Source organism: Cupressus sempervirens, chromosome 10, assembly GCF_028749045.1.
Source record: "Cupressus sempervirens isolate cs-2001-9-10 chromosome 10, ASM2874904v1, whole genome shotgun sequence".
In the NCBI taxonomy this organism is placed as follows: domain Eukaryota; kingdom Viridiplantae; phylum Streptophyta; class Pinopsida; order Cupressales; family Cupressaceae; genus Cupressus; species Cupressus sempervirens.
Window position 1 is genome coordinate 499,450,880 of NC_143127.1, and position 144,179 is coordinate 499,595,058.

A 144,179-nucleotide genomic window follows, 5' to 3' on the forward strand; every position below is an offset into this window, starting at 1 on the left:
AAAGTTGTCAATGCTTCTCTACAAGCCATTGGAAACGTAGTGTTCTTTCAAGTGAAGTTGTTGCCACTTGATGATAATGATGATCATTTGATTATCCTAGCTTTTCATCCCTTTGATGACTCTACATAAAGTGATAATGGCATGCCTCGAGATTATGATGTTGTTGCTTATCAGGCCATCTCTTTTTGCTAGTGTGACTCCTACTGACAGTGTGGATCACTCTAAGTGTTGCACTTATTCTGCTCCAACCTTTAGTTGATGATGTCAACCTTGCCTAGACTCTACCCTTTGAGTCGACAATCTCACAAAGAGAGTTCCACCAAAGAGTGTTGACCCTAATAATAGTGCCACCTAGGCATTTGTCCAATGACACAAGAAAAATCATACATCAAGCACTCATTCTTCTCTCCACACTGTTTGGTAAGTTGTCTACTTGTGTTATTGATGTGGGTCACTAGTTGATTTACCAATGTGTTCTTAATTCTATTATTTAAACTTGCTATAAATGACCTTTTTTGTTTGTATTTGTAAGAGCTAGCACTCTTGTTTATGCCAATATTGATCTTTCAAGACACCTTTGGGTTGTGATTGTAGGACACAACACTCATGTTTTGCCTCTAATTAATATCAAAAATAATTTATTTGCCTTATATTCAATGAAAACAAGTAAAGAGACTTTGATTGTCATGAAAATGACATCTTTACAAAACAAATACATTTGGGATGTGGCATTATAAATATCTAGAAATGACCAAACTAAGTAGTTACCACTTTTAGCAAAATCACCAATTTGTAGCATACAACAAATATGTCATTAAACACAACAATTTTATCTTAGTGATAGCAATTTATATTATATGTTTTGAACATTTCAATCTCATTTTTCACATTTTATCTTCTATTGTAAGCATTCATTAGTTTATACAAGAGGAGGTATTATTATGGAAAATTGTAATATTGTGAATGGATACTCAACCCAAATTTATCTCATAAACTAAATTAGTATATAGCAGATGGTTTATGCAATTTTAACCCAATAAAACACTCATAAAAAAATGTCATAGAATTCATTATTGCATTATAACACAATAATACAATAACATGCAAGAAATCCAATCTTACAAATAGCAATAATAGTTAGATTTGACATACATAGAGAAGATCCTATAATTCCAATGTGAATCTTGATGTCAATTCACCACCAATGTTGAACCGGATTGGTGTCTAATCTGGCAAGCCGACCATGAAAGTTTTTGTCCTAAGGTTAGGGATACTAAAAGATACGCTTTCCCTTTCTCAAAGAGAAATCTAAAACAACTACATAATCGAAGCATAGCCGGAAATGAATAAGACTTCCTCTTTTGATGCTTAAATAGTGACTCTTCAACTCCCCATTTTGTCTTTAATCTTTTTCCCTCTCTATCCTCTTTTAACTCCCTTTAATTTTAAATTAACCTTTATATAAATTTACTTCAAAGTCTCATATGTCAAATTTAATATTATATGAATTTAACTCAGAAATTCATAATGCTTTGAAAGGGGACATTACAAGTCCTCCCTCCTTGAGATTGTCCCAAATCAATCTCTGAAACTCGTATGTGTTTGTCAACTGCATGACTTTGATCATAAACATTTGACTATGTAACATCACAACATAATCCACAAGATATAAGACAGCTATCTTATTAACACCTGGATCTCAAACCAACCTATCAATACAATCCTAGGTGTAGGAATAAATAATTTGTGAACCTCCAATTGAATAAATAGATACCCAACACACTGCCCATATGCAAGAAAACCAACTCATCATGCCTCAAAATGGCATTGTCGTAACTTGGGTCAATGTTAAGAATGTCAACATTGTCACCAATATAATGTTGAATTGGAGCAGTAAACGCGACCACATATAGAATGTCCCAACATGTGAGGTTCCTACTCATATGCATACAAGCCATTAACCCTTGCAAGCCAAGCCAAATTTGAAAATCTAGTTATAGTCCAAGCAAGGCATCCACTGATAATTGGAGTATGCAAAAAGATAAAATCAACAATCAATAAGTTGACAATTGCCACATCATAAGAAATTGGTGATAAACCCCTAGGTATGCTATAAAAACCCTCAGGCCATACTAAAGGCAAATCCGAAGTCTTTGCTTCACCATAAGTATCATTGCCTTCATTAACAAAATGATCACCATTATACATATTTTTTTAAGGAAAATATGTTGGCTCATCTTCTACCCCATGATATGGTCAAATCATGTAGCTGATGTTGTAAAAATCAAAACTCATGTGTTTGACCTCTTGTTGATTCATATGGTCTTCATTAGCAAAAAGTGTCTCATCAGAACAGAGAATGGTAGAAACATTGTTCTTGTTTTCATGCCTAGAAATGGTATTGATTCCTTCAACAATCTATACCATCTCCATAGTTCTATATTTGATTTCATCTTCCTTATGTGTAGCTGCAATAAAAGTCTTAATTTTTAGCCTGATGCAACGAGCATTGTGTCATACTTAGTTGGAGACATAATTCATCTATCTCCTCTCCTTATCCTCTACAAGCTTGATAGCTAGATCCTCATCCCAATACAGTTGCAAATAATCTAATTTTAGTCTTTCAAAAGCTTCTTTAATTGTGTGCAATTGAGTAGTAGTGATCCCACGTGGAGTCCCTATTTGCCTCTGATCTATTTGAGTTTTCCACATAAGATTTTCAATGCACTTGTGAGATTGATCTTCCTTTGTTAGAACTTATACAACCCTCTCCTCCGTAACCAACAATCTTACCTTCAAATCTTGGAATGATAAGGCTGTATCCCAAATCCATCTAACCAATAAGGGTTGTCATGTGACACATTTTCTAATTTATCCTCAATTGTCGGAGCGACAATCCTCATACTTCTTTATATCATTGTCTTCTTTTATACTTAGATGCGAGAAAGATCTAGGGGCAACATTATATTCAAAAATAAATTTTTCACAGAAAGAATTTGTACCACATGTAGAGACTCGTAAGTCTGAATCAACACTCACAAGAAATGTTGAGTCCTCATCATTAGCTAGCTGATTATCATACAAATTTCAGCACCTCTCTTTTGCAAGGAGATCCTAGGCCAAATCACAATTTTTTTTGCCACATCATTGTTGTTTTACAGCATTGGATGAAAATCCACAAAATCCATTAAGGGTAATTCTTTCTGATTTTGTGAGGGAAAATTATTGTACTCATCATACATATCAATGTACCTTTCTTCTTACATCAAGTGGTGAGTCTCAAGCTACTTCTTGTTGTAATTTAATAAAATCTTTTCTGAATCCTTCGAAGCCACATGTTTTCCCATGGCAACACGCTCTTCCTTTCAAGGAATCTATTAAATAACTTTCTGATCAGACTGTTCTTTCCAAGATTCTTAGACGGTGGAATGAACTGCTACAGAAATGTTGATCACCATTTACTCCAAACTCAAACATTTTGCACACAACTATTATGTTCTTAATGGTGTGGTACCAACCTGGAAATGGCACCAATAGAGAGCTATCACAGTTAGTCTATTTTCTGCTACTAAAATCAATTATTTCAAAAATGTTTTCATTAGTCTATTTTCTGCTACTAAAATCAATTATTTCAAAAATATTTTCATTAGTCTATTTTCTGCTACTAAAATCAATTTTTTCAAAAATATTTTCATTCCACTCGAGTCCGTTGCGTATAGCCCCTGTGCAACTGATAAATAATGTAGTGGCAGCAATAAGGATGCCTAAATACTTTGTTTCAATGCCATTACCTAAATATAGGTTACGTTGGCCTATGGCTTTCTACAACATATACACAATCTTCCACGTCAGATTCCATACCTATGAAATTTCTGCTGGTGGTGATGTTTCTATCACAATTGCCTTGTTATGTTCGCACTATGCTTTAGAATACTCTGCAATTCTCAAAATTGTTTCCGCAACTTCACAAAGTCTATATTATTGTACAAAGAAAATATATTTATCTCTCAAAAATTGATGTAGACTACACTCGAATAGATCGTCGTTACAAAGTAATGTCTCTCCGTACCCACCTACTGACAATCATGCCAAATAAATTCCCATGTGCAATTTTGGTCGAGTAAAACACAACAGTTCCCAACTTCACCATACACTATTTATGTTCTAATCATTGGTTAGAAAGTTCCAAAAATATCCCTGCGACTTCACAGACACATTCCAAGCTATTGAAGTTTGTTGTTTTAACCACGAACGGCTCCTTAGTTATTTCCACAATTCGAAGGACCCCTCTCCAATGCTCTTGCAAGATTACCGATGCCAAATTTATTTAACTCTTACTCTTACTCTTTTGCAAGAAATTAATGAACAATCCAGAATGCGCACACATCGTTGTAATCCCAACTCAAATCTCTCGACCTTAGATATTTCTTCAAGATGCTTCGGTCCTCTTTGGTTCTTAAAATGTTCCTAGCTAACTCGCGCCATTGACAGTTTTCCCATAGTCTTTGTTGCACACTATCGTCCACATTGATAACAGCAGTCAATGTAACGCCTCAACTTGAATAATTTGTCAAAAGCTCTAATCGAACAACCGATATTGACGACAGATACAACAATTTTAAATCAGAGGTTGCAAAATCAATACCAAATTCCACCAATAATTCAACACCTCTGCTTTCAAAATTAGAAAAACATATAATAATCTTCGATGGGTCTGTTAATGTCACCAATGCTTGCAAATGGAGAATGCTCATACGTATTTTTCTACACAGATAGGAAAATATGCTCTGTGAAACATCCACGTAGAGCCCCTCCTTTAATTAGTCACCATTGTCCATTCCTAGCGCAACCCGACTGAAGTAACGGCAATTACTTGATCAAATCTTGCTCCTTACCGTTGCTTAACAAAAGTAACCACTAACTCTAGACACTCTTTCTACCTTCTTGTTAGTGCCAGTGCGGCCTAATATGAGGTTTTGGTCTTATCATGATTACTTTCGTAAGCTTCCACCACAATCAGAATTCCTTCCGGCAAAAATATTTAAAAACTTGTAAGGCTCATAACGTTAAGTCCAGGTACCTTGATTCTGTTTGTTAGGAGTTTTAACAAGTCGTCCGGCAATCGCTATAAACTAATGCGAATACATGAAGAAACTACCCTCTTCAACACGATGTATTTTAATCAATTCTTCTCCGCTTCTGCTATTACTCCACTTATGAATTTTTTTCAAAGCTTAATGCAAGTTTAGTAAACATCCTTAGAAGATAGTTGATACCTTAAGAAGGCACTACCCATAGTTATAACATCAACTATGGTTCCCCAGAGAGTGCTCTCCAATTCACTGAGAGAAATGCTCGAACCTCAAATATTTGACAAGAACACAAACACAAGGTTGTATGATATATAACCAAGTTTCCTGATATATTGTTTCGAGCAATAGTTTTCCTCTAAGCATAGTATTCACCCAGTGTTAATAAACTATTGCCAAAAAATTACTCTTTGAATGAAATAACCAGTCCTCCTGTAACGATGAAAAATATGTTTCAAAGTTCATGAATCGACCGCATCCAAAATAAGACCCGCAATATCTTCAATAATAATCATATTGTCAATCTTCCCAACGTCAAACATAGATAGTTGACCAGAATATAAATTATTCCCCAGGCCTTTGTCTGGGGGAAAATATTATTTGAAAAGATATTATTTATTCTGAAAAGCCATGTTTGATTTGGGACTTCCGAACGCTACAACTAGCAATAGTTGATCATAAAGAAACACATCTGTCTGTAAATTTTTACCTTTGACTATATTTCCAACAAGATGTAAGGCCAATGCTTTGATACCACTGTAATATCCAGAATGGGTACTCTGCCCAAATTTATCTAATAAATTGAATTAGAATATAACACATGGTTTATGCAATTTAAAACCAGTAAAACACTAATAAAAAATGTCACAGAATTCATTATTGCATTATAAAACAGCAATACAAGAACATGCAAAGCACTCAAATCTTACAAACAGAAATAACAGTTAGATTTGACATACATAGAGAAGAACTTGTAATTCCAATATGTATCCTGATGTGAATTCAACATCAATGCTGAACCGGGATGGCGTCTGATTGGGCAAGACAACCCTGAAAGTTTTCATCCTCAGGTCCTGGAAACTGAAAGCCAAACTTTCCCTTTCTCAAAGAGAAATCCAAAACAATTTCAAAATCCACGCATAATCCAAGCATAGCCAAAAATGAATTAGACTTCCTCTTTTAATGCTCAAACAATGACTTCAACTCTCCATTTTGTCTTTCATTTTTTCCCTCTGTCCTCTTTTAACTCCCTCTTTAATATTAAATTGACCTTTTTATAAATTCACTTCAAATCTCATAAGTCAAATTTAGTATTATATGAATTTAACTTGAGAATTCATAAACAAACATAGGCAAGACGGATTGACTCTCATCTTTTCACCTTCATATCATCCATTTTGATTGTTCCAAGCGTGGACTCATAGGTATCATAATGTGAGGCTCACACTGCATTCATTTCTTAGGTGTAAATGTTTGCCATTGCCCTTTGTAGCCTATGATGCAATGTTTACGTGTATCTGATTGAGGAGCAAGATGTTCACTTATGCAGGAGTTCTCGCTCCAAGTTTCTCCAAATTAAATACGTCTCAATCATTGGATGTGCTCTATTTGACTTATCATTTACGTGTTTCATGTTTTGCATTACATTTGAATAAGATATTGTCTTAACCACATCACTCAAAGGTTAATTTACAGTGATCTGAAAATGATTTAGGGACGGCACAAGGACATCAAAGTTGGCAAGTGCTACAGGACTATCTCCAATGATTTTACAGTCCATAAAAAAATTGCAGACATACTTAAGTGGAAAAAAATGTGAAGAAACCTGCACCAAATACACAATAGAAAATTGTAAAGACCTGTGAATTAAAGCTAACACTATCTCATCCCGAATTTTACTTACTGAAAATTTTGGTGTCAAATGAAAACTGATAAGATTCTGTAGAAAAATCAGATGCTTAGAAATTATCATGAATGTGAGTGCTAATGATGTTTATTCAGAGACCTATACTTTTGCCGAAAATAACATTTTCAACTCGCATTAGGCACAATCTTTCCCAATTATCTTCAAGATCCCTGCACAATTGAATCTCTCAGAGAAGCAGAGCACATAGTTGCATAGGTTGTGCATCAAATAGTTTTCCAATAAAACACTATGATGATGTTTATACTTAGCATTATGACGATAATAGTTCTGTTTCATTTAGTCTATAATCCCTCAAAGAAGCTATGTTATCAACTTGAGGAAATTTTTAAGATTTTCTTTAGGGTGCATGCTCTTGTATGTACAAAATCTTTTCCTCCAGGTATGACTTGCTCCTCATATATACACTACTATACACCTGTATAGCTTTGTCCAATCAGGCATAAAGGTGAAAGAATATATGCGTTTCCCTCTGAGCATAAAACTATCTATCCAATAATTTGTTTATAAGACGAAAAAAGCAAACAGCTATACTCCTCCCAAGTGTAAAGAATCCAAATCCACAATCACTGATGAGAAATTGAGCCTTGATTACAAAAAACAATTTTTTTAACTGGCAACTTTTCTATTAGCACCATGTTATCGTAGAAATAACATGACTGATCTAAGCACTAAATTTCCCTATGCCATTTAGAAGACAACAGTGATATATGTAGGCATTAATCTTAGATCAATATATGCTACATGTGTTGAGAAATGCAATGATGACGTTCCAATTATATTATATCTCGAATCTCCCAAAAGCTGGTGCTGATGCTAAATTGATGTCATATATCTGATGAACCTGCAAGTAAATTAATACCATACTACCATGTAGATACGGGAAGCTATGATCAGTTAGTAGCAAAACCACTTCAATGAACCAAATCCTTGAAAACAGATTATTTACTCTGCCCTCAGTCCCAAGATCTCCTTTGCAGTCCTCATACGAAAATAGGGCATGTCAGCCTGCAATATTTCATCACCTTAAATCAAGAGGAATATCACATAGCAATCTCCATTGCATTAATTTCCAAAAAAAACTAGACATCTTAGGAGTTATTTACCTGAGAGAAACTAAGGGGCAAATCCTGACTATGGAAATCAGCATATTTGATCATAAACACACCACAATCCCATCTGTCAAAAAGGTAGAGATTGATTATTACAGTCAATCAATCAATAAAAAACAACATTCACTAGTTTCCAGAGTCTATCATTAAAGGAATCTGAAGATAAAGGAATACACAGAATCTATCTAGAATCACCTCTAAAAATGTTGGAATGACAAAATAGGTGAATAGCACAGATAATTCATATACCATAGAAAATCCTTTTAAGATGAGTGCTACTTGGAAAGTAATATCAATTTTCAAATGTCTTGAAAGATCAAATCAAATGGCCCAAAAACACTCAAACTGTACTATAACTAAAATCTCACCAGAACCAAGATTTTTCATTGCACTTTCTATGCAAAAATCTCAAGCTTACTATTACTATAAAAGAGATCATCAAAAAGCAATGAAGAATTCAAATTGTGTCGACAATACTAAGCTAAATCAGTGTCCCTGAACAAAGATGAATGCATAAAACACGGGGAAAACCAATAGAAATTGTTGAAAATGAAGCCTGACATACCCATTTTCTTGTGCAGGAAGATCTTCAATGAATTCTTTCTCCCAATCACTTACATCTAGATCCTGCTCATTTTTATCCTTTGCCTCATCTACAATATATTCTGCCTGAAAATGGATACAAAAATCAATGCCATGCCCTCCTGTTCATATATAGCTATCCCCATCACGTTGCCCCTTACCCCAAACCACTAACAAGGAAAAGGTTGCATGAGAAGGGGAGAAAATCATTTACCAGAACTTGCAACACCCGTGTATCTTTTCCTTTAAGTGAGTCCAGATATTGGAACTTCTTTGCTCTTATATCAATAATAGCCAGACACCAGTGTATTTCCCTATGGATAGGTACAAATATCTGCATCAAATAGGCCAATAACATCAAACAACCAACTATAGCTGCTAAAAAAAATTTAAGAACCAAAAAAGAGCAAAATCATTACAATATTACCTTGTCACAATCAATAAGGCTGTATCCTATCTTCCTAGGAGTTGTCCATCTTCTGACAGCTTTGTAATCATATTTCGCCTTGCTAAAAAGCTGAAAAGCAGAGTGAATAATCTATTTAATAAAGACCTCTATATATATCAAAATCAAAATAGATTGAACAATGTCTTCTTCAATATTGGTCCCTATGCAATATCCAATGCACAAGTTAACAATGTTTATGCAATATCCAATGCACAAGTTAACAATGTTTAATGCACAAAAACTACAAACATGACTAAACGTCCAAATGACTTGTCAGTAATTGCAAACATGACCAAATGTCAAAGTGATAGCAGGAACATCCAATTACAGGAAGAACATAATATCTTTCAACCGATTATAATCTTGGTATGTAGGAGAGAATAACATAAAATTATTCTAACAGTGGTAATACATAAATAATGATAAATATATTTACGTGATTTTATAATATATATTGGGTCTCTTGTTAATACACATTAAGGAATGAACTTAAATATGACATTAGTTTGTCACAGAGAAATGGGACAAGGTCTGCACTTAAGAGAAAACCCCTTAAGGGCACCCTATTGCAGTGGCACTTAGGAAAGAACAGATATGAAGGCACCCTATTGCACTGTAATTAAGAGTGAACCACTAAGGGCACCGCAATTAAGGGATATCCCCTACAAGCACCCTATTACAGTGGCACTTAAGAAAGAACAGATATGAGGACACCCTAATGGGTATTGCAATGGTAGTTAAGTGAGAAGAGCAAGCAGGGCACCCTACTACACTGTGATTGAGAGATAACCACTAAGGGCACCCTACTGCAAGTACCTTCACAGCCCATACATCAAGGACTAGTAGTGAATCAAACCTAACTCTGATCATAGAAGAAAGGTGGAGGACATATGGAGGGAAAACTGCAATCTTAGGGCACCCTAGTATGCTTCCTTACTCCACATCTTTTATAGTTGTAATTTACATATAATTTTAAAATTGCACAATTATGAAGATATACTCTCTTTACTCTAACTCTTGATCAAGTGAAGAATAATGTTAGCATTATTGAATGTGTGTGCCTATGTCTCTGCATGTATGGTGGTATTGTGTTTATGCGGTGAATGCATGATTTCAAGTTACAAATCACAATCAAAAAGAGCATTTATTTGGTAAACCCTAACCCTACTTTGTAATGGCTTGATAAGGGAAAATAAGGAAGGGGTCATTACAAATGGTATCAACGCATCAATCCTGCCTCTTGTGTTGGAAAGAAATAAATGGAAACTTACATCCACCATGAGCTAAGTTAATAGATCCCAGACACCTAAAAGTCAGGTTCAATTTTGTCCAAATTAGAGTCCCTATCAAAATCGTTACTCCAGAATTCACTGCAAATTCTGACAGGACCCCAAGAGGCATTTGGAAGAAGTTGTAGCAAATTTGATTTCTAGCAATCAAACTCATGCCGAATTTGGTCCAAAAACAAATTTCTTGATTTGTTTCAAAACTTTTTTTTTGCCTAATTTGATCTATTCAACCCTCCAACCCTAAAAGAGACAACTCAGAAGGTTCGGATCTATAAACTTTAAGGGAACCTATCAAGTGGTGTCTAAGCTTAAGAATTAAAATAGTAAAACAGCCAGACTAACTAATGTGACGTATCATGATAAATGAGCCATTTTTTTTTAAACCAAGGGGATGTCTCTGCTACCTGCCCAACAGCCCATTTTGGGGCAAGTGGAGCAAAAGTAGTCCCACTTGGGGCATGAGCACATCCCTGTAGCACACATGCACGAGGCAAACCTAGGGGTTATCAAACCCAAGACCATGGAGGTAACCCACAAACTCAAGCTCGACCACTACACTAGACGGACTGGGCTATTCGCCCATGAACCATTTTTCTTAAATGGAACTATGGAATAACATAGATTTCATTAAATGCAACTTAATGGCTTCAACTTGATCCATAAGAATATTAAAATGGATTGAAATAGGCCTAAACCTAGCCGGGGACATTACACTTCTAGTAAGGAATGTCACAATTTTGCCATTCCCAACTGTAACACAAACTCTAGTTGGGAATTTTAGGGTAAATTAAGTATTGTCCTAGTTCGGAACATCACAATTGGTATCAGAGCTTTGTTCCTATCAGCCTACAAGATAAAGATAAAAACAATGGATCTAACAATATGTATATTGTGTGTATGCTATGTGTATGTTTTGTGTCTTCATGCACCCAAGTGTACATTGTGTTTTCATTGTGTATGCTCCATGTTTGGCTCTATATTTTTAGTCAATCTAGAATATGAGAGCTAGAGGAAACCAAAATATGTGAATTTAAGAACATGCTCACATGCAAAAGTTGGTTTTCAATTGTCACATTATGAGAGGACCTAAATCCTTTTCTTTCAAAAATCAGAGAAAACTTCTCTTAAGCTTTGCCAACAAGTCATGATTCATATTTAAAATTAGGGAGAAGACATTTATGATAATATCAAAGATGTGGATTAAAGGCATGCTAACATGTAAAAGTCAGTGCTCAACAAGGACACATCCCCACCCTTTTTTTACTCATACCCATACATGGGACGGAACGAGGACGCAGGGACAGGAATTTCCCGTCTCCAAATTTGTTTCCCTTTTCCCAAAAAAAAGAGGACGTTTCCCAAACAGCACTTTGAGAGCAGCAGGGTACAGGTGGACGGCTAGAAGTTTCCAGTATGGCTGGGGGACAGCTAGAAGTCCCCTGCCTGTCCTGGGAGCTTCTAGCCGTCCCCTATGTCTCAAGCCATTTTTGGACTGTCAATGTTAAAAAATAAGACAATTTTAAATTTGAAAAACAAGGTTGGCTTGTCCCCAAAGACACCAATCCACGTTTAACAATACCGAAACCTAGTCCAAGCATAAAATAACCAAAAAATAACAAAAAATCATTTTCACATTTGCAAAGGAGAAGAGCAGCAAGAGGAGGGGCAACTAACCAAGGAGTGAACATTGAACAATAGTTGAAAGAGGAAATTATGGGATCAAATTTACTTGATTTAGACTCTTAGACAAACCATCTACTGATTATGGACAGCTACATATTATTGTGATCTCCTATGTATATACTGTTTAGCAGTCTAGTAATTGTATTTACATTTTAATATTTTCATGAACAGCTGGTTATGGAGTTGGACTTTTATGTTCTTGTTTAGTATACACTGATAAGTATTTTAGTTATAATAGAATGTCCATTGTTTACATTTCAATATTTGTCATTTCATTCATGATACTTGGAGCCTTTGGGCATTTTCAATATATGTAGGCCATATTTTCACAATGAAAGTATTTGAATTTTGTTAATTTGCAATGTATTGAGCTTCTAAAATGTCTATGGTGAATGGTTTATCAATGTTATGAGATGAATATTTGAATTCTCTCTATATATATAAAAATTTTCCTGTTTTTTTAATAGTCGTCCCCTTACGTCCTGTCCCCTAAATTTTGGCTTTGATCCATACCTGTACCTGAAAAATGTCCCCGTCCCCTAAAACGTCCCCCTCTCGGAAACTATTTTTTTAATAGTCGTCCCCTTACATCCTGTACCCTAAATTTTGGCTTTGATCCATACCTGTACTTGAAACACATCCCCGTCTCGAAAACTCCATGGAACATATGCAAAAGTTGGGTTTCAAATTGTCACATTATGAGAGGGCCTAAATCCTTTTCTTTCAAAAATAAGAGAAAACTTCTCTTAAGCTTTGCCAATAAGTCATATTCACATTTAAAATTAGGTTGAAGACATTTCTGATAATAATAAATATCAAACTTGCACAAAGAAGCTACTCACCGTGAAAGATATGTATAAACTGTGCAATACTTGAGGACAACCAATTTTGGGGAATGGTGGACTACAATGCCTCTTTCTAATATAAGATTTAATAATAATTAATAAAATTAAAATATAAATATAAATATACATTAAAAATTAGTAAAGGAAATGATCTTCAATAAGTTAGCTTATAGCATAATTGGAAAAATAAGTGACATTAAATAAGATTAAGATCATCTTGATTAGGGATAAACATACAATAATATAACTAATCAATTAAAGAGACCAATTAAGGTTAATGATTAGCACCATAAAAAACAAGAAAAAATTCTAAGATTGAAAGGTAGCTGTTATGTTCAAAAAGTAACATCTGGCTTCACACTCATATCTGATGGACAGCAGTCTCAAGATTCTATTACAATCATTGTTTTTGTCAGACATCTTGAATATCACTCACAACTAAGGAGAACAATACAGCATTAGGGCGAATATGCCATATGTACCAACAAGAGTATAAGTAAGTTGTGCCTTTGGTAATGTGACCTTGAAGCTTGGACAGAAATAGAGAGTAAAATGACAAAGCTTATAATTAAAGGTTTGGTGTGTTCAGAATGATCATGAGTATATCTCTGGCCACCACAATAATCAATCAAACCGATATTTCATTTGACAGTCTTCAATCTGGAACTTATGGAATATACTGTAGAGCACCCCATAGTCGTACGTCCTAGATTTGTGCTTCTCAAAATCCAATCTATTAATATTGAATTGGTCTAAAAAAATTATAGCATTTGCTTGGGTTAAACAACTTAAGCCTAAGGTTTGAAATCATCATCATCAATTTTAGTACCATTTTTATGTGTAATCATTAAATATGCCAAAAACACTACTCTTCAAGCCCCTACCCATCATAGTCAATTACCACACCCAATCTTGATTACACTTGCATGAATAGTTGCACATATTAATATTAATAACAAATATACAAAAACTACTAATATTTTATAATTATCTTAAAACTATTTGAAATTAATCTTATTACTAATTTTTCTAGATTTATAAATTATTAACAGGTAACATAAGACTAATATACTTTAAACCGAACCCTAAGAACCTATCATAAGTAATGATTCACATTTCAACTTGCTATTTCAATATTTTTCAATCATCTGATGTCCCCCAAGTTGGTCCATCCTTCGTCTCACCATTGGGGATGACGATGGTGCTTCTGAAGGCATTGTCCTTCAGCACAAGAGATAAGTCTGCCATTGTGGAAGGGATGTGTAGACCGGGTGGGGATTTTAATCATATTATTTTTGTTGTATTACCCATGTCACCCTTTTTTCTCACTGCAACTTTTTGTTTTGCAGGTCATAGATATGCTTTTTCCCATATTCTCTACACTTGGTGGCATCACAAACAAATTTAAAGGTCTTGCAACTTTGGAGCAGTTGAGGTCTATTTGACCTTATTTGCGCTATGACCCACTTACCCATGAGAGACAAACAAGAAATTTAACCTTTTTAGTGATATTTTCTGTGATTAGGATTTGTCGATGCTCTGATACCACTATAATAATCCCTAATAGGATATTTGCTTGCAAAACCCTTAATGGAAACTCAGCAATTTTAAACAAATAACATTTTCAGATTTTTCCAGCAAAACTCCAACAAACAACCAGATAAAGCAGTCCCAAACTATTATTGCACTAAATCTCCAGCAAAAAATACATATATCTCATTGAAGTTCTTAAATAAAATAAGCCAAAAATCCAATCCTAGATATAGCAACCACAAGATTGGATAATAGAAAAGATGAACGTAGAATACAATGTGAAACACCTGCGCGATGTCTCCAACCGACAATGGGTTTTGGTCCACTGCCCAAGCTTGAGGGTTTCCATCCTCTCACCTGCTGAAAGTTGAAGCTTTCAAGAATAACTCTCCAAAAGTGAAAGTGAAATCCAAACCACAAAACCAAGTATGCCTGAAATGAGCTCCATCTTCCCTTTTAAGAACAAACAAATGACTCTTCACATTCCCCTTTTTGTTTGAACAAAAAGATGACTCTTCACATTGCCCTTTTTGTTTCTTTATTCCTTTTTAAAATTACACTTTTCCCCTATTTCAGGAAATAAAGTGCCCAAAGGTAATAAAGTGACATTAACAATATGAACTCTAGTTATAAAGTCACTTTATAATAAATCTGTTAAATCTTCATGCAATAAAATCTCTAACTAGGACTCAGATATGCATGTGTGATCGCTCGCTGAAAAGGTCTCAGCTAGATGCTCTTAATCCAACCCTAAAATGCCAAGAATGTTGAGCCCGTTGTCTTACTAAAAAAAATAAGTGTTTGTAAACCCCACTGAAATAACCCCAATTAGCCCGCAACTGAAATTGCCTAGGCCAAAAACTGCTCCGATCACATAGAAAACCTAGTTAACCATGGAACCAAGGAAAAACGGTCTATACACACAACAAAACCTAGAGGCTAGAAAAGGGGACATGACAAAAGGTCTTCACAGCTAGCAATTCCACCTCAACTTTGTTTATGCTTCATCTTGATTCTCATCAATAGGGGCCTAATAATGACATTCAATTATTTTTATACAATCTACACTTGGTGGAACAACATCTTCCACTTGTGTACATATCAGTGATGATACTCAAGCTCCACTAATTGCACTTCAACACCATATTTTTTGTGTTGAAAAACTCAAATCATCTCCACAGATAATCCTCATGACCCGACATCAATAAATTTTAATCTCTGTAATGCTGCAATTTACTAATGTACTTCAATCAAACAAATTGTCTGTCTTTTAAAACTAAGAATACATCAGATTTAAATTAGGCCTTATTTGTATAAGTTTCCAAGTAGTTGATGCTAGAGATATAGCTTCAGGAGATATCTTTCTCTCCTAAATTTGAAATATATAAATAATCTTTTCTTTATTAATGTCAACAAAGGGTCCTCTCTTGAAGGTACAAGACATTGAAGAGTCCAGACACTGAAGCATCAAGACAATGAGGGTCAAGATAACAAAAGCTCTTTACTTTGTAAAGGCAAGACAATGCAGGGTCAAGACAATTTTATATGTTCCTCCAGAAGGAATTTGAATATACACATATAGATTTAATATTCTTTATAGGGTGATTGTATAAAATGGGTATTGTTGGCAGATCATAGTGGCGATCATTATTGCTTCGGTTTGAGCCCTGTGTTTGAGGGAATTGTATTTCAGACCTTTTATCTTTCATTAATACATAAGTGATATATTTGTGGCTGGGTTTTTCACCTCATGTTGGAGGGCTTTCCAACAATAATTCTTCGTCATATTGTGCATTACTTTGTTTTGTGTGTTTATCTTTATTTATGATATTAAAAAACTAACATGGTATCAAAGCCAAGCTTGATGTAGCTTTTGAAACATATATGTTTTTTATTTGTTCAACTTTTGATTAAAATTTGTACAGGTGAAGAGTTTGGGACTGTGCAGTTGTGCTAACTTGTATTTACTTGGTAGAATAGGGATAAGTATTCATGAGAGTTTGAGTTCCAACATGATGCAGAGATTACAGATACCAGATATTAACAAAATTCTTAGCTATCCTCGTATTTTTCATGGAAAAGCCTAAAAGTAAATCTCACATGCATAATTTACATAAAGTGTTTGCATCCCCTGGTACCATACTTGTACAGGAACTGAATTCAGCAATGTCAACGTAACAGAAAAATAAAGGTGATTTAAGTAGGTGGTGTCATTTGGAAATCAGAGGTGTGATTCTAATAGTGTAACATCGGCTCTGGGGTACGCTGGGATGTCGGTACGTCGAGACGAGTTTCCGAGACAAGGGGACAAGCGGCCTCAATTGTGGGACGCCAGGGAAACGCAATAGGAGGGCAGGGGGTGTTGTATACTATACATATGGAATTTGAAATACCAGTTATGGAATGATGTTTCAATATAACATACCAAATTGAAACGCTTGAATATAGCAAAATTGCAAACGAACCTGAACCATTAAACATTCAATGAAGTTATTCAAGTATCCTTCCCAACAGCGGCATGGTTGTGGAATAATGGAGGTGGGGGTACTCGGGTACTCAAGTACCAGATGCGAAGACCTCTTGCGAATAGGTACATCAAAGTTTTGAGGGGAGGTTTGAGTCCCCGAATTTCACTAATTTCTAATTTGTCGTTGACAAATATGAACAGGGAGGCAAACAAAAGAACGAAAGTATCAAATTGTTTTGAAGCAAATAATGAATTTGATGGTAGACCATCTGGCTCTTCACCACTCTATGCCATCACCATTACCTTCAAAGTCCTTAGTGTGTAATAAAATTGTCATATGGATGTCGACCTTGAGCATTGAGCGAAGATAAGTCGCCCTCACAACAGTCAATGAATCATGGGTCGCTATTCTTCTTGGAATGCAGACACGCATTCAGAAAGATGGTCTAGACTTTTTCATTCCTCTTTGGACATGCCTATCAACAGAAGCAATATCCAATTCCAATGCCAAGGGCCTCTTGACTAGGGCTTACTCCAACATTCAGGCTGAGCAAGTTTTGACGAAAAGCATGAGTCCTTTCAGCTCAGCAAACGTCAAATTCCACAAGCCAAATGCCCTAAGTTCGATATGCTAACTATCACCGGGATCTTATGAAGGGCGTCATTATGGATAACATTTCCAGTAGCGAGTTTTTTGATAAGCTTAGATCCTCTTGCTTTGAAATGGCAGTGGGAGGAGCTACCATGGCTCAAGGACAAGGGTTATTACAGCCTCAAAGTCGATGCATTTGTAAATGTGTCCGTGGAGCTGATCAATCAAGAGACTAGCGAAGACATAATGTCACTTGCCGAAAGTGATGTCTCGTTGAGAAAATGACTAGGCTAGGAATGCACTGCTACAAACCACATGGAGTTATTGTAGGAAACACGTCAAATGTGTTATCAAAGACGCATGAATTGGATTGGCTATCGTGAGGTGTCGTGGTGATTGTTGCCCTTACTAAATGGAGTCTCACCATCAGTAATCCTTTGTACATGCTTTAATGCATATTTCTCAGAGGAAGAAATATGGGTTGAAAGCCCTTCGATGAGAGGGAGAAATATGAGGTGAAAGTCCTTGAATATGCTAAAATGCATATTTCTCTAAGAGGGAGAAATATGAGGTGAAAGCCCTTGTATACGCTATACGCTAAAATATGCATATTTCTTTGAGATAGAGAAATATGAGGTGAAAGCCCATGAGACATGTCGCTCTTTCAACACATGGGGGTAGCCATGGTGGACGCCATGTTGAGAGATTCCATGACAACATCATGTTGAGTGATTCCAAGATGAGCACTTGTGTATATGCTTCTTTCGACACATGAGAGTAGCGATGGTGGACGTTGTGTTGAGAGATTCCATGATGGGCACTTTATATATAGTGTGTTTACAATTGCCACTTGCCAATATGGGCCAAAGTGGACTTCTAATTTTGATGTTTACAACCACCTCAATGAGGCCAAAAGAGACTCAAATCAATATAGTTTAGAACCAATTCAGAATCCAAGCATTACAGTGCTCATTACAAGGTCAAAAAGGACCTACATTTGAAAGTGATACTTTTTCCTAAATACAGCTATAATCTGATAGAAAATATGGAAAGTACTCAAAAAATTATTCACTTTCAAAAAAGCGAAACCTGAAAATGTGTTCGGATGAGTTTGAACAGAGCCTCTGAAGTTGCAAAAAGGAGGATTACTTGGCTACAGTCACCAAAATCTGTGCTTTTTGAACAAATCATGCATCAAAATTTAAAAAACAACTGAACCACTGAAAAATTTAGGAGATTCTACCCAAAATCAAAAACAATTGAGCCTGATTTGGAGTACGGATAAGTGAGTTTTGGCCTCTTAAAGTTTGACGGCCAAATCAAAAATAAAATATGGTGAGGGGTCCAATTTCAAATGCTTGCTGACAACAGCACCTTTAATAGGATAAAATTGATTGGTAAATGGCCATTATGTCAAAAAAAAAAGTCACTCGCAGTGATGGGCATATGATTGTCAAAATAAATATAGCATTCAAATGACACCACCAATATCTTAAAATTGTTGATTTTGGACCCATTGAGGCAAAAAGAAAAAATGCAACTGACACTCGCATGAGCTTCAAATTTAACCCAATATAATTTGAATGGAAAAGCAAATGTTTGAATAAAATACCAGTTCAACACATATCTATGTACATGTCAATGAGGTGCCAAAAGTGGGATCAGGGTCACCGGGAGACGTTTGGTTCCAATGACAGTGAGCTCGAGAGACGTTTGGTTCCAATGACAATGAGTATGTCGCTCTAATGTTGACCGGAACTGCAGATGTTGCTCGAATTGTGCAGAACCCACATGATGCGCATTGTTGCAATTTGAAGTCAATGAGATCTTCAATAAATTCAGATTACAGAGATCCCCTTCACTTCCATATATTGGTCGGTGATGAGCTCGAGGTCGCTCGCACCAATGAGGGTGAGCTCTCTAATGCAACGAGCTTGGCCAAGTCAGATCAGTGTGTGTGATGCTCGAGATGATCTTTGTGTCTCCTAAAAACTGCGCTATGGAGGTGTGTTCGTGTGTGGGAGAGTGGATCAATGCTTCTCCCACTTGCGGAATGATCAGATCGTGGTGATGATTGCGATGACTCTGATCTGCAACATCAAAGTCGTTTGGGGTATTTGTTAGCAAATTAGGAAGATCAGACTACAGGCCTATATTTGATCTGACTTGCTCAAATGTGTTGGTGAACCACAACGAAGAGTCCTTGCTTCAAGGAACACAAGTTGAGGGTATTGGGTGGATCAAATGCTTAATGATCGCTATGAGAACCCACGTGGACCTAAAAGAGATCTATATCTTTTTTGGTGCTATTTGGGCAAAGTGGTTGACCTAGCCTAGGAAAGTGACGAGCTTGGATCTTTGGATCTCAAAAAAGTGTTCCCCGACTTTGGATCTACTCACAATCTTCAGCTGCTTCGATGCCAATGATGGAACCCCGATTGAGTCCAAATCGCAGTCAAATCAATGATCATTGGATCAAAGAATGATCTGCATGCCCAGACCGCACAATCTCTATTGCCAAATTGTTACAACACTTTGCTCGCCAAAATAATATCCATATCCAAAAAAATTGTCCCAAAATAAAATTGCACAATAATGCAATAAAATAACAAATAACAGATCTGTCTACATTGAATGGGTTACTTTACCATACTTGTAATCCTCCAAATTTGCAAATCAAGCTTCCAAGTCTGATTTGGAAAAAAAATTGCCTCAAATTTGACTTTGGCCTAATATAGACGTATTTATAGTCAAAATTCGTCCAAACCATCCGAACGCAATAGTGAGGGCAGATGTTGCTCTAGACGCTCCCACAAACTGCTGCACCTCCAAATCTAATTCGTGACCTTACACAAAATGAAGCAAAAAGCTCTCAAACGGCTATGCAACAAACACTTCTATGGCTCTGATACCATGTAAGGATTTGCCTGAAGCAATGAATGAAATGCCAAGATCAAGAAGCTCAATAGATAGCACAAGAGAGACAAAAGGTGATCAAATGAGAATCTTAATAATAATCAAAATGATAATGGACATAAGATAAATACATCATAGATGTGCTTATATATAAAGGCATTCAAGATAACAAGGAGTCAACAAAGATAATCATAACAACTAAGCACATGTCCACCAAGAGTGGATTATCCCCTATTGTGCATGAATATACATGCAACAATGACAGGATAAGAATACAAAGGTGTATCTCATAAAGAGATGTAGTAGACAACATGTGCTCAATTGGAGTGCAAACAATTATGTTGTCTACATGAGAATTCATGTGAATATGCACACTCCTAGGTGTCTACATGATAACTAATATGAATATGCATTAACCTAAGTAAACTTAAATGAAGTGTAAATAGTAAATACTTAATTACACCAATTGCCGAATACATAGTCGCCTCTATGGGAGCTTGAGAAGCGGTATGGTTAAGGAAGTTACTGGTTGGACTATTTGAGAAGTCCTTGAATCCCACAGTTATACACCGTGATAATCAAAGTTGCATTAAACTGTCAATAATCGAATTTTCCATAATAGATCCAAGCACTTAGAAATTGCCTTCCACTACATCAGAGATATGGTAGCTAGGAATGTCATCAAGTTGGTATATATTAGCACTTAAGAGAAAAATGCCAACATATTTACCAAACCTCTTGCAAAGTTGAAAGTGGAGTACTTTAGAGGTAAATGGACTAAGATGTAATTGTAATTCTTGAGATTAAGTCTAAGTCATGTTTAAGTTCTATATATATTCATTTATATTTTAAATGTTAAAAGAGTTACAATGATGCATATGTGAATTATCTCATGAAAGGGGATGATCTTTCATTTGATATATTTGCAAGGCTGCCATTGTAAGATGAGGATCTTAGCAATTGTTTGACCAGTTATCATGATAGACTACATTAAGTTCTCCCAGAAAGTGTCGAAGATCATGATAACGAAACGTATCATGATAGAATACATTAAGTTGCTCTCCTCGAATGTGTCAAGGATCATGATACTACATTTGTTGTTTCTAAGATCTTGATCTATTGTCATGATAGACTACATTAAATTGTTGTCCCAGATTGCATCAAGAGATCATGACAATTAACATATCACGATAGACTACACTAGGTTGATGTCCCGGAGAATGTTAGAGATCGTGATACTAGTTGTTATGAGGACTACGTTGATGTCCCTAAGATCAAGGATGTTATCTGATAAGATTACATTCAGTTATTGTTCCGGAGTGTGCCAAAAATCAGATAACTCATATCCTTCTAGGATATTATTTAATGTGATATTTTTGTTAGTAGGCATCTTGGTGTTGATGATAATACTCGTGTCAAAAGAATATAAGATAGATGAATATCTCCTAAATGATACTATGAATTTTGACTACCAAATTGTGAATTGGTTATATCCTCCCTTGCTAAGAGGGAGTGTTGAGAATGTAGCATCCATCTAATATGTTCCTAATTGACATAATTCATATATATATATATATATATATATATATATATATATATATATTTGTGTGTCTGTAAAAGTGATTATGTTAATATTGTTTATCTGCTAATCACTATATCAGAATTCATTATAATCATCGATCAAAACTGTGTTGCATTGGCACCATTATCATGGGTAATGATTATCGTTGATCAAAAATTGTATTAGCATCGATCAAAGGATGTAATTGTATCAGCACTTTATCTGTCGTATATTAGTAGTTGTCATGTTTTATAATTCATCTCCCACACTCATTAAGGGAAGGCAGTTGAGTTAATTGGGTCTGATGGAACTCTAATTTCAGAGGCTATATTATTTGCATCATTTCTAGTCTTTCTGTCATGCATTCTGATTTCACACTTTATCATCAAGGATTGTAAAAGAAGCATTTAGTTTGTTAAAAGAAAAATGATGTGAAGTGTAACATATTGAATTCACTCAAATATTGCGTATAGATGATATTTGAACGTCCTTTGTTCAAAAATGGCACGTCTTTAAGCTAGAAATTGCAGAACGTGGTAGTTGTATATCCTTTCCCCGAATTGACAAAGTATTAAGGTCATGTGCATTGGAAGATTGTTTTTGTATTCAATGATTTGTTGGAAGCCATTAACTGGTCTCACAGAAATCAAAGTACGACATTTATGCTCCTGCACAAACGATAGAAATTCTCACAACTTTGATGCCCGATACAAGAGAAGGACAAATAATATATGGAGACTAACAGCAAAACATACCACATTGCTTTTTGAGCATAAAGATGTGTGTTCAAGTTGGAGATTATGAGTATTCTAGCACACCAAATATCTCTGCTGCATCCTTTTATGATGAGAAGTGATGAAGAAAGGAAGTCATGGGCCATGTTTTGTGTTCATTATATATATATATATATATATATATATATATATATATATATATATATATATATATATATATATATATATATATATATATATAAAGCCATGTTCTGTACCTACCACAAGTTTGGAGAAAATCAAGCACCTTGTTCTAGGAGTATCCGGAAGCATATCATCACCGCGAGGAGTGCCATTCAAAATAGGATTTGCGATATTGAGAACTTTATCGCCTATTGTCTCACCGGGCCTCATGAGTGAAGGATATATGTTACTAATCATTTTTTTAATAATCTAACGAAGTTTTTTTTTGTGTCTTACAGATATGAGGATCCACACTGGAAAAATACTTGTTTGGGCTTGACGACGACTTCACAACACTTAGCGTCTAATGAATCCAAAGGAAGGAATAAGGGCTCGTGGTTGATCTTAGTGAAGAATATGTGCGGTTCTGGAACAAACGACATCATCACACCACATCGATTATATCTGGAAACCATTCTTCTGTCATTCGCAAATTTTATGTGATTGATGGAATTATGGAGTGTGTGAGGATAATGTCCATTATTTCAACAAAGACGATTGGAGCCTATGCGCGAATGTTGTACGTGCAATCAAATTTCACATTAACAGTTTCATTTTAATGGCAATCGCATAACAATTTGAAATCATCATAATCTTTGAAGTCTTATCACGATTAAGCATCGACTCGGGATTTTTTTTGTGCCATTGGATGGCAGAGATAAGGATGAATTACCATTTGTGAATGACTCAAAATAATAAAGGCTCCCTCCAAATGTCAAAAGAAGTATATCAATGAATTTGGCGGCAGCCCTGGAATAATTTAGATCACCCGATAATCCCACACAGTTATTGTTCTAAAACAAATACAAAATTTAAATAACTAGTGTAGTTATAGTTATTAAACTGGGATAAGGTTTTTAGAGGGGATGTGATGGTTGAGGGAATCTCTCTTCATCCTCTATAAGTATATGATGAAAATCAAAGCAATATACAATACATATATACTCTTCCTAATTTTTACATATCATATGCACTTTGATATATTTTATTCTTTTATTGTAGAGAAATGAATTTTTGAACTAAGCTAGTGGATGTTGGATCATTGGGTATAAATTTTTATATGTGATCCTAGAATCGAAATGCATTGGATGGATCATCCATAAGGAGTGTCTCTAGTACAATTTTTATTTCCGCAACAATCTGTAAGCGTATTTATTTTATTTTATTTGCACTAGAGTTTAAAATATATTAAGTTGTGTCCTTCATTTTTTTTTTTAATTTCTATAAACATTTTAAATTTTAGATGTGGACTAGGTCATTACTGCATTTTACACTTGATAAACATAGATATTGTGAAATATTCAGTTGTTTATCTATCTCTGTCTGGTTTGTCTCCATATCATAGTAGTTAAAACGCATTCTAGACTAGTTTAAAATTATGCTTGTATAATTGATCCGTCACGTCTGGATTGTTAATCTATTTATGATTTATATACTTTGAACTTTATAAAGTTGTACGTTTGAACTTATAATATTGACTATGTTTGCCCATTTAAATAAGCATTGGTCTTTATATTACTCTTGATTTATAATCCATACACTGGCCATTGTTTCATTTCTTTCCTTTGAAGAATTAATATATTCATTTGTTGCATTAATCCACACTTATCATTATTTTTATTATAAAAATTCATATATTCATTATTCTTAGTTTAGAATTTGCAAGTTAAAAGTTTTCTATAATTCTTGCCATTTGGAAAACTTTCGTTGCATTCATATTCTAACCAATCTGCTATAAGCATCCTCGGCTTAAGTGTTCTGTTCAAGATTAGGTACACCCACCTTGGTTTTGCTGAGCCGGAATTACAGAGAACTCGGACAACACTATTCAATTCCATCAAGTTGGCCATAACCGATTGGACATCCCAACATCGAGTCGGCATGACTTGTAGTAAATCTGCGGTTTTGGAAACCAACAGGGTCACCGTCCATGTAAGATCATGACCCTATGTGGCCCAACCCACGTAAAGTCATGACTCTACGTCGAGGGTGACTATTCAAATGGATATTTACATCAAGGATGACCACTGCTGGAAAATAATTAATCAACGTACATTGTATCATCGTCCAATACATCTGCAATTTGAAAACAGCATCAGCAAAGTTATATTTATATAAAGGTCTCACCATATACATATTGCAGAAACCATAGTTCAAATTCTCGCCAAAATAGCGGCAATATCTCGGCTTCTCGCGAGATTCTAGCTGCAGTGAGAAATTCCATCCTTTTCTCACGAAATTCTAGGGCAGAGAAATCAAACTTCTTGCCACGATAAAAGGTCAATTTCTCAGCGAGATCTCAGCAACTTCTCACAAGAAGTGCTTAAGTTCTCGCAAGCAGCTCATGAGTTGCTAGTAAAAAGACTATAACGCCCAGAAATGAGTTCATTATTTCCTTTTTGCAGTGTTGAACTTATTCGGTGTGGGACAAAGGTTTGGGAGGAGAAAATAGGTGTTTGCTAGTGATTTAGAGCGATTGCCAATGGATTTGAAGCGAATTCGAAGCTCTTTTCAAGAAAATCCAATTTCACAAGTAAGTTTCCTAACTTATTGTTCTTTTGAGTTTAAAATCGTTTTTCTTTGCCATACTTGCATATCTTGCATCTAACTTAGTTAAGACTCTATGAAAACCATTTCTGATGCTCTCTAAGACGTTTTAGAGTGTAATGACAAACATCTCACACCATGTTTTTGCAATTTTTCCCAAAAAAAACACATTTTTTTCTCAATAATTTCATAACCTAATACATTTTTTGTTTTATTCTTTGAATTTGCAGTTTGTGTTTAAACTTATTTGATGTTTTAATCTAATATAGTTTGTCCCTAAATATGTTTATTAAATTTCTAAATTTGTAGCTTATTTTGTATGTGTAGATTGATTTTACATTAAATGGCAAATATGGTTCCTCTACAATTGGGTCAAACACACCATCTCAAAGACTTTGCATAGAAATATGGCTTTGAAGGAACGAAGTATAATAGTGTCATATGCATAAAATGCGAAAAACGAGTCCGTGGAGGCATATCTCGTTTGAAGTAACTCCTTGCTGGTATAGAAAACCGTGACACAAGGATTTGTGATGCGACTACAAAGGAATAAAAAGGGAGATGATTGCTTTACTCAATGCCCAAGAAGAGAAGAAGTTGAAAAGGGAGAATTGCAAGGTATGTTTCCTTTTTAAGAATCATTTATTATGTTCTAACCACGACTGATGATTGTGCTATAACAATTATCATAATTTATGAAATGATGTGGGTTGTGACCAGGTATCCCAGTCACCCTTGATGAAGAAGAAGATGCACTTGAGGGGATAGTGGGCTCTTTCCGTGTCCCACGGATCCACGCACAGATCACACCTACCCGTGGCGAGTTTCCAAGCTCAACTTCCACATCCGTTGGTTCTAGTAGACCAGAAAACTCTTCTATTGATGGTTATTATTGTGCATAGAAACACACCTAGAGCACAACCATCACTGGAGGGTACTAGATGGAACCCTAATGTGCATGAGCAATTTGACATTAAATGTATTCATTTTTTGTTTTTTTTAAAACCTCTTTTTCAATGTTGCAACAAGTCCATATTTTCTAAATTTTGTGACTGGTTGTACGATAGCAGGAAAGGGCTACAAGCCACCTACTCCTACAACCTTCAGTGGGAGGTTAGTTTGCTTTTTTCAAACTTCATACTTTTACAATTTTACAATTTACTTATTTTTGTTGAAAGTAACTTTTTTCTAATTAAAATTGTGTACTTAATCTCTTTTTTTTGTGTATGTTTATAGATTGTTGAAGGATGTTGTTTCTAGGGGTAAAGATGCGGTTGAAGAGCAAAAGTTACAATGGAAACAGTATTGTTGCACCATACTTTCAGATGGATGGACAGATGGAAAAAATCGTACCATCCTCAACTTTTTGATTTCTTGCAAGGAACAAGTAGTATTTCTTAAATCCTTAAATGCCTCAAACAAGATAAAGACAACTAAGACATTGGCTCTAATGCTAGAGAATGTTGTAATGGAGGTTTGGGCTAAACATGTGGTGCAGAACATAACCAACAATGCAAAGGCATATGTGGCAGTGGGTAGGATCTTACAAGAAAAGCAAAACATACTCTTTTGATCTCCTTGTGCAGCACATGTTATTGACCTTCTTTTGGAGGATATAGGGAAATTGGATTGGGTGAAACTGGTTATAGAGGAAGCAACAAAGATGACAAAATATATCTACAATCACCCTTGGGTTCTTCGCTTGATGAGAGACTTCACCAAAGACAAGGAGTTGGTTAGACCCACAGTGACAAGTTTGCAACGATTTTTTTAACGTTGCAAAGTATTCTTCATATGAATCCTTTGAGGCAAATGTTTGTGTGTCAAAAATGGCTACAGTCAAATTATTCATTGAAGGCCGATAGACAAAATCTATAAAGGGCACGCGATAAACAAAATCCCTGCAACATAGTTTTGGGAGTGTTCTTGTGTATGTAGCTTTTTGGGCAATGCAGAATAGGTTTGGGCATGATGGGAAAAATGAATTTGTTTTCACAGAGGTCGAATATGTGAAAAATGATGGAAGTGCAGTGTAGCCTCTTGGAAAATGAGGAAAACCATGCAAGTTTTAGATGGCGGAAGCGGGGAATGAATAGATGGACAGCTGGCGTAAAGGTTTAAAGACCTTTGTTTTTGTGAAGTTAAACTAAAATGGTGAACAATGTAATTGATATTGTGGATATAGTGGTAAATGTTGTAAAAAGCTTTAGAAGGTTTAGATAGGAGATGTTTTAGTGATATGTATAAGGAATATTTAAGGCTAAGCATGGAAGCCTATTTTGAAATGATGTAAAAACACTTATATTAATAAAATTAAAATTATTGCCAACCAAAAAAAAAAAAATGTTCTCTACGTTTCAATTGTAAGTGGTGAATCCCTTGGTTAGAGTTCTCTGTTTGGTAGATGGGGAACAAACCCCAGTGGGGTCCCTTTACAAGGCCATGGATAGGGCCAAAGAGGCTGTAATAAATAAATACACAAGGGAGAGCCTAAAATTTCAGCCCATATAGGATATTATTGATAGGAGGTGGAGCAATCAGCTCCACCAACCCATTCATGCAACAGGGTATTTCCTCAACCCTTGTTATCATTTCTCCCATCATACGCGGATCCCAATAGAGAGGTCATGGAGGGCTTCAGTGAATGCATGTAGAGGACGGTACCTAACATTGTGATGAGAGACCTCATTGTGGCCAAGATAGAAGTGTACCAAAATGCAACAAGCAAACTATTATCCTTAGCCTTTGCAAAGAGAGGCAGAGAGACTCAAACCTCAGGTACAATATTTGGAATTTGGAGTCTTTCACGTGCATGATAAGTAGATAAATACTAAGCTACAAAAACTTGTCCTCACCTTGCTTTATAACTCTTTAATATTTATCTTGCAAATGCTTGGTGGCGAAATTGAGGTGGAAATGTCCGAAATTTGCAAAAGCTTGCTCTTCGCATCTTATGTTAGACATGTAGCTCATCCAGTTGTGAGCGTAACTGGAGATTGTTCGAATCCATTCACACAAAGAAGAGGAACAAGTTGGCACAAAAACGCCTAAATGACCTTGTCTTTGTGCATTATAACCTCAAGTTGCTCATAAGAAAGGTAATGTCATTAGCAGCTAAGCCACTTGATCTAGATGGCATAGATCCTTTTGGTGATTGGACAACACAAGAGCAGCCTTCATTGTTCACCGAGGATGACATATATGAGTTGGAGAGGCAGACTATGGAGGAGGGTAGTTTTCTAGTGGGATTGGACGACATTCCGAAGGAGGGCAGTGAGAGTGAGGACACTGACAGTGAGCACAGTGATAATGAGGATGAGGATGAGGAGTCTTTGCCAAAGCCAGCACCAACACTAGCACCGCCACAGAGGATTGCTACGCCTAAAGCTATTGGACCCCTTCCCTTTCCCGTAGTTTTTACTAGAACTACTGGGAAGGGGAAGATGTAGACTAGTTTCATATTGTCCTTGACATTTGTATTTGCTTATATTTTTACAAAGACAATTCGATATTTGTGGTTTGCTTCAGCATTTAGAGTCTCCGACTACATCGGCATTCCACATAAGGATACGATTTTGTTACTTAATGCATATATATATATATATATATATATATATATATATATATATATATATCAGCTTGTTTGGTTTGTTTACTCATTTACTGACTCATTCCATGGATCTACCTATTGAATTTTGTGAAAAAAAAATGCATTTTAAATTAAAGTTATGCCATTTTTAAAATTTGTGATATTTCTGAGAGAACTTGCCAATTTCTCTTCAATATTTGTCGAGAAATTTTATTTTTGCCTCGCCGAGAAGTGTTAGAGAACAAGATTTTGGACATGGCAGAAACTATATTGTTGTTGAACAAATTAAGATATGTCAGTATCAGCAAGTGATATAGCAAAAATCTATATCTATTGAATCTCTATCTCAAATCCAATATTCCTTAACAATCAAATAGATGCAGAGGCTTCTTCTTCCATTGGGCCACATGATACAAGGATCAAGAAGTGTAGCGGGTCAAAATCAAACTTTTGGGTTCCACGTAACACTCCTAGTGCTCAACCCCGCTTACTAGGCACTACATGGAACAAAGAGTTGCATGAGAAGACAAGGGTGGCAATTCCAAGATTGTGTTTCTACAATGATCTTCTATTCAATGCTTTATGGCGTCCATATTGGGATCAAGTGGTCACTTCGATTTCTTTGTCTAGTAAGGTATTCAAGCCCCCAACTCGTTATGAGGTAAGTGGGTCATTGTTAAAAGATAAGGTAAAAACCATTCATCAACTTGTGGAAGAGCAAACAAAAGTTTGGGAACAAGGAGGCTACACCATTATATCTAATGAGTGGACAGATGATAAGAATAGGATGCTCATCAACTTAGTAGTTTCTTCATGAGGCCAATTTATATTTCTAAATTCAATTGATGTCTCTAATCAAATAAAAAATGAAGACAATTTGTGCAACATGTTGGACGAAGAGTGGATAAAGTCATTCAAATTGTGACTAATAATATAGCTACATATGTGGCAGTCGATAGACTCCTCATGGAAAGACATTCCACATTATTTTGGAGCCCATGTGCTACTTATTATCTTGGCTTGCTCATTGAAGACCGAGGGAAACTAAGTTGGGTGGAGAAGGTGGTTGATGATGGAAGGAATATTGCAAAGTACATCTACAATCATACATGGGTCATGAGTCTTATGAGAGAGCACACTGGTGGTAAGGATCCTGTACGAGCAAGGGTCAGACACTTTGCTACTAATTTTCTCAACTTGCAAAGCATATTCAAAACATTGAATGACCTAACACGTATGTTTCTAATTATGAAATGGTTAAAGAGTCCTTATGCCAGGAGCTTGAAGCAAACAAGGTTGTGAAGGCTCTGTTTGATGCTAGATTTGGCAAGCTAATGGAGGAGATCATCAAGGTAAGTCTTCAAGTCTTGATTGAAGATTTATTATTTCATTTTGGAATATTGCAATTTGCTGATTTTTGTATATTTTTTTATGTCCAAATGCCATCACAGTTGACGAAGATTCTACGAATTGTGGATGGGGATAAAAACCCCATGGGGTTTCTATATGAGGCCATGGATAGGGCCAAAGAGGCCATTTTACATATGTATCAATCACAATATAGACCATATGGAACATAATCGATCATAGGTGGAACCGTCAACTCCACCAACATATTCATGGAGCATACTACTTGAACCTCAACTATTTATTAACAGTTTTAAATAAGATGCAGAGGTTGAAATTGGCGTGAACACATGTATTCAAAGATTGGTTGTTGATGTGGACCTTCAAGACCTCGTATTTGATGGGTTGCAGAGCTACAAGAGGGAAGAGGGGCCATTGTTTTCTTCTCCCAATTGTGAACATAGGAGATACACCCTACAGCTAGGTAAAAAAGAACATGTGCTTAGATTTATCATACCATTTATTTCGCTCTTTAACTTTATTGGAAGCTTCACCACAGTATAAATGGCTTTTTTTTAATACTTACAGATTTGTCGCGGTAAGATTATGGTGCCACAATGCCCAATCTTCAAAAGCTTGTCATCCGAATTTTATCACCGCCCTGTAGTGCTTTTGATTGCAAGACAAATTGGAGTACTCTTGAGAACATGCCCACAAAGAAGGTCACTAGATAGATTCAGAAGCACTGGAATGACTTGGTTTATGTGTGGGACAACCTTTGTTTGCACGAAAAGGTGGAAAGGCAAGCTTCATATGAAGCACTTGACTTGGTTGACATTGATCTATATTCAGTAGATTGGATTGCTCCTCTTGATGGTGAGGATGCAGATGCACATGTGGATGGTCCTTTATTGACTGATGAACAACTAGCTGAGCTTGAGATGAAGGGAGATGACTAGAATGCAGAAGTGGCAGCACGTGAGGAGGAACATGAACTTGATCATCCATCACAGGCTCATGTTGAGCCTGAGGCATCTATTCCGGCATTTGTTGAGGATGTTGTGATTGCAACTACTTCAGCACCACCCATGCAGCAACAGAAATCTCTTTTGAGCTTTACTCATAGACGCAATTTATGATTTCTACTTCTAGTTTTCATTGGTACTGAAACTTGAACTTAATATGTATTAAGAAGTTGTAGTTTCATGGAGTTTGACTTATATATGTATTTAACATATTTATATTCAGATGTTGTACTCACTATGTTTACTAAAATTTTGCTTCTATGAGTTACTATTTAACTCAAAACTTTGATTAATATGTGTGCACTTTTTTAAATATTTTAATAATTTGTATATTTTCAAATGTTCGATATAACTGCCAATTTTTTCACCAAGTTTGCACCGATTCTAAGATTTTCAGAAATTTTGCGTCGGCCGAGATATTATCGAAACTGTGTTTTTCAACTGCGGCATGACTTAATATTGAAATTCTGAACTATTAACTGGCATTTGCCAATGATGAATGATGAAGTATCATACTATCAAAAAAATTAGTTTGATAATTTTGTATATTTCTTTACTTTTTTTATTGTGTGCGGATATATATGATATGACATATGACTTAATATTGAAATTCTGAACTATCAATTGGCATTTGGCATTGATGAATGATGAAGTATCATACTATCAAATAATTTAGCTTTATAATTTTGTATATTTCTTTACATTTTTTATTGAGTGTGTACACGTACCCGAATCCCACATATACCCAACCCCCAAAAGGTTGTGTCTATGCCCATACCACGAGCTTAGGCTGTTATTTGACAGTTTTAAAGGTTTCCTTGTAACCTTTCAGAGGAATACTAAGTAGATTTTAAGGTGTGAATTGTTTGTATACTTATGTTTCTGTAGTTTAAATTTGAATGATTTTTGTGATTGATTCAGTGCCTTTCAAAGCATTAGATAATTAATAATCACATTTTTTCAGTACCTGAGCAATGTGAAAGCCATCCTTAAAGTACAAAAAAACAGCAAAAGACTTCAGAAGTATTCTACCACATGTCATCTTGCTCTACCAGTACCACACTACAAGCACTCAAAAAACATCATGAATAAAATTGACATTTGGGAAAAAATCTACACTAGCATATTAGTTCCAATTAAATGTGAAACATCTTAAGCAAACAATCTCATTTAAATATGTACCAATGGGAAGGAGACAGAACCTACACCATAGCATGCCTATAAAATTACTGAATGGGTTGTATAGAACATTCAAATAGCTATCCTACTACACATGGATAGAATAAAGGACAGTAAGGAGTGTCAGAAGAGACTCAAAACAATGCAAAGATCCTAGTTACTGGGAAAGAAAACTAGCATATAAGAACCAAGCACAACAGCCAATGTTTGAGGGTTTTGGTATACGTCAAGGTATGAAAAAATAGGTTTCATGGGAACGATGTAGAGCATTAATCATGGCAGTTTTGCCAAATGCAATAACCAATATGTTGGAATTCACTTTCTCACCTTATTCTTGAATGACACCAAAGAAAATGATTGCTAGGATACATTATATTCACAAAGACAATAATAGCTCAGAAATACATATAACATACCTTTTTGTAAAAAAAAGTATTAAAGAAGTGGCACTTCAGAAATTTCACTGGATCCCGTTTCTCTCTCTCTTTTAGCAATTCAAAATATAAGTTTATAACCTGTAATTACAACGAAAACATTCAACATTAAACTGCTCTAAAATAAACTCTGATGGCATATACAACCCTTAATTAATCAAATGTACAAATGAAGACTAAAAAACATGGACCTAGCAAGTTTTGTTACAGACTTACTTCATCATTCAACCATGCACCAGGCATCAAACATTGTAGTGTTTGTCTTGTTATTTCAATATTAGAACTTCTATGCATGACTAACACTTCCTGTCTGCAAAAGAAAAAGTCAATTATTAAGAGAGGTCATGCGTGCCAACTCTCGAAGCTGCATCAATAAACTCATCTTACCTCCCTTTATCTTATAAGTAAATACATATTACAAGAGTCAAATCATACCTCTTCCGACCCCTTAAAGCATCTGCTACATCAGCTTCAGCTTTATCTTCAAGTGGTGCAAGTGCATAACGTAGAGCTACCTGTAAGAGCTTGTGGTTTATCAGGACAAATTTCACAATATTTTGAGCTTTATAAGGAAGGTTTGTGGACGATATTAATTTTAAAACCTTGAACACGTACAACGAATGAAGGAAAAAGATTTGTATTGAGGTATCCCTTAATTGATTTCCAGTATAAAAAAAGCCTTTGTTATACAAATAATAGAATAACATTAACAATGCAAAATACATTGCTATACTTTTGAACTTTCAAGTTTATGCAGAATTAATATTAATATATATTCACACTATTTCTCATTCAAAGGATAGGAAAGCTTACAATTGGAAGCAAACGAGGTAAAATGAGCAAAGCCAAACAAAGTATGAGAGAGGATATATGGAAAAACCCCTGCCAAAAAAAGAAAAAAAAACAGAATTTTAATAGTGCCTCTCTAGGTAATCCAGGTATGGCAGGAGGGAGCCTTGTGCATAGGAACTTGACAAGAGAATTTATGTAGAGTGGCTCACTGTTATTAGGGACTAATTAACAAAACGGAATGGGAAGTATTAATGGCTGGTTTGACAGCAGCTGCCTCTATAAGGCTGCCCAAGAACATGGTTGAGGATGACCCCCTGGTAGTGATTCAAACCATTAGAAAAGGAGAGAGCTCGGTTTCAAAACTTTACAGACATATGGAAGGAGTGGCCTTTAAATCTCGACTTCATGACATTGAATTCTGACATTGTAAGAGGTGGTTGAATTCAACAGCCCATAACCTGGCAGATGCAGATGTGGATCAAGAGTCTTCAATGGCCATTTGTAGTCATTTACTGAATTCTTGGTTAGATTTTAGCCAGCATCAACATATCATCCAGCTTAAATGAAAGTCTATAAGGAAAAATATATTAACTAAGTTGTGTAGATAGGTTGAAAGGTATTATTCGTTATTATTGAAGGGCGGATCATGTCTCATAGGGTTTATATGTCACTGTATCTTGGCATTATGCTTTGGGTATCTGACAGATGATTGGTATGAGAACTTTGGTGACAAAAGCCATTAATGGCAGTAATTGAGATAATGTGTGTAGGACATTTTGATGTGGTCAGCTTCTTGTAGCCATGAATAATTTGTGATGCATTGGTATATTTCTGTCAAGGTAAATTACTTGCAAGGAGGTAACATGGGGCGAAGTGTAATAATGGTAGGTACCACTCAGGCAAGCGGGAGTAAACATTAGAAGTGATGTAGCTCCCTAAGAGACAGAAAAATCAAGCAAGCCTTTGCATGCAATTCTTTGGTGACCTTAGGGTTGGTGAAAGAAGTGATTGGGCAAAAAGTATAGGGTTTAGCAACATGCCAAAATCAGCAAAAGGGGAGATCTCAAAGCAAATTTTAATCTTGTGGTAACAGATGAAAATTTGTGTTTGTGCTTGTTAAAGCTATTCTTGTCTGATCAGTATAATGCCATGGAAACAGCTATGGATATGAAAGTTGCTGGAGTGGCAAAGAGCTTGGCATAAATTTATGTAGAAGGTGAAGATTCAAACCCCTCTCCAACACTTGGCGAGGGAAAGAAGGAGAAGCTAGAGGTACTGAAGAAGGATACTGGCCTCGTGAGAGCACTCTACTAGTATATGAGTAAGATCTAGGTTACCATTTTTGGTATTAGTAGCAAGTATGACCGAAAAATTGGGGTAGGGTTTGTTTCGGATTTCTCGGTAAAATATATTCAAACTACATTAATAAGGATTTTTTTAATAAATATAGAATAATAGAAAAATATTTAGTAATCGTTTACATTAATATAAATTAAAATATATAATATAAATATAATAATTAATTGATATAATATTACTTCTATTAATATTTCATAATATTCATATCTATATTAAAATATCAGAGAATTGATTAAACATTTATTAATAATAACTAATAAGTGTGTATATGAGAAGAGAATGTTGGGAACGGTTACATTATATATTTTGGTTATGATTAAATTTAATATATTAGATAGATAGTAGATATAATTATTAATAGCTTACATGATTATAAAGATTCACTTGAGGCGCAACGAGGAAGTTGCATGCAAAGGAAAGAATAGATCAGCAAAATTTATCAAATATATTCACTAATGCTCTGTCAAAAGAATAGGAAAAAGAATGTGTTCAAACTTAATACATCTGTGCTTAAAGATGGTGATACCCTTGAGCTATTAGAATAGCTACTTATCTTTCTAAATTTTGCGATCAAGTGTTGACTGTGCTTGAGAGATGGGATGTCCTTGTTAACTTCTGGAGGAAAATGTTCCAAGTTGTGTGGTGAGGGGATGCTAAAGATAGATATAAACTCAAAGAGGCATGACAGAGTAAATAAAGTAAAGTTGAGGCTTGTCTACAACATAAAGGACATGATGACTCTTTGGAAAGAGAACTGATTGAAACTAAGATGTATCTGAGCAAGATCACACATATCAGATTCAAAGGGCATCAGAGGATCCAATTACTTCTTCAGTATTATCAGGCAAAAGCAAAAAAGATAAAGGATTAAGGAGATTATATTGGAAGAAGGCCTCACAAACAACCCTGAGGAAATTTATAAAGCCTTCTTCAATTTTTACAAATCTCTCTTTTACCACAGAACACAAGCAGGAGAAATTTCTGGAGAAGAATGCTAAGATGGAACAATCTATTAAAATGATCCCTAAAACATTTTCTGAAGAGGATGATCTGACCTTGTCTAAAGATTTATCTATCAAAGAAATTGAAACCACTATTAAGTCTCTGGCCAATGCCAAGCCCACAGGCTTAGATGTGTTACCTACAAAGTTTTACAAAGAAAACACTGAGTGGATTTCACAGGAGTTGCTGGATGTATAAAATGAGTCATTCCACATAGGTTCCCTTCGGTAAAACATCAATCAAGGAGTGATTAAATTGCTCCCTAAAGAGGGTGATAAAAATTGGTAAAGATTTGAAGCCCAATATCATTACTGAACCTTTCTTATAAGATCGTTGCCAAGACTCTTGCTAGGAGAAAGGTGTATTGGGGAAGATTATCTCTGTTACTCAAACTGGATTCATAAAAGAGATACATTCTTGAGAATTTGATAACCAGCTAAGATGCAATACATTGGACTAATGCAGCAATGATATATTAGACTTTGAAAAAGACTATGACAGAATTGAGTGGCCATTTGTGATTGTTATGATGTTAGTCTTTGGTTTTCCCCCATTTTTTATAGATGGATAGAGATTTTGTTCAATACTTCCTCCACAATTAAAGATGTTAATGGATGTTTGTCTGAACCCATTCAGCTCCAGGGGTCTATTAGGCAAGCTTGCCCCATTGCACCTGCCTTGTAATTGCTGCTGATGCATTATATTATATATTGAGAGCCTCTCAACTAGGGCCACCAGTCAAGGGTATCAAGATAACCGATAACAATACTTTGATTAATGGTCAATTTTCTGATGACACTGCTTTAGTTCCTGAACTTAGTGAGGCTAACTTTGACAAGATCTTGGACCTGGCTTCTGGTGCAATGGTGGCCCCTCAGAAATCTACAGTGATTGGATGAACTAAAGGTCCTCCAGCGTAGTTTACAAGGACAGATCGAGGGTTTTCTGGGCCCTCTAAGGTAGTCAGATATCTTGGAATCCCATTTGCTATCAGTCCTTTAAAGGAAATCTGGGAGTGGTCTTCGCTAAGGTAGAAAGAAAACATCTCAAATGGCAAACTCATCATCTCACCTTGGCTGGGATAGTGCAGGTTGCAAAAAAAGTTTTGTCTTCCCATGCCATATATTAGTCTTCCACATGGTTGTTTTCTAATAATCAAGAAATTGGAAAGGATATTGAGGGATTTTTTATGGTCAGATGACCAGGGTAACAAGAAAAGGCACAATGTATAATGGGACTGTTGTTGTACTACTAAGGAGCTTGGAGGTCTAGGTCTTCGTGATCTCAAAACACATGGTATTTCTCTTGCTGCCAAATGGATTTTTAAGACCATTCATGGAAATGAACCATGGAAGGTGTTGATCAGAAATAACATTTCTTTATCTAAAACAAAAAAAGGTAGATACTGGAATGGTCTGGGATTCAGTGACATGTCATTGGAGGATTTTAAAGTTAAGCCTTTTGTATCTGTTATTTTCTCTTCTTTGTGGAAAGCTTGGTGCCAAGTGAGAGGATCATTTGTGATCAGCATGCTATTGGGCATTTTCCGACCTACTCTGTTGTGGACAGATCTTTAAGATGGGTGGTTGTGCTAAATCAATAATCTCTTGCTCTAACTGAAAGTTGTTCTGGTAGGATAATGGAATTCCTTGGGCATCTCTTCTATTGGAGATCTCCTTGTATGCAACTGCTTTTGCAATTGGGATGAACTCTGTTCTAAGTATAATATCCCTCTCTCTCACAAGAAGACATACACTTCGATGTATAAAGCATGGTTGGAAAACTCGGACTCGAAAACAACTCGGCAAGCCCCATAAAAGTTTATTCAGGAAAAAATTGGCCATTTTTTAAAAAAATCTCGAGAACCTAAAAAAAGGGCTAAATTTATTTCAAAATACATTTTTTTGCAAATTTCAAAGAAAAGATGCATCTAATGAGTAAATTAAAGGGAACACCAAAGAAACAAGCAGAGTTTAGATATATGTAAATGGATAGTAGGTACAAACTCACATTGTCATGCAGAATGCTGCTGATGGCAGGAAGCATAATAGTAAATAGTTTGTGTCAAAGTAGAAGTAAATACATCATTACAATCACATCTTCCTCCTCCCAGTTCTACTAGCATACTGTAATTCTCTATTCTACATAATATATATAGGCTTTTTGCCTTTTGCTTTTAACTATAAAAAAATAATAATAATATTTTTTTAAATAGTTTTTCTGAAAAACTCGCCGATTTTTTGCAAAAATTAGGCAATTAATCAGCAATTTTTTCTCTAACCGAGTCACGATTAAATCTGGGGAAAACTCGCCGGTCCCAAAAACTTGGTGATTAGTAGAAACTTGTTGCCAATTAGTAGAAACTTGCCGATTTTTCGGCAATTGTGCCAACTATGGTATAAAGCAGCAGGAATGTTCTTCCCTGGCAAAATTGTATCATCGGCACAGCTTATGGATCAGTTGAAATGGAATAATGGCAATTATGTTCATGATATCACCACTAAACAAATTTACTTGATGATGAAAGATGGATCCAATATTCTACAGTCGGTTAATGAGTCCCCCAGATGTTGCTGGTCAGAGTCCAAATGGTCTTTTGTTCTCAATCATTTTTGGCATAGCCCTGGTGAACCTAAGAAAAAATGTCTTCTGTGGCAAAATTTGCTTAAAAATGTTCCTATCAGGGATGTCTTGTGTTCTGTTGGTCTCTCCCCTCTTGTGTATTCTGTGTATTCTGACACTGAAACTTTCTCTCATCTCTTCTTTGGGTGTCCTTTAGCCACTCTGATGTGGTCCTTGTTTGTGGATCCCCTGTTACTTGGAACACTAGACCTAGTTTTTCTTGGTTTGAAGTTCTTTCTGGTTTTACTGATTGTTTTGATGAGCTACTTTACACTTTCTGGTCTGTGCTCTTTTGTGAAATTATCTGATTTTTATGGACGAAGCAGAACAAGGAAGTCTTTCAGGGATCAAAGAGGGTCCTTACTGCATTTAATCTTAAATTCACGTTCCTCCGTATTATGTTACAGGTATCTACAGTGAAAGAGGTTCCGGAAAGAAAATTCGTGACCATGGTCCAAGAAGGAATCCTGCTGATCTACAAGGCAGATATCAAGTCTGATCACTTCTTTAATGCATATACTATATAAGGACATGCTTGATCAAGAAGAATTAAAGGGTATTGAGCACTTTATGAAAGATAATAACATTTATAAACAGAATGTAGAAACGGTGAAAAAAGCACCCAAGCCTACTGATGAGCCTCAATGGGACACATCTGCTGTTCCTAACATAGACCCCACTATGGGAAGATATGATGCAAATAGAGCTGAACTGAACAACAATGTTCGGGGCATGGAATGCAAGTATGACTCGATCTTCATATTTTGTAATTATTAATAAGATTTCTCCACACTGGTTGGGTTGGGTTTTAACATATTTTTTTAAATCTTATAGACAGTTTTTTTTGCAATTCTTAATAGTGGTTGATACAGATGAACAAGTTATTATAATGTAAATCTTTGTGAAAATTTTCTAATTAAAAAATAAAAAATAGAACAAATATAATCGGAACACTGGATGAATATAATAAAGAGAGTTCTACATGGTGAAGTAGAAAATGTAGACCACCAAAAAGACTATCTCCCCTCTTTCTCCCCTTGACCCACTGTATATAGATTATAATCGTCATGAGTGGATACAACATCTTTCCTCCTGTGGAATGGGGAAAGAGGAAGAGATATATTGCCAGTAAAGGTACAGTCAATAGCAGGATATAGGAAAAAAAATCCCTTGGTTCTGTTGCAAAATTTTAAAAAATTAAAATACATAGCAACTCACTCTGGGTTAGTACAAATTCATTTAGGGTAAACCCATGGTCATTTTTCCCTGCTCTAAACAATCTCCTAACTCCACTAAACCAAAATTCAAAGCAGGTTCAAATTGGACAAGAATATGGGGCTTTTGAATTACAACCAATAACACATATTAAGGCAACATGACATGTTTCATCTGACAATAAGAGACTATAGGTGAGTAGTAATTCCACCATTCCAGTGTACCAGTGTTCTATAGTGGTTCTATCCACAAGGTGTGGCATCCAAAGAAGCAAAGTAACAGTATATGTTTCCAGAATAAATAGAGATCACTCACTACTGCCATGCAAAAGGTGAAGAAAGAAGTGCAATTGGACAAGAAGAGGAAGTATATGAGCCTGTAAATGATGTGCTTCTGAGCGAGCAGAAATGCTGGATGGTAGAGGATTAAGGTGTTACATGCTTAATATATTGTTTTGGATGTAGGACACGTTTTTAGGGGGTTGTTTCTACTAGCCTTTTGTTCGTTTTTGTTTAGGCTAGTAAACACAACTAGAATAATGGATCTCTATGGTTACTTATTTGTTGCGTGATAATGCCATTTTGCATGTGTCTCTACCAAAGTAACAAGAATTCAGAAGCGGATCGGAATTGGCAAGGCCGAATCGAATCGAATCAGCCACGAATCGGCAAATTAAAAAAACCCTTATTTATTGAGTAACTTATCTCATAAATTCTTTATCACTGATTCGATTCACCGATTCACAAAAAGTCATTTGGCTTGAGCCGAATCATATGAATCGCCGTGATTCTCGGAACTATGGTCTCTACTATTTTAATTAGTATAATTGAATGACTTAGTTATGCCAACTAAGGGTGAGGGCTCCACTAATTGATTTAAACAAATACTTATCATATTCATATTTATCCAACAAAAAATACTGGGAAAACTTTATAGAGCAGGAGCTCTTTAACAAATTAACATGAAGTGCAGAAAAAATCAAGAAAGTCAACTCCCTAATATCTAATGAACATGCAAGGCAATTACATCTATAGTAAATTTCTAATACTTCTTAAGGTCAGCTCACACCGCAATGGAAGTCACACACCTTGCTGATAGTGTAGTTGTATGTTTGATTCCCACCAACTTCTGATTGCCAAATCAAGGAGATGCATACATCTAGAAGGCCACAGTCATTCAGGACTGACAGCTGGACCAAAGAAACATGCTGGTAGAAGTTTGTACCAGCAACAGTGATGGTAGATGCTGTGCACCAGTAATGGTGATCATTGCCAGCCGCTCAGGAGATACAAGGTGACTCAGTGGCACTTGGGCAGGAGGCATAAGAAGGGGTGTTGATTGTAGCAATAAGGGAAAGCATTGCTTGGAGAGACAGAGATTGAGATGAAGTGGAGTGAAAAGGGGATATGGAGGAATGAGGGGAGGAGAGGAGTGATTAGGGCTTGGAGTAATAAGGAGTAATATAGAATGAGAGTTATTAGCACAAGACAAATCAAGAAAGCACTAAGGCCTCAGGAGCATTACTACTAGGATGGGGTCTCTCAATTGTGGCCCCACTAGTTTGAAGTTCCAATTAAAAGCATTTCAGCACTCAAAAAAATTCAAATACTTCTTTCTTATTTTTAATATGGATTGTGCTCGGAGTCAAAACATTTGACATAAAAATCTCTAAAATTCAGCATATGATTAGATAAAAAATTTAAAACAATCAAAGCACACAATGAAGCGCATTCTTCAATTTATTTACCTCATATGTGCATATTCTTATTTTGTACCTCGAGTCTCTTCAATTCAGAGCACAGTTGAGCCATACTTATGTTATTACGAGGTAATTGGTAAATACTTGCTTATTATTAACAGAGACCGAGAGGTCAATTTATACAAAAGAATAAAGCGGAAAGAATAGAAATATTCTATTCTAACAAATAAAACTAAAAAAACGAAAGCTAACTAAATATTTACAATAGATAACCATTAACTAATAACAGACGTCTTATCTATTATTGTAATACCCTCCCTTAATGGTTAATCTATCTAACACACCAAGCTGTCCTCTGAATTTGACAAACTTATCAGGACCAAGAGGCTTGGTGAGAATGTCTGCAGTCTGATCGGTGGTAGGAACATACTGCAGATCTATAGTCCCGTATTCAACCAGCTGTCGTATGTAATGACAATGAACATCCACATGCTTGGTTCGTTCATGGAAGACTGGATTCCGTGCTAACTTGATAATACCTTCGTTATCAACAAACAGAGTAGTCGGTCCTGCTGGTGACATCTGCATATCCCCAAGCATCCGACGAAGCCAGACAGCTTCACATCCTGCCTAAACAGTCCCTCTGTATTCAGCCTCTATAGAAGAGAGAGAAACTGCCTGCTGCTTCTTGCTGGTCCATGTGACTGCACCGGATCCCAAACTGAACACATATCCAGATGTTGACTTTTTATCATCAACAGAGCCTACCCAATCTGAATCTGTGAACCCACTGAGTTGAGGATTAGAACTCCGAGAATACAGAAGTCCATAATCAAAAGTGCCCTTCACATAACGAAGCACACGCTTTGCTGCCATCCAATGATCAGCCTTAGGAGCTTTCATAAAGCGTGAAATATAGCTGACTGCGAAGCTGATATCAGGCCTAGTAGCAGATAGGTAGATGAGACTGCCTACTAGTTGCCTATATGTAGTATCGTCAACGGAAGGAGAATCAGACTTGGCTGATAACTTGAGACCTTTCTCCATAGGTGTAGATGCAGGTTTGCAATCCTGCATTCGGAATTTGTCTAACAAGGCCCTGGCATATTTGGACTGAGAGATGAATATACCAAAAGACTGTTGCCAAACTTCAACACCTAACCAATAATGCATGAGCCCAAGGTCAGTCATATCAAAAGACTGGCATAAGTGTTGTTTGATTCCCTGAATCAAAGATGCCGAACTGCCAGTGATGATCAAATCATCCACATAGATAACCAGAAGGATGATGTCACTGTCAGTAGTCTTGATGTACAAATTTGAGTCTGAAGAACTCCTCTTGAAGCCTTGATCACTGAGGTACATATCAATCTTGATGTACCATGCCCGAGGGGCCTGCTTCAAACCATAGAGAGCTTTCACCAATCTGAGAACCTGATGGTCTTTAAGAGCAACCTTGAAACCAGGAGGCTACGTCATGTAGACCTCTTCATGGAGATCACCATTCAGGAAAGCACTCTTTACGTCCATCTGATGGACCTTCCAACCAAACTGTGCTGCCATGGCTAGGACTAATCTAATAGTGCTCATCTTTGCAATAGGAGCAAAGGTCTCCTCATAATCAATGCCCTAACACTGAGAAAAACCCTTTGCCACTAAACGAGCTTTGTACTTATCCAAAGTACCATCTAATTTGTATTTGATTTTGTAGCCCCATTTGTAGCCAATGGGTTTCTTCCCTGAGGGAAGATCAAAAAGGACCCAAGTGTTGTTCTTCAGCAGGCTCTGGTGTTCAGATGTCATGGCCTGTTCCCACTCTGGAATTCCTTTAGCCTCGGAATATGTTTGAGGTTCAAACACACTGTGAATGTTGGCCATAAGAGCAAAGTTAACAGAATCTGTAGTTTTGCTCTTTTTCCGAGCAATTCTCCCATCAATGAGCTTATCATCATGAAGATCAGCAAGTGTCTTAGCCCACCACTTAGGCCGGAGAGGAGAATGACCAACAGTAGTACTAGGAGATGCTTGATCAACAGGATCCTCATCAGAAGAATTTGGATCAAACTCAGGTGAAGCATCTTCAAAACGAGTGATCCTACAGGAGAAGCCGGAGGTGTCTGTACAAGTATCACTGGCATGACTAGAGTTGCAGGAGCTACTGGAGCCCTCCCATCAAGTGGACCTAATGGAAGCTGAACTCCCAAATCATGAGCCTGCATAGGCTAGTCTGCTAGATCAGGAACAGGAGAAACAGGCATGAATGGTCCTCGCTACTCATCAAAGACTACATCGCGGCTGTATATGAGACAAGATGTCTCAACATCAATAAGGCGGTAGGCTTTGTGAAGACTGCTATATCCAGAAAGCATCAGTTTCTGACTCTTGGCATCCAACTTGGTGCGTGAAGCATCAGGGATCCAAACAAAAGCAAGAGAGCCAAAAACCTTCAGGTGACTGATTTTGAGCTTGCGACCTGACCAGGCCTCTTCCGGAGTTTTACCTTTGACCGCCACTGTGGGTGACCGGTTCAACAGATAAACTGCAGTGTTAACTGCTTCTGCCCAAAACTGCTTCGGAACATGTCTATGTTCGAGCATGGAACGAGCCATCTCAGTGATTGTCCTGTTCCAACGTTCAACTACACTGTTCTGTTGTGGCGTGTGGGGTGTGGTGAACTGGCGTTGGATGCCATGTGTATCCAAGAAGTTGGAGAAAACATTAGAACAAAATTCCCCCCCATTGTCTGATCTAAGAGTAATAATAGATTTCCCAGACTCTTTTTCAACTAAGGGTTTAAACTTCTGAAATACAGTAAATGCATCAGATTTCTTTTTAAGGAAATACACCCACATTTTTCTACTGAAATCATCTACAAACAACAGAAAATACCTGTACCCAAGAACAGAAGGAGTGGCCATAGGGCCGCAGATATCAGCATGAACAAGTTGAAGTACCTGAGAAGCTCGCCGAGAATCGCCACTGGGGAAAGGTGTGCGATGTTGCTTCCCAACCTGACATGCGTCACAAACTCCAAGGTGTTGAGTTTGAATCTCTGGCAAACCAAGAACAAGCTCATCCCGAGCAAGTTGTGAGAGATAATGCACATTTAAGTGCTCATATTGCTGATGCCAAGGTCTGCTGATGGAAGATCGCCGAGCAACCATAGCTAAGTCCTGAGAATCACCAGAATCAGTAAGTCTGAAAAGACCATGATCCTCAAGACCAACTGCAACAGTAGACTTAGTCGCCCGATCAGTGATGGTGCACTAATGTGAACTGAAAGTGACTGCCAAGTGTGGAGAATGTCGCAACAACTGACTGACTGAGAGTAGATTTAGTTCCATCCCTGGAATGTAGTACACATCAAGGAATATGAGATTCCTCCCAACAAACTGAATTTGAATGTTGCCTTTACCAACAACCGTGTACTCTTCTCCACCACCAAAAATAACAGAATCTGAATAAGGCTGGTAGTCAGTAAACCAATCTCTGCGGTGAGTGAAATGTCGAGAGGCACCTGAATCAATGTACCAGGCAGATGACTTCACATGATTTGCGGGTCTTTTAGCCATGAAGGCGTAAAAGGCAGATTCCACCTGCTCAGTGTGCTCTGCACTGTTCGCTTTGGTTTGCGAACCTGATTGCTTAGACTGGGCAGCTAAACATTTCCGACATTCAACCTTCATGTGACCAAACTTGTGACAGTAGTTGCATTGAATGTTCTTCTTTTTGGTACCATCGGATGCTGGAGCAGAAGACTTCTGCTGAGATGGTTGCTGAAACTTGCCCTTATCCTTCTGAAAGGATTTCGCAACAACGGCTTGCTCAGTGGAGGTGGAACTGGAGCTGCTACCGAACTGTTGTTTCCACCGATCTTGCTGAAGCAGCAAGTTGCAAAGATCAATGAACTTTAGATCAACACCAGTAGATGTGATGTTGAGAGTCTCAATAAAATGCTCATAGGATTTTGGTAAACTCCGAAGAGTGATTACCACAATATCCTCTTCCTCCATCTTGCGACCGATGGCAAGTAACTGATCACAGATTTCCTGAATCCGATTCAGGTGTGCCTGGAGCGAGGTGCGCTCATCCATGACAATAGAAAACAGAGTGTTTTTCAGAAAGAAGGCTCTGCTCTTGTCGGAAGTCTCGTGAAGACCTTTTAGATGTGTCCAAATTTCGGCAGCTATCTTGCCGGATGGAATCTGAGAAAGCTAGTCATCAGCTACGGATAGTTTGAGCAACATTACTACCTCTCGATTATTCAGATCCCATGTATCTTGATCAGGACCCGGAGAAGTCGGACGTTGCCTAACACCCAAAACAAGTTGATCGGTGTTTCGATATTCGAAGATTGCGATGATGTGCTGCTTCCAGGTTCCATAATTGCGACCATTGAATTTGGAATTATGCTCAAGCAAAATATTTGTCAGAGATGCCATGGCACGTTTTCCAATGAAAAATTGTGAAAATCTGTGAAGGCGCGGTCTTCAAGGCAAAAATACGAAAGACCCAGAAGAATCAAAGAATGACCCAAAAGAGAGCTTGAAAACGCAGAAGGAATCTGCTGTCGTTTTCTGGATCTGTTGGCTCAAAAATTGAGGCACAAAAATCGCGGCACCTAGAAAAATGGACGACAACCCAATTGAGCTCTCGAAAAACCCACCAAGAATCTGCAAACAAAAAAAATTCCCGACTCCAAAAATTAGGGTTTCGAGCAAAACCCTAGTCAGCAGCTTTGAAGGTCGGATTTGCAGAAAAAATGGCAGATTTGGATAAATGAACACCCGAAAAAGGAAGATATGTTGGCAAAGAGGGTCGTGAATGCTTCAGTAGTGATCTTTGGCATTCGAAATAGTCGTTTTCTGCGTGTGTTTTGCGGGTCCAGAAAATCACGTCATTTTCTGCATACATTTGTTCAGATTTGCGCTGCCATGTGACACGATTGCATGAGGAGACAAGGTCACCAATGGAGGAAGGATGCTTGCAAGCCGCAAATCTCAAAAAAAAACACTAGGAAAAGAAATCCGCGATTTCAAAAAAAAAGGCCCAAAAAAATATCTGCAAGTCAACTAGAAAAAATCCGCGAGTTTCAAAAATCTCAGACAAAAAACTATTCTGAAAATCTCAGGGTTTTGAGATTAGGAAGCAAGGTTCACATAATAATTTCGAAAATTGGCTCTGATAATTTCGGAAAAGAAATTATAATTTTCGAAAAAATTAAGAAATATGCTTTGATACCATATTACGTGGTAATTGGTAAATACTTGCTTATTATTAACAGAGACCGAGAGGTCAATTTATACAAAAGAATAAAGTGGAAAGAATAGAAATATTCTATTCTGACAAATAAAACTGAAAAAACGAAAGCTAACTAAAGCTAACTAAATATTTACAATAGATAACCATTAACTAATAATAGACGTCTTATCTATTATTGTAATATATGTTACCTCTTTAGACTTACGGAAAACAAGTATTATCTAGTTTAATTGCACCTAGTAGCACCAAAAGTATACTTGTAGTATTTAAGTATCAAGATAAAGCACATGAAATTACAGTGACAGCCATCCTTTAAAAATTACAGGTTATACTAACAACTGAAGAACACAAAATCTATGCTATGTAATGTGCACATAGTTAAAGATTTTACAGCATACAACTTACTAAGTGTTATTTCTTAAAGAAAATATTTGTACAGCAATTGAAAAAGTCATTGAAAGAAAAGTTGCGGAATGTCCCTTTCTTGCATAGACCTTAAACAAAATAAACAGCATAATGTAGTTAGTATTACAAGGTAATTGGTAAATACTTGCTTATTAATAACAGAGACCGAAAGGTCAATTTATACAAAAGGAAGAGATGATGTTTCCTTAGGAAACGATCGTAAAGAATAGAAACATTCTATTCCAGAGAAAGCAAAAAACGAAAGCAAACTAAAGCTAAAGATATTTACAAGATAACCATTAACTAATAATAGACGTCTTATCTATTATTGTAATACCCTCCCTTAATGGTTAATCTATCTAACACACCAAGCTGTCCTCTGAATTTGACAAACTTATCAGGACCAAGAGGCTTGGTGAGAATGTCTGCAGTCTGATCTGAGGTAGGAACATACTGCAGATCTATAGTCCCGTCTTCAACCAGCTGTCGTATGTAATGACAATGAACATCCACATGCTTGGTTCGTTCATGGAAGACTGGATTCCGTGCTAACTTGATAACGCCTTCGTTATCAACAAACAGAGTAGTCGGTCCTGCTGGTGACATCTGCATATCCCCAAGCATCCGACGAAGCCAGACAGCTTCACATCCTGCCTTAACAGTCCCTCTATATTCAGCCTCTGTAGAAGAGAGAGAAACTACCTGCTGCTTCTTGCTGGTCCATGTGACTGCACCGGATCCCAAACTGAACACATATCCAGATGTTGACTTTTTATCGTCAATAGAGCCTGCCCAATCTGAATCTGTGAACCCACTGAGTTTAGGATTAGAACTCCGAGAATACAAAAGTCCATAATCAGAAGTGCCTTTCACATAACGAAGCACACGCTTTGCTGCCATCCAATGATCAGCCTTAGGAGCTGTCATAAAGCGTGAAATATAGCTAACTGCGAAGCTGATATCAGGCCTAGTAGCAGATAGGTAGATGAGGCTGCCTACTAGTATAGGCAGATGACTGTACATGATCTGCAGGTCTTTTAGCCATGAAGGCATAAAAGGCAGATTCCACCTGCTCAGTGTGCTCTGCATTGTTCGCTTTGGGTTGCGAACCTGATTGCTTAGGCTGGGCAGCTAAGCGTTTCCGACATGCAACCTTCATGTGACCATACTTGTGGCAATAGTTGCATTGAATGTTCTTCTTTTTGGTACCATCGGATGCTGGAGCAGAAGACTTCTGCTGAGATGGTTGCTGAAACTTGCCCTTATCCTTCTGAAAGGATTTCGCAACAAAGGCTTGCTCAGTGGAGGTGGAACTGGAGCTGCTACCGAACTGTTGTTTCCACCGATCTTGCTGAAGTAGCAGGGTGCAGAGATCAGTGAACTTTAGATCAACACCAGTAGATGTGATGTTGAGAGTCTCGATAAAATGCTCATAGGAATTTGGTAAACTCCGAAGAGTGATTACCACAATATCCTCTTCCTCCATCTTGCGACCGATGGCAAGTAACTGATCACGGATTTCCTGAATCCGATTCAGGTGTGCCTGGAGCGAGGTGCGCTCATCCATGACAATAGAAAACAGAGTGTTTTTCAGAAAGAAGGCTCTGCTCTTGTCGGAAGTCTCATGAAGACCTTTTAGATGTGTCCAGATTTCGGCCGCTGTCTTGCCGGATGGAATCTGAGAAAGCTGGTCATCAGCTACGGAGAGTTTGAGAAGCATTACTGCCTCTCGATTGTTCAAATCCCATGTATCTTGATCAGGACCCGGAGAAGTCGGACGCTGCTTAACACCCAGAACAAGTTGATCGGTGTTTCGATATTCGAAGATTGCGATGATGCGCTGCTTCCAGGTTCCATAATTGCGACCATTGAATTTGGAATTATGCTCGAGCAGAATATTTGTCAGAGATGCCATGGCACGTTTTTCAATGAAAAACTGTGAAAATCTGTGGAGGCACGTTCTTCGAGGCAAAAATACGGAAGACCCAAAAAAATCAGAGAATGACCCAAAAGAGAGCTCGAAAAACCCAGAAGGAATCTGCTGTCGTTTTTTGAATCCGCTGGCTCGAAAATCGAGGCACCCAAAAAAAACGGACGACAACCCAGTTGAGCTCTCGAAAAACCCACCAAGAATCTGCAAACAAAAAAAAATTTCGACCCCAAAAATTAGGGTTTCGAAAAAAAAAGGCCCTAGCTGAAAAAAGCTTGAAAAAACTTCAGATTTCTTGATGAAAAATGGTCGAATCTGCTTCCCAGAGCACGATGACAGACTGAGACGGCTAAGAGCATGAAGATTTGATACAAAAACATGCATATTTTCACCCCAAAAACGCGAGTCTTCAAAAAATGGCCACGATTTCCACGCGATTTGCAGACCCGTAATTCGGGAATTTCTCCAAGCAGAAAAACCCTAGGTGGGTTTTGGAGAAATTAGCTGAAATAATTTTGGAAAAATTTAAACAAATAATTTCAAGAAGAAATTATAAATTTTTCCGAAAAAATCTAAGTATTTAGCTCTGATACCATATTACAAGGTAATTGGTAAATACTTGCTTATTAATAACAGAGACCGAAAGGTCAATTTATACAAAAGGAAGAGATGATGTTTCCTTAGGAAACGATCGTAAAGAATAGAAACATTCTATTCCAGAGAAAGCAAAAAACGAAAGCAAACTAAAGCTAAAGATATTTACAAGATAACCATTAACTAATAATAGACGTCTTATCTATTATTGTAATAGTTAGAGATATAATCCTTACTTCAGAATAAGATGAGATAGATTGTTTAGGAACCCTATTACCAGGTTGGACAGTTATGTGGATATAGTTCATGATATACATCCATTTCTAGGGCTAAGGAATATTTATAACCAATCTAATTAATTATGTCACGGTTTACCCACAATGAGGGTTGGTGTGCCTTGAGTATCCTCTACCCTAGTCCCCACAGCAAGACCTTGTCCTCTTTGGCCTCATGATCCTTAACCATATTTATCAGATGATGGATGTAGTTACGTCTATATGTCACTCTCCTCCATTATGTCAACCTCTTACCTCATGATTGAAGATATCTTCTAGTTCGCTTCAACAATTGATCAATGTGTGGTTGGTAGAAGAGGCTGCAATATGATGAGCTTAAAATGACCATCAACCCCAGGCTCAAGAACAATACCTTATCCTCCATGGCCTCATGGTCCTTAAACATCTTTATGAGATATCATACATACCTAGTGAAGGTTTTTCACCACTCCGCCTCGTTGCACTTCCCTAATGCCCTCACATGTATTAATTTAATTCTATAATGGTCATCTTAGTTGTCATCTTAAATTATTTTAATGTCTTTGAGTTGGAATAGCTTGTAGCTAATTTAGCTTCAATTTTGGCTTCAGTTAACCAAACGTTTCTGTTTAATAACATCATCATGTAATTTCTATTTAAAGAGCATTTGTATCCTTTGTTTAACATCAAATTATCTGAGCATGGTATCACAGAAAGTTGACGGGGTTTTATAAGATCTGGCTAATTTTTTTAAAAATGTGCCCTAATTTATACAAATTTTTTCCCAGAAGATTATTCAAAGATATTTTCAAAAGTTATGTGGGCATTCATTTGCCGGCCTGCAATATTAGAGTCACTTTTTGCTCTTCCTGTGTGCAAATCTATCTGCACCTCCCACACCTTTTGCTAGGGTACCTCACTACTCAGAAGCCCATGTGTCTATGTTTGTGGCAGTTTTTAATAAATTGCAATTCTTCAAATTCTTTAAAAATTTGCATTTGCCCTCACAATGCCTGCGCAATGGCCCTTTTTTTGCAAAATGAGGAACTGCCCACATTTTCTGTGTTCATTGATTATCTGGGCACCATTTGCTATTAAAAGTTGTCCTCAAGTGAAAGTCACCCTTCTGTCATTTTCTCAATTTTTCAAAAGGTCGTGCTCACAGGGATTTTGAAGCATTGCTATGATCAAGAAGGTTTTGATTTTCTTCTACACTCTTCTAAGCGCACGACACCTTGAGTTTGAAGATTTTTCACATTTTTGGCTCATTTCATTTCTCTGTACTGTCAAGCCATTTTGGTCGCCCTAAAAATCTTCAGCTAGGGCTTGAAAATGTCTATAAAATATCATGGAAGGGATTTCTAATTTTTGTTGAAAAGAATTAGTGTTTCGATTTATTCTATTTCTTCTCCATAAAAATTAGTGGGCTGTTTTTTTCTTCTATTTTTTCCCCCATAAGAAAGTATGGGTTAAAGTTTTATGTTTTATCCTCGAAAATTATTTTGGGTTCTATGAATTTCACTAAAATAAAAAATTTGAAGTTTTTATTTTAGATTATTGTTTTTCACCTCAAAAATCATGTATAATTTTTATCGATTTTTCAACTCAAAAATATAATGTGTGATTTTTCTTGATTTTTCACCTACAAAACCATGCCTGGTTTTGATTAGTTTTCACCTCAAAAACCATGTCCGGTTTCAATTGATTTTCACCTAAAAAACCATGTCTAGTTTTGATTTATTTTCCACAAAACATCAAATTAAGTTTTCTTGTTCTCTCTTTAAAAATTGTTTTGGGGTTTGATAATTTTTCCCTTCAAAAATATTCTAGGTTTATAATTTTCTCCCTTTAAAATTTATTTCGGGTTTATTATTGTATCCCTTAAAATTTACTGAGGGTTCTTTTATAATTTTTTATCCTTAAAGAAATATTCAAGATTTTTGTTCTGCCATGCGTTGGGGTTTCACATTTTCCCATGGAAAATAATTTGTAATTCGTGAAATCGCTTATTTACATGGGATTTCCATTTCTAGGTTTCATAATTTTTTCCTTAAAAAAGTTTTTATTTATAGGCTTTATAATTTTTTCCAATACAAATTATTGTACGTTTTCTATAGTTTTCCCTAAAAAACATTTTGCACAAAGGATTTACTATTTTTCCTCGAAAATGAAGTTTTGTAAGCTTAACCATGTCTCAGATTTTGTGCCAATTATTCATTGATGTTTTAGTTCTTGGGTTTTCACAATTTTCTCCTAAAACATTGTCCATGGGTTTTCATCAAGTTTTCACCTAAACAATTGTGTCTAGTTTATTCTAGTTACTTTTGAATTGCACCTAGAGTTGCTAGGGCAATGGTTTGCACAATGGTTTACCATTTTTTCCTCAAAAACATGGTTTTAGTTTCATCTTAATGTCTCCAGCTATAGGAAGTGACACCACTGTTTCTTAACATCAAGTTGCCAAGTTCATGGTTATCTTGATCATTTGCACAAGATTTGCAAAATCAAAGGTCTCAACAATGGGCTCATTTTGCAAAGCATTCTAAAGAGAAGGGGTCACCCTTCAATGCATTTGTGACCAAAAGACTTGCACGTGTCTTTTGTGGGGTTGTTAGTATGACAACCATTAAGGGAGGATTAAAATATTATTTCTACAATGGTCATCTTAGTTATCATCTTAAGTTATTTTTAGTCTTAGAGTTAGAATAGCATGTCATTGTTTATAGCTTTTGTTTTAGCTTTAATTAAACGAGTGTTTCTTTTTAGCAACATCATCATGTAATCTCTATTTATGGTGTCTTCACCTTCTTTAATATCAAATTATATAAACAACATGATTGATTATTGTATATAGATATTCATATTTGATAAATGCATAGATATTGTGATTTAAGCATTTAGTGACTGCACATAATCACATATAAATGTGTATGTATGTACATCTATATATCATTAAAAATGCATATGCATATTTATTCTTCCATACCACATCAATTGAGACACTATAAACAGATAGAATTGTTGTAGATAAGATTGATCTCACTATTCATATGATGCCCTCTTGGAGTTTTTATCTTTTCCAATTGGCATCCTCTCATCTTGCTAATCACTTCAACACATTTCTTGGAATGGAACACTCGGAATCTCTTCCAATTGGCATCCTCTCATCTTGCTAATCACTTCAACACCTTTCTTGGAATGGAACACTCAGAATCTCTTCCAATTGGCATCCTCTCATCTTGCTAATCGCATACCTTCTTAGTACATACTGTTTGAAAATATTAAATTGTACCTTTTGTAAACAATTATATCATTGCTTATTAACTATTATTTGCTGAAGTATAAACCTTTTATAATTATATTAACTACTGATATTCTGGGAGAGATTGTATGCCTTTTTGACAAATTGATCACCATGTTTTACACTTGCTTATGACTCCAGTCCTTCAATAAAGTACTTCTACCCATAGATGGACTACATGCAGAGTACTCTTTGAGTTGCAAAAACTAGCCAAGTTTTCTGGCTTGGCAATTTCTTATGACTTTTACGGACACCAAAAACTTGCAGAATTTTTGGAAAGAACTTATCGAGTAGTTGTTGAGTTTGTGTTCGGTTGTATTTTCATAATAGCAGTTAAAGGCAAAAAATGGTCCAAATCAGTTTCATTTCTCATTTCTTCACTTGTATTTTGCTTAGAGGGGAAAAGTCTTCCAACTACTTGCAAACTGATTTCGATCAATTTGAAGCGGACTTGAGGCCAGTTTGGAGCAGAGTTTCTGAAGAGAATGACATCAATGATTTGAAGAGGCAAGCTATGGAGGAAGCCGTGGAATTGGTTTCACGCTGGATGACATTGAGTTGAATGAGTAGTCATTGCCAGTGCCAAGAGAAGCTAGAGGCAGAGCTATATCTAGGATTGAGGACTAGCCACAATCTGAGTTAGACATACCAAGCAAGAAGGCAATAATGACTAGTGCAAACTTCTAAGATTAGACACTTTAGTTTTACCTCTCCCTTAGTTTTTGTTATAACTGAGAAGAGGAAGATGCAGTTGGAATGATGTATTGACTTTTCGTTTTATTTACTATTTTGCTGCCAGCCATGACTCTTCCTCGGGAGAATGCGATTTTGTACCCACTTTGCATTTAAATAAATTGTGAATAAGCTTGTTTTTTTTGTGTTCTCATTTATTGACTCATTGGATGTATCTTCTCATTGAATTTTGCAAAAAATGCATTTCTAATTAAATTTTAAAATTTTTATAAGTTGCTGAGTTTTTGCTGAAAACTGACCAAGTTTTCCCCGAATTTATTTTCCTGATCTTGGCGAGTTTTTGGCTTTGGTGAGTTTTCCAACTATGTTTCTACCCATTATCACAGCGTAAAGACCTGTATCACTCACAGTAATTCGTCTTGACATGCTATTTTATGGATTGGTCTTTCAGAAAGTCATGAGGCCTTATGAAATAAGATGGTTTTCTGATCATTTTAGGAATTTGTCATGGTGAGGACATGACAACCTGGGCATTCATGACATGAGAAGGCCCATCGTATGATCTACATGCACTGAAGTTATCTACCTTCTTTGGAACTCCACGGTTACTATGAAAATAGAATTTTGTAAGGAATAGAAGAATTTCTTCTTAATGTATCTTCAAAATTACATGGTGATCTCAAAGGAAATGTTATTGGTCTACAGTAATTTCCTCAGTTAACTTCTACATGAAAAGTTTGTATTTTTGTTTTCTTTTAACCTATCTTTTCAATCTCCACTCAATTTTTTCTATTGATTCTGAATTTCTAACTATTGATATCTTATGCAAGTTCAATTTGTTTTTCAACTTTCAAAATATATCCCCCACAAAAGAAGCAAAGCAAAGATTCATCCTTTCAACAAGATTTGATCAGAATTGACACCAGAATTCAAGACAATTTTCAACACCCTCATGCAAAATTCAATATACTATGTGATTGTCATCAAAATTTTGTTCTTTCCAAATACTCATACAACTTCAATCATCTAATGTAGAAGGTGGGGACAAATAACTTCCTCTCAGAATAGAGAAAAGGACAAGCATCACTCCTTTCCTATTGACTTTGCCTTATATATTGGCCACATCGTTGGAGAAATTCTCCACATGTCAGATTAAGTAAAAAAGTTGTGTTTTTCTTTTTCCATATGATTAGGCTTAACCAGTCATCACATACACTTATCCTTGTAAATTTATTTTACAGATTCTAATGAAGAGTTTAAAGCATATATATTTAATTTTCAGTTATTTGCTATGTTCCCCCGAGTTTCCGGGACGAGAACAGCAAGGGACAGATTTCTGGGACAGCAAAAACCATTTGCCAATTGGGGGTGGTGGGGGGCAAACGGGGACGGCTATATAAATGTAGGGAAAATATAAAATATATAGGGAAATTTGCATATATACATTACATTCATATGAAGATGTGAATAAACCATGACATTTAAACATCATAAAACCTTAAAATACAACATTTCAATAATCAATCTCAACACTCAATATGCTATAATGCATTCGTAATTTGGAATTATTGTCAATGTGCATGTAATATTAAAATAATAACATAAAAATTTGAAATATACCCGAGAACATATCATTTTCAATAGCAACAAGAACAATGACCCACCTTCCAAATTGAAACACACTAGTATCATTTAATTCTGAAACTACACCTTCAATTCATTGTAAGTGGACTGATATTAATACAAAAAAGTCCTCTATATAGTTCTGATCATGATATAGGTTTGTGACAGTAAAACGGTATCTTGATGTATTGCCAAAAAATGACATAAGAATGCATGTTCTAGGTATATAATGCATTTTTCAAACTTTCCCAGCACCTTGCAAACAGTCTACTATATAAATTTTGAGTGTGTCGCATGTTGTAACAACAATATTAATTCCATGATTCTTAATGTAATGTTGTCAAATACTAATAAGAGGTCCCCAAATAACAAGAATTAACTACCAAACAATAATAAGCATGTTAGGGTGAACATGGAAGGAGGGCCCCACTTTAAACAACAAAAAGTTTAATAAAAGAAAATATTTTGCAAGTGTTGATGTTGTCTACAAAATCAGGGATGCCCATCCGTCCCAAGGACTTCCATGGCGTCCCCAACCGTCCCCGGGACATACGGATGTCCCCAAAAAAAATTCCTAAAGTCCCCAAGTTTCTGGGATGTTTACTGGGAATTTTCAGAAAAGGGGGACAGGGTGGGGACATCCCCTAGTCATCCCCAAGTCCCTGAAACGTTTATGATACGAGGATGGGTGTTTTTAGACTGGGGACGTGTCTCGGGGTAACAAAGGTAATTTGTGCATGTTTGGATTTCGCTTTCTGCAATAAGTGATGAGATTGAGATCACCTAAGAGGAAGTGATCTACATCCCTAATATTAATTTTAGGTGCTTGTTTACCATAGGTAGTGATTGCCCTCCCAGCCTATAATATGCTACCCTGTAAGTTAGCTAACTCTTATATATATACCTAATGTCTTTAACAGAGGTAACAGCAAGTGACATGCTTAACAATTGAGTTCTTTGCACAAAATTATAAATCTCAGAAAAATTATTCAGACAGTAAACTCAAGGAAGATTTCCCATGCAGCACATCAAACCCAGTTTGTTATTTAAATATGACAGTCAATTGATAATATCACATGAGTAGAGTGTTCAAAAGGAATTTTGAAATTACGTTTAGTTCACAACTAAGCTTGTTTCTCCATTAGTGCTACTCGTCCACTCCACACCAGAAAGCACACCAATATATTTACCAGTCTCACAAACTGATATGAAAATCAACACAAGCTTCAGATGTTGCCAATGTATCAATTGGACATGCGGCCTGTATTATAATCTCCCCAATCTGCAGTTGCCAGATTTGGTCATTTTTCTTACTATTGTCCTGTCAATCAACATGGAAGTCATTCAAGAAACTTTCAAAACATCCCGTCATGACTCATTCACTCTGCTAACACTCCAAGTCCCATGATGAGAGTGTTTTAAACAATCTTAATCTTCCTCTGTAGTCTCGGTACACATATGACTCCAACCCCTAACTACGGCCAACATGGATCAATTGAAATCACGGGACAATTGTTCTCACAACTGCTGGTCACTGTAATTATTTTCTGGCTTCGAACGCTTATTCACCTGCTCACTTCGACCCCTGACACGAACACATCTTCATACCTGTTGTTCCTCTTTATGGGCATGATTTTCATGTAAGCTTCTTACTTTTCCCATAACTATAACTGTTGTAGTTTTGTAAACTCCTATCTCACCATGAGTCGGGCTTGTAACCAGCATGGTATTTACTGCAACTTTCAGCGTCTACTAGTATTCCCCAAACACCCATAGTGTATCCATCCTGATCAAGTGTTTCAATACTGAGCATAGATTAGGGGATTCTGGCATGACTATGGACATTCAGACGTTGAGCTACTCACTTCATTCCAATTATTCTTAATTTTGTACTATTCCTGTCATCTCATACTGTGATTCCTTGGGCACCTGTAGATACTAAAGCAATCAATTTTAGCAAGCTCTGAATTGACACCAGAGTTAGCTTCAAATTTCACTGCGCAATTTACCTGACAGATTCAGTTCCAACTTCTTAATCTTTCTTCCTCCCCATAAGAGTTGCTTTCCAATCCAATAAAATCGCCTACCATGGTAACACATAAGTCTCCTTAGATTCCAAGGACAAATAACCTTTGACTGATAGTCCCCTCTTTTAAATTCATATATGCTCCTAGTTTAAACACTAATTTTGAAGTTACGCACATATCCAAGTGTTGATTTATTAAATGTAAAAAGAGGCAAAAGAACATTTAATAAATTATTTTCTAGGTCCTGATATTAGGGAGGGAACATTACAATCTTGCCTCCCTGATAATTACTTGTCCTCAAGCAATTTTAAAGCTAGATGTGACCAAATCTACTCACTCTCTCAAGTGGCATCTTCCACAAGCAAATCCTTCCATTCAATATGTACTCCTTGATCACCCGCTTCCTGAGACTTCTCTCTTGTGTCTAAATTGTTGCCTCGGGTATTAGAACAGCTTCCCTTCCTCATCCAATGGTAGTAGTATTGATGAGAGAGTTACATTGTGTCCTAATGCTCTCTTGAGCCTGGGTACATGAAAATCATTGTGTACTCTGTTGTTGGCAGGTAGTTCCAGCTCTAAGCTACTTGTCCAATCTGTCAGATCACCCTCTATGGCCCATAGAACCTTGATTTGAGTTTTTCAGCCCCACTCCTCTTAAGGGAAGATTGTCTATAAGGCAGCAATCTTAAATCAACCAAATCATTAACCTCAAATTTCCTTTCCGCCCTATGCTGATCTGCATACTGTTTTTGTTGATTCTGAGCTTGTTGAATATTTTCCTTCAATGATTTCATAATGTCTTGGGTCTGCTGCAACAAATCTGCCACCTTAGGGACTCTTCCATCCGTTAGAACCAGGTCCAAAATGTTTGGTGCTTCGTATCCATAAAGGCTCATGTATGGTAACATCTTGATGGATATATGATAGGTCGAATTATAACAATACTTGCTTGTGTGCAACCACATCATCCATGCCTTTTGCTGTCCTAAACCAAAATTCCTCAAGTAACCTTCCAACCACTTGTTAACAATTTCAGTTTGACCATCCATTTGAGGATGATAACTAGTGTTGCGAGTGAGCTTGGTTCCATAAAACTTTAACAATTATTGCCAAAACAAACTCAAACTTCCTATCTCTGTAACTAAGTACATTCTAGGGCAGCCCATGGAGTCGGAGAATTTCTTTAAAAAAAAGATCTGCTAGTTGTACTGTTGTATATGTGGCTGATATGGCAAAGAAATGTGAACATTTAGTCAATCTATCAACCACAACATAGATGTAATGTTTACCTTGAGCACCTAGTAGGAATGAAACCATAGAAAAGTTCTCCCATTTTTATTAGACCATTTTTTATTAGGTATAGGCAAGGGCTGTAGCAAATCAGCTAGGTATGTGTTTTCGTGTTTGTTTTGTTGACATGTTGAGCATTCTTGTACAAACCTTTGAACTTCAAGCTTTAGTCCTTCACAACTAAATATTTCTCTAATTTGCTTGTATGTTTTGAAGGAACCAGGATGATCAGAGCCATAGAAGCATTATGAAATGAGTTCAAAACCTCAAAATTGAACTTGGAATCAGGCAATAAGAAAATTATATCCTTATAAAAGATTAGCTCATTTTGCACCTTATTGATGCAGGAGCATCTTGCATGGAAAAATTATTGAAAAAAAAAAAAGAAATCTGGAGGAGAGAGAAAGTGACGAAAATTAGAGGAGAAATAATTTTTAAAAAAATAAAAAGGAGAAAAGAAAAGAAAAGAGGATTTCTATTTTCGAGGTGCATAGGTGGCATAATAAAAAAAATAAAAAATAAATAGTTGTCATTTCATTTATCAAGGTGTGTGGGTAGAATTCTAGAAAGTTATGAATATTGTAGAAAGTTGTGGATATTGTAGAAGGTTGTAGAAGTTTTAGAAGCTTGTGGATAAGTCATGCATGGGGTGGTAAGTGCCTATTTAAGCAAGGCATATGAGCATTTCTAATCAAGCTCAAGAGGAAAGCTCAAGGGGAAGCTTGAGGAGTAGAAGCTCAAGGAGTAGCTTGAGAAGTGGAAGCTTGGGAAATAGAAGCTTTGGAAGGAAAGCTTGGAAAGGTGAAAGTTGTGGAAGGTGAAGCTTGGAAAGCTTGAAAGGCTTCAAGGTGTGAAAGAGAAAGAGGAAGTGAAGAGTGAGTTTTCCTGAGTCTGTGGATAGAGCGCCGAATGTGAGGCAGTTTACAGCAGAATTGTGATGGAGTTGCGAGTGTAGACAGAGCGCCGAATGTGAGGCAGTTTACACTTGGATCTTGGATTAAGTTTGTGAGAAGAGCTAGTGACTGCGGTTTAGAAACAAGGAGGTTGCTTGGTGGCTTGTGAGCACAAGTTGAGATCTCAGAGTTTTCTACCAGAGTGTGGATCTGGGCTAGCTTGGGTTTTGGATTGGATCTTGAGAGATCTTGTTGCATTCTTTGTCATGAGTTGGTAAGGGTGGTGTGGCCCTTTGTCAGTGGTATCAAAGCGTACCTTCGTCAGTGGTATCAGAGCGTATCTACATTAGTGGTATCAGAGCAAGAGATCCTGAGTGTACAAGCAGATCGCCGAAGTGTGAGGCAGTTTGTACCAGGACCTTGGTTGGGTGAAGTTTATTAAGGTGGGAGTTCCTGAGCGTGTAAACAGATCGCCAAAGCTGAGGCAGTTTGCACCAGGACCTTGGGAGGACATGCAGATTGATTGATGGATGCGGAGATGGAAGACTGAACTTGTTGAGGCATGATTATGGAGAGCTGGTGGATTGCAAATCCGTTGTCCTAGACTTGTGATGTGATTCCTGATTGTTCGTGCGAGGTGGCAAGTTGTGATCTGACTTGCAAACAATTTGGTTGTCACAAGGAGCGTGGGAAGGATTTGTTGCAGAGGGTTTACGAAGATCTTGGGAGATGGCTCCAAGAGGATTGGACCCTAAGATGATTGCCAAAATCCATGATATAGTGGAGAGGAATTTTTCTAAGATGATTTCTCGGTTGGATGCTAGATTGGTTGATCAAGCTAAGAAGGTCAAGGTGGAAGAGGATGGTTTTGCTGATCAGTTTGTGGAGTCTAATGCAGAACCTGCAGAGCAACTAGAGGTTGTTGCTGAAGATATTCCTAATGTTGTTGATGTTGGGATGGAGATTGGTTTTCATGATCAGTTGGTTGAGTTTGACATGGAGACTGTAGAGCATTTGGTCATGGATGATCTAGTTGATGTTGGTGGTGACTTGAATGTTGCTGAGCACTTGGTCATGGATGATTCGGTTGTTGGAGGTGAGTTATGTATTGTAGAGCATCTTGTTGTGAGCAATGAGGTTGTTGGTGTTGAGAGTTTGGCATGTGTTGATGGAGATCTACATGTGGCTGCTGATGTGGAGCTTGTTATTGCTGGTATGGATTCACTAGTTGTTGATGTGAATGGGAGTTCGATAATGAAGAATTATGTTCAGTTTGTTCCTGGGAGTGAGCATGCTGATTGGATGGTTGAGATGTTGGTGTTTGACATATGGATGCAGATGTGGAAGATTTGCACGTTGGTTTTCTTGTCCCTGTTGAGGTGGAAGCTTTTGGTAAAGATGAAGATGTTGGTAGATCTTTCTTTCTTTTTGGCGTCAAAGTGTGGGACACACTTTTCTATCTACCAGGGGAGTCTGATGCAGGAGCATCTTGCATGGAAAAATTATTGAAAAAAAAAAAAAATCTGGAGGAGAGAGAAAGTGACGAAAACTAGAGGAGAAATAATTTTTTTAAAAATAAAAAGGAGAAAAGAAAAGAAAAGAGGATTTCTATTTTCGAGGTGCATAGGTGGCATAATAGATAAAATAAAAAATAAATAGTTGTCATTTCATTTATCAAGGTGTGTGGGTTGAATTCTAGAAAGTTATGAATATTGTAGAAAGTTGTGGATATTGTAGAAGGTTGTGGAAGTTTTAGACGCTTGTGGATAAGTCATGCATGGGGTGGTAAGTGCCTATTTAAGCAAGGCATATGAGCATTTCTAATCAAGCTCAAGAGGAAAGCTCAAGGGGAAGCTTGAGGAGTAGAAGCTCAAGGAGTAGCTTGAGAAGTAGAAGCTTGAGAAGTAGAAGCTCGAGAAGGAGAAGCTTGGGAAGTAGAAGCTTTGGAAGGAAAGCTTGGAAAGGTGAAAGTTGTGGAAGGTGAAGCTTGGAAAGCTTGAAAGGCTTCAAGGTGTGAAAGAGAAAGAGGAAGCGAAGAGTGAGTTTTCCTGAGTCTGTGGATAGAGCGCCGAATGTGAGGTAGTTTACAGCAGGATTGTGATGGAGTTGTGAGTGTAGACAGAGCGCCAAATGTGAGGCAATTTACACTTGGATCTTGGATTAAGTTTGTGAGAAGAGCTAGTGACTGCGGTTTAGAAACAAGGAGGTTGCTTGGTGGCTTGTGAGCACAAGTTGAGATCTCAGAAGTTTCTATCAGAGTGTGGATCTGGGCTAGCTTGGGTTTTGGATTGGATCTTGAGAGATCTTGTTGCATTCTTTGTCATGAGTTGGTAAGGGTGGTGTGGCCCTTTGTCAGTGGTATCAAAGCATACCTTCGTCAGTGGTATCAGAGCGTACTACATTACTTATATTTTTCATCATGAATTTTACCTTCAAATAGGTATAAGCCCAAACATCTTTAGCATATTCGGTTGTAATGTTCTCCTTCCAATTAGTTGTTACCTCCACCAAAGAACACAAATGAAGTCTTCTTGACAAGGCATCATCCACAACATTTCCTTTTCCCTTCACATAAACAATGTCAAAGTCATATGCTCACAGTTTACTCACCCACTTTTGTTGTCTCTCGCTTAATTCTTGCTGATTTAAGAAGTATTTGAGACTATTGGGATCGGTTTTACCGATGAACTTACTCCCAACTAAATATTGTCTAATCTTGGCAAGAGCATGCATTATTCCTAGCATCTCATTGTCATAAAATGAATAACTCTTTTTAGCTCCTCTCAACTTTCTACTTTCAAAAGCAGTAGGATGTTTATTATGTGTTAGGACAGCAGCTATCCCTTTTCCCGATGCATCACAATCTAGCTCAAACAATTTGTTGAAATCAGTTATTGCTAGCACAAGGTATGAACTCACTAAAATCTTGAATTGGTCAAAAAAAATTGTGCCTCACTGAACCATGCAAAGGCCCCATTTTTAGTCAAATCAGTTAATGGAGCAGCCATAAACCCTTTAACAAATCTTTTGTAGGAGCCACACAAACCAAAGAAACCTCTCAGCTGTGATAAATTAGTAAGAGGCCAATCCATGATTGCCTTAAATTTTTCAGGATCAGCACTAACTCCCTTGGAACTAATGATGTGACCAAGGTACAGCAGTTCCATTAAGACAAATTCACGCTTAGACTCCTTAGCAAACAAAGATTCTTTCTCCAAAATACTAAACACTTCTTCTAAATGTTTCAAGTGTTCTTACTGTGTATTAACATATATCAAAATGTCATCAAAAAATATCAAAACAAACTTACAAAGTTGCTTGATGAAAATTCGGTTCATGCAAGATTGAAAGGTGGCAGGTGCATTAGTCAGCCCAAAAGACACGACTAGGAACTTGTAGTGTCGATAGTGACATCTAAACATTGTCTTCTCCACATCATTTTCTCATACTCTAATTTGATGGTACCCGGATCTCAAGTCTATCTTTGAAAAGAAACAAGCTCCATGTAGCTCATCAATGTGAGGGATAAGGTACCAATTCTTAATTGTTCTCTTGTTTAAGGCTCTATAGTCAATACATATGTGTATGGTTCCATCTTTTTTTAACTAAGACCACAACATAAGCAAAGGGACTCTTGCTTAGCCTTACGTGGCCCATTTCCAACAGCTCTTTGATAGCATTCTCTATCTCATATGCATGCCTCTTTGCACACCTATAAGGAGTGGTTATGACCGGTTTAGCATTTTCCTCCAATTCTATTATATGTTCAATACCTCTATCTGGTGGAATGTCACTAAAGACCGTGTTGTAATTATCCAACAGCATTTTAATCTCAATGTGAAAACTCTTGCCATGTTGTCCCAAATCAGTTGGTGTGATAACACACTCTGTTGCCCACTCTACTTGATCATGGTTCATTAATATTCCCATTCTTTTGAAGGAAACTATCTTAGGACTATCACTTGTCATACCCCTAAGGAGAAACTTCTATCCTTCAACTTCAAATTTCATTTTCATCGTTTGCATATTCATTCTAAACTCACCAAGTGAACGTAGCCATTGGATGCTAAGTATCGCTTCAGTATCTCCAATACTAAGCACATAGGAGTCATCCTTCGATTCATACTCACCTAGCTAAATACATAAGTTTGATATCTTACATGTACATGTGATTGTGAATCCATCAGCAACCACTACCCTAAATCATTTACATTCTTCAGTCCTTAAACCTCTTTGTCCTACGATTCCTTCATCTATGAATTGTGTGTTGCACCAGTATCTATTAATGTAATTATTCGTTGCCCACACAACACACCTCTAACTCTAAATGATCCAATTTTCTGCAGGCTTGTTAATTGTGCTATGCAACTCTTCCTCTTATTTTCACATTCTGACTCATCCAATGTAGAAACTTCTTCACTAGAATTTGATTCAATTTGTTGTTCAAAATTTTCAAAACCTGATTTAGGGGTTGTAAAATATTCTAGCTGCTTTACTTTGGCCTTTAATGGACACTTATGAGTTTGGTCCCAAGCTTCCCTAAATCAGAAACATAGTTTCTTCTTTTTTAGTTCATTTAGCTGCTCATCATTCAGACTGGTCTGTAATTTCTTGGACTAATCAACATCCTTATATAAGTGTTTTTTGTCCTTCTCCCTCTTGTTATGGAGGGTCCTTGGAAAGTGTTTACTTCTAGAAGTTGGCGCTTCCATTTCCCTTGCCTTTTTAATGGCATCCTGCAAATTAGTTGGGTTCAAAGCCTTGACTCAAACATCAAGGGCTGCATTAATCCCTCTATGAAAAGCACCACCCTCCTCTCTAAAATATCAATCACTGAGACAGAAAATTTTTTGGAAGACTAAAATGAAATCCTCTACAGTTCACCATTGCTTTAATTGTGCCAGCTCTTTAAAGGCAAGCTCGGGATCATTCTTGTCAAAACAATCAATAAGTTTCTCAGGAAATTCAGCATAAGATATAATCTGGTCACAGCCCGAGGTAATCAACCCATGATACTATCAATCGTGAGCACTCCCTTCCAAATGCAAGGTTGCATATTTTATTGCTTCATCCTCCATTATTGTTTTGAGCTGAAATAAAGAATTCAATTTCTGTAAACATGATCTTGTTGTAGTTTTAACTGATCCATCACAATAAGGTATGGTCACCTTGTCCACTCTTTGCTGCAAATCCTGATTTAGATACCTTTCTCCATTTCCCCTTCGTGGTCCGTTCCTTTCCCTAAAGGCAATCTAATCTAGAAAGGTCATTTCATTTTGGAGATCTGTTCCTAATGCTTGCCAATCAGCCCACACCTGTCAATGAAATTCATGATCCATTTGCTCGTTACCGGTCAGTATGTTATTAGTTTGGTTAAAGATAGGCATTAATGGCATAGAGTGAATTATAGAACAAGAATTTCCTTCCTGTCCCTGTACATTTGAAGTTGAACTTTATACCCTACTCCCATTGTTTCCTCAGTTCGTGGTATTGTCATGGTTCCCATTATTCCCAAACTTTGATTTGCATTATTTGCATAATGATGAACCAGTTGTGTGAGATCTAAGTCATTTGTTTTTGAGACTGTGCCATCAAGTTCATCATTTCCCGTTGGGTTCTTGCCAATTCTCCTAAAGCATTCTCAATTCCACTAGTGTTTGAGGCATCCCTCTCCATTGTTTCTATCTGGAATGTAGATTGCCCAATCTCCAGCTGCCGGTCCAAATTGAGATTTGATTGATTCCTATGAATATAATGTTGTAATGGACGTATTACACCCATGCTCCCAAAGAGCTTGTCCAAGCTCTAAAGCCACTATAATATGTGAACCTGTGTGTTAGCTGACTCTCTTATATATGTCTCCTAATGTCTTTAACAAAGCTAACAGAGAGTAACATGCTTGATAGTATTGAATTCTTTACACAGAATTATAAATATCACAAAAACTATTAAGACAGTAAACTCAAGGAAGATTTCCCATGCAGCACATCAAACCCAATTTGTTATTTATAAATGACAGTCAATTGACAATATTACATGTGCAGAGTGTTCAGAAGGAATTTAGCAATTTCGTTTAGTTCACAACTAACCTCATTTCTCCATTAATGATTCTCACCCACTCCGCACCCAAAAGCAAACCAACTTATTTACCAATCTCACAAACTGATCTGAAAATCAAAAAAAGCTTCAAATGTTGCAAATCTATCAACTGAACATGCAGCTTGTATTATAATCTCACCAATCTGTAGTTGCCAGATTTGGTTGCTTTTCTCAATGTTGTTTTTGCCATTTGACATGCAACTCTTCGAGGAGCTTTTGACACACCCCCGTCATGACTCCATCTTCTCTGCTAACACACCAGGTCCCCTGATGAAAAGTGTTTTAAACAATCTTAATTTTCCTCTATAGTCTGGGCACACACACAACTACAACCCCCAACTACAGCCAACATGGATCAATTGAAATCACAGCACAGTTGTTCTCACAACTGCTGGGCCATGTGAATATTGTTTGGCTTTGAACACTTATTCAACTGCTCACTTCAACCCCTAACATGAACACCTCTTCAAACCTGTTGTTCCTGTTTCTAGACATGATTTTCATGTAAGCTTCTCACTTACTTCCCATAACTATAACCGCTGTAGGTCTGTAAATTCCTATCTCACTGTGAGTCGGGCTTCTAACTGGCCTGGTCTTTACCACAACTTTCAGCATCTACTGGTATTCTTCAAACACCCCTAGTGTATCCATCTTGAGCAAGTGCTTCAATACTGAGGATAGATTAGGTAATTGTGACGCAACTCTGGACATTCCGATGTAGAGCCACTCACCTCATTCCAATTATTCTTAATTTTGCATTATTACTATAGTCTCATACTGCGATTCCCTGGGCACCTGTAGACACCAAAGGAATTAATTTTGGCAAGTTCAGAATTTACATCAGAGTTCGATTCAGAATTCATTGTGCAATCTTCACAACAAATTCTCTTCCAACTTCCTCAATCTTTCTTTTTTTCCCACTCATTGTTTTTCTGAGGACTGCTGCAAATGTAATAGCACTACCATATTTTGGTATGTACTTTCCAAATGGCAGCCATCTCTCTAATATTGAATAGACATGTCCTTCACGGGACATGTCTATTCATTAGAATTTAATTAATATAATGACAAATAAATATCTCATTTATATATATATATATATATATATATATATATATATATATATATATATATATATATATATATATATATATATATATATATATATATATATATATATATATATATATATATATATATATATCTCTGTGTGTGTGCACTATAGTTTATCCAAGTAAAGCTACCAATCATTAACACTCCCTCTTAGCTAGGGAGGATAAACAAGATTCATACACAATATGAAAAACATATTACCTCAACATAAAAAAGGATTTCTGGAATGTCAACTCATTTGACTTTCTAGTTTCTTGAATATCAACTCATTGACATTTGAATGAAGGTATTATAAGATCGTCACCTTACAATAACTTCTGCAAATACAAGTGATAATCATTTGGAAGTCGTCACTTCTTCATGATGTACACAGGGGATAGGCCCATATAGTTATGAACAATATTCATAAAGAGCAATCCTCTTAACTGTTTACAATTTATTGATCGATAGAGAATCCTTTTCAACATGATCTAGTCCCTCTGAGTCAATACTCTTGAAATCAATGAATTTTGACGAAACCATATCCTCTATCTACTCCCTCTCTTTCAAGGTTACCTCTTAATGAAATGCCAGGGTCCCTCTGAATCTCAATCTCCCTTTTCCTACAATAACATTCTTGGAGGAAAGTATCAAGGCAAATGCTCATATAGATATCCAAGTAAGCGAGAGACTACAATGATTAAATAAATAAAATACTCAAGGATAATAAATACTCATTTGTATATCAATATCTTTTTATTTGATCTTTCATTCTATTAGATATTAATTTGAGAGTGATCCCCATTATTTCAATATAATAAATATCTAATTTAAGTATATCCATTGAACATATATACATATATTCCATTTTCTATAGGTATACTTTCATAGATATTTTCAACATATTATTATTTTCCTAGGCGATGAATATAATATTTTCCTAGCTACAACTAAGGATGTAAGTATTGTCTGTATATCCTTATAATTTTCATGGCCGATGTCATTATTCATCATGGCTAGCTTTATTAAAATACATTTTTCATAACACTATAAAAAATGTTAAATAACAAGTCATTCCCTCTAAATATGAAATAACAATAATCCATACCTTATATAATCTACAAATCTTATTTGCTTGTCTTAAGAATATGTCAATCAAAAATATGAGTAGTGATCGATTTCCAAAACTTGATCAATTTCGTTTCCCTATTCCTTTACGTCCAACATATCTAATACATCAAGAGCTTGTGAAGGCCAACAATCATACTTCTCACATGCTAGAGTCCACGTAGGATGTAGTTTCACCCCCACTACCTGCTTTTGATGGTTGGACCCATTTTTTTATGGAATATTTGACCCTATTTAGTATTCTTTTCAATATATATTTTTCTTGCACATATGTTGGAGGAAAATTATGAAGGTGGCACCCACTTTGGTTTTAAATATTGCATGGTGTACAAGTCATCTTTTCTTGGCATGCCATATTCAAAGACGGATTTTTTCTGTCCATGTCAATAACCGTTGATCGATGCCTCCACGTGAATAGTTCATGCAATGGATTTGGCGGATAATGATTCTAAGTGCAATCAACGTGAACTGCATCAAAATGTAAACATAACAGATGTTCATAGATAACGATAATGTTGACATTGATACATGTGTGTATTAATTTAGCCTGTGGGAATGCCTTGTGCTTTAGGAAAGCTTGAAATAGAGAAGCATAAGTAGAAGAATATATCTTGTCTTGTAGCAAATAAAAAAACTGCCGAGCTTGCCTTGAATGCTCTAGTTTTAAAAATTTAATCATATTGATAATGGAAGTGGAATTAGCCTTTGTAGACACTTCCTCCACTAGGCCTGCCACAAATTTAATGTTATTCTCGCCTTGTGAAGAGATATAGCCATACTTGGACAATCAATACTCTATTTTCCTTTCTTGCTTCGATGTTATAAGCACATAATTTGTGTCTCTTTCCATTTCTACATTTGTAGGTAGGCTCTGATAACATGTTGTTTTTCTGGGGACCACTGTAAATGTAATAGCACTGCCATATTTTGGTATGTATTTTCCAAATGGCAGCCATCTCTCTAATATAGGATGAAGTATGGATAGACATGTCCCTTCACGAGACAAAGGGACATGTCTATTCCTTAGAATTTAATTAATATAATGACAAATAAATAGCTCATATATTATATATATATATATATGCACTATAGTTTATCCAACTAAAGCTACCAATAATTAACACTCCATATTATGCTTATCACAATAGAGGAAGGTCGATCTTCTTTTATACTAAACAAATATGATCCAAGAAGGGATGCACCCCTTCCAAAGTTCAGGCCCCTACATATATTATTATAATAATTATAATATAATATAATAACACTAGCCCACAATAATATAATATAGGTTGGTCCTCCCAAAACATATGGTTATTATTATATTATTATATAATAATCATATTATAAAGTAATTATCATATAATATAATTACATCATCTCACAATAATAATTATATTATCGATATAATTATTATTAATCAATAATAGTAATTACAATAATATTATCGCATAATATGCTTATTGCTATTGACAATATAATAATTATATTATCAATTTAATTATTATATTATCAATAGCAAAAATCAATATAATTATTGTATCACAATAATTATAATATCCACTTATCACAACCATTATTATATCTAAGTCGGCCAAGAAGGGATCCAACCTAGCTAGAAAAATCAACACTCCCTCCTAGCTAGGGTGGACTCCTTTTGAACACCAAGTTACATGGTGTCAACCATCACAGTTATTGGTCCATCATGACATACTACCTATGATGGAAATCAAATAACCACAAGTGCTTATTGTGATCTTAACATAGCTACACTCAAACGAAGCACAAACATGAAATAACATCCATTATACTTACTCACGGAAAGTTAATAACTAGGGCTTGCAGCTTGCACTTCAGCCTTCCCCCTCTCGGAGAAGAATTCATACCTCAGATTTCTCCCTCTTGGAGAAGATATCATAAAGTACCTAAAGATTACCTGAATGCTAAGACTCCCTCTTAGCCAAGCCTCCCTCTCAATTTGATATCAATCAAGCTCCCCTTAAGTGGAGTCTCCCTCTCAACAAGGACAACATTCTCACAAATATGCTAAAATCTGATCTAGCTAATTTCAACACTCCTTAGCTAAGGAGGATTCAAAAGATACACATCGTCATCATGACACTCTCAGAGGAAGATCAAGAACATCACTGACTATTTGCATTATATCCATCTTGAATTCCCACAAAGTATGGACCTATCTTGCATTGCCTGCAGAAGGTAGGAGAGGTTTTGCACCTCAAATCTTCTCCCAACGAAGACTTCAACACCACCTTGCATTGCACACAATGGGTGGTTCAACCTTGCATTGCCTGCAGAGGGAGGACAAGCTCTTACACCTCAAATCTTCTCCCTGAAAAGAACACAACACCACCTTGCATTGCCTACAAAGGGTGGAAGAGGTCTTGCACCTCAAATCTTCTCCTAAAGAAGAACACAACACCACCTTGTAATGCTTGCAAAGGGTCAAAGAGCTCTTACACCTCAAATCTTCTCCCAGAGAAGAACACAACTTCACCTCTTATTGCCCGCAGAGAGTGGGAGATACAACGAAGTGTATCAAAGAAGTAGCATCATCATACAATCTACATAATCTCTCATCATTCGATTACATCCTGCAACCAAGAGAGACTTATATTCAATCTATCATAGAGATCAATACAAAAGCATACACTATCAAAAATTCATTATCATGGAATACTTATCTCTTACAAAAAGAAATTGCTCCTAGTAAGAGGAATCCTAAGCTCACAAAATATTCATCTATCTTGATCTAGGTGTTAGCATCATGATCCACTCCCTCTAAACCAATATGACCAAGAACTGAATCAAATATGAGCCAATTTGATTTGGAGAGACTTCAGAGATAGCAAATCGAAAGGTTAACATTCTCCATGAAGTCCAACCATACATTAGATACAAAAACTCCTACTGCAATAGTTTTGTGTTTATTGTTTTTCTTCCAACAATGTGCAAGGCCTAACAAATGCTCCTTATATTTAGGTAACCAGATATGTACGATCATGTAACTATCAAACATTTTCTTCAACAGCATACATTTCTCTAACACTCGGAAATCATAGCAACACTTGGGAAGGTATGGTAGCAATCATAATCTCCTCTAAGTTTGCCCCTTACCAAACATGAGTTGCTAGTCACAATTCATCTTAGGTCAGCCATACACCCGAACATCTCAGGCCTTATTGGCAAGTTGAATGGAATATATTCATTCAGTTAAATATCAACACATTGCATTTAAGTGCAATTTTCAAAGCCTGTTGGAACTTCCCATCCAAAATGCATTTGTCAAGCATCCTTTCTAAATATAACTCTTAATATCAACAAGTGAGATTGATGAAGCTTCAATCACCAAATCATCTCAAGATTTGATACAGCGGCTATTCCTCTTTTCCCAAATAAATCATGAATATTTACTTAGTACACAAAACAGTTCTAGACAATGCTCTTATTATTTCTCTGTCCTATTTATACCAACAATTTTCTTTAACACTGTAAATGATTGATCAATCCCTTATGACGTGCAAACACGTAGTAATGAATGAAGGTGGTCTTCCCACATATTTGAATCCCCTATATGTTACATTTCAGACTTGAAAGGAGGAAATTGATGTACCAAAAAAGAATCTCGATAATATTTTCACTATGTTGACACCTGATCTTTGTAGTTGATGTCACTTCATTAACTCTGAAAGGTAAATCAGAAGTAATCTCTATTCTATTTAGTCTCATTGTACTTACAAATTGCAATCGTTTTCTACTATTGCAAGATGTAAAGTCATTCAATTTACACTATCATGTCTTCAGGTGGCTATTTATTCCAAGACCTCAGACATAGTAGAAACAATCTGAGTGGAGGAGGTTGGCCAACACTCTCAACCTTACAAAAACTTGCTCCAAGAAGATAATGCATTTTGTGTACCCGCCACAAGAATATGTGGCTCTAGTAAACCTATCCAATTATGTATTGGAAGCCAAAACAAGGAACTTTTGGCAGCCCAAATCAACTGAACTTCAAGGGGCATCATCACTGATACGATAATCTCAATGGCCTTCTTATTTCATTTGACCAAGTATGGATACATATCCAATATGTGATGCTAATATAACATGCTTTAAATGTTACAGATTTGCAATTGATGCCAAACAGGAAAACGATTATTGCCTTCTCAAACTGTTGTTGTGGGCTTTTCTTAAGCCAATCAACTTTCACTTGAATAGCTCACACTTTAATTTGCCTACTAATTGAGGGTCAAACTCCACATTTGATTGTAATATTCTTCCCTCAACTAGCCCTTGTTGGATGCATTTGCTAAGTGTATTAGTTGTCTTCTTTACCTGATGATATTCAAGGTCTATGGACTATTTGGCAGGATGTAATATCCGCACAAGAGAGAAATTGTATGTATTTCCCTATCTCGTGCTTCGCATGCTCTAAATAAAAATGATCCAAAATATTTCGATTCAACTTTAAATTTCTATAGTCACACAAAATATTTGACGCAACATATAAGTAGTTCCACCGAAGATATTAGAGGCTCCTATAATGTTTGCTCATATAAATATCCTTTGTTCCTTGCGGCACTAAAGATTAATTAAATAAAACTCCAGAGTATTTAAGTTTTTCACCACAAATATACCATCTTCTCCAACAATATCAATATAAATCAATTAGACCACCAACTGAAGAAATGTTTACTCTATCCCAAATGTAAATATATGGTGGCTTAAAAGAAGTTTGTGATATTCGGTAAGCATTGTCGAAGCTATCTTCAACTATCTCGTTGTGTGTCACCCTTCTCTAACAATACCTGAGATACAATATTTGCTTTGTTATTTCTAGGAAGAAGTGCTACTGGTTTGGAGAATCTCCAAAAAGACATTAAGCCAAGAGTGAGTCTAGTTATAATGCCTCCAAACTTCCCGCATACACTAAAAATAATTTGAAAGATGTTGCATGCGAGGAAATCGAACATCACTCTCAACGCAAAATAGATCATTCACAACTCCTTCCGTAGAGTGAGAATGTACTGGACACAACACACTTTTGGCAAATCTCAAGCAGAGAATGAATGCAACACACTATGCTTGACACAACACTATTGGCAAAGATCATACTTGCTCATAGCCTCCAAATTTAATATGCTTTGAGAGTGCATGCATCACATATGAAGTGAGAGATTTGCTATTGCAGTCTTTAATGAGATTCAAGGATTTCCACGCCAATTTCACAAAAATGCAAGTACTAAGGAGTTCATGCCGAAATTCTTTGTGTGTCATCATCCAAATCTCTATCCTCAAATCCCACAAACCATAAGCTAACATCCATGTTAATTTTGGGTGCTCATTTACCACAAGCAATAACTTGCCCTCCCAACTATAGACAATCTCAAATTATCTACCCCAAGTAAAGCATCTACTTGATAAAGCAGATCATATAATTTCCATTTTATGCTTCTCACAATAGAGGAAGGTTGATCTTCCTTTATACTAAACAAATAGGATCCAAGAACTTCCAAAGTTTGGGCCCCTAATTATATTATAATAATTATTATAATATAATATAACAACACTAGCACAAAATAATATATAAAGTTTGGTCCTCCCAAAGCATATGATAATTATAATATTATTATATAATAGTATAATAATTATATAATAGTATAATAATTATATAATAAAGTAATTATTATAGAATATAATTACATCATCTCACAATAGTAATTATATTATTGATATAACTATTATTTATTAAATAATAATTGCAATTATATTATCACATAATATAATTATACTATCTTGCAATATAATTACTATATTACCAATATAATTATTATATTATCAATTGCAATAATCAATATAATTATTGTATGACAATTATTGTAATATCCACTTCTCACAACCATTATTATATCTGAGTCAGCTAAGAAGGAATCCGACCTAGTTACAAAAATGAACACCTTTTACAGTCCTAATCATAGGTGACATTCTCAAGTCATCCTTCAGAATTAAAGTTCATTACTGAAACATAAGATGGAGAAAGTATGAACACAAATGTACAGTCTTCATATTTATAAATTTTTACATAAAAGCAAATACTATTGTGGACATTTTTAACAAATATGTGAAATACCAGCCAACAAACAAGTGATAATGTTGTCTGGCACATGGAGTACTTCAATATTTGCATCTCATAAAAGTCAAAATGTGGATAATGTAATGCATATGATACATTAAAGGTATTGCATTGATGGATTGCTAATTTAATGAAGGCAGTGAACCACGTACTTGTGCTTTATAATCAATACAAAGACTTCAAGGTAAGCCAATAACAGAAATGATGACAATGTGACACTCCAATTAGTACCACGTGTGAAATGGATGGTCATGCATTGAAACATTGGTAAGAATAAATAAGAGTCCATTGGTAATACAAATTATCAGAGCACTAATAGAGATGCACGACCAGCAGAACACAAGGTACGCAGATCAATGGATAACCAGGATGCCAGAAGGCCGCATATTTGGTTGAGCCTAGAAAGACATTCAAAGCAATGGATATTTATGTGATAGGGTTTGGGTGTCTTGTAAATGCTAATAGTGTCAATTTTCTGGGTCTATGATTGTCATCCCAAAGGAATCAAGGAAGCATTATTGTATATATTTTCACTTGTCTTGTACACTTTCTTCTTTGTTTTAAGGTCCAGCCTCCTTTAACGAGACAGTGTGTCAAAGGAACAGCTATAACGTTATGAGTTTGATGCTGACAACAACCTTTACTTAAAGTTAAGAATAAACATCTATTGATTTACTTGAACTTGATAAAAAGCAAACCTAATCTCGTTATATCTCCTGTTGTAGAGAGTTCATGCATGGATTATACTCTATTTTTTAAAAATTATAGTTGTACTTCAAAGTACAGGAATATAATGGACAAGACAATTTAATGATGTATGAATCAAGTCCGTGGAGGACAAGCTTTGGGTCTATGTAATCATGCTGCAGAAGCATAACCAAAAATACGAATATTTAAAAATGTAAGGAAAAAGATGAACCAATCAAATCTAACTTACAATCAAATGTAAACCTAGCCTATGAAGGCCAAGCCTTGGGTCCAAACAGTTCAATGGTGGAAGCATAGCAATACGCGTAAATATTTCAAAAGAAAGCATAGCAATACACATAAATATTTCAAAACAAGCATAGCAATACAAATGAATATTTCGAAACGTAAAGCGATGTAATGGAGCAGTAAAATGCAACAAAAAAATGACACGTAGAACGTGTTCATGAAGCAAGCTTTGTATTAACGAAGTTCCATTATTGATGCATAGCAATAAAAATGAATATTTCGTAACGTCTAAATTGATGCCATGAAGACCAAGCTTTGGGCCCTTGCAGTTTTTTGTAGAGGCATAGCAAGTAGAATGACTATTTAAAAATGTAAAAGAATATGAAGGACCACTCAAATACAACTAGCATTGACATGTAAACTGAACCCATGAAGGCTAAGCTGTGGATCCATGCAATTACATTGTAGGAGCATAGCAATATAAATAATATCTCGACATACAGTAAGTAATTATGCAATGGATAGAAAGATTTATGCTTTATACACACCTGTTTTTCCGATTCTAAATGAATTTCATTATCATCTTTCTTTTCCTTGTATATTGCCTTGGTGGACTGAATCGCTACAAGCTTGGTAACGGCCAATGCAATCTCCAGATCAAGGCACTCTAATTTAAAATTTCTCTCTCGAACAACCCTTTCATGCATTTGCTTGTACACCGGCTTCCTTTCCTTGGATTTGGCCTCGGTGAAATGCAAAGCTTCAAGCTTATTAGTGACCGATTCGAAATCTCTCTCTGCAACTTTTCCCTTGCACAGCGGTCCCCCTTCCTCGGGTGGCTTAACCTCCTCCTTTTCGCTCTCTCTATCGCTATTAGTTTCAACATCAGCGACAACAACTGGAGTAAACGAGGCGTGCCCAATATCAATGACAATTCCTCTGCCATTATTCTCAATCCGGCCACTGTAAGTAGCGCCTTCAACGCGTTCATCCTCAATCGTAATCCCACCTCTGTCACTGTCGATGGCAACGCCTTCCTCCTGAATCGCAACCCCGGCACCGTGAAAACCATGGTGGTTCCCGTTTATATAAGCAAATTTGGTCTGCAGAGCATCGATTCTCTTCTTATAAGATTCAAGAGATTTGAAGTTAGAGGTCTGGTAACACCTTTTCTCCATCGCCCATTCCTGTTCAAGCTGCTTATCAAGGTCACTCAATGTTGAAACCCTAGTTTTTCGAAAGACGTTGCGTCTGTGCGGCCCTTGCACAGCCCTCTTCAGGGGGCTTGGTGGAGGCAACGCAATCTTAGGATTGGTCTTGGCCTTGCTTTCGCTCCAGCACAACCTGCTGTCCGCAAAGGACGAAGGCAAATGAAAGGTAGATTCTTCCTGCCGGTGTCTGAACCGCTTATTTCTGTGGCCAAACTCCAAATCGGATGCGGGAGATAAAATCCTTGTCTTCCTCTCCAAGCTAGCCCTCCTTTTAAGATCTGTCAGCGCACCCATTCGATCTGGACAACCCATCACAAAAATATTCGGCTTCCATTCACGCGGAAAACCATATGATATCACCTCCACTACTTCAGTGCAATCCGGACTTGTGTTGCTCTACTCTGCGAAATCTGAACCCTTGTCACTAGTTTCAAATTTTCCTACACCCTGCGACCAAACCTTGTTTTTCGTTTCCCTTTCGTCTAAATTCTTTTGGGTTTATGTTTCTCCGAAGCCCTTTGAGGAATTTACCGCTTCAAGCGAGAGTTTGAAATTTCCATCGTGCATCAGGTACGTAACGGCACTTCGGTTTGGCATATTTTTGTCTTCTAATTTTGGAGAAAGTCTACCCGTTTGGTTTCTGGAACTAGTAAAATTGGGTTATGTCAAAATCAGGGTTTGAATTTCAAAATCTGATTTTATGAAAAAATACAAGGGCCGCATGTGCCAAAGTTCCTATCTTCATGATTTTATTTTATGGTTGATTGAAGTAAGTTTTGGTTAAAATACAATGTATTTAATTTAATAAAATAACAAATAAATAGTAATGAAAAATATAATATTATAGTGCTAAACTAAATTAAATTATAGAGTATAGTTAATATATTATTAAATTATATAACAATGATATATATTAATTAAAATAGTAAAAAATATATAAATAAACATTATAGTATTATGCTAAATTAAAATTAGATGACATCCTAAAGAACATTTATCATACTAAAGATATTTATTAAATTGATTAATTTTAATTATTAAATTGTTTGATATATCTTGTTTAAGCGATAAATTCATCGAATTAAAGAAGCTGGACAATATTCTTAAACTTAAATCTAATGCATAAAAATCAATAAACATAAATTAATTTAAAACTAGCATTTATGCTTAAAAAAAAACCAAACACACTTATAATAAATAAAGTTGTTGCTTTGCTAACTCTCTTGGATTTTGGTACTGCTCCATTCTATATGTATTTTACTTGATGGTCCTCTTTGCTAGACCTTCTTCTCTATACTCTCTGATTAGCTGGTTGAGGCCCTGCCTCTCTCCTTTTTGGTGCTCTTTTTTGATCCCTCGATTTATAATATAAAAAATAAATAAAGTTGATAATATACCAAGCTAAACAATTTGAACTTTATTAAAATTGATACAAAATTAATATTATGTATTTTAAAGTATAAATTAAAAATATCAATGTAATAAAAATTATATATGTTAAATAAATGTATAATCTAATTAAATTATATATAAAAATAAAAAATAAAAGGAAATCTATTAAAAGCATTGATTTAGATATGTAAAACTAAAAATAATTAAATTCTAATTTAAACTTATATATAAATTAAAATCAAAATAAATATGAAATTAAACTATATAAAAATAATTTTTGAAAAATGACAATTTAAAAGAGTTAAAATGTCTATATTTGATTAAAATGTCTATATTTGAATAACAATTTACAAATTACAAAAATAAACATCAATTTAAATTGATTGTTTTTTAAAAAAAGTTTATCCACTTGTCACAAGAAAAGATAAAGTTACAATTAATGCTTGCATTAATAGAGGTGTTGGGAAAAATAGTTGTATTTTTGTTGAAGAAAATTGAATTTTTTCATTGCCTTTTTCATCATGAGCCAATAAAGTTTTAAAAAAATTGTATTTTTCAATTCCAAAAAAAATGGAAATTAATAAAATTTTTGCAAACATTAGTATATCAACGAAATTTTTAGATTATGGAACTTGGTGATTCCATTAGTTTCCTGCCAAAGGTAGGAACTAATAATTATCGGGTTTGGTCCATTTAGAAGATGAGTGAGAAATATATCTTTCAGGTTTGGTTTCTAAATTTAAATTGGAATTTTTTAAAAATTCATTTTTTTATTTTTTTATTTTCAAAAAATTATTTATTAAATTTGAACCTTTTTTCTATTTATTAAATTTATTTACTTTTTTAAAAAAAATTGGCGAAACATTATATTTATATTAATAATAATTGGTTCAAAAATAGGTTCTGAAGGAAAGAACCAAAAAAAAAACTTTGGTCATTGTCTGATACAAAAAAGATGCAAAAGAAGAAATACTACATCAAGAGAGTATCTAACAAAACTAATGAATCTTTGTCCTTGTGATTCTCAAATCGAGAATATTGTGATTACAAAGAGCCCAAAACTCATATGAATACAATTCATTGTTTGGTGTCGGAGACGAAACTAAGAGCCAAGCCAAAAACTGACATAAAAGTTTTCATCATTAATCTACATCCAAAACTCCAATTGAGACCATGATATTAGAAAGTCATCTAATGCAAGTGCAATCCAAAACCCTAAACTGCATACAATATCTCAAAAGAACAAGTGAGATCCATAAATGTAAAAACATGTGAAATCGCAGAGAAGCAGTGATTTACTATCAAATAAAATATTAGGACTCAACATTATTCTAAACATATTCTTTTCTCATAATATTAACCAAGTTGGAGAAATCAAGGAGGTTAAGTGGGGAGAGTAAAGAGGTTAATATAAAGCTCATCACTACCCAAATTAGCCAGACAATTAGCTAAAATATTTCCTTCTCTATAAGTATGCATGATGTAACATTCAAAGAATGAATTAAGAAGAGACCATACTTGATGCAATATATGTTATATGGACCAATTATATGCATGATGTTTAATACATGCATTAATAATAATGGTTGAATCCCCTTCAACGTGTAACATATATATATATATATATAGATAGTGATTTTGCAAGTTCCAAACCAAAAAGCAAGGCCAATATTTTTTTTTATGAATAAGGTTAATTTTTCCAAATTATAAGAACTAATTATGAATAACAAAATAGTCATGATGTATTATAAATTTGACATAAACATATTGTATAATAAAGTGTAAATAAAAGCTAAATTTTATTCTTTGACATTTTATCATACAAAAACTAATTATAAACAACAAAAAGGTTCACTTTTATATTAATATTGATCATAGAAAAACAAGTTATAAATAAAATAGCATGATAATTTTATTATTAATATTTATCATACAAAAACACATAACATCATGACATTACAAAAAATTGTCCAATGTGAAGGTTACAAATCCGTAAACAAGTTTCAACATAGAAGTTATATCTGAACACTTATTTGCACACGATCCAATTATGGTTCAAACACAAAAGTCAATCTCTATACAAAATCATAATTTTAAGCACATTTTTTGCATATGGTCCCAACAAAGAAGTCCAAACATAATACAAAGAAAGCATTGTAGAAAGATAATTTATGCCTTTGTCACAGAAGCAACCATGGTCGTATCCACCTCTTAAGCCTTACATAACTTGCACTTAATTTCCTCAGCATGTTGTACTGTTGTAGTTGGGGCATCATCGACCCAGTCAAAGTGTATGCATCCATTATTCCCCTACAATACCAAATCTTCCTTAGTTCTTACAATAATGTTAAACTTCATACAATACTTTTAAACAAAAATATATTAACCACCTTTTTCTATTTGAGCAACACCAAAATTAACATTTGAGTTTGGTTGTTTGATGTCTCTAACAAGCACGGGACACCATAACGACAACTTGGCAAATTCAGCATAGCCATCAACATATTATAAATATTGCAATTTCAAATATTACATTAGATAGATGAATATTATGATAAAACGTATAGTCCATTTTTTAACTAACATAAGGAAACATCAATATAATACACATACACCATGTAGTATAATGAACATTGTTAATTCAAATAACAAGACATATTTGAAGAATAATCACACATTTTCTAAAGTTGTATAAACAACTCAAGCAAGAATCACAGTGTGTTGGACATACACATTGTTGGACTTGTTTGCAAGCTATACAAGTCCCAACATAGGGTTGTATACTAGTGCAACACATTAATAAAGTCACAATCAAAACTCTTAATTGGAAAGTTCCATGAGCCAACATAAGCATTTATGTCAATGGAAGTAAAGAATACATGTATGACATAATAATCTTATCAAAGGATATAACATGTGGTAGATTATATTACAAACTCACCTATAACCCAACTGAGCTATTCCAAATAGCATAAGATATGGAGACGTGAAACTTTATAGTAGTGCAAAAATTGAGATCAATAATGATGCATCAATAACATTGTAATGTATATAAGTCTCTTACAAGAAGTCATCGAAAACATATGCATGTAAGCACCTAGAACCACAACCATAATGGCAGCTACATATAGATATGCCCAAAAAGAATTGCACTGACAATGAAAAATAACATGCAATATAAAACAATGTACATTTGTCCATCATGTTAACCCAACAGTCAAAAAAATAACAACCAAATGAAAGAGGGGATTAAAAAGGGCAGATTGTAATAAAAGAAGCTTGTTTGTGAATCATAGTGTGTTGGACATCATAAAACAAAAACTAATGCAACAAATTCATAGACAGAATAAAAAAACATAAAATACCAACCAAAATGGATATGCTACCATAAGAAATGAAAGCCCACTTCAATCCAGCCAACTATAAAATGAAAAGCACATCCATAGACGAAATGAACAACTATGTAAGAAATTGAGATTGTTAAAGACAACAATATATAAAATAAGAATATAATAATTATAAGTCATTAGTTTAAAGCAATACGATTGTTAAAATACAACCAAAAGTGAAGTGTGATAGTGAATGTAGAGTTGTCATGTCAAAACATTCACGTAAAATATTTAAAAAGTCTCAAGAGTGTTAATCCATGCTCAATCTATAGACCTCTAAACTTGAGTTGTACATATGCTGCTCTCTCCCCTTCAGTCATTCTTAAGAACCCTTTGGCTCTTTCACTTTCAAGCAAAAAGCTATCATAGGCCTGTAGCATGTTATCTTCAATAAGATTGGGTATAGCTTTGAGGGCATCATACACTTTATCATAAAATGAATCTAATTGCCCTTCATCCATTTTGATATTTTGAGTTTCCTTGAGAGACATTAAAACTATTGATAGCATTAGATGTGACAACCATGGAACCAGCCATGTTGGCCTTCTTCCTCTTTGCCTTCCTAGATGATGATGGTGACAAAAATTGTTTTCTGGTTACACTAGATTGATTGGAAGGATTCATGTCATAATCCAGATCAATAGCATTATCCATTGTTGTATTAAAATCCTCATCATCATCTAGATTAGTCACCTCATCCATAAGGTTCCCTTCTTTGTTGTCACGTGTTGTTGCAGCTGTCATCCCTTCAACTATATCATTGCCCACAATGTATGCTAACTCATTGAAGTATTGAAACGAATGCCTCTTATAAACTTTGGCATTTAAAAATTGTTTTCTCTACATGTTGCCATAATGAGTGAATTAGTTTATTGTCTTTGAGTAAGTACTTTATAAGATAGCTTAATACTTTAAATCATGAGAATATGAAACAACATAATACCTTGAGAAGCTCATCCCGAACACTCTCATCGGCATCCATACACTGAGTGGCCTCGTTCCATGCGAACCCACTTGCATTTTTTAAATCTTTCATAACTCTATAGCCAAGCTTCCATGTTTTAAGGTTAAGGTTATTTTTGAAACTATCTTTTGAAAAATGAAGGTTCAATTATGCATTGAACTTTCTTTCAGTTGCAATTCATGCCTCTTTTCTAAATCATCCCTCTCCTTTTTTGTCGAGGTGGAATTTCTTCTAGAGCAATTCAAAATACTTTTGTTCCATTTCAAGGGTCCATAATACCTTCCTCGAATAAGGAGGTACATGGGTTATGTGAATTTCTCCATCCATGATATTCACCAAAATTGGAACTCAGAACAATAAGTCAACAAATTCAAATACATTGAGCATATAAACTAGAGCAACAAACTAAAACTTCAAGTAATGTCGGCACGTGCATAGACACAAATTGCAATCTCGTTAAACAGTATTGTACTCAATGATAGATTGTATAGTGTTGTTATACGGAACCAACACTATATAAGGAGTTGTACAGTGCAACAAAATATCAAATGAAAGAAGCATTAACAAACAACAATATGAAATTCCAACCACATGTTATCTTGGGAATTCCTCCTTTTGGCATGGAACTATGAAAATTTCATTCTTCATATGCATGGGTAGATTAATGAAGTTCAATGTACTTGTGCTAGTTTCTGTGGGGACCCTAGAAGGATCTATTATGTTGGAGATAACATTAAATTGTTCCTTTGTTGGTTTAGAACATAAGTCTCTGTGAATTGTTATGATTAAATTTGAAAATCCATTCCATGTGTTTCATGTAAATGCAGAAATTTATATGTTCTATTAAACCTACTAATACAATTGTGTCAGTCCTAAGATGTTTGGATACAAATATCAAATTTCTCATGGGGTACAAGGCTCAGGTGGTCTTATAAGCTATCTCATGTGATACAAGGATCAAATTTCTGCCAACTAGTTATCTATTGTTCCTCACAACCAATCATTGCACACATTAGAAGTGCTAGAAGAATGTGCTCATTTTGGAAGTCCTAGACCACAACAAATCTTGCTCCAAACTATCAGCTTATAGATGTTCTTCAAGAATATCATTTCTTAATGGAATTTGACATAGATGGAGCCATGCATATCCCTTCAAAAAATCAAAAATAAAAATGAGTACAATAACTTAATCTCTCCTAATGTGTTAAGAAAGGAATCTATTCATATGGGTAGTTGACTTCCAATTTACCAATGATAAAATACAATTTATGGATAAAAATTCAAATATATAAGAAACATTAAATACATAAGTGTATATTATGCTTAGAAACTAATTTGTGATGAAAAGTTATTCAGGTTTAGTGCACCACAACTATTAAATATAAGAACATACATTATGACTACAAATAATTTGTGACGAGAAGTGTTCAGATACAATGCACCACAACCACAAACTTTTAATGTTGTGTTTGTGAAAGAATGCTTTTAGAAATGAAAGCTAAGATAAAAAATAGAAATATGGATAAGACTAGACAATGAATAAAATAAAAAATATAAATACACATTATGGCCACAAACTAACTAACAACATTGTAAATAAGTGTGAAGTTGTGTTTGAAATGTCAAACATTTTATTGGACTTGTGGTTTGAGAGAGTGGATTGAGTGAGTGCCTTGGATACTATAATACTAAATATTGCTTGGTAGTGTGCATAATCCTATTATTTGGAATTTTTCAAAAGGAATTCAGCCATATAATGATTTCATGATTAAAATATTCCAACATACATAAAAACATAATTTAAACTAACAAAAATTCAATGCACACACTCTATCGGTTAAAAAAACTATAGCATGTTTGATAGTATAGCACTAGCGTGCCAAACTCTCATAGAGGTCTTCAACAATATAGCATCAGCTATAGATAATGTATCAATGTTTGATCTAAAAAGTTCACTAAGAAAATGCAATGTTCATGTTTTCTATTTTACAACTATGCACGAGATTTGTAATCTTCCCACATTCTTCATGCAATCTCATCTCAGAATTTTCCCCAATCATCTATATCTCACTGAGTCATCCCATACATCTCAAGTATTGGTACATTTATTGCATTGCAATCATCATCCTCTTCAATTTTGATTTCAACTAGAACGTCGTGCTCTATTGTAATGTAGTTGTGTAGAATGCAACATGCTAAAACAAGCTTAGTTTGTGTGATGATTTGATAAGATGTTGCATGCCTCAAGATAGGAAAATGCTTCTTCAAAATCCCAAATGTACACTCAATTATATTCCTAAGCAAGGAGTGTTGGTGGTTATATAACTCATGTGGAGTGTTTATTGGGTTCACCCTTGAAAACTCCTTTAGGTTATAATATGTAGACTAAAAAGGGGCAAGAAATCCTGGTACATTTAGATATCTAGCACCCACAAAATAAAAATTTCATACAAAACATGCATAAGTTATGTTACTTTTATAATCATTACCTTGTTTATTGGAAATTCCACTATATAACCATTTACAAGATATCTTGACATACCAGGGGGAAGTACTAGCGAATCTTATCTTGAGAGAGTTAAAGCAAGAACATGATTGTCTGCAGCAAACCCTTCCCAACCAGCAAGAACGTATTGAAACTTATAATCAAATGAACACACACCCATAACATTACGTGACAAGTGGCCTTTTTTGTTACAATATCTATCTTGTTTATCCACATTGATAGTAACAGGTATATGGGACCATCAATTGCTCCAATACAATCCTATAATAACCACTAGGATGTTCAAATGTGGAACAATGTGGTAAAATGTAAAGCAAAAAAATTGTGGCACTAGGAAATTTACCTTGAAATACGGATCAAAATGATATTTCCCAGCAATCTCTACAGGAGTGTTAGAACCAGGGGGTACTGGATAATCAACATGGAGAGTTAAAATACCCTTCACGACCTTGTGGAAGTATCGATTAAGTGTTTCTCCTGAGTGACCAAAGTTGTGAGCTATCTTACGATTCCTTAAATTGTGACCAAGGGTATAGAGTAACATCTTTAGTCATTCCTCTATCGTTATGTTTAGCATATCTTGACTGCTTCCTTTTTTCCTTAAAATATTGGCTAGTTTAAAGAAAGATTCTCTACTCATACGAATTTGGTCATGATAATCTATCTCATTGGAATGGATAATTCACTTATAAAAAGGAATTTCATTTCTTTGGCACTTACACCTCCCTCTTCTACCTTCTTGTGCAAATGTTGCTATGTATGCCACACGGTAGGCAAGAATAGCACCAAGAACACGACTAATTTTGGTCTTCCTAACAACGACTGCTTGGATTCTTATATCTTTAATAGGAGCTATCAAGAACCTAAAAATAAGTAACACATAAATATCATAGCCATCAATAGAAGACAAAGGACTCACTTTGACAATAAAATAACAGAGATCTTCTTGAATGTCCAAAACAACAAAAGAAGGAATACTCTAATAGACTCTTTGATTACAACTCTAGGAATAAAGAGAATAATGGAAGCAAAGATTTATTGCTATCAATCTCATTCCATATCATTAAATAGTTCTTATCATCAAGAAAAATATTTGAATGCTGGTGAAAATTTTGAAGGGCACAACAAGCATAAATGACATTAGAATCTTTTCTCTAATGTCCAGTATTGCTTATGTAACATCATGTGTAATAGTGCTATAACTAAAGAAGATGTTGAAAGACAAATAAGTGCTAAAATTTAAGGTGGCACAATATCACTATTGCTGATACATTCTTCATTTCATGTGCCTAGATTAGAATTGGGGTCAACATGCTTGATTAAAATTGGCATTGTAGAAAACAAATTGCCATCTGGTCTATATGAGTTGTCATGTTTTAATGGAAATTTTGTAAGAGTACTTCTAGGAATAGTAATTTGGAAAGAAGAATTCAAATAATAGTCAATGTATAGAGGGTTTCATGTGAATCTCAATGCGAACCAAGGTTTATATGTCATGAAATAAATAAGCACTTGGTTTGTCCTTGAAGGTTAACAACAATGGGTGTACATCTTATTTCATAGCCATCTACCTATTCTTTCCCCTTATTAGATTGTTGATTGCTTTACCAATTACTACAAAGAAGAATTAGAATGGCATCATTGGGGACCATTGTACATTATAGCTAAAGGAACTCCAGTCCATCCTTGCAAATATAACTGGACCTAAATATGCAACTTGAAGTTCACTTGTAAAAGATGTAAGGTGAAAGAAAAAACTTCTTAATAGGTTGTTCCTAGAGAAATAGAGTAATGCTATGACATCATGGGATTGAACTTGTTTGTGTCACAAAATAGCATGGCGTAAAGTTGAATCATTGTGCATTGATAGTGTAATACTATTTATCCATAAAGAAATTTTACTATTGTAGACGCTTAAAATCATCCCAAACACTATATATATATATATATATATATATATATATATATATATATATATAAAATTTCCCTTGGCACTATAATTGATTATATTTCAATTAATTATAAATGTCATGTTCCTTTACTTATTTAATTAAATAGGTTCACTTCCCTAATGTATTTGAATTCAATTTAAATACTTCCCCCTAATGTATTAAATTCATTTAATACAGAGTGCAATATAAATCCCTTTTTAAATAAATTTCAATTTATTTAATTCTCCCCACTTTATTAAATTCTCTAATCATGTGATTGAATTAAATCCTAATCCCACCTAAAATCTAGCTTACCACCCACCACTCTCATCCTTCTAAGCCTATCCACCTGCTAAACCCACTTTATTAATCCCAAGCTCCCTTTTAAACACCTTTTAACCCTTAAGTGGTTGCTTAAACATGTGAGTAACTCAATCCCTAGGAGCCCCTCTTTCATTAAATTCTCAAAAAGGACTCCTACATTCTTGTCCCTCACTCCTTTCCCCAAGGTTGCTCACACGTGTGAGAAAATATTGACCCACCCAAATCACAAAGGCTCCTTTTGAATTTTATATGGCTTGTCCTTTAGCCCATGTGTCTCCCTTTTGGCACCTATGTGGATGCCACATAGATGCCACCTCCTCAAGGTCTCCCTCAATCCTATAAACAGAGCCCTTGTCTCAAGCATTTTTCATCTCCTTCCATTGCATTGTTACAATGCTAGTATAGTGCCAAAGCTTTTGAGAGATTTTCATACATTGAGCTAACTTTGGTAGTTGATTTAGATTCATTTCTTTGGATTGGCACTAGTATATTATTGGTTAAATTTTGACCTAAATTTTTGACCAACATATGAAGAGACTTGTTCAATACTTTTTTTTTCTATTTTTATGCCTGAGTTGGTCAAAATTTTGACCAACTTTGGGTTTCCCAATTTGGTCAAAATTATGACCAACTCGGGTTCAAATAATGAAATAGCAAAAAGTTTGTTTGTTTGTTATTTCATCTCAGTGGTGCTATTGGAGCTAAGGATTGCGAAAGCTATTAAAGCTGAGGATTTTAGGATTGTGGGAGCTATGGAGCTAAGGATTTTGGGCATATCTTGTGGGAGGTATGTGGTCAATTGGATAGGATTCATGCTTCCAGCAGATACCATATATGCGACATCTTGATTTATTATTTTTTGACTTGCCTATGTAGTGCCCTCGACATCAAAACTGCATCTTTCTTCCAAACACAACTTTTATGGCAATTGTGAATTTGATGGCAATGTGCTAGGGAAAGGGCCAAGCTGTACGTACAAGAATATCCCAGTGAAAGTAGCAAACAAAGGGTTCCACAAGCAAGCCATTCTTATTGGGATCTTCATTAAGGAGCATAAACCCCTAATGAAGCAAATATCTCTCCCCACAGGTAATCCACCTATGACAAGCCATGAGAAGGGATCTCCTAATGAACGATAGGCCTGACTGGGGAGTTCTTCTAGTTGGTGTTCATTAGTCCAAGAGCACCTGGTTGATTTCCCAACAAAAGAGCTGTTTACCAAAAGAAAAATCTTTGTAAGAGGTATGCAACTCAAAATTGAAAGAATAGAAAGTGATATTATTTTTTCCTATTCTCGTTATCCTATGAAGAAATGTTATTTAAATGATCCAAATTCTCATATATTTATATGACAGTCAAATTTGAGATGGAATTTTTCGATAATGAAGGGACCTCTTAGATAAAGAATAGGGAGTCTTTTTAAAGAATCAATTATTTATTTCCAACTAATTTTTTCAAACAAAAAACAGAAAGTGAACATGCAATGACCCATAGGGAAGAAAAAAGGGAAGATGATCAATGCATCATTCTATATAATCAATAGCTATAACCAACAAAAAATGGGATAATAGATAACAAATAGTCTAAAGATTCAATGAAATGACGACATAATACTCAAGGAAATATAACTTTAATCCTAAGTTTTCCCATTCTCATGCTTGCAAGAAATCTAAGTTGTGTTGTGAGCTAGGAAAGGCCCCAACTTTGGGAAGAAAAGTAGCTAACCAAAATAAGCTACATAGAATGCTAGAGTGTTTCATGGATTATATTTGTACTTCATTACTTATTAGAGAGCCACAACTCTTTGCAAATCACATACAATAACATTTATGTTTTTATTATAACAAACTCTATACATACTATACATAATGGCACACATGTCTAACAAGAGACACAAAATCTCTCTTCCTATCCAGAAAATGCAAGGGTTCTTGCATCCCATTTCACTGCATAACTTTACACTATATTCGTAGAATTTTCTCAGCTATTTCCATCAAGTTGATGCTAGTTGAGGAGCAACCTATACATCCTTGTCGCTAACTAGGATCTCTGTAAACTTAGATAAGATGGCCCTGAACTCATCCCTTGAAAGTGTCTCTTTTTCTAATAATATCTCCACAATCTTATCCATTTTTGTTCGGTTACTCCTGATGTGGCTCTTAGCCATCTCATATGCATTATTTGAAATGCCTCTCACCGCTCTATCAATGTCTTCCGCTAGCTTATTTGTAATGGAATTCCTTGCCATCACACATAAAACAATATCACCACTTTGGACTATAGGGTCCAATAGAGCCCATGGAACAATTTTAGACATTCCAAACCTCGTAACCATCTACAAGTTACAAAAAAAATACTAAGTTTCCCATTTGACGCCTTACTTATAGAAATTTTCAAATAGCAAGGCTAAAATTAGAGTTGACCTATGTTACCATAAATGAGAAACGAGAAACAAAATCCTAATGACAATGCTATGAGAAATGAAATATTTAGAAGTTGTGTATATACATACATACATATAGATAGATAGATATAATTTCATAATACATAGATAGATAAATAGATAGAATTTCATATTTTAAAGAACTCGGTTCTAGAATTAATGATTAATAGAATTCAACTCCATATTTTATGTGCATTTGGGAATGCTTTACAATCTCCACTTAGAGATAAATACTTGTTTTTCCATTTGTGTTACCTACTGCAAGTCATTGGCTACACCTGATGTGACCTTAGGTTCACTAAATATGACTTCTTTTGCAACTCTACTACCAAGAGCCCCCACAATCTGAGAAAAGACTTTCTACTTGGTAATAAGACTCAGGTCATCTCCAGGCAAAAACCATGTAAGGCCATGTGCTTTCCCTTGAGTTACAAGAGTGAATTTTTGTCAGGGGTCATCGTGTTGACCTTGTAACAATTACCAAAACAAGATTTAGTTGCCTCTAAAACACACACTGATATCATATATTATTGCAAATCAAACATCCAACTTGTGGTCCATACATAAGTGAAGGGTCTACATAAAGGCATACAATAAAGTACCAATAGATGTTTAATTTTGTGTACTTACACACAAATTGCATGTCCAACTTCATGGTAAGCCACCAAACTCTTACTCTTTCCATTAGTCATTATGGTGCCTTCTATACTAGCCACAATCCTTTCTATTGCATCATTTATTTCCTTACTTGATATGTATTGTTTGCCTCATCTTCTAGCAAGAATCGTTGCTTCATTCAAGAGGTTTGCAAGATCAACACCACTAAACCCAGGTAAGACATCTTTGCCCAGCTTCTTGTTGCTTGCATGAACCTTAAGAATGGCTTTGCAACCATTTATATCAAGAACATCAACAATGACTTGCAAGTGATAGATAGATGATTTTTAGCATTAGCATCATCGTCTTTAGCTTCTCAACTATTTTGATAGTACTGAATGACGTTGGAATAGTTGCATTTTTAAAGTAATCCTATCTTTCTATAAAATGATTGTCTGGATAGAAGAATCTTAATTCCTCATTTTGTTGAAGAGTTATTTATTGAGATCTAAATTCAAATCCACTCATCTAAAAAGATGTGGAAATTGGCGAATGCAACAATAAAGGAATGTAAAAGGCTTGTCCTATTTTCTAAAACAACTTGTCCCTCATTAAACATACGTTAATATCATGTTCATGATGGGTCATTAAGTGTGATCTAAACATCAATAGAACATGCATAACTAATTCTAGCAAAATTAAATTTAATTATAGAATATATGAACTGTGAATTTTCCCCCATTGATGATACATGGGAATAACTCGAGGAGTTATATTGTGTCTTGACAGTGATGGATTAGAACTCTCCTCTATAGCCATTCTAATTGAGTGTGATCTAAACATCAATAAAACATGCATAACTAATTCTAGTGAAATTAAATTTAAGTATAGAATACATGAACTGTGAATTTTCCCCCATTGATGATACATGAGAATAACTCAAGGAGTTATATTGTGTCTTGACAGTGATGGCTCAGAAATATCCTCTATAGCCATTCTAACAATATTAGGGGCATTTTCATAGAGTAGCTTATAGGAAGGATCTCCAACTCCTTGGGCTTTAAACTAATTTTTTAATTGCAATGGTGTCCACCATATATCTCTTGCAACCTTTAAGAGGAATAATCCTAAACCAGCTGAAGCTAGAGCTACAACCCAAAAAATCCATTCCATGATCTTAACTGAGAAGTTTTTTCTTAATGAAACTCAACACTCTAAGTTTTTTGTTTACTTCAATTTAATGTTTACCATCACGAATCAAATTGAAATGAAGTATCAGACAATACATGCATGTCCCAATGATCACATTCTATATCATAAAAAACATGAATTTGCAATAGAATGCCCTAATTATCATATTAGTAGATATTGATCATAATAAGTAATAATAAAGGTGCCTCATAAACTTCTTCGGTACATTCCCATTATTCCATGTCTTGAATGATTATTTAGGTGCACTAGCTTGGCACAATTTATGGATTACCATGCATGTAATAGAAGTCAAGATGACATTATTTGAATGCTTGCAGATGGTTCTACATTTAAAGACATAGAAAAAACATGGCCTCACTTTAAAGAAGAACCTCATAATCTCAAGCTTTCATTTGTAGCGGACAATGCGAATCCATTTGGGGATATGATATCTATTTACTCAACGTGGCCTTTTTTTAATTAACAATAACATTCCTCCTTGGATGTCCATAAAGAGGGAGCACATAATGTTGTCAATGATTGTACCAAGTACTTTTTAATTTAATATTTATCTAAATTAATTTATAAATAGTGCATCAAAATGGTTGTAATAATTATGTAATGTTTATGTTCATTCAATTACTAGGTAAGTACCAAGTTAAAGATATGGACATGTTTATTGTAGGTGCACTAGCTTGGCACAATTTATGGATTACCATGCATGCAATAGAAGTCAAGATGACATTATGTGAATGCTTGCAGATGGTTCTACATTTAAAGACATAGAAAAAACATGGCCACATTTTAAAGAAGAACCTCATAATCTCAAGCTTTCATTGGTAGTGGACAATACCAATCCAATCCATTTGGAGATATGAGATCTATTTACTCAACGTGGCCTTTTTTTAATTAACAATAACATTCCTCCTTGGATGTCCATAAAGAAGGAGCACATAATGTTGTCAATGATTGTACTAGGTACTTTTTAATTTAATATTTATCTAAATTAATTTATAAATAGTGCATCAAAATGGTTGCAATAATTATGCAATGTTTATGTTCATTCAATTACTAGGTAAGTACCAAGTTAAAGATATGGACATGTTTATTGAACCCCTTATTGACATGTTGTTGAAGTTATGGAATGGGGTCACTATGTATGACATCTCCAAACCAATAGGACAAAGACAATTTCAATTCCATGCAATGCTTGTATGGACAATACATGATGCCCTTGGGCTAACTCATTTTTGCAGTATGTTATATTGTTAAGGTCACATATTTTTGGTCTGTCATAGTGCTTACACATTATTGTTTATTTTTTTATATTTAAGTTGTGAATGATAATTGTACATGATCCAATTGTACATGATCTTTTAGGTCTTCAGACAAAAGGAAAATTGACATGTCTAGTTTGTGATCCGAAGATGAAATCTTGTCATTCAAGAAGTTTAGGAAAGTAGGTGTTCAATGAGTCTAGGCACTTTCTCCACAATAATCACAAGTACCAAATTACTAAAAACCATTTTTTTAATGGGAAAGAAGAGACAACATCAAGGTCGTGAAGAACGATACCTCATCCATGGAAGTTGGAATACGATCAACTAAATTGTCAAGGTAATGTCTAGTTTGTGGTCCAAAGTTTGAAATTTATATTTTGATATTGTCTTTTATTTAGTAATGATGTAATTGATGCTCGTGAAGGTTGTCAAGGAATTAATGACCAATTTCCTAGAGGGATAAAAAGTTATCCTACTTAATTTAGTAGGTTACACTAGTAAATTTGGACCTATTTTTTGACACAATTCTGGTCAAAATTTTAATAGTTAAATGTTGAAAGTCAACATCACTAGAATTGTGTCGAAAGTTTAACGCATTCCACAGCCAATAATGTATCGATGGGAAGATCCATCAAAAATCATCCCCATCTATGTCACATATCAATGCCAAACAATTAATTCAAAATGTCGAACTATTGATGCCAGTTAGAGATGATTCGATCAGTATGTTATACCATCGACAACAAACCCTATTGAACTATCAATGCTAGCCAAAGATGATTCAAGGATTTTGTTATACCATTGAAAACAAATTGCATCAAAATTTTGACAATAGCTAGAGTTTTCAAAATAAAATATAAAAAATCCTCATTGTATATTAGGCTAATAACAAGCTAAGAAGAATGATCAGAAAAAGCTCAAAACGATTGATTTGGCTAAGATTAAAAAAAAAGCTAATAACAAGCTAAGAAGAATGATAAGAAAAAATGAAATATTCTCATTGTATATTCAAAGTGTATTTATCGTGCATGGCTCCATTTCCATTTGGCATCACGCTTTCTTGTATTTATGGTTGTTTGTCCCTAGGGGTATTATCTTTCATCATTATGCTTGCTTGTTGTTCGGATATCATGTCAAGTTGGGTTAATATATATTTTACTTATCACCGTTTGAGTCTTTGAGTTTATCATTCATGATTGGGTCACAATATGCCTTCAATGCATTTCAATCATATTGGTACATGTTCAATTCTGTTATGTGTCTTCATTTTATTTTTGTGTTGTGGACTATTAGTTTCCCTTCCACCCCTCTATCATTTTGCATGCTCTATTGAGTGGAGTGCTAGAGATTTTGGTTATCTTTGTCTTTCTCATATTAGAGTCAATCTTCAACAATTTTAGTTTTCTTTCTCGTGGATGGGCTCTATATTGGAGTCATTATATTTATTTGAGCTCATTGTATAGTCTTTAGATTCACTAGTAACTACAATGAGAAGTATGAACGAACTTGTTTGAGTGAGAGGAATTTGATTTGACACTTGAAGTTTTATTAGAGGGTATTTGATCTATTGATTTACTGCTAGGGTTTTGAGAGGCGAAGTAGACAACACAGAGAATTTTTGGAAGAAGTTGAAAATGGCGATTGTAGTGTAGCACCCATGGGTAGCACCAACTACCAAGACAGAAAAATATGTTGACACCAAGTGCAGGAACATCATTCGACATGCCAACATCATTGTAGTGAAGGTTGTTGTGGATGCAGTTCGAACCTCACTAGGTCCCAAGGGCATGGACAAGATGCTCTACACCTCCTTAGATGATGTGATCATCACCAATGATGGCACCACCATTCTTAACAAAATAGAAGTGACTTAGTCAGCTACTAAAATACTTGTAGAGCTTTCAAAATCTGAAGATATTGTTGCTAGTGATGGCATGACAATATTTGTTGTCATAACTGATACGATTCTTAAGCAATGCATAAATTTGTTGTCTAAGGGTGTTCATCCTACCATTATGTTAGAGGCCTTTCACAGGGCCTCTAAGAAGGTCATCGAGGTTTTAACTGCCATGGCTATTCCTGTCGAATTGATAGACCATGACTTTGTGAAAAGTGTGAACACTTTTTTAAACAATAAGGTTGTCAGCCAGTATTCTACCTTATTGGCCCTGCTTGTTGTTGACATTGTCTTAAATGTTGTCGACCCTGTGAAGCTTGATATTGTGGATTTGAGGGACATAAAAGTTTTGCAAAAATTGGGATGGATTATTGATGATATAGAGATGGTTAAGGGTTTGATGTTTGATAAGAAGGCAAGTCATTTAGTTGGAGGCCCCACCAGGATTGAGAATGTGAAGGTTGGCATAATATAGTTCCAGATTTCGCCTCCCAAGACAGACATTGAGCAGAACATTATGGTCTTTGATTATATAATTCTAACACTTTGAAGAGGAGAGGAATTATATATTTAGGGTATGATAAAGAAGATCAAAGCCATTGGATGCAACTGTTGGAATTACAATAGGAAAGGTAAACTTCTTGGGGGGGGGGGGGGGGGGGGGAATCAGTACTTTAAACTTGCACCCATAAAACATTCACCACACATCCATCTCATACATTCAATAAGTAAACTAAAATACCATGTAAAACACATACATCTAGAACATGTAAACAAGTAAACATTCACACATGTATGACACTAGACATGATTACCTAGAAACCCTCCAATGAGAAGGTAAAACTGGGGTGGGGATGACATCTACAAATCTTCACTATTGTAGTAATAAAGTGTATCCAATGAAGGTTACAATGTTTTGATCACAAGACATGATCTACCCGTGACAGGTCTACCCTGTTAAAGGCTTACAAACATTGTTAGGTCTTACCCCATTGAAGGATTTCAACACCTTGTTAGAAGTGTGACTTGCTAAAGGACTTTAACTCACAATTAAGTAAGCACCCTATTAAAGGATTTCCATATAGCTTGTCAGGACTACTTTGTTAAGAGATTTTGACTGAAATCACCTATTAGAATGTCTTAGCATTGATCCTATGGTTAGCACTTGGTTGCTTGATTACATATCACCTTTAAACTAATGTACTCTTGATCCTTCTCGATCAGATGTCTCTTTGCTATAGTCTCTTCTCTTCCTTTGTTCTCCTTTAACTAATTTTGCAATGCAATTTCATATCATAATTCCTTAGTCACCATGAATTCACTATTCACTCCTTCCACATGTATTTGAAATTTAGGGTTTGTCCTTCTTAAAAAGACATAGGTGACTTAGGGTTAGGTATGAATCAACGACTATGATTCATCCATTTTACCACTTAAACCTTCCCTCTACCTAATTGGCTACATCTAATTACATTGGGATTCCAACTTAAGATTCACCCTTATCTCCAAAATATCATAAATTAATCTTTAAGTTGGCTCAAAAATGGTTTACATAGTTGTTTGTGCCATTACCAACAACTATGACAAAATCGTCTTACTTGGCACTTGTAGCCTCTGATGCTTAGCATATATTAATTTCTATACTGAGACTTGGCATCTGTATCACTCGACATGCACTGCTTACTTAGCTCCTAAATCACTTAGCACACACTATCTGCTTAGCACTTGAGTGACTCAGCATATGAGTGGCTCGACACTCATTGTGGACTCGGCATGCACTATGTTTAGCTTGACATATGTTACTTGTTCAAGATGAACTAAGTAAATGACTTAAGTGTGTAGACACTCATTAATCAAAACCAATATGAGATCAAAAATCTCCCCCTTTGACACGAGTGTCAAAAACACTTGGTCATGCATTAATATCCTTATCCTTATGAGCATAACATATCTCTAATTTGGCATATGTACAAAACTTCAAAATTTCAAAATTTTGTAACAACTTATATACCTCAAAATTTGATAACTCCCCCTGAGTTGATAGGTCTATTTTGTATTCAAAAATTTTGTACTCCTGCTGAGTAAATGTGCCTCAATTGATACTCTTTCATTTGATACTTGCATCTAATATTTGCTCCCCCTTTGTTTATTCTTTATTCTCTCCTCAATTTCCCTCTTTCTTTTACTCTCTCCCCCAAATTCTATATCTCCCCCATTCTTTAATCTCTCCCCCTTTTTAACACTTATGTCAATGAGCTATACACTTATTGTGTGTTTGTCCATAAAAGATTTATAGACATCAAGTATAATCTTGAGAGTTGTATCCCAATTTTCACATGCTACATCCAAATACTTAATTTGGATGGCCAACTCAACAACAACATGGACTAGGTCATCTAATGTTGAAAGATTGGGTTCTTTCTTCATAATAGTTTTAGCATAGCCTAATTCCTTGTGCAAAATTTCCATGTGTGGGATTAATGTTGTTTGGATGCTAATTAGTTTAGCCCTTATATTGGCTTCATCTACAGACAATGCTATTAACTGACTATGGGTTTGTAACAATGTGTTGAAGTGCTTTTCAACTTGAGTTGGATTCATAGGCAATTTTATAGCCGATGAATCAATCTGACTCTCCAAGCTCAAAATGTGACTTTTGGTCTCTTGGGTGAAGAGTGTTGGATTGCACAATTTTGTGTACAGTGAGAAAATATTCTCAAGTACCTTCTTCACATCCTCAACCTTAGTTGCAAATGAAACTTGTGTGAGTGCTATGTCATCTAATATTTTATCATTTACTTTATTTTGAAACTTCTTTTCTAACCATTCTAACAATTTTGCATTTGTGTCTAGGTCTACATCACTAACCTTTTCCACTATATTTGTTAGTTGTTTAATGAGTGGCTTGGTCTCATCTAGAGTTGGCAAACTGATTGCATCTAAAAAGATGTCTTTAATATCCAACAATGCTTGCTTCTACTTGTGCTCCCTTCTGGGCAGTTCTTGATGTTTCTTTCTTGCTAGGGCTTCCTAGAGTATGCCCATCTACTCAATTGTTATTGTGTCAAAGTCATACTTTTGTAATACAATCTCTTCATCAAGGCTCATATCTTCATATTGTATTACTTCTTCAACCTTTGATGAGCTTGGACTTGGCACTGAGATTTGCAATGGTATTGCATTTGTACTCTGCTTCTAAAGAGTATAACTTGAAGGAGTGTCAGATTCTAGTAAGGTTACTAGGGCTTGAATTGCTACTTGCTCCTTCACCCTTGGTATCAACTTTGTCTCTTCAGGCTTATCCTTGTGTTCCATAATGCCTTGTGATGCACCTTGTACTTGTGTTGGAGGTGCAGATAAGATTATCTGACCTGTTTTACTCTGTTTTTCTATAGTGGCTTGAGTTTCCACTATATTCTTCTCAACTATATCAAATTTTTTAATTGTATCAACCTTTTATGATGTAGCTTCTGGTACTTTATCCAGAGATTGTACATGAGTGACTTGAGGGGTGATAGCAGGTGGTTCTTGTGTATTCACCTTTTCCCTTGGAGTTTTGGTCATTGATTTCTGCAATTCATCTACACTCACCAATACAAGATTGTCATAGAGTTTTGCCTATAGTGTAGACTAATCAATTATCTTCTTGAGATCTTCCTCTATAATGGGATTGATGTTTTGAGCTATGAGATTAGGAATATCCTTAACTATTATTGTTTTAGTGGTTATACTTGTCACATGTTGAGGGTTGACATTAGAAAATTGTGTGTATAGTACACTCTATTCTACTTGTTCCTTTGCCTCAACTAGTGCCTCGTCATCTACTTGTATTTCTATCCCTCCCTCAATAGTATTGTCATTATTATCATCTTCCTCATCATCTTTCACCTCAATAGGCTCTTGTTCACCTTTCTTAATTATAGCAAGCCCATATGTTACCTTCCACATTTGTGTGGACTTCTTTACAACATCTTCAATATTATTTTGCAGTATGCTAAAGGCTCTAAATTTAGGTACAAACCTAACTGAATATTTCTTCATAGCCTTAGCAATTTGTGCCTTATTGAGTTTAGGGATGGCTTAGGCAAGTGATGCCTCCCTTATTTGTTTTTCCAAGTCCAAACAATAATGCCATTTTTGCTCAACTCTCTCATATAAGCCTTTAGGCATAGAGTTAGCAATTTCTAGTGGGGCTTTCTTAAAGTTTGCCATCATGGCATATATGGCCTCCTCCACTTGATTCTTCTCTGCTTTACCAAGGTTATCAAAATTGACATGTGAAAATCCTAACAAGTTTGCACTATTCTTAATATTTTCACACAAGTTTTCAAGATCTAAGAGTGGATTGTGATTCACCACTTTGAATTGAGTATTGTCATCTAATTTTGTTCTCTCCTCATCATATTCAACTTGTGCAACATATTTCCTCTTAGGTCTTTTCTGAGCTTGTCCTTCCTGCTTGGTTGGTTTGGCTTTCTCCTTAGCCTTTTGTGTAGTCGCACGTGTACTAGCCCTTGTATTAGTTGTTGTAGGCTTGGCTTGGCTAGGTTTGATAGTTTTCTTGGCCCTTGTCACAGGTTGTGCCTTGGCCTTCCTCTTCTTTGGTTCAGTAGGTGTAGGTGCTTCCTCAGCTTCTTCTCCCTTGACACCTTCAATAATTTCTATCTCCTCCTCTTCTTGATCTTCTCACATTCCTCAAGTTAGTGCAAGTGGTGCTTGTGCCTAGATGTCTTCTTCCTCTTCATCCTCTTTTTCCTCATCTTCTTCCTGCTTGACACCTTCGCCAAATTTAGCTTTTAGTTTCTTCACCAACCTATGCTTTTTCTTTATGATAGAGGCAATCTTCAATTCCATGGTAATCTTGGATTTAGCCATTTCATAATTACCAAATGCCTTGGCATTTTTGTCTACATCTTCTACAAGTAATGCAATAATAGCTACAGAGACTTCATCTATATTTATTTCATATCTTAAGGCTCTCGACCATCTTACCCTTAGTGTAGCAGCTTGAACAAAGGTGCAATCAACATCAACTAGGAAACAAATGTTATCATAATGCTTTTCAACTAGTGACACTAGAATTCTCATTCTTTTCTTCATTGATTGCTTAAAGTCCTCAAAATAGCTAGTCACCACAGACTCAAAATTCTCACGTAATTGTTCAATGAATTTGCCAATCTGTACTGCCATTGACCTGTTTGTTTTCCATCCCATAGTGCCAAATGTAGGAAATGTATTTTGAACATAAAAGAATATGAATATCAAAATAGAACCAAATTTGCATTGTGCACTCTTTGTCTTTCTTATTGCTCCTAGGTTCTCCATCAGTTGTTGCAATTATAGCTCTACAAGATCATATGTGTGATCTTTCTTAACAATCCTATAACCCACATCTACTACAATACAATGCACACTATTTATTTTGCTTGATTGGTAAAACTTGTGCGAAATAACCCTTATCGCAAAGTCTATCAAAGGATCTGTAATGGTGTCAATAGTCATTGCTCTCTTGTTCCACTTAGCTCCTGTGTTCTTCTCAATAACCTCTTTTGAGTCACTTCTCAATGTCTTAGGCCAATCTAGGGTTGGATACCCTATTACTCTATGGATTATCCTCTTGGTTATTATAATAGGTCCATTGTCCAACCATAATGAACTATCATGTATTTTGCTCAGTACAATTCTTATCCATTCAATTTTAAACACATTTGGGAAACCTAGGGCTCGTGTTAACCCTTTCTTCTCTATGATTTTGAATTCTTCCCTCAGTACACCATTCTCACAAAGTTTGTCATATGCTTTCCTAATCTCCATATCACCAATGCTACCAATTTTATAATTATAGCATTTCTTAACATCTTGCACCATTCAAACATTTGGTGGTATCATGCATAATGCACTAAAAGTGTCTTGTTTGTATGCAATATAAGGTATGGCTTTAAAAATTGGTTGCTTAACTTCATTACTAACCAATTGCACATTCAAAACCTCCTTACCCTCTACATTCTTTAAACTAGATGTCATTGTGCAAAACTAGGGTTTACAAAAATCTAAATAGTGTAACTCGACACTTGATAAATACCTTGCAAGGTCTGACGAAATGGTGATGAATCACTACACATATCTTTTGCAATTGCCTTAGATGGATTTTTGGATCACCTCTTGCTTTGCTTGCTCTTCAATGGTTCTAAAATGATGAAAAATGAGTTGAAATCAATCAAATACCCTTTCGAAATACTACAATAAATATTGAGTACTTACATAGCTGTAAGCTCGACATCAACCAACTTGAGGCTCACTCGATATCCATTACAAGCTTGACATCAAATAGCCAATCTGATAGCTTGGTATCCTATTTCATTTCACTCAACACATATAGGAAACTTTTCATGCTTGGCAGTAACATGAAAAACTTGAAGATTTTACTTTGATTCCTAATAACATCTCGCATCTTTATTCATGCTAATGTAATCTTTTTAGTACTAAATCCTTTGGAATTGATGTATGATATAACCTATTGAATATTAGTCCCAAATACATCTTGATTGCTTAGTTTGATGAGGTGTGATCACTTGACCCATTGGGTGAAGTGATCCCTTCTCCATTTGATGTGCTACAATCATCTTTCTTCTTCCATGTCTTGCTCATTTCATTTATGACATTTTCAACATCTGCCTTGCCTTTGCCTTTATCAAACTCACAACTCAGTGCCTTTGACTTTATTGGACAATATCTGCTGATGTGACCTGTCTTCAAATAGCTAAAAGATGTGGTTTGACTCAACCACCTCTTGTAATCAACTCTGAACTGTGTTCTAATAGAATTCTCAGGAACATGTCCATATTCTTGACAATAATGACAACTATACCTTGTATTATAATCCTAGTTATAAGAGTTGCCATTGTTCCTTACCTTTCTTTGCCTGTTTGATGACCTTGTAGGTTTGGATCTACACTCAAAAGCTCTATATCCATACTTCTGACAATTATAACAATATCCTTCAAATCTTTGAGTGTGTTTGGTCTTAGTTTTGCATTCATGTGCTTGATGACCTTGTTTATTGCACGTACGATAGTGAACCATGCTCTTGTGTTTAACATGTTGATCTACAGTAGCAATATGTACTTTCTTACCATAATTATGATAAGTAGGTTTGGAGTTCTTACCTTCGTTACTCCTTTCTTTAGCACTTTTGGATGATTCTCCTTCTTTAGTACTTGTGTATCCTAGTCCAGTTGTATCATCATTGGATTTAAGGAATCTCAATAATTGCTCAAAGTATTTGATGGCTTCACTTGATTTATTGAAACTTTCAGCGAATTCCTTTTCCCTTTTTAGGTCATTTTGCAATTGCTCATTCTGCAACTTCAATGTTGTTATCTCAATGTCCTTGACATTTAGCTCATAGTTGACATTCATCATTTGGCTCAAAGTATCCAATTGCATGTTGGAAATCTTGGTTAGCTCTGATAATTTCTTTTCCAGTCTGTTTCTCAAAACTCTTTTTTCATCTTCAATCATGGCTTTGTCATCCATAGCTTTCTTCTTTTGTTCAGTCATCTCACATAGTAGTATGGCTTGTGATTCTTGCTCTAACTTGAGATTTTTGATCTCTTTAGCTTAGGCTCTATTCTTTTCCATTAGATTTGTAACTACTACATCAAATTCATTGGAGTCTCCATTACCAAATAGCTTAGTAGTGTCCATTTCTTTGTATTGTGTGTCATTTTCCTCAATAGAAATTTATTTCCTTCTCTTTAATGATTTCTTTAACTCTTCTCTTGATTCATTTAGTTGATGTAGAATGAGATGTATTTCAATCTGTCGATTCTCAATAATCGTTTCCAACTTGTAGACTTCCATTTCAAAGATCTTTCCTCAAAGTTGCAAAGCTTCTCTTTTAGAGAACAAGGCTTTGATGCCAATTGTTAGAATTACAATAGGAAAGGTAAACTTCTGAGAGGGGGAGGGGGTGAATTAGTACTTGAAACTTGGACCCATAAAACATTCACCACACATCCATCTCATACATTCAATAAGTAAATTGAAATACCATGTAAAACAGATACATCTAAAACATGTAAACAAGTAAACATTCACACATGTATGATACCAAATATGATTACCTAGAAACCCTCCAATGAGAAGATAAAACTAAGGTGGGGATGATATCCACAAATCTTCACTGCTATAGTAACAAAGTGTATCCAATGAAGATTACAACGTTTTGATTATGAGCATGATCTACCCTGTAAAAGGTCTGCCCTATTAAAGGATTACAAAGATTGTTAGGTCTTACCCTGTTAAAGGATTTCAACACCTTGTTAGAAGTGTGCCTTGCTAAAGGACTTTAACTCACAATTAAGTAAGCACCTTATTAAAGGATTTCAATACAGCCTATTAGAACTACTTTGTTTAGAGATTTTGACTGAAATCACCTGCTAGAATGTCTCAGCAATGATCCTACAATTAGCACTTGGTTGCTTGATAATAGATCACCTCTAAACTGATGTACTATTGATCCTTCTTGATTAGATGTCTCTTTGCTATAATCTCTTCTCTTCCTCTATTCTCCTTTAACTAATTCTATAATGCAATTTCAAATAATAACTCCTTAGTCACCATGAATGCTCTATTTGTACATGAAAACTTCACTATTCACTCCTTCCACATGTATTTGACATTTAGAGTTTGTCCTCCTTAAGAAGACATAGGTGACTTAGGGTTAGGTATGAATCAACGACTATGATTCATCCATTTTTCCACTTAAACCTTCCCTTTACTTGATTGCTTGCATGTAATTGCATTGGATTTCCAACTTAAGATTCATCCTTATCTCCAAAATATCATAAATTAATCTTTAAGTTGGCTCAAAAACAATTTACATAGTTGTTTGTGCCATTACAAACAACTATGACAAAATTGTTTTGCTCTGTACTTGTAGTCTCCAATGCTTGGCATATACTAATTTCTATACTAAGACTCGATAGCTATATCACTTGGCATGCACTACTTACTCGGCTCCTAAATCACTCAACACACACTATCTGCTTAGCACTTGAGTGACTCGACACATGAGTGGCTCGACACTCACTGTGGACTTGGCATGCACTATGTTTTGCTTGACATGAACTAAGTAAATGACTTAAGTGTGTAGACACTCATTAGTCAAAACTAATATGAGATCAACATCAACATGTTATTGATCTAGAAGAATATTCTACAATATGTCGTCACTAATCTTTCATTGCATTATCTGTCCAAGGCAAAGATTTTGGTGACCAAGGATGTGGAAAGGGATGAAATTAAGTTCATTACCAAGACGTTGAGTTGTTTACCCATTGCTAATATTGAACACTTTAGGGAGGAGAAGTTGGGGCATGATGATTCGATTGAAGAGGTTACAGTTGGTGATAGTAGGATTGTGAAGATTATAGGATGCAACAAGATGTATTAAAATGAGAGTGTTTCTTTGCATCCATAAGGAAATATTTCAGCTCGAGAGGTAGATTTCTTTTGTTGTTTTCTTATGATCAAAATAGTCCTCAATTAATATTTATGATAAATTCATTTAATCTCTCTTTGTTGTAGGATGCAACAAGAAAGACAATAGGTTGCTTTGGGAGATGTTGAGCCTTAAAGGGAGATATTATCTTTAAAGGAAGATATTAGCTTTAAAGGGAGGTTTCATAATTAAGAGGGAATGCTTATGGAATTCCCTTCATTATTATGTATTCTTGTTATGCTTATCGTATTTGTAAATTTGACTTAAATGGAACTAAATCTTATTTTGTTATGCATATTTATATTCTTCTGTGAGTAAATGAGATTGTAAGATCAACTATGAAAACTTTGTCACTGTGCGATAGTGAACATCATGTTGAGTGAGAGTCCATGATGTCATCACATTGAGAGATTCTGTGATGGGAGTTGGATGTCATGTTGAGTGATTCCATGACAGTTCATGTTGAGAGAGTCTATGAATAAAGGTTTAGTTGTGAGTCTTGTAAATATTTTCATGTTGAGTGATTCCATGAATATGACTCATTGTTACAGGTTTTTATGTTGAGTAATTCCATGAATTATGTTTTATTAAAATATATTATTGACATTTTTGGTTGCAACTTTGTGTGACTATTCAGCTAAAGATCTCTCTCTTGCTAAGAGGGAGTGTTTGTTTGATTGTACCTAATCTAATGATAGTTCTATAGAAATTTGTAATCAACCCAGCTAATCAACAACTAGACCAATTTAACTAGGTTATGGCTCAGTCATGTGTTATTACAATTTATCATATGATTGCAATGTTGGAGGCAACATTTTTTATTTGTGTTGGATATGGAGGAAGAGTAATAGGGTTGGTAAACATGTTTTTGCATGGAGGATTCACACACCTAGTGCTCACAAATATCTACTTAAGAATGAATGTGAACCTACAATGCATTGTTATATGGTGAAATATGTAGAAAATCATATAATTCTTCATCACAAAGGGCCTTTCACTTGTGCTAATTCATTAAGCTAAACACCCAAATTTACATTTCAAATCATGGTTTATCTATTTTGGGCTTAAGAACTGGTACAACTACCTAGAACATTCATCCTTTAACATTCATTAATAGTAGCACATAAACACATAACATTCAATAACATGTGAAATAAGGTATTTAAACATGTGTCAACCAACTATGATTTAAGTTTGGATCACCTACTTGACACATACATGGTTAAGTGCTACCTAACTATGTCCAAGGCATCTACACATTGGAGGCATACTCTGCCTACCAGGCTACCTACATACCCGTATACGTAGGATCAAGACCCTTGAAGTACTCACTCTAACAAATATGTAGTTATGGTTTCTAATTATTTTGATGTAGCTGTATTCCTATAACCATAGGTGAGCTTTACTCACCTAATACAACTCTTCACCCTCATACACCCACTCGGATGAATCAAACAATTTTCTATAATTACAATCCTATAATACCCTAGTGCACCCTTTGTGTTGTAGTTTACAGTTAATGTAAGGTTAACTTATATACATCCTAACTCAATCCTTATATAATTATGTTTAAAATCTTGTGACAATAATCAATGGGTCTAAATAGATCAATCAAGTTAATGCTAGCTGGGAACAACTGATTGTTTGTTTTATTGTACCTAATCTAATGATAGTTCTACATGAATTTGTAATCAACCCAACTAATCAGCAACTACACCAATTGGACTAGGTTATGGCTTGTCACTTAGGATGGGTTGAGGGAGTTTTATTGTTTTATTATTTGGATTCTGGAATATGTATGTAGCTAGAACAATTTTTTTGTTGTGATAATATGTAATAAGCAACTTAAAAAAGATCTCTTTGTATATACAAAGACTAAGGGTTGTGCATTCTGTCATGTATTGCATCTACATTTTCTTTGCCATTTTTTAAGTTGTAAGAGTGTTTCAAAGTTGGGAACCACTTCATCATCCTTTGCATGGTTTAGAGGTAATGTCATTGTGGTAGTGAGAACAACTTCAATGAAAAATTGAGTGTAAGGAGCTACTACCCTGAACATTCAAGAAACATTCAATAACATGTGAAATAAGGTATTTAAACATGCCTCAACCATTTATAATTTAATTTTGGATCTCCTACCTAATTAGTTTGGAATTTTTTTCTCACCAAAAATCATAAAATGTAAGAACAACTGGGCTAGAAAGAACGTAAAATGATGATTATCGTAAAAAGACAATTATCATGCACAATCATTTTTTAGCTCTTTTGGCACAATCATTCTTATAATTTTTTTGGCTCAATCTCCAACTGGTCAGTATGTGTTTTGAAAAATTATTCTTAGACTGTGAGTGAGGAAAAAGAGAAATATCAAACTTGAAAAAGATGTACATAAATGCAATTAATTATTAAACTTCAATTTTATAAACTTACACAGAGAACCATAGGATTATAAGAAACTAATATGGTTTGTACTATTTGAAAATTATAGTTACAAGTGATAAAGTTATATACCTTTGATTTTGAGAGCACAAATAATGGAAATGAAGTATTGTTGAAGGTGCAAGGTCAACTACCCACAACCCCCCCCCCATGTGGATGACACTATTAAGTAGAGAATAGTTACATACTGTAGACACTTAAAATTATCCTAAACTCTATTAATTGATTTAATATCTCCCTTGACACTATAATTATTTATTAATTTATTAATTATGTTTGTCATATTCTTCTACTTATTTAATTAAATAGGTTCACTTCCCTAATGTGGCTAGTATTATAAAGATGGATGGAAATCAGATCTCTATGGAATCCACAATGGAGGAGATCAATACATCATGTGATCATGTTTCACAAGATGGGAATACCAACAAAGGGATCTCCCCTTTGATGGTTAGCAAATTCTTTGAAAAGGTCTTAGCCACCTCTCATGAGCACTTATCTCACTTGGAAGCCCTCTTTGATAGTTGTAAGGACTCTAACGAGAATCCATGGTCTCAAGTTACTCATAAGAAAAAGAAAAACAACAAGGATCCTTCGTCGGTATCACCTGCAGCAACAAGGAGCAAGGCTAAAGCTGATATAGTAGGCAAATCTAGTACCCGAGACAGGAAGAGCATGAACCAAATTAGAAAGGAAGGAGGAATATTCTAGATGGGACTCAACAGACCATCCAAGAATCACGCCGCAAATTTAAAGTATGAAGATCATTTCCTAGAACATCCATGGACTCAATGGAATCCACAAATAGGAAATTGTTAGGAATATGATTAGGGAACATAGGAAAGATCTTTTTTTAATTCAGGGAACTAAAATGAAAAAGGAAAAAGTTGAAAATATTTCCTTTGGTAAAGGATTGAGGAACTCGACAACCAACTTGGACAGGGCTTTTGGTGGTTTGCTAACTATATGGAAGGATTCCTTGGATGCCGATATCATCTTTGATGAAGATAATATTTTGCTCATGAATTTTTTTGACCCTAAGTCTTTGGATAGATGGTTTCTTTTGAATATCTATGCCCCCAATACTAAGAGTAGCAGAATAATTTTTTGGATTTTTTTTTTTGATTTAGTGTCTCAGATTGGGGAACCTAAAGGCATTGTTATGGGATATTTCAATACCCCCTTCTTGGCTACAGATAAGTTAAGAGGTCTTCCGCCTGATGTGAATAGCAAGAAACATCTGGCTAACTTGATTAGAGATTTATCGCTAATTGATGTGGAACTTGGGGGATGCAAGTTCACTTGGTTCAATAGGAGAATTGACCTAGACTACATTTAGGTGAGATTGGATAGAGCGCCCCTTTTAACTATGGATTGGTTGTGTCAGTTTTAGTGCAAGCTATTGTCTTTGGTTTGTCTTGGTTTGGATCACTCCCCTGTCTCTCTTACTACTGAAGGGGTTGATAGTAAGAAGGCTTTCCCCTTTAGGTTTGAGAAGATGTGGTCGGTGCACCCTAGCCTCTTCAACAAAATCAAGGGGTGGTGGGGGATAGAGGTTGATGGCACAACCATGTACAAGGTTGCTAAAATCTTAGATTTATTAAGTCTGAAATCAGAAAATGGAACAAAATGGACTTTGATAATATTTTCCAATCCAAAGAAAGGATTGTGAAAGAATTTGAGGAGGTTATGATGAAATAAAGATGAACATTGAGAAGGAAATCTTTGCTAATCTTCACAATATTGTTGGAAAGGAGGAAATATTTTGGAGATAGCAGTCTAGGTCAGTTTGGCGTAAAGAAGGGGATAAAAACTCGAGATTCTTCCACCTTTCCACTATGAAACATAGGATAGCCAATAAAATTAGTGAGATTAAAAAGGGTGATGTCATGATCAGGGAAGACAATGAGATCATGGAGGAGGCTATAAGTAATTTTCCTCAATCCTAACTAAATACCTTTACCTGGTTGAAGAGGACCAAAATGTTATTATTGATACCATCCCTTCTATTATCAGTGAGGCCCATAATAGGGCCTTACTAGTTATTCCTAAGCTGGAAGAAATTAAAGAGGTGGTTTTTTCTCTGTGGGCTAAGAAGGCCCCTAGCCCTGATGGTTTCCCCCCTTTTTTCTTCCAAATGTACTAGGAAATTATTCAATTTGATCTGGTTAAAGTAGTTCAAGAATTCTTTGGAGCTAGGAATTTGCAGAAAGAAATCATTGCTACTTTTTTGGTCTTGATCCCTAAAGTCATTGGGGTAGATTCTTTTGGTTCTTTCAGGCCTATTAGCCTCTACAACTCTTTCTATAAGATTTTTGTGAAAGTTTTAACCAACATTATTTTTAAATTACTACCGAAGATCATAGCACCTCAACAATTGGGTTTTGTGCTTGGTAGGCAAATTTTGGACTCTATCATTGAGGTTCATGAAGTTATTCACTCCCTTGAAGATGGTAAAAAGGAGGGCTTTCTACTTAAACTGGATTTGTCTAAGGCCTACGATAGGGTGGATTGGGGATTTTTGAACAAAGTGCTTGAAGCTTTTGGTTTCAATGCCAGATTGAGAAAGATAATAGCACAATTGATTTCCACCCCTACCTTTGCAGTCATGGTTAATGGGACCCCTTCAGACTTTTTCAAGTCTTCTAGAGGCCTCAAATAGGGGGACTCATTATCTCCTATTCTCTTTATCATTATTGCTGAAGGTTTGGGCAGGCTTATTAATTTTAAAATATTTAGAGGGGAGTTGGTGGGCCTGAAACCTTCAAGTTCTCTAGTTTTCACCCACCATCAATTTGTGGATGATACAATTTTGGGGGGTGAGGCCTTGGTTAAAGAGTCTAGGAGTGTCAAAGGCATCCTCAATGCCTACTCCAAGGCCTTTGGACAACTCATCAACTGGGATAAGGGTTTGGTGTTCTTATTCAACACCCCTACAGATTGATGGAAGAAAATTGCTCACATTTTTGGGATGTAATATTGGGAGTCTTCCCCCCACTTATTTGGGCCTCCCCTTGGGGAAGAAACCACCTAAATGGTTTTGGGACAATCTCATTGACAAATTTAATAGAAAGTTGGTGGGCTAGAAGGGTATCACTCTTAGCCAAGCTAGCGAAGTGTTGTTGATCAAGTCCACCCTACAAAACTAACCAACTTATGCTCTTAGCCTCTTCTCTATCCCTTAGAAACCAATGATAATAAAAGATACCCTTTAGTGGCCTAGGAGAACATTTGTAAACCAAAGATTAAAGGGGGTCTGGGGATTAGAAAGCTAATACAGTTTAACTTTGCACTCCAAAAGAAACAAATCTGGAGAATCTTCAAAACCAAGGGGGAATGGAGAGATATTTTGGAACAAAAGTATTTGGCAAACCTCAATATCAAATAGCTCATCAATAGAGACCCTCACCCTCAGGGCTCTTTTATTTAGAATGACATCTTGAGGATGAAGAGCTTAGCTTTTGACAAAGCTAAATGGAAACTTGGAAATGGACAAGATATTAACTTCTAGCATGACAACTGGCTAAGTGTTGGTCCTCTTTAAGACATTGAACCTTTTGATATATGAGCTAGTGCTTGCATTGATAGATTTGGGTACAGGGTGAGTGACTATGGGGATCATAATGAGTGGATTGACTTGGCTGAGATGTCCTAGGAACTCAAGCCACTAATGGATTTGATCATACATATCCCCTTATCTCTTAAAAAAGACTCCATAATCTAGGGGGAGACTGTCAATGGCATTTACACTGTGGCCTTTAGCTATGAGAATATGCAAACTTCTGGCCCTGCCTCTATATGGGCCAAAGCTTAGTATTCGGCGCTCATCCCGAAAGTTAATATTTTCTTCTAGATTATGCTCCAAAATCACATCCTAATGGTGGATAACCTTACATAGAGGGGAAATATGATGTCAAATAGATGAATTTTATGTAAAAATTAATGTGAGAGTGTGGATCACTTATTTATCCACTGCCCTTTCATCATCACTATTTGGTCTCGTTTCCTATCTATTTTCAACATGTCCTGGTGTTTTCCTTCCAACATTCTAGATGTCTTTGAATAGTGGAACCAAGGGAGGTTTAGGAGTGAAGTTAGGGTCCTATGGAACTAGACCTTACCCTATGTTTGTTGGGGGGGTTGGAAAGAGCGAAACAATAGAATATTCAAGGATAAGGAAACAAAGGCTAATGTGGTTTTCCATAAGTGTCTTAATGCTTTGTTGGAAAACTACACTAATATCAAAGGTCCTATCCCATCTTTTGGTTCTAATGAAAGGGACGATAGCAAGAGGGATGGGTGCAGATGGTTGATGTTGCCTAAGGGTTGGCATAAGTCTAATTTTGGTGGGTTGGCCAAAGGCAACTTGGGAAAGACTGGTGTAGCTGGCATTATCAGAAATACTTTTGGCAAAGGAATTGTTGTGGTTGCAACTCCCCTTGGAATAAAAACTAATCACTATGTGGAGGCTATAGCGGTTCACTATACCATTAATCTGGCTAAAGATATGGGGCTGAAAAAACTTTGGCTGGAAGGTGATTTGAAAAACATTATTAATTGTCTAAATGAGAAGAACAAACATACATGGACGACTAATAATATTATAGGGGAATGCATTCTTCTTCTCAAGTCCCTCAAAAAAAAATCTATGTGGCACATGAGTACCGGGAAGCTAACCAAGTGGTAGATATATTGGCAAACTAGGCTATCAAGTGCATTGATTTGGCTAAGTGGATGGAAGGCCATAATTTCACGTTAGAGATTAATGACTTGATTGAATAGGAAAGGATCTCAGGAAGATTGGGTATAATTAAAAGTTTATTATGATTGCTAAAAAGATATGGGCAGTGGTCAAAAATTTGATGTGTAAATTTATTATGATAGTGCTTTATGGGGAATGTGCAGAAATTTGATGTGGAAGTACGATTATACTTGTACTTCTCACATCAAACATATCTATCTTCTTAATTTTATGATAGATTTTAGACAAGTTTTTCAAAAAGTGGAAAATTGGCCCGAGAAAATGAGAAGAGCTTCTTTTTCTCTAGACTTGAAGGGATTTGAAACTAGTTATTTAGCTTGCACTAAGGGCAACAACATGGTTGGGGAAAGGCATAGGAGGGATCTAGAAGATGAAGCCCAAAAATGGTGTAAATGGTCCAAGGTTTGGGAAATTCTAAAAAGAGGGGAAATAACGAACTTCATTGATCGGCTCCATGGATGGAAACCCTTGGTTACCAAGTCTATGGTTAAGAGTTGGAATGAGGGAGTTGTGAAAATTTATGGGGTGAAGTTCATAGTGAATGAGGATGTCATTTCTACGGTCACTGACATTCCCATCTTGGGTAAGAAATTCTATAGAATAGGAAAATCTCAGGGCAAGCGGTGGTGAAATTTACAAAGGATCAATAGAAGAAGAAAATGTTGAAGAGAGGAATCGATTATCTCCTGATCTCTATCAAGCTGCTATGGAGGTTTGTTTTATGGGCTATTATAAAATACATCATCCTAGACACAAGATTTGATCGTTACTTACCACTTCGTTATTCTCAATCACTTTAGGTATGGGGCCAAAATTTCTATCCCTTTCTATTTGTATTCTTCTATGAATGAAAACATCAATGAATTTTAGGAGAAGCATACTAGGAATCCAATGCTCCATGAGGGGCTATTACTTTTAATTTATGAGTTCTTTGAAGCTAGGACTATGGGGAACAAATTAAGTTTAGGAAGGAGGGCAAGAAGGGCAGAGGGGACTCTGAAGAGTCAAAAGAAAATTATATGAAAATTATATGCCTTTGGACACTAAAGATAACCTTGATATGCATACTAATTTGGAGAAAGATGATTATCCACAGAGTGGCTCTAGGAAAAATACCATCAGATTGGAAGGTAAAAGGGAAAATATCCCTCATCCCAAGCAGGACCTTGAATCTTCCTCTAACAAGGACTATAACGAAAGGGTTAAAGGCATGGACATGGGGGAGGATAGTGCTAAAGATGAGGAGATAAGGGAAGTGGAGAGTTTAGAGAAGAAAAAGGGCAAGAAAACCATCACCATAAAAAAATTGAAAAGCAAAGAGGATTTTGTCAATATATCCAAGGGCCAAAAAAGAAAACATTCTGAGGTCACAATGGAAAAACAGGGGATTGAGGTGGAAGGGTTGGAAGAAGATCTTAATCAGGGTGAGAGGGATGACCATGAGAAGGGCTTTAAGGAATATGGAACAAGAAGATATAGATGCTCAATCACAGGCAAGGATAGAAATATGGTGTGGCAAAACTTCAATACATATTCTGCTAAAATGGGGATTAATAGAGAATTAATAAGAACTCTGGTGAAAGAGGATGATGAAGGTAAAATAAAACTAGAGGAATTAATTGACCTAACCCTAGTCATTTTTAGTGATACAATGAAGGAGCACCTGGATATGGATGTCATTAACAATGCTAAGAACAGTGTCATTAGTAGCTTCTGCACTAAAAAATGGTTTTTTCATGAAATCCAAGACCTTAAGTACAGGGTGAGCAGCCTCAAAAGGGAGAACTATAACCTGAAGAATAGAATATCTATGGAAGAAAAGAGCAAGGAAATAAAAGTGGAGGAGGTCAATAATAGGGTGCAAATGATGGAGAGCTCTATGTGAATTATTGTAGAACATCGCTACAATATTCTTAAAGAAGCCAATGAGAATATCAATATTCTCATCACTAAAATGGAGGAGCAAAGAACTAGCAAGGAAGAGGACTTGACCCCCCACATTGCCAAGGAAATGACCTGTGATGATAGCTTGAGGAAGCACACTAGATCTAGCACGAGGAAGAAGGAGACCCTAGATCTTGACCAAGATCACCTAGATATGAAGGAGGTGGCGAGTAGATTGTCAGAGCTCAAAATCAATGCAATGGAAATGCTAAGAGAGATCTCTTGAATGCCTTGGCTTTTCTTGGGCTTCCTGGTTCTTTGTCTTGTCTCCCTGGCTTTTTTCTGGTTCCTGTCCTTTTATGTGGGGAGAAGTTTCAAATGTTTTATTTTAGTTTCTGTTGTTACTTTAAGCATTCTCTTTTTGTCTGAACTTTACTTTGTATGGGTTTTAGGGCCTGTTAAATCCTATTTTCCTTAATCAAAAAATGTGTTTAAATTTATTTTGAATACTTCCCCCTAATGTGTTAAAATTATTTAATGCATAGTGCTCCACAAATCCCCTTTTAAATAAATTCTAATTTATTTAATTTCTCTCCACTTTATTAAATCTACACTCTTATGATCAAATTAAATCCTATTTAATTTAATCTTAATCCCACCTAAAACCTAGTCGACCACCCATCACTCTCACCTCCTAAGTCTACCCACTAGTTAATCCCACTTAATTATCCTAAACACTTTTCTAAACACCTTTTAGTCCCTAAGTGTTTGCTCACATACGTGTAAGCAACTCAAATTCCAAGAAAGCTCCCCTTTTATAATTTTATCCAAAAAAGTCTTACATTCTTACACACTTGTCTCCCTTTCCTTTCTCCATGGTTGTTCACACATGTGTGAGAAAACCTTGAGCCATCTCTATCACCAAAAAGTCTTATGTTGACCTTTGCATGGCTTGTATCCTTAGCCCATGTGTCTCCCTCGTGGCACTTATGTGGATGCCACATAGATGCCACCTCCCCAAGGCCTCTCTCAAGCCTATAAATAGAGCCATTGTCTCAAGAATTTCTCATCTCCCTCATTTGTGTTGTTATAATGCTAGTGCAATTTTAGAGCTCTTTAGTAATTTTATGCATTTTTGCTAACCTCTGGTAGTTGCTAGTTTCCTTTTGTTGCATGGTTAACTTAGTTTATTTTCTTGCATCCATATTCACTATCCTTGAATGCTTTGAGCATGGTTGTATCCATAACCATTGTTTAAAAGATTCTCTTCATATCTAGTTAGCTTCATAAATCTTGCATGCCATTTCAAATCATTTTGGGATTCAAATAGTTGTGGTTGGGAGAGCACATCCACATCTCTCACTATTGAGCACACCAACAAGGCCTCTTATAGGTGCCCTTGTTGAGCTACTTTGAGGTTGAATGAGGATTCTAATCTTTCAGTTGCATAGTATTAAAACTCAAGTAGAATAGTTGTATTTTGATCTTGGTTGAATCATTGCTATACATGTACAACTAACTTTGTTTGTTTATGCATGCTTCTGACATGTTAACTTTTCTTGTATACATTTTGGCACACCTAGTAGGACCCATGTCCCTCTAAACATTCACATTTTAAGCTTAAAATTGTCATTTTTCTTAAAAAATCATGAATTTTGATTTTTGTTCACGCACAGTGTTGTCTGCACAGACGAACTATCATCTTCATTATTTAGCTTCTTTACCATGTAAAGTATCATCTCTGCCATGTAAACTGATGTCTCCACCTCTAAACTGGTGTCTCTACCTTTGAATTGGAATCTCCACTATAGACTATTGTAGGTGTACTTCCAGTCCCCCAATCTTAAGCTTCCAACTCAACCCATCAAGTAAATCTTTTGTTGGTTCATTTTGTTGATTATGGTAGCATTTGGTGAAAGCACTGAACCTGAATCCCAATCCTCAAGTTTAAATGTTCAAAGCTTTACATGCACTTGGTTTGAATCAAATTCAATGTTCAAATTCTGACTTATAGTTTCAAAGATCAACCTCCAAGCACAACTTCATGAACACAGATTGTCATGCAAGGAAGTCTTGTGTCAAAGTTGCCTTTTGCTTCACTGGTCTGTTAATCCTAGCATCTTTCAATTAGCAGTCTTTTTCAAGTGTTCCTAATTTTAGGAGTGCCATTCTAGAGGAGAATGAATTTGTTGTTATAGGGAGAAGCTTAAAGGAGCTATGAGAAGAGAATCAAGGACCTTCATAGAGAACCCTATTGGAAATCAATGAATCTGCATCACTATGGACTAGAGATATTGGATTTCTATTTGGGCGGACCTCTTCAATGCTATATCTAAGTTTCTATGTATCACAAACACTTTAAAATAGGTCTAGAAAATTTGTCGATGGTTTGTCATTGGGAATGATAAGCTGTGCAATGGTGGAAAATCTGACATATGGAGTTGCCATTTTGATGTTGATAACATCATGGGCAGATTTGTTTTCCAAGCTACCTTAGCTACTGGGAAGTTTAGGGATGGTATCTCTATTGATGTAGGCTTATTATTTTAGCTGTTGGTATGGGAAGATAACAAATGATACCATGCCACTTTGCTACCTACTTGGGACTTCCCTTTAGTCCTCCATATCTAGAGCCAAAGGCAAATTTTAGTAGAGTTATAAATTTTGCATCAAGAGGCTATGGATTTCTTGACTCAACAGTAGCTGATGAGGATATTATCACAATGGGTCACAAAGTAGATCAATTCGAACACTATTCTTCTATCCTCAGGAAGACATACACATCTAGAGCTGCACAAGAGAAACCCTACCTTAAGAAATGTATATACTGCATTTCAATTGGAGTAAACAATATTAGCTCCTATGTAGGCAACACGACTTCTCCTCAATAGTTTATCACATTGTTGATCTCTAATTTTGATCAGTACATAGCTAGGCTTTATCAGGTGGGGGCAAGAAAAGTCCTTGTAGTCGCTACTCCACCCATAGGATGTGATCCTTATTGAAGACTTACAAATCAAGGTGAATGTTTGAACATAGTGAACCGGCTATTTGTTTCATATAATACTGCTACAAAGACACATATAGCCCAGTTTAGTCAAGAGCTATCTAGATTATCCATCATACAATTTCAAACTTATGATTATCTTTTGAACATAATTCAAAATGGTGAAGCCTATGGATTTAAAGATATAAAGTTAGCATGTTGTGGATCAAGATTGTTTAATGTACAAGTACAATGTGGAATGATGAATCCAAAGGATTTGTATTGCAATGATACAAGTGCATATGTGTTTTGGGATATTGCATGTCCAAATAAAAAAGTGTATGAACTATTTTCACAACAAATATGGAGGGGAAATTCTTCTGTTATGAACCCATTTAATATCTCTAGACTAGTCTCATGTTAAAAGCTTCAGGTTACAAATGATGTCTAATCTCTAGATCCTTATAAGTCCAAACAGAGCATTAGATAAAAAAAACATAAAGCATCGAATTGGCTCTCAATCACATGATTTGGCTATCATTATCAACTTAAAAGATTAGAGCCATTATGACATATCACAAGTGTCCAATCAATATTTGATTGCATGTCAAATTTAGAGTTTCTTTCTCATATAAAGAGCATCATCCACATCCATTGGGGTGAGGTTGTTGAACGAACCGGGCATGAAGAAGTTGCTTTGGTAGAAAATGCCCTCCCATGTTCATTTTTCGCAAGGAGAAGCTATTTTCTAATTCTCCGTCAAAGTGAAGTCAATATGCAAAAGTCCATAAACAGGATACTATAAAGAAGGAGAAGGATAATGGGTAAACAAATTTGGTGCCTCTTTTTGAAAACCAAGGAAATATTGTTAGAGAGGTTTGTATAGAACCCATCGCAGGAAAGAAAGTTAAGCATAATGGTGTAAAGATTGAGCTTCTCAAGCAAATAGAGTTATACTTAGATAGAGGAAATTTTTATGACTTCACCGCCATGGTTCGAGAGCTTGATGGGCTAGGGCTCGGTTCCCCTTGTTTCTGAAGGTGCCATGCATCAACGACACATATTCATCTTTGCATTGGCGATTTTCCAAGTTTTATATAACATCATAACCATGGGCCTCAGAAGAGAAAAAATGTACTACTAGAAAGTATAGGAAAAGGAGATAGAAACATATGAAGATAAATTTTCATGGCTTATAGTTATCTTGGGGAAGTTGTTTGCATCAAAAGAAAAGAGTATCACCTCTTACATTCATCTCCTCCTTCACCAAATCTTTGATGCCATCATTATCTTTTGGCCTCTTTACCACCTTTATTACTTATTCTATTAATGCAAGGCTCACAAATTTTTTGAACATAACAAGGCTTTGCTTTGTAAAACTCTAAAGATTCAAACTTTGAATTGATTTTGATTGTTCATTACAGAGGTGAGGAAAAGAAAAAGGAAAGGAATTGATTATAATGCAGAGATTCCATTTGAGAAGAAGCCTCCACTAGGATTCCTTGATGTAGCAGATGAGGAAAGATAGGTTGAGTAGCCTCAGTTTCCAACTACAATAGAAAAGCTTGAAGGAAAGAGATAGGTCGACATAGAAGCTCAATTAAGAAAACAAGACATTGCATGCAATAAAATTGTAGAGAAGTGTAATATACCCTCAGTGGTAATGTAGGTAAGCAAGCTCAATGATCCAGAAGTAGTTAGGAAGAGATCAAGAGTTATGCTTCCAACTCTGCAAATTTCAAATTGAGAGTTTGAAGAAATAACAAAATTGGGTTATGCAAGTAATCTTGTTTTGGGGGAAGATGAACTTGCAGGTGGTAGTGATGCCACCCGTGACCTCACTGCAAACTATAGTCAAACTCCCTAGCTGGGTATGACACTAGAGGATGTGGCAGTTGATGCCATTTCATGAATTAAAAGGAAGTATCCTAATGTTGTTGGAGTAGTGTTTGCTTTGAATGTTCAAGGGATTCATACTAGAGCTTGTCATGAATAGACTTTCGAGTATTCAGACAGAAGCAAAGGCATGGAAGATGTTGAAGTTTATACCATTCACCCCGAGGGTAGCAAGAAGGGTAATATTCAGATTGCCTAAAGAAAAGATTTGGAAATAATGTAACTCAGTATCATAATAAATTTCATGGATAGGTCAAATTCTCTGATAGAGCATCTCATTGTTTTATAGCAGGAGTAGACATTCTACTTATGCCATCAAGATTTGAACCTTGTGGACTAAATCAACTGTATGCAATACAATATCATACCATTCCTATTGTTCATGCTATCGGTGGGCTGAGAGATACTATCAAACCTTCTAACCCATTTGCAAATTCTGGCACTAGGTAGTGACTTGAATCTCCAAAATCATCAGCATTGGTCCATGCACTTGGGAATGCCTTACAGATATATCATGACTTCAAACAAAGTTGGCTGGCACTCCAGAAATGTTGTATGAATTGAGACCTTAGTTGGGACAATGCTGCACAATAGTATGAAGAAGTTCTTCTTTCTGCACAATATCAATGGTGAGTCAATCAACATAGACATGACTAAAAATACTAGCATGTGCTTAATTCTTTGGTCATTCATTGAGATACATACTCTTTTCGTATGAAGCTCTTAATATATTCTTAACAATAATGGGAAAGAATTTCCCAGTTAGTATTGTTGGTGAATCACTTTCTAGAAACTTGTAAGTAGTAATGAAGAGATGGTCTAATTCTAATCCCAAGAGAAAACATTTTAATACATAGCTAACAAATATCATGATCATAGAAAGCACCTACAGATATTGTCAATGACTCCTAACTTCACTTGATTTTGCATCTATCCATTGTAGTTTTGGAATAAGCTTTGCAAGCATGGTTTAATTTTTGTAACTAGACCAAAAGGAATCTGTTGTGAAACAAATATTATAGAGCTATATATCCTCAAGTTTGATTTCCAAGAGGATTAAAAAGCCAAGAAAGCAAAAGGCTCGAGAGAAAGGGGAAATCTTTAAAAACATGACTCTCAGTCTCCTAATGATATAAGGATGTTTCTTTCTTAAAAATAAGTTATGAATGGAACTAAAGGAAAAATATGTGGACCAAATAGAAAGATAAATGCCAAGAAAAGTGGTGAAAGAGAGGAAGAGTTGGAGATACCGAATAGTTAGTTTTAGGACTAAAGAATAACTAAATGGTCATTGAAGAGTTTTTTTTTTTATATATTGCAAATTCTTCTCCATAAGGGGGGGTTCTTCTTTTCTGCAAGAGTAGGTATTGTTGGAGTAGAAGGGAGACAATATTTTATTTCATGTATTTAGAGGATTTTATATTCTGATTTTTGTAATTGATTTGGCAAAGGAATGGTGAGCAAATAAAGTTGGATTATTTTTATTTGTGGTGTTCAATACAAAGAGGTTCTATTTTGAATCAGAGTATTTGGTTATTACTTTTTCTGATTATACTCAATTGGAGCTTGGTTGTATTCAGTTTTGAACACTTTCTTACATCTTGAGTCAAATGGCGAATGTGTTGTAAATCAAAGTATTTTCAACTGTTCCTATTGCAAATATTAGTACATTTAGTCTTCTTTTTATTCTAGTTTCATTGCATTTACATTTGCAGTATTCATTTTTGCATTACCAATGTCGGGAAGACATAGGAATTGTGGGTTCTTGGTATTGGCTAGGTTTAGGAACTAAAATCTACTTGAGTTAGTTTTGTCTAGGGCTAGCTTGGTTTTCCCTCTTTCGTTCTTAGGTTAAGAACGTACCCAATTAGTTTAGGAACTAGTAAATTCATTGAATATCATTTGATAAGGGAGTTGTACCTTTCAATTCAGAGGAAATCTATCAACCTGAAGATAAATTATCCAATTATTGGTATTTGGTTGTTCTTTCAGATTTGGGCATTTGGGAGTTAAATTAAAAAGAACGAATTTGTTTACCAACAACTATCATCTACGATTTCTCGACAACCTACTCTATTGGCATTTGTGATTTATCAACAACTCCTAGTTTTGTTATTTGCAATTTTTTCGACAACTATAAGTTTTGTTGTCTATGATTATTATGGCATATGCAAGTTTTGGCATCTACAATCTTATCCTGTCATATGTGACTGTGAGTGTAAGCATCAAGTATAATTTTCTCTATTCTGTTGTGTCGTCTCTATTTAGTTGTCTCTAATATTTTTTCATTTGCACCTACATTTTGTCATCTACATTTTTATTTATTTAAAAAATAAAAGTATAAAATGAAAATTGACTTTTAGTGGTTCCGTAGGATATGGGCTATTCTAAGTTGCTTTATATACATAAAAAATTACAAAATAAATAAATATTTTTTTTCCATAGTCAAGCATTCATTTTGGGGATTTTGGTGATGCTAATTAAGTTGATTATTTGTAGTATTACAGGTTGGAGCATTCTAGAAACAACTAATCATGTGTCTTGTAGGTTTTCTTATAGATTTGTTAGTCTTGGGAAATGAACTTGAATGCTTAAACACTTGTCTTTGAATGCATGTTGCACTTAATTAGATAAATCAAACACACTCTTGAATGACTAAACTTAAAACAAGCAAATCCAATCTTAAATGCATAATCAATTGAACAAAAACTTTCATTTGGATGAATGTTGTTAAAATACAATCTTGAATGCTTAAAGGTTCAAAGAACATTGCAATTATTGTTTGGAATTGGTGCTTAAAATGAACACTCACTCAATCTTGAATGCAATAAAAGAACTTGCTCTATCTCCATCAATTTTCTTATGTTGACACTGATCAATTTATTTTTGTTGATGAATCCTCGATTTATTATGTTGACGACATTGTCAAGTTGGAAAGAATATTGTATGCTATAAACACAAGTGTCTTCAAGAACATATTACAAAACCTAAAGCTTTGTTGGGAAAGAACATGTGTCTTTTAACCCCAAGACCACTTCTATATTCACTCCTCTCACACCTTTGGGTGATCTTGAGTGCACAAGAAATAAGTGGCCTTGTTTTACATTTTTTAGGAGGCCTACTTGGGGATTTCATCACCTCTTGGGATGACCTCAATTCTAGTGTTTTGGTGGGGTATAAATATCGAGAGGTGAATCTAGAGACACCTCTATTGGAAGTAAAATCTTTTCACTCTTAGCTAAGGCCCAAAGAACTTTACACCTTTGGGAAGTGAAGGTGGAGATTTTGGTTACCATCTCCTCCTCACGTACCTTGCATATATTGAGGACACCCCTAGTTGAGCTTGTATATTCTAGTCAAAACCTTGTAAGATTGTTGGTGTATTTGACGTTCTTGAGTGTTTAAAACCCTCCCTAGTTGAAGGGGACACACCATCTAAACTTTTCTTGTATATATTTCATTGTATGCTTTGCATGTTATGTTTCAAAAAAAACCAAAAACATCATAAATTTCAAATTCCAAAAACATTTCAAAAATAAAAATAACAAAAAGAAGGTTCTATTTTCCACATCACTTCTTCTATACATCCATTTCATTACACTCTTCAAAATCTCAACCCTCCTAATCATTTCCTCATTTTCTTAATCATTCAATCAAATCCATAATCTTCATCCTAGTCATGATTCGTAATCCACATCAAGATCCAATTTCCTCAGCCAATCTCATACTTCATCCTTAATCTAATCCTTCAAATAATCATCATTCTAATCCAATCCCTTCTCAAATTCATTCCTTTCTAATCAATTCATAATTCAATCCATTTACAACTTCATCCAAAATCAATTTTTCTAATTTCATTTATTCAAATATTCTTCTAATTCAATTTTTCATAAAATATTCCACTTTGGACTTAGGAGCACCATCATAATTCTTGGACTTTAATCCTAGTTATCTTGAATGACCATATTCAATATTGACTCAAGTAAATATCATCAATCATCTTTCTCCTTCATCGAGATTGAATCCAATCTTTAGGTAGAAAGATCTTTCCAAAGTGTGGTATTAGACTTTCATCCTTAAGCAAACTTGTCATAGTTGCACTCGCTCACTTGGGATCATTTGTCCATCACCAAGTATTGAGTCATCTATCTTGTATCCTATTCCAACTTGGGATCATTTTTCCATCTCCAAGTGGAAGAAGATATCATCATCCCAATCCAACATCCAATTGTTTGCAATATTATAAGGTCTTTATCTACATCAAGGTTACCTCAAACATCCATCCGTTATCAAACCCAATCAATTCCAATTCAAATCAAATCAAAACAAAGTCCAAAAATTTCTCCTAGTCCTAAGGTCATATTTCATCCATTATGAAATATTTCATCACTCCTCATCTAAGCTCTAGGGATAAGAATTGCACTAGTACATTTGTGGTCATTTTTCAACCAAATTTTTTGACCATCTATTAAAATGTTTTAGATTGGTCAGAATATGGAAGGAAAAATCTCTCTTTTTTTAAATCCATGCCCATGTTGGTCAAAATTTTGACCAACACTTAGTTGAACATGTTAAAATGAAAAAGGGTTTCAGCCGCCCATTTCATTATTTTGTTAAATTAAGAGGTGGTAGATTAGTGCTTGTTGGTGCATGTAGAGGGTGGGAGGTATATGGCTCATAGAGCATGTGCATCTCGATTTGGATCTGAATACACAACGAGGTCAACAAAATCTATATTCGGTCTTGAAATTGTATCCACCTTCACCACCTCTACTACTACCTTTGCCTCTGTTCACTAAGCCTTTGCTCCTATCTTTCTCGTCTCCCCTGGTTTCAAAGATTCTACGGAGCGCGCGCGGGGGAGCTGCACAAGCAATTTAGGAGAAGAGGCAAAAATTGAGGAAGAGGCAAGGAATCAAGGTACTTATCACATTTTTTTGCCATTTTTTGCTCAATCTTAGCCATGGCACCCATTAGGTCATTTTAAACAATTTTTTTCTCTACAATCTCTTTAGCAATTTTCGCCACATGTATATCACGCTTCATTGCCAATTGATGCTTTCCTATGTATGAGCACCCAATTCGCTTAATCAACTTGCTGCATAAACTTTGCTAACTCTTTCAAACTCTATAACATCACCTATCACACTAAACCACCCCGACACAGTATTTACAAAAGGCCATCATGCGTAACTCAACTCTAGGGTTTCAACACAAACAAAAAATCATATTTTCTAGAGTAGACACTGCAATTTCATAATCATTCAAACAGTGTCAAGATACTATGTTAGTCTTTCAAAAGGTTTATTGGACTCCAAATTGCTAATATGTTGAGGCTCATGTATGGTTGAGAAGAACAAAAATATCTCCTATATCATTTTGGACATTTATGGAGTCTTGGAGTCGTGTGATCAATGAGTTGATATTGTTGTACATCAAGGGTCTAATACACTAAGATGATGGAAATGAACTTAAACTTATTCATCTATCAATTGGAATTGCTCCATTTTGTTGATCTATGTGCTACTAATCCTATGTATTCAATGTATGATACATTGAGATGTTAGAAGGGAACTCAAGCTTGATGGACTATGAAGTCTGATTTGTGGTCTCTGTGAGCTATTATCATCCAAAAAATATACCCCCTTTCATTCATCTATCCATGAGCTATTTCTTGCGATTGTGATTGTGATTGAGCTTGTAACTGAATGACCTACTTTGGTTGCTAGTGTAGTTTTAGTCTTTTACTTACTTAGATTCACTCCTCTATCATAGTGTAATGTCCCCAAATCTTATTTGATATACTAATAGATTAGATCTAACAGAGTAAATATTATTCTAAATAGAATAGGAAAAAGTGGATTATAATTAATGAGGACTGTCATCAACATTTATTTTACAAATATAATTTTCAAGCCTCTTGGAGCATGCAGGGGAAGAAGCTGACATAGCTTATGAAATTATGCTATATTCTTATTCTACAGAACCAATTTTTGTTGAGGTTGGACACCAAACATATTACCTCACAACCATGTTCATGGTTGATAAGGCACTGTTAGAAAAGATTTCTCAACATATTCATTTTGTTAGAAAAGAGTCGATGCACACAAAAAATCATCAATGCACATAAAAATTCATAAATCGTTCCTAATGGATATAGAAAATTAATTAAATAAGGGGGATATGATCATATTATGTGACTTATGAAGATAGATATTGGAACCCTTAATATGAACTAATATACTACTATAACATTGTTAACATGTTTTTTTTATAGCTGATGATATGTGATGCAACCACATTGTTCTTCAGTGTTGAGATCTCGGTCATGTTTGGAGGCTTCATAGATCAAAATTTACAATTATTTTTGACTGATCTTTGAAGGATTCATAGATTAATTTACAATATTTTCAGTAATCTTCAAGGGCTTAAAAAAATTTTCACTTTGTGTGATCTTTGAAGGCATCAAAGTTAAAGTCATGATATTTTCAGTTATCTTTGAAGACTTCATAGATAGATATGTCAAATTTTGCTAAGTTCAAAGATTTCAGAATTTATCTATTTCATAGAAAGATAAATCCCACCGTGTAATTATATTGTTAGTATCTATTTTCTCAGAAACTAATTAGAGAGGAGTATATCATTGAATATATAGATTTTAGTGGCTTAAAATAAAATTCCATGTGGATGCATGGCCATGATTGATATAATGCCTAGATATCCAAAACATCTTGCGGATAGGGCTATTGCAAAATGTAATGACACACAAAATGATTACCTAGAGATTCAATATTAATAAAGGAGTGAAAGTCTCAATTAACAAGAGTAACAAACCATGTCTAATAAGGATAAGATTGAAAACTAAGAAAAGATGACAACTAAAAGAATAAAATAATTTTCCAATCAACTAGAATGTTAAAAACTTTTAGCAAATCCAATCTAATTGGATAAAATGACTCACCTCTGGATTTTCGAAGCAATGTTGGAATAGAGCAATGCCGCCACCACCCATGACACCCATTCAAAATGCAATTCAAACCTGCCAAAACTGTAAACATTACAGAAAATCCAATGCAAATGGATATTGGGTCCACCCCTGAACCTCATTTGAAGCTCAATTTTACGAGGAATAAAAGAGATTATACATACCCCAATTCTCTCCCATTATACCTACATAATCAAAATACAAATTAAAACAAAACATTAAGATCAAGATTCAAGGATATGGAAGTCAAATCACAAAAAAAACATTTATAATAAAATCTGACACTATAATCTTCTCCAATTCAGATATGTATCTACCAAAGGATTCAGTCCACAACATAGCTTTTTTTGCTTTATAAACTATTATCCAAACCAAAACTACTCTCATAAGGAAGATAGGGTTCAACCTTTTAGACCAATAATTACATGGAAATGTATGTGAAATGTTTGATCCTATAACCCACTTCAATTTCTTGATCATTTTTTTTTGTTCTCTCTCATAAGATTTGGCAAACATTTGTTGGTTTTGTGTTTGGATGAACTAATTTTAGAAGTTTACATTACAATATTTGTGAAATTATCCTTCCAAAATTGGGAAGGAATTCCATTTATAGGAGAGATTCTTGGGTGAATCTATCCACTTCTTTATAGTAGCTATCTTTATCTAAAGGAATCTGGAAACAAAGAAAACTTGAGGAAATATCACCCTTGTACAAATGGCTTTATGTCTTTAATATGTTGATTTGATTGTACAAAAAGCTAAGTTATTAGTTTGGCACTCATAGTCCTTGGATCTAGGTCTGATATAAAGGTTATTTGAGATCCAGTTCGGTGTAGTAATGCCTATGGGTTAAACCCAACAAACTCAAAATGAACCAAGTTGGCCCCTCTCTGGAAGAATGCCTTTATATATCATCTTAAAATGAAAGGATGTTGTTTTGTTTTCCTAGAAAATCTTCTTTAACTCTCTGCTCATTCTTTTGTATAGACTGTTTATAAGGCATTCTTCCTTGGCCAAGCAGGAGCTAATAAAGCCCTACTGTATTCAGTTGTCTACTGTCAGAGAGTCTTCCCCAAATCAGGCCTTTTTCTACTATGTTTCATCCAATTATTTTCATTGTCATTGTTTTTGTTTTTATATTTCAATATGTGCAGATGGAATATATATAGACATGATGTAACATAAAGTAATGCAAGCAAGATCTTGGTCGAAATCAGTATAGTAGGTTGTCAAATAGTGCCTGACAGGTTGTGATGTGTGTTGGAGAGTTAGAAAGTGCTTAAAACACTTTATGCCCTCTTGAACTACTCAATCGAACCAAGAGCAAATTTTTCAAAATTGGACCATTGAAAATAGGTAAATACAATGGAAGCTTGTATGAACCAATTTTAATTATATTTAGGATTATGAAACAGAAAACAAATGGTTGTGGGTGTCATTTCTTAACCTTGTTATTAGAGTAGCAATAGTAGAGTTTTGTATCTTCCACTCACCATCAGGCTTTTAACTATCCAAGGGAAAATAGGCAAGAGAAGCCATTGATAAGGCATTGAAAGAGATCATTCAAAAGCCTTGTAGCATGGAAGGATTAGATTGTGAAGACTTCTAGCAATTCTATTGGCTTACCAAATGACATACGTTGTTACTATTAGACATACTTTTCTTCAGTGGACGAGAAGTAGAAATCCTTAGGACATATCCTAAAGTTGGATATCATCCACTAGATCCAATATGGATGAGAAAAAAGAGTTGGCTTCCCTCAGTAATGGCAATCTTCTCATCGCTTTTCCATATGCCCCTTGAGTTTTGTTTTCAAAGCGTTGCTTCTTAATAATTAGTACATAATTTTTCATGTTTTGATGGGAATTGTGCCATTTAACTAACAGTTCCCACATGGAGTGCCTGCCAAACTACATGTAGGCTTTTTATTTTCATCTTTTGAAGTTTTACCTATATGGGTGCATGTGTAGTTTTTAATGTGCATGAGAGTCCCTCATACAAGACCTCAAGGGGATCATTTTTAAGTTTTTTGAGTTAGTAACTCTGAACTTTTGATCCTCTTTCTTCTCCTTATTATGTGACCATCTTATCCATTAGCTTGTGTGTTGGTCTAGGTCACAGAAGCCTCAGGCTTATCATCAAAGTAGTATTCTAAATCTCAGATGAGGATTTTTTGTAATGATTGCTATTTTCCAATAAAGTCTTTAATTATAGAAAAAGATTGCACCTCTTAAAGATTGTGTTATTGACACTGTATTCAAATAATAGGAAATGTTCTCATAATAGTCTTTGATGCCAATGTTGTAATGTCATAAAGTTGGAACATAAATTGATAACCAATTTGATAAGCTGTAATCCAAAGCCTACTTTCTCAGCTTCATCCAGCCCAATCCAAAGTTGCATTCTTTGAATCATCCAATATGATAATGAATGTGTGAAGCTTACAATATGGAAACAATCACAACATTGGCTTTAAAGGGGCCTGTAATGTTACATTTTGTGCTTCTGATTTGGAACAGATGAATGATGATGATTTGCTTGATGATATTTAATCTTAATCGATGATGGCTGATTATTAATGTTGACATTATTATTTTTGAACCGAAACATTGATATGGTGGTGTATTTTGCTATGTTGCTTTAATATTAGCACATTATTTTATGAACTTATTTGTTGCTATATATATATATATATATATATATATATATATATATATATATATATATATATATATATATATATATAATTTTTATTTTTATTTTTATTTTTTTTGTATGTACGAACCCAAAATGAATCCAAACCAAATCTCCAAAAAATTGAACAAATTTGGAACCTGAATCTCAAACCCGAACCAAAACCAAAATCCGAATCGACAACTAGGATTAACTTTTGGAAGAGGTGGTATGATTAACTGTGAAGGGAGGTGTGTCACTTCCAATGTGTCCTATCATCTTTAGCATAAGATATAGGATGTCGATCTCATCTTTCATTTCAAATAAATAACTGTAAGGAACAATTCCAGATTCTCTTTTGAAGATGGCCAGTTAAAAAGTGTTGGCGCTTGCTTCCAACAAATTAAGAGGCAACATTTCATTTCAGATGCTCAAAAATCTGTCTCACTTATGAGGATTGGACCTCTCTGAAAATCAGTTATCTATTACTATATCTGCAAGTTGGATTCCATAGTTTGACCATTTGGAGTACTTGGCATTGAGGTCTTGCAATATAGAAGGTGCTTTCCCTGCACTTTTGTCCCAACAATATCAATTGAAGGAACTAGATCTTTCAAGTAACAACATTGTGGGAAATATTCCTTTGTGGTTGTGGGATCTTCCTAATCTTGATACGCTCATTCTTTTAGATAACAATCTGGAAGGTTCTCTACCCTGGCAGATATCCCATCAGTTTTCTGTGATGGATTTGCAAGGGAATAGATTGTATGGCACACTTCCTACTCTGGATTTTGTTTCATTCCTATTAGATCTATCAAATAATATGTTTAACGGCTTGATTCCAAACATTAGACCTCCATAAGATATTTGGGCATTGATCTTTCTTTCATTGTCAGGAAATAACCTCTCCAGAGAAATTCCAAGTTCTACTTGCACAAATTCAGATAGAGTGGGCATTTTGGACTTGTCAAATAACAAGCTGATGGGCAAGATCCCTACAACTATCAGGTCATGTTCTCAATTAGTGGTTTTAAAATTGGCTCACAATGATTTGGAAGGGGAGATTCTAGAGGAGTTGGGAAATCTCATAGCTCTTCATGCACTAAATCTCAATGGCAATAGGTTTCAAGGTAATATTCCTCCGTCCCTTTCAAATTGCACAGGTCTCAAAATATTTGATTTGGGAAATAATAAATTTGAAGGTAAAATTCCTGTTTGGATTGAAAAGCTGAAAGATTTGAAAATTTTGAGCTTAACCTCTAATAATTTTGAAGGTAAAATTCCATCCCAACTTATGAGGTTGTAGAATCTCCAAATTCTAGATTTATCGAGTAATTGTTTGTCAGAGAGTATCCCTCAAGATCTAAGTAATCTATATGCTATGGTCAATCAATCTCAAATTATTGATGAACGACTTACCTTCTCTTATTTCACTAATTTAAATCTAGACTCTCCTTATGAATCAAAGTACGAGGATGAAGTAACAATTTGGATAAAAGGAAGGGTTCAAACATACGAGAAGATAATCTATGTAGACAAGTTCATGGATCTCTCACATAAAAACCTCTCAGGCAATATTCCTCCAGCATTGGGAGTCCTCCAAGGTTTAATTTCTCTCAAATTCTCAAATAATCAGCTATGTGGTTCAATTCCTGAATCCTTGGAAAACATGGCTCGTTTAGAGTCTCTAGATCTTTCAGAAAACAAGTTGTCAAGAAAAATTCCTTTCAAATTTTCAAATCTAACCTTGCTCGAAGTATTGAATCTTTTAAACAACATGTTGTTAGGATTAATACCACAGGGAAAACAATTCGCAACATTTGAGGCTTCCTCCTTTTTAGGAAACCCCAACCTTCATGGGTTTCCCCTTGAAAATACGACACTGGGTTATGGTTCAGGTTGCAGAGAGCATCAAGCATAATGGAATAAGACTACAGTTGGTAGCAGCAAAGATATAATGGAGAGTTGATGGTGGGTAGTGGGATTGGGATTAAGTTACGGAGTTGGATTTGGTATTGTGATTGCAATGTTGTGCTTCCATAGTAGTTATAACCTAGTATAGGAGTAGTTATGCATATAATTTCATACATCTCCATTGTAATTTTATTTTTATGCATGGTTAGAACACTAGCTATAGTTTCATAGTTTAGGAATTGAAGCATTATATAAACAAGTCTATACAATGTAAATAATATTGACAACTTTTTTGCAATAAAGCTTTATGCAATTGTTGCTTCACTCATGGTGTGAGAATGCTTATATCTATGTCATTTGATTTTTTTCCACATCTTGTTCAAAACATATAATGCAATCTCATCTATGAAGCATATTAAAAGCTAAGGATTTGGAGTGACTCGTATACAATTCATTTTTTGTCATTTCATTATATGGTTTGAACAAGTGTGGAAAAAAATCAGATTTTTATTATGATTTTTTTGTTCACCAATCTATGTTAAACTAATCAGCAAGGTCACTTTCCTAATACTTTATGAACTGGATGCTATTCACAAGGTCAGTTTCCTAATACTCACTATAGTACTTTCTATTCAATTGAGATAGACATGGCTCATTAGTTTGTTTGTATTCTCTTTGGATTTTGTTAAAGAAGACAACTGAATGCCATATGAACTAAAAGTTCTGTGGTGTCAACAGGCTTGTGCATCTCTTGAGCCAAATTACCAGCCCCAGTGACATTTGTTGTTGTTCAAAAGTGGCACCATACTAGACTATTTGCAAACAACCATGTAGATAGGCATTCTATAGATAGACTTGGGAACATCTTGCCAAGTCTTTAGTACATGAATTTCATAAATTATTTTTTTGATAGTTGATTTGTTTAAATATTGCCCATCAAAAATTACTTAGTACATCTCATCTTTTTTCTGCACAGGAGCTTGCAGTTCTGAAGAATTTGATAGCGAAAAATTTGAAGAAGATATTGTAGCAAAGGTATATTTGGTGTTCTTTGTTAAGTGAAAATGTGATTGGAAATTTTTTATATTGTCATATTTCACTTGCAAAAAGGTCAAATTGTAAATAGAGGTGAAGTTGAATGGATTTAAGTTTCTTCTTCATTATTTATAATGCTCTCGATTCCTCCTTTGTAGCTATAAAAATACTTGTTTATTTTCACCTTTCCAGATACCCTTTACTAGGTTCTTCAAGATTCCAAAATATCTTGGGCTGACCCCACTCCAAAATGTCCTAACTCCTACTTGGTTCAAAGACCTAACTCCTTTTTATATGTGTCTTCCTCTTACTACTCCATCTACAGGTTGCAAACAAATCATCCTTCTTCCACCAACGAGTCATTCCATTCAAGAAAGACCATGTCTGACGATATTAACGCACAAAAAAATAGGGAGACAATTGCTAGGTTGTGGTCTAACTTAAAAAGAAAAGGTGATGGAAAATGTTATTGTCCTTGCAAAATGTGTAAGGGCTTAAAGGCTCAAAGATATCTAATCACAATAGCTGAGCAACATTGTAGGCAACATGTTCACATTGAAGGGGGAAACGAGTATCGCCCATTGGTATGTATTTTAATAGTTTATAAATTACATAAGACATGATTTGATGATGAAATCATGGTCATGGTTAATATAAGATCATCATTTTCATATAGGTCAACATCCCTGAGTTTCATGTTATGGACCATGACAATTCAGAGAATGCAGATTTCCAAACGAGGGAACATGGAGGTGTGAATATTGAAGTAGAAGGTAATGATACCATGGAAGAAGGCCAGGATGATGAAGATCATGATGATCAAAATGATCATGATGATCAAGATGATGATGCAGAGCTTGATGTACCTTTACTTGAGAAGGCACACCAGTCCCTATATGAAGGCTCCAAAACAACTCTTCTTGTTGTTGTATTGCTATTGGTGAACTTGAAGGTTATGAATGGTTTATCCAATGTAGCAATGACACGTATGTTAAGGTATGCCATCTTCTTTCATTATTTTACTCGTAGTTCCCTTACAATTAACATTGGGTTCATGTAGCAATTAATATTCTTTAATTTAAGAAATTATATTTTTGGTTGTAGGTTGATAGGTGAGTGTTTGTTACCACCATCAAACATTCTACCTCGCTCATACCAAGAATTATCTACCATTATGAAAGATATTGGAATGGAGTATCAAACAATACATGCATGTCTGAACAATCATATTATATATCATAAACAACATAAATTTGCAACACAATGCCCTACTTGTCATATCAGTAGATATCAATCAGATCGATTAACAAAAAAGGTGCCTCGCAAGGTTCTTCGGCATATTCCCATTATTCGACATGTGCAACAATTATTTAACTGCAATAGCTTGGCACAATTTATGGATTACCATGCACGCAATAGAAGTCAAGATGACATTATGCGAATGCCTGCAGATGGTTTGGCATTTAAGGAAATAGAGGAAAAATGGCCACACTTTAAAGAAGAACCTCGTAATCTCAAGCTTTCATTGGCATCAAACGGTGTCAATCCTTATAGAGAGATGAGATCTACTTACTCGGTGTGGCCTATTTTTGTTATCGACAATAACATACCTCCTTGGTTGTCCATAAAGAGAGAGCACATAATGTTGACACTGATTGTTCTAGGCATTTTTTGATTTAGTGGTTATCTAAATTAATTTATTATTACTAATCCATCAAATGGTCAAAATAATTATGTAATGTTTTTGCTCATTCAACTAGGTAAGTACCAAGTTAAAGATATTAATGTATATATTGAACCCCTTATCGATGAGTTGGTGGTGTTATGGAATGGGGTTACTATGTATGACATTTGTAGATCAATAGGACAAAGACAATTTCAATTTCATGCAATGCTTGTATGGACAATACATGATGCCCCTGGGCTAACACATTTTTGTGGTATGTTCTCTTCTTGACACCTCTTTTTTGGTATTTTAAAGTTAACACATTTAATCCAATTATACACGATCTTGTAGGTCTTCAAACAAAGGGTAAATTTGCATGTCTAGTTTGTGGTCCAAAGACGAAATCTCATCATTCAAAAAGTTTAAGAAAGCAGGTGTTTGATGAGAATAGACACTTTCTGCATAGAAATCATAAGTACCGAATTATCGAAAAATATCTTTTCAATGGTCTAGAAGAGACTGCATCGAAGCCACAGAGAATGACACCTCACTTATGGAAGTTGGCATACAATAAAATAAATTATTGAGGTAATGTCATTCCATTTGATGGTTTTTGTTTCAAATTTATATTTTGATATTGTGTTTTGTTTATTGATGATGTGATTGATGCTTGTGAAGGTCGTCAAGACATCAATGACCAACTTCCAAAAGGACTAAAAATTTATCCTACGTAATTTACTAGGTTTCCGTACTACGAGCAACTCCCAATTGTGCATTTGTTTGATCCTATGCATATTGGAAAGAATGTAGCAGAGACATTATGGAAAATCTTGTATGGAAGGTGTGACAAAGATCAAATTGTCAAAACTTGTCGTGACATTGAAGAATCCAACCATGCAATGAAAAATGGCATTCGATCAAATAACAATGGAGACTAGATTGATACAAGTGCCCTTAGTTGGTTATTGTCAGAGTAGCAGAGCAATGCTATAAAAGAAGTCATAAAAAAATACGATTTCCCACAGGATTTGCTGCGAACATAAACAATGTCATATCAAATAAAAGTGAATTTGGACCAGGGTTGAAAACACACGATTGTCATACATTTCTTAAGGTAATTCATGTTATTTTGTATTCACTATATATTTATATACTACATGTAATTTCAATTGCATTCTTTTATAAAATTTGACAAGATCATTTTACAAATATTGCAGTACGTTCTACCTCTATCTCTATCTATCTATTGATGAAATGTATGCAATTCATATGCTGACACAATTGCTTATAAATCTCAATCTCAATCTGGGCATAAGTCCTACATAAGATATAACTGACACAACTTCTTATAAATCCTAAATTCATATGCTGACACAATTGCTTATAAATCTCAATCTTAATGCTGACACAACTGTATATATCTCAATCTGGGCATAAATCCTACATAAGATATAAATAGTGTGCTTATTACTTCACATATAGCTATATTATGTCTTGAAAATATAGTAATGCTCAACTACATGTACCATAGTTGTATGTGTTAGCAGTATAGGTGATAAATGATATTCAGTAATTGTAATGACAAGTACAATTTTTTTGAAAATTTTTGCAAGAATTTTACTAATGGTCAGTCTCCTAAAAGTAATAAGCATCACGTTCAATGCCAGAAACACAAGTTAATGACAACAATCATGTTCCTATCTTTGAGGACTGACAACAACCCTTGTAGATTTATATTTATTGGTATTGTGGAGAGATGATCCAACCTACACTAGGTAAGACAAACTATTTGAGACTTCATTTGGATGACATGATGTATGTTACCTATAGACCATGGCTAGGCATAGAGCCATAAGATGATGTCTTCTCCTAGCTAGGATTCATGTTGGTATCTTAGCCACTGAATGGCCATTCTTCATTGAAGACAGAGAGATTTCTGCTAACTCATGTTTAGAGACAGTTCGACTATCAATACAATATATCATAGGAGTACTGTAGTTACACCTGCTTCACCAAGGAGGTAAAGAAAGGTTGTTCTCCTAGATTCGACCCAATTAGATGTATGGAAGATGTTAGTGGCCTTACCATTTATAGGTGGGACTACTTTCTAGATGTAGTGAATGATGGTGTCACTCCCTAGTACATAGAGCATTTGGCCACACATTCATTTCCTCATATAATTGATCCTATAGGGGTAGTTAGTCAGGCACCACACCCTAATGTTCAACAACCACAAGAACATCCTTTGAGGGAGGAGAGACCATTATAATGGCTACTGGTAGTTCTTTTTACAATTCCTTCTCATACTGTTGGATTGGATCTTAGTTCGAGCAACAATGAATAGGCACAAAGGCCTACTCATGTGAGAACTCATAGAGAGATGAGAACCATGGGTGTAGTAGGAGGTGATGCTAGGAGACATAGGGTAGAGGAGCCACCACAATAGGATGTGGGTGGAGGAGGGGATGATGACATGCCAAATTAGCCTCCACAGGTTTCACCCATAGGAGATGTATTAGCACAGACTCAAGATTCTCTATGACATGTGAGGGAGAGATTGAGGACTTCTCAGAGGTAGGTGGGCAAGTTACAAGTGCAAGTTATAGTTAGAGATGCATGAATAGCTAGAAGAGGGGAGCTGTGAGATAGTAGATCTATGGTCTAAGATTATAGAGCTAAAGAGATAGATAGAGTTAGAGCGAGATGAGACTTGTCATCATACCTCTTGGGCTGCTCATTATTATGTAGTATATGAAAATGCAGTACCTCTAGCTCAACATGTCTCAAGATTCTTTGATTATGCTTGAGCTTTTGATGGTGTAGTGCCTCCTGTACGTGCATATGTTACTCCTCCTCGTCCTCCTAGTGATGAGGGGGAAGGCTGTAGTTAGGTCTATGCTATCTTTTGTTCCTTTTTGTATCTTTATATTGATTATGAGATTCATTGTATATTTGATGTATCATTTTGAGACTTGAGATATTGATAGTGCTCTGATTAGCACTTAGTTTTGATCTTTTGATTGTATCACCCCTCTGACATGTCAATGATATATATGACACTGGATGCAAATTTTCCACTCTTAGAAAGCATTAGAATTATTGATTACAGTTTGCCCAGTAAGATAATGGTGAGCTTCTGTTTACCTAAATGTCTCTATTTGGAAACTGACACTTAACTTCTGGAACATTTTACAAAAGTGAAATTGATCAGGAAAATCACCTGTTCTAATGATGAAGATTTTGCTAATGTCAAAGTTCTAAAACGCTTTCCTTATTTGGAGGAGTTGTGTGTGCATTCTCCATTATTGGCCGTCTCCCCTACAAGTGTAAGCATTTATGTTATTTTAATCTGCATGAAAGCATTTGTTTGCAAGCATTTAAAGTTACGAATTTTTTTTTGGAAAGCTCTAACCCAAATTTCATTCTTATAAATAATGCTGATAATTTCTGCTATTTCTTTCCACTCTATGAAATTTATTGTTTCTTAAACTCTTATACCTTATTTATAGGATCAAAATTATGTGGCATTATTAAAGCGAATGGTTTAAACATGATCACATAATAATTTTCTTAATTTCTACAGTAAAAGTGTTAAAGTTGACTTATTATTTTTTTCTATCCTTAATTCTTCTTTTACTGTGTGACTTTTAAGAATAGTTGAAGCTTATCTAAACAGTTTTCTATCCAACTGTCAGCTTTGAAATCGTTTGTTGTGGATGTAGACTATAAGAAACATCCTCCAAACTATGATGTAACATTTTTGATCTTCTCAAACATTCTAAATGGTGCTCCACTGCTAGAAGCAATCAAAATGAACATAGATTAAGACAAGTCTTAAGTCGTGAGTCTTCTACTGGAACAATGCTAGGTAGTTCCTGTTAGTTGCTAGTTATCTAAGAAAATCAGTGGGGATTTTGTTTTAGTTACAACCACCATTTATAAAATCAGTTCCATGCAGTGTGGAGGCTAAAGAAGCACTTGATGCACAAAGGTGATGTCTTTTAAATTGAAAACAAAAAAAATACTTACTTTTCAGCTACGGGTAAAAAGGAATGCTACTAAAACAATCTAAAATCTGACATTCGTCCTCAAGTTTATACCTATTGCAGCCTTGGGGATAAAAGCACTTTGAGTGTGGAACCTATGGATACTCTGCAGGACATCAAGAGCTAGTAGGTAATGATACCAAGGTAATGCTACTAGACTCATGCCTTTCCACTAAGCGTATAGACTCTAAACTGCAGTTTGAACCAGTGGTTCCTCCATGAAGTGCGCCCCCCCCAATTTACCAAATATGTTCACATCCCATTCAACTAAATTGACTTATCTTTGATGGAAAAAAAATTTAATCTATAAAATCTACTAGCTGTTTAAACTTTTAGCTTATCGTTTACTTTTTGTGACAATGGATAATATAGACTGTCGAAATTGATGTGTAATTTTATGGAGAGGCATGTCAGAATATGGATAAATACTTAACATGAACTCCATGGATAAATAGCATGATTACACATGTCAATTAAAGGTATGATGCTATAATTTCTTCCCTTTTTTCATATTTTTGGTGGAACATGCTACTTTATGTTAAAACCTTCATACCAATATATAATAATCCACTATTTAGTACTAAGATTTATATCTATATCATCTAACATATTTCAAACTTTTCATAGGTTGCAGGACACATCAAAGGCAACAAAGGTGAGGCTGGAAAAGGTTGGGCAACACAGACTTGGCTCTGGGGGATAATCAAAAATCAAAGCACGCGTTGTAAGTAGCAATAAATGAATTGCAAAGAAAAATTATTTATAAAATACAAATAATTTTGTTAATTAATAAAAAAATGCAGGGCACTAATTTTAATCTAGAGGCCACAAAAGAACACAAAAAAATTGCCTTCAAGCAAGGCTATGTAGCGGTGGTTGAATGCCTACAACAAACTTCCATTGCCCCAACCGAATAGTCTCCTGCATCATGTGCACAGGTAAATATGCCAAAATATATATTAGAAATTGAATACTTGAGCAACAATTTATTTGATAATAATGTGCATGAAATTGCAATGCAGCCTGTTAATTGTGACATAGATCATACGCAGCATCATGAAGCCTCTGATGTGCATTGTACTATCGATGGAGGTGCTCATTTGTTATTTAAAACTAATTATATAATTATTAATACAATCTAACATCTTTAATTGAACTTGGTGTAACCTTTTTGTGTCGAGGATATAGAATCATGTCGTGCTGAACGAGTGCCGAAGGATGTTCAGACTGATCAATAGGTAGATCATGTCGCACATTCAGGTAAAGAAAATCTATGTTTTGTTCTTTTAAATTATTTTTTTGATTTATAGTTCTTTTACTTAAATAAAAACTCATAATTCACTAATATAAAATGGTGCGAATTTAACTCATGAAGTACTTGTTATTGCAGCGGACCCCCCTTTGGTGCAACGGCCTCATGATGTTCTTGAACGGATGAGGAGGAGACATGTGTTAGAACTAGTAGAGGAGGGGGATGACGAGGACATTGATATTCCTCTTAGAAATTATATGAAAAAAAGAAATGGCAAGAAAGCAAAAAACATATGATTATTCATGAATGACTTACTCTTGAATATTGTTAATGAATATTATTCATTAATGTTGGGTGTTAATGAATTATTCATGAAGGACTTACTCTTGAATTATTCATGAATGTTGTGTGTTTATGAATTTTATGTGTTAATGAATGTTATCATGTGATTATAATGATTGAATGTTATATTTCAAAAATGGATGAATTGAATGTTATTAAATGTTAATGGGGAATTTAGAGGTGATGAGGGGGGGGGGGGGGGGGGGAGCAGGGGGAGGGGCCAAATGAGCTTCCACCTTCATGTGGTTGGCCTTGTTAAGTAGAGAATATTTAACTATTCTCAAAACCAAGTGAAGCTCAAACTTTAAAGATAAGCTTATAGTTAATAGTGACAACCAATTAGCAAGTCGAAATGAAGTTCTTCATTACAAGTACCTTTTTAGTTTTTAAAGCACAATATCATGTTTTAATATTGTATAGGTTTTTTTCTTAAGTTAAAGTATTCTTTTACTATAGCAACATAATTTATGACCATTTTAGTAACTATTCTACCATCGCTTTATGACAAATCCTGTTTTGGCAAAGATGGCAATACATGGTGCTTTCTATTCCTTGGGAGATTGGATTGCACAAGTTTGTATCTCAACATCAACATGGCAAATGGTGTGAAATTGCACTTTCCTTAGTCATGGTTGCATACCTACTGCACTCTTTCATTTGAAAAATGAATAGAAATACCATATCTAGTAGCTTCTCTATGTTGTATTCATTTATTGGTAATGATTCAATGTCATGCCATTTGATGGTAGCTTCTAGAGTTTCATTTAGTTGTAAGATGTGTCTTATCTTTTCAAGTTTGTATACTCCATTTGGTAGTTTGGTATTAATTGATGATGTCTGGGATCTTCTACTTTCACTATAGTCTTCATCATCATCCAACTTGTTGTTTGGTATTTTCCATGTTATCCTCTATTTCCATGGTCTTTAGCATGGTTGTGTATTTTATCTATCTAGTTCAATGACTCTATGCGCCTAAGGTGGAAGCCATTTAGAACTAATAGTTGGAGAGATCGTGTTTCCCCCCGTAAAACTAGAAAATGTCACGAGTTTAAGGTCAAGAAGGAAGAAGTCGTAACATTTTGAGTAGAAAAATATGCTTAAAATTACATATTTAGTTGATTCTTTGGTGAAGTTTCTTATTTCAATTCAATTGATTTTGGTTGTCAACCAAATTCCTAACTCCAATGTATATTGTATTTTAGTGCTACATTTTCATAGGGATCTAAGTAAAATGATAGTTGACTATTATTTATATTTGAGAATTTGTGTTGTGCCTTACTATGATCCTCTGAATGAGAAATCAATCTGAATTTGTTTCTCATGTCCGATGTTGGATGCTTCTTCTTGTGTAACTGACCACTTTTGATGTGGGTTATGAACTCTGATGCTAGTATGCTATCACACTGCCATTTATTATAGAGTAGATATAATAAGTATCTCTGAATATACTATAAGGATCTCTAAACATGAGTAAAGCAGTATTACATAACGTAGATTTGAACTCAAAATTCATGATGTTTTCCACTCTGGAGAAAGAGAGGAACTTAATATACTCGTAACACACCCCATTAGAAGAGATCCATTGGATGGTTTTTGTTGGGGTTTGACTCTCCTGGTCTAGTGCTAAGCTAGGCTTCTAGGTGCTAGGATATTTGCTCTTGTTGATGGTTCTAGATCCGTTGAATGCTCTAGATAATTGTCTGTCAAATTTTGGTTGAAGGAGCTATGCTTGGGCTATCAAGTGTTATGAAAAGTTTGTCCTATTTTGTGGTGATAACATGGACTTTTATTAGTGCAGAAGTATGGTCTATAAATTCTTAGAGTCTCTAGTGCCTCTAAGATTTACACCGTTGGGTGACTAATTCTTTGAAGTCCCTAATGTTTGGTGACATTGAGCTATACCTATGTCAGTTATGTTTGGGTTTTCCTTCCTCATCTTCATTTCACTTTTGTGAGTTGTTTTGCTCGAGGCCATTGGAAATTCCCTTTGCTAGTTCCTAAAATTGGATGGATCTAGTACAATTTTGGGCTATTCTATGTTTGTATTCTAGTTGAAATAGAGATCTCTCCACTTCAATCATGGTTGATGAGAGGCCATGGGTGAAGCATTGAATATGAGGGTTTTCCATTTTGTTGTAGAGATTGCATCTTTGTAGGATACATGCCTAATGATTGCCATTTTGTGTTGGATAGGTGTTGTCACTTGATGGAGGGCCATGCAAAATGACCATTTGACAATTAGAGCTTCTGATTCTATTTTAGATTTTCCATTTGAGGACTTGTTTTCTAATGAAGAAGAAACTTTTTTTGATTATATTGATGCTTCTCATGCTGTTGGTCTGAGCTAGACTTCTATCGCTTCCATTCTTGTCACAATTTTGGATGTTAGACCGTATTTTAGGTGCGATGCCCGCTAGCCTTGTGGCCTATGTTGTTGAAGTTACTGCTCCCACTTCTATTTTGAACAAAATTCTACTAATAATGCTGACTCTTAAATAATCACTCTTGGGCCTTGTTGACAGGTTGTAGTGGGGTTTCCTTTGTTGCAATCCTAACAATAGCGTTGCTTAGACTTTTGTCCAAGTGCATAAGAAGAGGTTTTTTTTGTTGTGTTGTTGATGCCCTATGTTTATGCTTTCATCCCTTGTTTGTGTAAAGGTTAGCAACCCCTTGTTTTGGCTGTTATAGGAAAACAACATATCACTATCATCATTTCAGATTGAACAATACTAGACGAGTAATGATACTATCTTGAAAAATACAAGAAGCCAAGAATACAATATACACTTGTTTGATGAAGAAAATAAAATCCTTCCAACAATAATTAGTCAGAACTATCAAAGTGAATTTTTAGGATTGTATAAACACAATTGGAAAATGGATCAAGAAGATTTCATGTCTTTCTCATGGCAACTTTGGTTATTATGTGTAAAATTGGCCTCATTCTTTTAACAATTATTTTCATGTTATCCGTAGAATTTTTTTTTATCATTTAAGTTTCTTGTTCTTGCAAGATGAACTACGAGATGTAGTGTTACTGGTGTTTGCAAACAAGTAGGATATTCCCAATGCAATGAATGCTGCAAAGATCATGATAAACTTGGGTTGTATTCTCTTAGGTAGCGACACTTGTGAGTATTACATTCTTTATAATTTTTAGTATTAAAAATTGTAGATACTAATAATCTATTATGCTGCACTATTTCTACTTTGCATATAGTTTATCATCACTCTAGTAAATGAGAAAAAAACTGGAATGTTAAGTGTTCCTTGTGAAATAGCTTGTATCATGTCCTAAGGTATATACAAAGCATTTGTGATAGTTTTTTATAAATAAATCCTTTTATTTTAGTTCTTATGGCTTTTGTTTTATTTTTCAAGTTTGAATGATTACAGTGGAATAGGGTTCAAGAATTTTGTATTACAAAAACGTCTTATTTCTTTATTGATACAAATAGATTGAGGAGGTAAAAGTTCAGTTTCAATGCATACTCATATGTAGGATATAAACTTATTTTGATGTGACATTATTTGTGTTCTCTTTCACATTTTACTATCAATTTTCTATTCAATTTAACGACCCAAAACTATTGAGAAAAACTGTGAAGGTCACAATTGCTATTAATATCTTGTACTACCTTTTTATGTTTATCGCTTATCTATCTACAACTCGACAATCGATATTGACAATTTCTTGCCCTCATCGTGCAACTGAACTACTTTAGTTTTATTGATGTAGCTGAACTATGAGTGCCTTTTATGTTCTTGACAAATCGTAAGCTTTGAACTTTTGTGAAACCATTACGGATGCAAATGAACAACTGGTGAGGTGTCAATTTTAAGGCAATTTTTTGTTTCTATAATGTACAGTTCAATTGCTAGAAATATTTCATCTAGATTATTAATTGATAGATTGTTAAATTTTCATGTCATTTTCTACTTTGGTTGGGTAGTTCTCCTTGCATTTGTAAATCGTAAATCTTGCTACAGTCTTTAGCCTAATGACAGTTTTGTATTACATCTAGGGCGATAACATAGTTGACTTAAAACTTTACATCAAAGAAAACATCAAGGGATAGTATTTGAATTGTGGATATTTGTAAATTATGTTGGTTTTAGACATAGTTAAGGTTATAGTTATATATGCGCTCTTATGATGATGTAATTGGGACTGTAAGTTTTTTTGTCACGTTTATCTGTTTGAAAAATAGACGCTTTCATTCCTGATAAATAATTCTTATCTGTTTAAAATTATTGGCTTTCATTCCTAATAAATAATTCTTTCCTAATTTTATTCTTCCCTGCAGGAACCAAAATTTAGACGCGCTGTGCCAATTATTTCAAAGGCTTTGCTCTCATAGGAGCCTTTTAAACTGCACAAAATTTGAGTTGTAAAGCATAATTGCTTGGTGCAGGCTCAAGATATCATGCACATTTCTTCCTCCTTTCTATTGTTTTGTATGAAATAAATCATGTGATGAATGAAACAATGGTGTGGAGGTAGAAATGTGTATGATACCCTGACTCTCATGCACTGAGCAATTACGCTTTAGAATCAAGTTTTGTGTAGTTTAGAAGGCTCCTATGAGAGCAAAGCTTTTACAATAACTAGGATAGCTCGTTGAAATTTCTACATATCTTGGTTTCAATTTTGACACAAATGCAAATAAGAATTGGTATTTTGGTCACAATTTTGACACCAAACTGGTCGCCTTTAACGTCGCTTTGTATGGCATCGGTGTAGAAAAGTAAGGTGTTCTTGTCACAATTTTGACGCCAAATTGGTGTAGGTTTACATCAAAATTTTGACCAGCAGCACCCGCAAATGAGGAAATAACAGTTCAGCTTGGACTAGGGAAATCGAAAAAATTATCATCGATAAGTCCACCTTTATGAAGTCAAAATTTCAACGCAAAATGTATGTGGCAAAAAATCAACCAAAAAAGACCGACAACAAGCTTGGTCACCTTATCGACCTACTCTTGTCAACATTTTGACCTTTTCGCGTCAAAATTTAGGCCTAAATTTACTAGTGTTGGCTTAACCAAATGGTTGAAGATCTTCAAAGGCAATTTGGAGTTATACCTCCCACTCAACCTATGTACCAAATCAATGCTCAAAATTGCAAGTCCAATCCTAATCCATCTCTCATTCCTTATTCTTCTACCTTTGACAAAGGAAATTTTTTGGAGTTAATGTTCCAACAGTAGTCAATAATAATGTTGCACATGTGGCAAACCTTGTTGAGTGCTAGCAACACAAGTTTAGTTTAGGATTGAGTCAAAGAGTTCTAATTTGAATCAAGTTCTTTTGTAGACGTGTTTGAGTTAGCTGTCCATAAGTTTCAAGTAGTGTCAAGTTTATGTGCGTGTTGTCAATCATGAAGTAATTCATTGTCAAACTAATTGGTAGTCATTTAGGAATGTTGTTGAGTCAAGCTATTGTATAAATTGGTATCTATTATTCAATAAAAAGTTGGAAGTTCTTTCTTTCTTATTTTTCTTTCTATTGTTCCATTTTTCCAATATGGTATTAGAGAGATCTTCCTATTAAGTTATGTCTATTAGAGAAGAAGTTGTTAAGAAGATGATGCTAGGAGAAGAACCACCTGATGATTATGTTTTCATTGAAAATTTTATTTAATTTTGAAGAGATCAATGCTTTGAAAAATATGAAAAGATGTGGTAGAGTCTAGATGTATGCTCAAATAGTTTGAGGTGCTATAGGATTGGAGAAGCTATGCCTTTAAGAGGGTTATGAGGCATTCCATGTGGAGATGGTGTGTCTAATAGTTTAGGGAGATTTGAAAGTCTAGAAGCTTGGTATCATTTATGAGATATTTCATGTGGAGATGATGTGTCCAATGGGGTTTCAAAGCTGGATGATAGCTACATAACTATGAGAAAGTCTTACTCCTCTATGACATATTTTCAAATTATAATTTCTAGATAATGTTTCCTTTAGTTATCACATTAAGTGGGGGTGTTGGAGTTAATGTTCCAATAGTAGTTAATAATAATTTTTGCACATGTGGAAAACTTTGTTGAGTTGCTGGAAACACAAGTCTAGTTTAGGATTGAGTCAAAGAGTTCTAGTTTGAATCAAGTTCTTATTGTAGATGTGTTTGAGTTAGGTGTCCATAAGTTTTAGTTAGTGTCAAGTTTATGTGTGTGTTGTCAATCATGA

At 35.3% G+C, this 144,179-nt stretch overlaps 1 protein-coding gene and 3 pseudogenes across 1 annotated transcript; 2 read left to right on the plus strand and 2 right to left on the minus strand.

Moving 5' to 3' along the window:
* Positions 1 to 7,027: 7,027 nt before the first annotated feature.
* On the minus strand, positions 7,028 to 77,330 carry LOC149534846 (uncharacterized). Its single transcript, XM_089803310.1, has 9 exons — positions 76,032 to 77,330; positions 33,555 to 33,634; positions 33,336 to 33,429; positions 33,102 to 33,200; positions 9,136 to 9,225; positions 8,923 to 9,042; positions 8,692 to 8,795; positions 8,121 to 8,193; positions 7,028 to 8,022 (listed from the first exon to the last, which is right to left on the minus strand). The coding sequence occupies exons 1-9, from the start codon at positions 77,004 to 77,006 to the stop codon at positions 7,960 to 7,962; spliced, it is 1,698 nt and encodes a 565-aa protein (XP_089659436.1). The 5' UTR covers positions 77,007 to 77,330; the 3' UTR covers positions 7,028 to 7,959.
* Positions 77,331 to 89,193: 11,863 nt separating this feature from the next.
* LOC149534847 (ATP-dependent zinc metalloprotease FTSH 2, chloroplastic-like) lies at positions 89,194 to 91,059 on the minus strand (annotated as a pseudogene).
* Positions 91,060 to 94,345: 3,286 nt separating this feature from the next.
* Positions 94,346 to 104,065, plus strand: LOC149534848 (T-complex protein 1 subunit delta pseudogene; annotated as a pseudogene).
* Positions 104,066 to 115,771: 11,706 nt separating this feature from the next.
* On the plus strand, positions 115,772 to 116,608 carry LOC149534849 (GDSL lipase-like; annotated as a pseudogene).
* Positions 116,609 to 144,179: the final 27,571 nt, after the last annotated feature.

Excerpts from the sequence above, each read along its gene's own strand:
- LOC149534846 (XM_089803310.1), bottom strand. The coding sequence starts at position 77,006 with ATGGGTTGTCCAGATCGAATGGGTGCGCTGACAGATCTTAAAAGGAGG. Across the intron at positions 33,430-33,554 it reads GCTTTAAGGGGTCGGAAGAG|ACAGGAAGTGTTAGTCATGC; the intron begins GTATGATTTGAC and ends TTTCTTTTGCAG. Across the intron at positions 8,194-8,691 it reads CTTCCTGCACAAGAAAATGG|ATGGGATTGTGGTGTGTTTA; the intron begins GTATGTCAGGCT and ends CCTTTTTGACAG.